Genomic DNA, 144179 nt, shown 5'->3' with positions numbered 1-144179 from the left:
TAGCCCCAGGTGTTAATGAAAAGATACGTGGGGAATATTAATGAGAAATACTTGGCTTAAAACCTTTGGTCTGGGCAAGTCCTCAGACTCTCTCAGCTCATTCAGTGGTCAAGCATCTTTAGAAATAGTGCTGAGAATATGAACCAAATGCATCTTTACAGGTGGAGGGACTGTAAGAGAAAGAGGAGAGGACTGAAGTTGGGAAGAATTGGGTTCATATCCAGCCTTGGAGACTGAGTCGCTGTGGGGTGATGACCCCTGTCATCCAGACTTCTAATTAGTGCAGCTCAGCCAGGAGCACCAGCAGCATCTTCAGGGGTCATGCCGTAGATGTGTGTGCTTGGCAATCCATCAAGCATTGTGCAAATGTCAAGTAGTATCATGAACCTGTACCTCAATAGAAGTGAGCCTCATTTTAAAAGGTTGATGAGAAGGAAAAGCCCAATCATGAGTCACAGTAATAACTATGCACAACATTCATAGGATGACAGACCTGCTGCTGGGAGAGATTTCAGAGGCCTAAATGCAGTCTACCTCTCATTTTACAGGAAAGGAAACTGAGGCATGGCAGGTTGAAGTGGCTAATCTGGCCAAGGTGCTAGATGTAGCTCCTCTGACCCAGAGCTTGTGGTTTCACCATTGCACTGTGGGGCTTTTAGTCCCTCCGAGCCCTCTTCTGGTGTCACTGCAGTCCTTCGAGGTTTCTGCTCCCACCAGGGTCAGAACTGTCGAGTGTGCCCAGAGGGCTGGGGAGGAGGGCGACTGTGAAGGTTAAATGAAGTCCTTTCCAAGCTCTGTTGAGGATCCATCCATTCGCTGTCTGCGTTTCACAGTCTGTTGAGCAGCAGGCTCATTACCATCATCATTAATAGCTTACAATTAATCAAAATAATTTGATTTGAATCTTGCCCACACAATTCATCTCATGCCTCTCATTGGAATGGGATTGTCTAGGAGCCAACAGGATGGAAATGAGTTAACCTACGGGGCTGTGGACAATTGGGATCCAATAAAGATACAAGTCTGATGCCTACAGATCCCAAGGTAAATGGCTTTGTCCACCTCTCTGTCCTGGAAGGTGAGCGAGTCAGCATTCCCATAACGAGCAGCCATTGCCAAGAGTCTATAAGTGGCCCATAAAGATTCACTACAAGATGAAATTGTGGTCATCAGAGGCTCACGTGGGGCCAACCACTTGTCCATTTTCAGCTTGTACAAGTTGTGGCAAGGGGAGACTCAGCTAATAGCAGAGCTTGAATGTGTTGTGCAGGGATCTGTCCATGTGCTGAGCAGGTGTCTCCTGGCCTGGTCTGCGTGTACATGTGAGTGCATGAATGTGTATGAATGTGTATGAGTACATGTAAGCGTGTATGTGCATGAGCGTGCATGAGTTTGTGCATATGAGTGTGTGTGTGTGTGCGTGTGCGTGTGTGTGTGTGTGTGTGTGTGTGTGTGTGTGTGTGTGTGTGTGTGTGTGTGTGGCAGCAGGAGAAGGTTCTAGGACCTTTTTTGGTATGAGTGGAATGCTGGGGGAGGAGGAAGCTGCTCACGTGAGCAGGTCAGGTCAGTGAGAAGTCTGCCTTCAGAGGGAAATATCATTCAGCTGATTTCAACAACTCTTTAATTGAGGCAGGTAAAGCAGGGGCTGGGGAAGGAGAGGAAAGTTAGAAGCAGGAGAGACAGACAGCAGGAAGCAGTAGCTGCAGAGGAATCAGGCAGAAATCATAAACAGAGCTGACAGTGAAATAGCTTTTTAAGGTTTCCCAGGGGCTTTTCAGATAGCATCTCATTCAGTCCTCACAACCACCTGCGGACGTAGGTTCTGGTTTTAATCCCCATGTTCATAAATGGATAAACTGAGAATGAGAGAAAATTCAAGCCAGACCTTTCTGACTCAGTGTCCCACGTTAGGTCTCATTGCTTTCTGAACTTGCTCACTCAACAAGAGAAATAGTTATCCCAGCTGTCATTCATGTCATGATTTAAGCTATACCAGGCACTGTGCCAAGGTGATCTCCTTTGATCCTCACAACAAGCCTGAGAGGAACCTGGGTCACCCCCATTTTACAGATGAGGAAACAGACAAACAGGTGAAGTGACTTGCCCAGGGTCACACAGCTAGTAAGTTTCTGAGGCTGGATTTGAACTTGGGTCTTCCTGCATCCCAGCCGAGTACTCTATCCAGTGAGCCACCTGTTTGCCAACAAGGATTTAATAAATATTTAATGTGTGGCTGCAGCCTGGATGCAAAGAAAGGCAAAAATAGTGTTCCCCCTCCACCAGGAGCTCATCAGCTAATGAGTGAAACAGCAGCCAAAAAAAAGAAACAGCATATAGACAGCTAGGTATGTACAACACACTTGCATTCCACACATACACATAGTATGCATACATACAAACATATTACATACATGTATACATCTACAATACATTATATACATGCACAGCACAAAGGTGCATTACATGCATATTACATTGCACAATAAGTTATATATTGTAATGTTTGGAATGACACCCCTGCTGGAGACTTACTGCAGAAAAGCTCTGCCATGAGGAGAAGGTCTCTGAGGGCAAGCCATGAGGTCAAGGTCCTCGGTGTCAGGAAGCGATGTTTGCTCGTGGGTACTGTCTATCAAGGCTACCAGCCAATCAACTTGAGGAGCCTCTCATTCCTGGGAGGGGACAGGAAGGAGGAAGCAGACGCTGGCCGGACTGTGCTTCCTCTGGCTGCGAGACATCGGCAGGGTGGCAGGGAACTTGAGAAGTAGGAGATTAGGAAGGCTAGGATTGCCTGGTTATAAGAAATCTCTTCTCAGTCTTTCTCTTTCTTTTACTATCTTTTGATAAACACTTAAAAAACTTCTAAACTCATTTATCAGTGATTTTAGTCAGTTTGCCCCCAAAACTGGGGGGGGACAGATTAGAACCCACATTTAGAATTTTAAATTACACAATATATACATATGTCACATGTGCTACACACATCTGCATTACACATATACATACACCCATGAGGATAGATAGAAATATATGTGTAGCAGTGGATAGAGCACTGGGCCTTGAGTCAGGAAGACCTGAGTTCAAATGTAGTCTCAAACATTTATCAGCTGTATGACCTTGGGCATATCACCTAATCTTTGTTTCCCTCAGTTTCCTCATCTGTAGAGTGGGGATAATAACAGAACCTCCCTCCCAGGGTTGTTTTGTGGATTCAATGAGATAATAATTGTAAAGCATGTGACACAGTGCCTGGCCCTGTAACTTCTTCTTCATCGCCCAACACTATTTTATGGTGGCATGCCCTCCCATTAGCAGCAGACCACTTTCTTCCTCTTAAAGTCCCAGAGTAAAAATGCAAACCCCTTTTCTTGGAGAAAAGGGAGCAGGGAAGGTCTGGCCCCAGAGGGCTACCTGCCTCATGAGTTTCGCTTCCTGCTGCACAGCCCTGGGCCCGGCATAGGGAAGATACCCTGCAAAGCCTCACCTTGCTGTGACTTCATGCTCTCTCCACACTCTGTGAAGACCCATTGCCCTTGTCTTCCTCTCTTGATTTAGCCAACTCAAATTAAGTCTGCAGGCCACTGAAACCTCTGGATCCCCCTTTTGCCTTGTTGTGAAATTAACAAAACCCAACAAAATTGAAGCAATCTATATACAGTGATTAGGGAACCAAACCAAACCAAACCAAACCAGTATTGTGTAGGAAGCTGTGATTCTTTTTTCTAGCTTATTTTATTATTTTTTTTTTTTACTGAGGCAATTGGGGTTAAGTGACTTGCCCAGGGTCACACAGCCAGTAAGTGTCAAGTGTCTGAGGCCGGATTTGAACTCAGGTACTCCTGACTCCAGGGCCGGTGCTCTATCCACTGCGCCACCCAGCTGCCCCTCTAGCTTATTTTTAAAAATATATATTACATTCGACATTAGGTTCAAAAGCTGCTTTTTTCATATGTTGCCTTCTGAACCTCCTTTAGTTGCTTCCCTGTAAAGAGAAAAAAAAAGCTTCATTGATGCACTCTCCATTGATCTCCCCCTCCTCTTCATTATTAGGGTGAAAGTTTCTCATGCTTCTGTGCTCAGCACATAGATCCCCTTGGGACCTTGTGGAATAATTCCCTTTTCTGTCTATACCAATGGTTTATCTATGTTTTATTTTTCATAAATTCTATTCATTAGTTCAGTGGTTTTCTTCCAATTTTATAAATCTCTCCTTTGATTTTCAGGATTTCCAATTTGGTGTTTAACTGGGGATTTTTTTCTAGGTTTTTTTAGTTGCATGACCATCATTAATCTGTTATTTATTTCATTGATATAAACATTTAGAGATAATTTTTTTCACATTCCATAAATTTTGGTATGTTATCTCATTGTTGTCATCTTCTTTAATGAAATTATTTATCATTTCCATGATTTGGTCTTTGACCCACTCATTCTTTTTTTTTTTAATTTTTCTTTAAAGTGAGGTAATTGGGGTTAAGTGACTTGCCAAGGGTCACACAGCTAGTAAGTGTTAAGTGACTGAGGCTGGATTTGAACTCAGGTCCTCCTGACTCCAGGGCCAGTGCTCTATCCACTGTGCCACCTAGCTGCCCCAGACCCACTCATTCTTTAGGATTAGATAATTTAGTTTCCAGATTGTAGGGACATTCATGGAAGACAAATGCCTCTGGTATGAGGGCTGCCTAGCCCTTTACAGGGCTGCTTTCCAAGTTTGGTGTCTACCTGATTCACCCAACTCTCTGCAGTGACTCCAAGAAGCTGTAGCATGTACAGTGGCCATGTTCCATACTCCAGTAAACTATTTTGGCAGACAGACTAAACCAAGTTGAGGGTAACCAAGGGGTCTCAAACACTTTGGTGAGTTAGGGGGGTGTCTACCCAAAGCATCTAAATATTTCCCCCAGGGGAATGGGTGGATGAAAAAAAAAAAAACAACTTGTTCCCAGGGCCATGAAAGCTACTGATGCAGGTGCTAAGACCACTTAGAGCTTGGTTAGACATCAAAGATGCCAAGGTTATCCATTGCATCCTACTTTTTGCCAGTTATGTTGATTTTTTTTTCTTGCCACTGGACTGTGATGAATCTGGGCAAGAGAGTGAGGCTGATGGCTTCAAGCAATTCTACCTAACTTAAATACAATTTATGCATGAGTCTAAAGACTTCACCCATTAAATTTTACCATTTTAACCTACTTCTGAGTCCTGTGGTGACAGGCAGCTGATGAAGCAGCAGGTGCAGATACAATGGGAGCTGTAGGAACAACCTTGCAAACATGTGGCCCAGGCCATAGTGTCATGTTCTCACTGGAGTGAAGCAGTAGTAGGATTTGTCAGCACCCTGAACCTGCACCTCGGGTGTCTGATTAGACTTTTTCCCCCCAATCTTAAAGGTATTTTATTATTTTCCAGTTACATGTAAAGATAGTTTTCAACATTTGTTTTTATAAGATTTTGAGTTCCAAATTTTTTCTCCCTCCCCCTTCCTCAAGACAGAAAGCAATCTGATACAGGTATATATGCATAATCACATCAAACATATTTCTGCATTAGTTATGTTGTGAAAGACTCAGAAGGGAAAAACCTAAAAAAAAGAAAAAAAAATACAAAAAAGAGTAGAAATAGTATGGTTCAATCTGCATTCAGATTCCACAGATTTTTGGACATGGAGAGCATTTTCCATCAGGAGTCCTTTGGAACTGTCTTGGATCATTGTATTGATGAGAGGAGCTAAGTCTTTCACAGTTGATCATCACACAATGTTGCTGTTAATGTGTACAATGTTCTTCTGTTTCTGCTCACTTCACTCAGCATCAGTCCACTTAAGTCTTTCCAGATTTTTCTGAAATCTGCCTACTCTTCATATCTTATAGCACAATAGTATTCCATTACATTCATATACAACAACTTGTTCAACCATTCCACAATTGATGAGCATACCCTCAATTTCTAATTCTTTGATATCAAAAAGAGAGCTGCTATAAATATTTCTGTACATGGGGGTCCTTTTCCTTTTTCTATGATCTCTTTGGGATACAGAACTAGTAGTGGTATTACTGGGTAAAAGGGTATGAACATCCCCATAGCCCTTTGGGCACAGTTCCAAATTACTCTCCAGAATGGCTGGATCAGTACACAACTCAACCAACAATGCTTTAGTGTTCCAATTTTTCCACAGCTTCTCCAACATTTATTATTTTCCTTTTTTGTCATATTAACCAATCTGATATATGTGAGTTTGTACCTCAGAGTTGTTTCAATTTGCATTTCTCTAATAAATAGTGATTTAGAGCATTTTTGATATGGCAATAATTAGCTTCAATTGCTCCATATAAAAAACTGCCTGTTCATATCATTTCAGCATTTCTTCATTGGGGACTGAATAGACTTTTTAAAGGACTGTACTGCTTACCTACTGTGTGAAAAAGTAACTAGAAAAGGTTCCTTAAAAGTGTCTGTTTCACCTAACAATTCTGGCCTGCTGCCTGCAGTAGGGGCATCCTACTTTGTGGTCAAAACAGAGAAAAATATACACAAACTTTTGTGAAGATGATTCCATTCACAACGGAGACATGTAATGTGCACATATTTATGGACCCCATGAAATCTAGTAGACCCAAAAGATGAACAGAACAGTTCTTGTTGTGAGAGAACTCGGCAGGTATCACATCCAAATAGCAGCCTCAAGTGAAGCAAGGCTGGCAAATGAAGGCCTGCTTACGGAAGTTGGAGCTGGATATATGTTTTTCTGGATTAGCTTCAGTGATGGGGAGCTCTATGAAGCTGGCATAGGTTGCACAATAAAAAAGTGAATCTAATCAACAAGCTCTTATGCCTCCTAAAAGGAGTGAATGACATGATAATGTGATTGCCACTTGCAGGAAAGTGCCAAACAACCTTCATTAGTGTTTATGCTCCACCATGATCAACCCTGACGAGGTCAAAGAAAATTTTATGAAAACTGGGGTACCTTCATCCTCAATGTGCCAAAAGAGGACAAGCTTGTGATTGTGAGTGACTTTAACACCAGTGTAGGCACAGACTTTCAGACATAGCAGGGAGTCCTTGGGATGAATGTCATTAGAAACAGCAATAACAACTGTCACTTACTAATGAAGACTTGTGCATCTCATGACCTCATCACCAACACAATTTCCTGTTTACCTAAAGGCAAGAAAATTTCATGGTTGCACCCTCACAGCAAATATTGGCATTCAATAGACTATGTGATTGTAAGGAGAAGATTCAGACAGTATATGAATGTGATGTCTGGTGCATATTGTTAGACTGATCATAGACTTAGCATCTCCAAGCTAAACATTCATGTATAACAAGTGGCAGCCCCAAGACAAGATGACCACCAGAAGACATTGTCAACAGATTAGAGTGCTTATCCAAGTGTGAACAGTTTGTTGCTACCTTGGAGGGAAAGCTGAGCCAACACACAGTTGGTAACAGTGGAACAAAAAAGGAGTGGGCAATTTTGAAAGATTTGATGTATAGCACCCCATTTACTCATCTGGGTCAGAACATTCAAAAACATCAAAATTTGTTTGACAGAAATGATAGGGAAATTCAAAAGCTGATAAATGAAAAATGAGAACTACACAGGGTTGACCAATAGGATATTTCATCTGTTTTTTAGAAGGCAGCATTTAATTCCATCAAAAGTAATGTACAGATGAAGCTTAGAGAGAAGCAAGATTATTGGCTCAGTAAGAAAGTATATGAAATTCAGTTTTACACTGATAGTAACAGTGTAAAGCTCTTTTATGATGCCCTGGAGACTATATGTAGGCCATAGATCTATGGTATATCTCAACCCCTCAGGGGTGATGAAACTGTAATCATTAGTGATAAGGACATGATCCCAGAGAGATAGGTTGAACACTTCCATAGTGTTCTTAACAATTTGCCATCAATCAAGGCTAAAGCCATTGACCGTATACTTCAGGTTTAAGTTAATCCCTCTCTATCTGAACTTCCAAATGAAGAAGAGGGTTTGAATGCTATTAAACTCCTTTCATGTAGCAAAATGTCTGGTGCAGATTCTATCCAACTGAGATTTACAAGGCAAAGGGTCCACTATTCATATAAGAGCTGACTGAGATTTTCGAGGTTATATGGCAAGAGGAGGTTATCCCTCAGTAGTTCAAGGATATCTCCTTTGTCCATTTCTATAAAGGAAAAGGTAATAGGTTGTCCTGTGAAAATCACAAAGTGATCTCTCTCTTAGTCACTGGCAAGACAGTGTAGTTCAGAAAGGGTGGAGGAGAAGTTGATATGGTGTTTGCTGTACAACAATTCTAGGAGAAATGTCAGGAGCATAACAGAGATCTATATACAACATTTATTGATATGACCAAGGCCTTTGCTACTGTCAATCTCGAGGGCTTGTAAAAGATCAAGGCAAGATTTGGTTGCCTGGGGAAATTCAATACTATTATACGTCAATTTCATGATAGCATGCATGTGTAGGTTTTAGATAATGGATGATGCTCACATGCTTTCCCAGACACCAATGGAGTGCTTGCTCCTTTTAGCATGATGTTTTCAGTGATGTTGGCATCGCCTTCAACAAGGATGAAAATGGCATTAAGATTACCTCCCACACTGATGTCAAATTATTTACCTTGAAAAGGGTACAGGCCAAGACTAAAGTAGAGGGAAAGTTGGTTTGGCATTTTTTTGTTTGCAGATGATTGTGCACTCAACACAACCTCTGAAGCTGAGATGCAACAGAATATGGATCAATGCATCATACCATCCATATGTGGAACCATCACTTACAACAAATGGAGAAATTTTGAGTGCTATGGATAAGTTCATTCACCTTGGGAGTATACTTTTCAGGGATATACATACAGATGATGAGACTGATGCACGCATCATGAGAGATAGCTCAGTGTTTGAAAGGCTCTGAAGAAAACTGTAGGAGAGAAGAGGTATTAGACTGCCTACCAAAATGAAGGTCTTTAGAGCCATTGGGCTGACTTCATTGTTGTATGCCTATGAAACCTGGACAGTCTACCACTGCCATACCAGGAAACTGAATTGCTTCCATTTGAATTGACTTAGGAAGATTCTGAAGATCACCTGGCAAGACAAGGTACCAGACACTAAATGAGTTCCTTTCTCAAGTGAAACTGCCAAGCATTCAAACTCCACTGCAGAGAGTGCTGCTCCAATAGGCTGGTTACATTGTTCAAATGCCAAATGCACACTTACTTAAAAGAACATTTTATGGAGAACTTACACAGAGGCCAGAAGAAGTGATACAAGGACACTCTCAAGATCTCTCTGAAGAACTTTGAAATCTATTGTGAGACATGGAAGACAGTGGCACAGCACTGCCCAGCACAGCATACCCACATCAAAGAAGGAGCTGTACTCTATGAGCAAAGCAGAATTGCAATAGCTCAAAAAATTTGTGAGGTTACATTTGTAACCATCTACACCTCAAGTGTTCATATGGCCTATTTGTGCCCAACCTGTGGTAGAGCCTTCCATTCTTGTATTGGTTTGATTAGCCACATTAAGACACACTGTACCTTGACCCCAAAATAGTGATGTCATTTTGGTCATCTTTGAGCATGAAGGACAACAACCAACCATTTAGTTTCAAATTAATTTTTAATCCATGTTTCTATGGCCCTTTACTGAATGTAATTTTTATTGCATTATCATTGCATTTAATATTTCTAGGAAAATTACTTTGAAAACGTGCAAATGCCATAAACATCTCACTAAGTCAATCAACAGGCATTTATAGTCATTTTGTGCCATACACTGTGAAGGTTCTCTCACTGTGCAGCTTTTATTATTGTACCCAGTGGAAGCTTCACTCTATCCTAAATTGAGGAAATTCTCTCGGGAATTAAAATGGAAACCTTTTGAATAAAAGAGTTAATTTCTTAATGCAGAATAAAATTCAAGTTTGCTCTTATCAATTTAAGTAGCACTGAGCTTGACCCAGTTATTAGCCAATAAACCCTTTCCAAAGGACTCCATTTTGCAGGTTCTCTCCTTTGGTGATGCCATATTTTCTGACTGGCTAATAAGCTTATTCTTTTATAAATCTCTAAGGAGGCAAGAGGGAAAGAAAAAAGCCCACTTCATACTCGGGGAATAGGAGGTGGAAGATTTTGTACTGTTTAATATTTATAAATACTTTGTGAATGCAGCTTTAGTGAAATAAGTGAATACTTCCATCTAGCTGGGGTGGAATTACCCTTTGTCATAAACCAACTTAATATTGGAACTCTTTATGAATGCTGCAGACTTCAGCAGCACCAGGGGTAAGCATGCGAGTCAAATTCATTGCTTTTCCATCCCTGAATATAGACCTGTAAGCCAGCAGAGACAGTTTTTTAGAGACTGAGATATAGGATCTTGAACATGGGGATGTCCTGGGAGAGGACAGACTTTGTGTATCCAGTTTTACTTTGCTCATTCTTTGTAAATCAGTCTTGGCTTGTGTAAAGAATTGTGATTTGAGGTTTCTATGACCCCATCTTTGGCTAAAATTAGAAGCCCCGGTGCAGGCCTCGGCCGGCTTCAGGAGCCGCCCTCTCCCCATTGGCACAGTGCTGTGGCTGTCGCCATGGCGCTGCAGCTCACATCATCACCACGCACTGACGCCTACATGGGCCTGGCCAAATTACCATGACTAGAAGCCTGGTGAGGATAGTCAGGTGACCTTCGGCATGTGGAAGCTGGGGAGGCTGGCAGTTCTACAGCCACCTGTCAATTCTGTCAATCAGGGCTGCCAGCCAATTAGTTTGGGGCTGTGAGTGTGTGGCCGCTCTGTTTCCTGTGAGAGAGGGGGTTTCTGGGAGAGAAAAGGGAAGAGAGATTCATTCTGTTGTGAGAGAGGGAGAGAGACAGGACACAGCAGTGTGCTCTTTGGGAACTGCTGAATCCAGGCAGTGGTGTGATCGCAGCTCATATAATTTTCCTTCTCCTATTCCTATTTTTCTTTGTCCCTATTTTATTAACCTTACTTGTGTTTTAAATTTCTTCCCATCAATAAAGCCTGTTTTTTTTTTTCTGAAAGAGACTGTCAATCTCCTTCCTTACCCCAATATTATGGCGAGCTACCCAATTAATTACCCCATATTAAATTTGGCTCTTACACTTAGAAGTGGGCAGCAAGGGGATTCAGTTCCATTCTTGGTCTCATTGAGGGAGATCTGCTATAAAAACCTAGCATGGCATTGAAGCTTATGAAGCCCATTGCTTCCAAACTCCCTGACCATATTTTTTTTAAGTGAGGCTCATCTCTTCTTGTGCTCTGCTCTAGCTTAACAAGTTGCCTCATTATTTCCTGATCTCGGCATTGCATTTGCCTTTACCTTGTCCTTGGCACACAACTAACCCTTCAAATACCATTGAAGGCTCCATCCAAGCATTACCATTTCCAGGAAGCCCTTTTAGAGAGCCACAGTTGTTAGCAAAGATCATGCATGTGCTCGATAGGTTTGCATATTGCATCATCACACCAAGTCTAATCTCCTGGAGGGGGAGGGGTTCATTTTTGTTCCTCTGTTTTTATCTTTACCAACTAATGTACAGCAGGTATTTCACATTTTGTAGGTATTTAATAATTATTGATTGGATTGGATTGAGGGAGTCAAATTACTAGGTTTTCCATTGCAGGAGTTCTTCCTTGTATAGCTATTTTTTTGTTGTTGTTGTTTTTAGTGAGGCAATTGGGGTTAAGTGACTTGCCCAGGGTCACACAGCTAGTAAGTGTTAAGTGTCTGAGGCCGGATTTGAACTCAGGTCCTCCTGACTCCAGGGCCGGTGCTCTATCCACTGTGCCACCAGCTGCCCCTGTATAGATATTATTGATCCATGAAAGAGTCAGGAGTAAGGAGGGACCTGAGATGGCTAGGCATGATTTGGAGTATGGACGGTGGGCATGGAGATGACCCACAGTTCATTGGGGGTGAATACAAAGGCCTCTCCTCATGTGGCCCCACCATAATGCCTCCTCCAGCCTGGGAGGTGAGTCTGACCCTCTGAGGATGTGCCAGTCCATGCCAAGCAGGGGAAATTCTGGTCTGGCCCCAGAGTTGAGACCCTGTGCTGCTTGGCTATTATCAGCTGAGACCAGATGGCTTTTGGTTTAAGGCTATGTGCTTTCCTTGCTATAGAAGCCTCTGGAGAAGGGAACTGACCACCCAACTAGGGTAAGGGAACACACTCAGGAGTGACATGGCAGATACCTCATAGTGGCAAACTTATAAACACTCTTAAAATGCCAGGGAGCACAGTGGGTAGAGCACTGGGTCTAGAATCAGGAAGACTTGGATTCAAATCTAACCTCAGGCACTTACTAGTGGTGTGAGCTTGGGCAAATCAATTCACCTCTGTCTGCCTCAGTTTTCTAATCTATAAAGTGGGCATATTAATAGCACATATCTCCAGAGTTTTTATGAGGATCAAAGGAGATTATATTGTGAAGGTACTTGCACACCTTAAATATATTATAAATTCTAGTTATCATTATTATGAATAATAATATGATATGATCCTATGAGGTCACATCAGCCCTGGCACTCATAGCTCATTAATGCTTTCTGCTTCACTGTGGATCCAGTTGAGTTTGGGTAACCTAAATTTATAACATACCCCTTCAACAAAATTATGAGACATCCTTTGGCTTTGTTGAGTGGCTTATGATTAAGAGTAGAGGAGCTGAATGGTTGGAGTAATCTAAGGCTGAGGCTTGGCCAGAAGAGAATGAGGCTGGGAAAAAGAGGCAAGGGTAGACAGGGTAGAATTGTATTTGCTAATTTGAGGTCCCAGATTGTAGAGGGAGGGAAGCAACTGTGACAAAGGCTAATGGCCTGAGGGAGTACTGAAGGTGGAAGGAATGGAGACCTCAATGAAGGCAAAGAACAGTGTAGGAGAGGGGATGCTTTGGGAGGAGGGGAAAGATAAGAGGTGCTGGTCAGAATTGCCCAATTTTTCATCCCTCAGTGACAAAGGGCCCTGGGTGTCCTGGGGGCATGTGGGAGGTGAGGCTCATCCAGGAAGTGAAGGGGCTCCAAAAAGAAGAGATGACAGAGCTCATACCACCTGCTCCTTCTCAGAGGAGAGGGGTTTGACCCCCAAATACCCAGCTGGCTTTGGGTCCTGATTTGACCTTGAATTGGGTCACTGGCCTCTCAGCCACCAAATTCTTTGCTATAGTCAGGGACATGGAGGCTGGAGAAGAAAAGACTTGGGAGGAGGAGAAATGATCAGGTTCGCTAAATATATGAAGGACTGGGAAGAGATCAGATTGGTCTGGTTGATCCCAGGACAGAGCGAGGAGCGCTGGGGAGGAGTCTCATGGAGTGAGACTGCAGCTGGCCACAAGAAAACCTTTGACCATGTGAGCTCTCAGAGAGTAGAATCAGCTGCCTTGAGGGGCAGTCAGTGACCCATGACTGGAATGTGCTGAGAGAAGGCCAGTCATGTGAGGTCTCTTCTACCTTGGGAACTTTGTGACTCTGGGAGACGAATATATGTATGTGCTATTAAATGTGTATTCCATTAAAATATGCTGAGATAGCTTCAATGCATTAAAAGTCAATGTTATTAAATTGCATTTGGAATCAATATTATTATTGTTGGCAGATGATGAATATTGATTACAGGTCTTAGGAATTGTGGGTAATCAGATTTTTTTTTTCCCCTTAATCAAATTCGGATGTGGTTGTAACTTTCCAAAGAGAGACTCTGAGTAGTTCTGTGACCTGGGGCAGAGGGAACATTAACAGCATAGCCCTGACTGAAAGGAAGGCAGGCAACATCAGCATCAAGGCAGCTCTCTGGGGCATGAGAAACTACCTGAGTCACTCATGAAGCCCCAGTGCCTTGGGGCTCCCCATCAGGAGGGGCAAGAACACTAGATACTGCACAAGGGGAGGCCCGACTACTGCTACTGGGGGACAGCCTCTGTTTCCCCCATCTCCTTGGCTGTTTGCTTGCTGACCTTCAAGCCTATTGCAGTGCCTCTGAAGGGTCTGCTGCTTCCCCCACATTCCAGGGTGGCTTCAGGGATGATCAAGCTGACTGGCTGTGAATCTCTTCCTGCTGAAACCAATTTGGAACCTTGCATGCCTGTTCACTGCCATGGCCTGCCAGTGAGCATTTATTAAGTGACTACTATGTGCCAGGCACTGTGCTGAGCACTGCAGATATAAGAAAAAGCAAAAACCTGGCAGTTCCTGCCCTCATGGGGCTCCCAATCTAAGGAGGAAGACAATGTGCAAACATCTATGACCATAGGAGATCCATCCAGGGCGAATGGAAGACAGTCTTGGAGGGGAGGCACTGGAAGCTCTGGGCTTAGGTTTTACCTGCAAAACATATGCCAAGACAGAGAAGGAATGATGGAATCATCCTGTGGCCTCACTCTGTAGCGAGGAAAGAAGATTCCTCTGAGAACGTCACGGTTCCAATGGATTTCCACTCGCATGGAAGTGGGGGAAGCCCTACTTCAGAAACTGGGGCTTGGTTCAAGTCATTCCACTTCTGGGACTTCAGTTTCCTCATATGTAAAATGACTTGTACCAATTGGTCTCTGAGTTGCTTCCAGGCAGCTCTAGATTAAGGGTCCCAGGATCCTTCACATAACTAGCATTTCTAGAACATGAGGTTTTTGAAATGCTTTACAAAATGTCCCCATAAGAGCCCCATTGAGTCAATCCATACCACAAGTATTTGTTTCATCCCTTTTGTAGATTCCTCACTTTTTCTTGATGTCCCCTCCCCCCAACCTTGTTGCCAAGGCCTAATGATTTCACCTCTGCAACATTTCTTGAATACACCACCTTCTCTTCTCTGACACTGCCCCCACCCTCCTGCAGGCCTTCATCACCTCACAGCTAGATTATTGCATTAGCTACTGGGGGGGATTTGCCTGCCTCAGGCCTTTCCCCACACAAGTCTGTCTTCATTCAGCCACCAAAATGATTTTCTTTTTTTACTTAATAGTACTTTATTATTATCCTATTTACTTGAAAGATAGTTTTCAACATTCACTTTCTTTCTATTTTTTTAGTGAATAGAATTTTATTTTCCCAAATACATGTAAAAACAAATTTTAACATCAATTTAAAAAAAATTGTGTTCCAACTTCTCTTCCTCCTCCATTCCCACCCCCCACCCACTAGAACTCAAGCATTTCAAAATAAGTTATACATGAGTAGTCAGAAAACATTCTCACATTTGCTAGGTTGTAAGAGAAAACAGTAAAAAAAAAAACCCAAAACTTCAGATTGAGGAATTGTCAAAGAGGAAAAAAAAATTTAAAAAATGTGTTTCCATCTGTTTTCAGATACTATCAGTTCTTTCTCTGTAGATGGGTTGCCATTTTCATACACTTTTGTAAAATTTTGAGTTCCAAATTTTTCTTCTTCCTTCCATTCCCCCTCCCTTCCCCAAGACAGTAAGAAATCTGATATAGGTTATAAATGTACATGTTTTCCATGTTAGTCATGTGGGGAAAGAAAAATAAGAACAAAAGGAAAAAAAAAACCATTAGAAAGAAAAAAAAAGACCTAAAACCAAAAAAGAGTGAAAATAGTATGCTTTGATCTACAGTCTCCATAGTTCTATTTCTGGGTATCAAGAAATTATCTTGGATCATCGTATTGCCGAGAAGAGCTAAATCAATCATAGTTGATTAACACGAAATGTTGCTGTTACTGTGCATACTGCTGTAGTTCTGCTCACTTTACTCAGCATCAGTCCACTGATTTCTTGCCAGGTTTTTCTGAAATCTATTTGCTCATCATTTCTTATAGCACAATAGTATTCCATTACATTCATATACTACAACTTGTTCAGCCATTCCCCCATTGATGGGCATCCCTTCAATTTCTAATTTTTTGCCACTACAAAAAGAGCTGCTATAAACATTTGTGTACATGTAGTTCCTTTCCCCCCTTTTTAGGATCTCTCTGGGATACAGATTGAGTAGTGATGTTTCTGGGTCAGAGTATGCAGTTTGATAGTCCTTTGGGCATCGTTCCAAATTGCTATCCAGAATGGTTGGATCAGTTCACAACTCTACCTACAATGCATTAGTGTTCCAATTTTTCCTCATCTTGTTCCAGTTTTCCCACATCTAAGGTATTTTTCCTAAAATTCTGATCTGACCGTGTCACCCCTTACTCTATAAGCTCCAGGGTTCCCTATTGTCTCCAGGATCAAATACAAAATATTTGCTTTGGCATATTTTATTATCTGCTTCTTCTTCCCTTTCCAATCTTTGTACATGTTACTCCTCCCAACATGTATTCTTTGATCCAGTGACACTGGCCTCCTGTCTCGTCCACAAACAAGGCCCTCCAGCTTTTAAATCTGTTCATTTTTAATGATTTTCTTTCATGGCTGACATGTTTTCTTGCCTTATCTCCCCTTCTGAATTTCCTTAAGTTTCAGCTAAAATCACACTTTTGGAAAGATGCCATTTCTGATCTATCTTAATGCTGGTGCTTTTCCTCTGGGCTTTCTTCCAGTTTACCCTCCATGGATCTTCTTTGTACATAGTAGTTTGACTGCTATCTCTACCACTAGACTGGGAGCCCCTCGAAGGCAGGGACTGTCTGTCTTTTGCCTTTCAGTGAATCTTAAGTGCTTGGCACAAAGTAAGTGCACAATAAATGCCTGCTGACTGATTGCAGATGAGAAATGAAAGTTTAGAGAAGTCAACAATTTGTCAATGGTTGCCCAGTGATGGCATGTAAAACAGAAACTGGAACCCAGCTCTTCTTGGGCATGACTCTTGCCCTCTGCCTTGTCTCTTCTCAAACTAAATGCTTAAAACACAGCAGTCATGTTGCCAATCCATTTTGGGACATGACACCCTGCCCAGCTGCCTTCCTATGCATGATGGCCCCTGCAGCTTTGTAAACCTTAAAGCACTATAGAAATGGGAGTTATTGTGAAAAGCAATAAGGCTCAAAAGCTCAAACCACCTGTAAGCAAAGTCATATTGTGGTATAGCCAATGGCTGTTTGAGTGTCACTCATTTAAGAAATGAAACATTGGGTTGGAAAGCATATCCTGGTCATGTATTTGGAGACCCAAAGCAATAGTCCAGGTACTTTTTGAGATGCTTCCTCTCTCCTACACCCCATCCAGGAGGGCCAACTAGGAGAAAATATATAGGGGACATACTAGGTAAAAAAAGCTTATCAGAAGAAGTGCCCCTGTCTACAGGGTCCTGGATCCAATAGGGCTGGATAGGATTGTGGGGTCTGCTTTTTATTATTCTCCATGCTGTGCATGGAATTTGGAGGGATTTAGCTTGAAGTGTCTGGCTTGGATGAATAAAATGGAGCATAGGGAGAAACAGATCATGAGAATGAGAATTGATATCTTCATTATTTATCATTTATGAAGAATCATGTATGAATATGTATTAATTCATTAGGTATTTATTATGCATTTGCAGTAAAAGGAGACTGTACTGGTCACTGGGAAGAAAAAAAAGAGAAAACAAAAAATGACAGTTTTTACTCTCTAGAAGCATATATTAGAATAGCAGCATCTCCTGTGATATGAGTGGATGTCAGATAGAAGGCAGTGTGCTGTGCAGTAAGAGAGAGATGTGGTAAAAGTGCCCTGGGAACTTTCAGGGAAGCGAAAGGTCATTTCTTTTTAATAAGGAAATAAAATGACTAAAGCCCGAAAATGAAGTGTAGTTGCAGGCCTTGCAAAACTTAAAGAGATATAGAAATGCTGTCGACATCGTCGTTGTCATAGTCGTTGTAGTAGTAGTAGTAAGAAGTAAGAGTAATTGTGGTAAGAGTAGTAATAATAGTAGCAATAATCAGTAATTAAATCATAGTAATTATAGTAGCAGTGGTAGTAGTAGTAATGGTGATAGTTGTAGTAATGGTGTTGGTGGTGGTGGAGGAGGAGGAAGAAGAGGAAGAAGACCCTTTCAAGGCCAACCCATCACTCATCTTTTGTTGCAGGAGGAACCATGAGAAAGGAGAGGTCTGTCAGGAAGGGTGCAGGGACTTCATGTGTTGTAGGACTTCCACAGAAGCTATGAAATCCTGGGAGTAATCCTGAAACACTGACTAGCTGACCAGATTCTGGTGATACCAATGATTGGGTTAACTCCTCAGATTGTGTACTGAAGCTGCCCCTGAAGATCTAAGAAGTATATGGGGCAGAATCATGGTGGGGTTGAGCTGGACTAAAGAAGCAAGAGTCGGACACAGCACTTTACAAAGATGTCTCATAGCACTCTCTCAACAATTCTTTGAGGTAAGTGCTGTTATGATCCCCATTTTACAGTTGAATAAACTGAGGCAAATAGAGGTTCAGTGACTTGCCCAGGGTTAAATAGCTAATAAGGATTTGAAGCTAGATTGGAACTCAAGTCCCCCTGATCCGAGGCGCAGCACTTCTGTCATTGTGCCCCACCTAAGGGGTCAAAGCAGTGCAAAGAACAAAATAAATAATCCAATACCAGCCATAACAAGCAACAACAATACCAACTATGTTATAGTTGTATATATACAATTTCTATTTGTCCTTATAGTTGCCAAACCCAGCACAACATGAAAACGCCAGGTGGGTCAAATGTGAAAGCAGAAGTTTGTGCGCTATTGTGAGTGACCAAAAGGAATGAGTGAGAACTCTGGGAAGGGAAATGACTGGAACTCTAGGTTCCCTCTGTAGAACTAGACATTAGGCTGGTCTGGATAGGATCCATAATTATTAACATTTAACCGATGCCCTCTCTCATGTGCCTACTCCCATCTTTTTTTTTTTTAATGAAAGACATTATGTTTATTTCTAAAAGATGTATGCACCAGTGTCTCTTCCAAATATGGGCAAATGATGCTTTTATTACTTTATTCAAAGGTGTCCCTACTTGAATTATTCAAAATTTTATAGATATAATATATTCATATATTATCTGGGGAATAAAAAGAGTATGCTGAAAATTCCTAGGGTAAAAAAAGGCAACTTATTATTGGTCCAGTGATTATTGAACAAGCCACTTGAAAGCAGTAAGTTTTTCTATTGCCCTTATTGATTACTACAAAACCTTTGACTCAGGTCCTCACTCATGCCTTAGTGATGCATTACAAATGTAGAACATAATTAAGCACATCAAAAGTATTTCAAGTCCACGTGGGAAACTGTTTTCTATTTAAAACATGCTATAAGCTGTCAAATGCTATCAAGATGGAATGATAAACAATAAAATGGGGAATCTTTCCGGGATACAGTTTAGGTAAAGTGTTTCTGGTTCAGTTTTGCCTAAAACTCTTTATTATCACTCCTACCTACAGTTGAAATGGGTGTGGCTTTCAAGTCTAAGGGATAAGCATAACAAAATATCTTATTAATAATTTAATGTACATGGACCACCTCAGGGTGTGTGGGTCTACTGGGAAAAAATAAAAACACATTAGATAGCTGATTTATCGTATGGAAACTTTCTCAAATAATATCAAAATAACATATGGATGTGGTAAGTTTAAAATTATTAATACCTACCAAGGAAGAATAAAGAAAGCCTCTGGTCTTTGAGTTTGAAGCCAGAGGTCAAATTGAACCAATGGATGAAGGTGATCCCTTCTCTAGGCAAGATACACCTAGTGTGCAGGGTAATTAAAGAGAAATTGAGCTTGAATATGTTAAGAGATAGATGTCCTGAAGTCAAAGCTTATTAATTAAGAAATTATAATTTATACAATATAGGTCTAAATATTTTTCTTTTAGAATAAATTTTATAAATGTATTTTTTTAACATAGTCAATATTTCCACCAGTATACCTCCCCTCTCCCCTTCCTGGAAAGCCATCCCATATAAGTATTTTTAAAGAAAAAAAGAAGAAAAATAATTAAAACTTATTAGCACATCAAAAAAACAATCTGAAAAAAATGTGATGTGCCACACTTAGGGCCTCAGACCCCTGTAGAGGGGTCTGGGTTGTCTTTATACATCTCTTATTTTCAATCATGCTTGCTATTTGTAATGTGGCAACATTCACTTTTGATTTTTTTTTTTTTTTGGTGATTGTTCTTTACATTCACTTTGTCTTCGTCATTCTGTATATTTTTCTGGTTCTGCTTAGTTTACTCTGAATTAGTTTGCGTAGCTCTTTTCATACATCTCTGTATTCATTGCTTGTCATTTCTTATAGCACAGTGATATTCCATTATATTTGTGCCCTAATTTGTTTAGTCACCCTCCAACTGCTTCCCGCCACCCAGTTATTTGCTATCATAAAAGTACTGCTATGCTTTTTTTTGTTGTACATAGAGACTTTCTTCTTTCTAATGGCAGCCTTAATACTTTTCACACAGCAACATCAATGACAATGGTTCTAGGAGGTGCCAAAATACCTCTCCCCCCCACTGTCCAAGTGATGTTAACAAAATAAAATAAAGGACTCTTCACCCCAATGAAGTTATGGAGAGATTAACACTTCCTCATCAACAAGTAGGAAGAAGGATGGCAGATCTTCTCAGAACACATGCTAAATTAGTTTAAAAGTACAGGAATAATTTTCCAACAAGTAAACCTCTCTGCACAAAAGCATGGTAAAGGCTGACCACAAGTATATGATGAAGATAGTCCCAAGTAGTTTATCTCTGCGTGGAAATAAATGAAGAACTTGTCAATAGCTTTGAGACCAGAGTGGAATCAAAAGATCCTCAATGAATCAAATCCATACGAATGCTTAGATCACGTGGGTTTGTTTATAGAAGCAGAGGGCTCTGGGGAAGCCATTTCGGATTGTAAGGACTCAAATTCTAGCTGTGATGTCTAAAATCTAATGAGTGGTCGCCTTAAATTAGAAAACATATAGCACCAATCTTTGGACATTAAGTATTTATTAAAGTGTAATAGGGCTTAGTAAAGAGAAACACATCGATAAAGTATCCCTATTCTGCCTGTCCCTGCCTCCACCGAGACCAAGTCCAAGTCCCAAGACCAAGTCCTGGAAATGAAAAGACCTTGCTTCACCCTCGGCTTCCCCCAGAAGCCTCCTGTGAAATTGGAAACAGGGCCATCCACACACACAGCTCTAAGCTATTGGCTGGTAACACTGATTGACAGGACCCATGGGCAGCAGACATAACTCTCTGATGCTGATCTGACCTTTGAAACCCCAGAAAGGTCACTTCCAGATGCCAAAGTCACATGGTTTCTTTTCAGGCCAGAGCTCACAATGTCCCTCCCAGCAGGGGGTGTCATTCCACTTCTTACAGGATCAAGTTATTGACATCAGGGATTATGATTCTGAAGGATCATGGACTTATTGATCAATTCAGATGTACATTTTTCATACTACCAATAGCCTCAAATAGTCTCCAGAATTCAGCAAAGAGACATTTGTGGAACTGAGATTTTTGCTATGGCTATTGCAATCTGTTGGTTTATGAAAGAAAGTTTGGGGTGCATAATTGTCACCACGTTATCACTTTCTCTAGCTACTTTATAGATTCTAAATGTGGGCCTTCTAAAAATATATTGCAGTTTCTATAACTTCATTACATAATCTGAATTTGCCCACAACCACCTGCACAGATTCTTGGTCATAACAATTTATGTACAAAATTTTTAATAGATGTCACCATGTTGAACACTAACAATTTTCAAACTACATGGAATGAAAATCTTTCAAAATGTAGAGATATATCAGAAGAAATTAGAAACGTGGGACTAGGCCAAGGCTGATGTTACCCACACTGTATTGAATATTCCTTGGGTGGTATGAGATATGTTTTCAGTAAGTCTACACAAGAGGAGCTTACATTCTGAGGCTCTTACTCCGTTACACAGAGCCATTGATTTATCCATCTGTGCATCCATCTGGAGAACATCAAATGTGAAAGAATAATGGAAAAGTGTTTTCTTCTTGTATCACTCCTAGCATAATTACATCAAAAGAATGAGATGAATGAAATAACAAAAAAATTATGGCCTCAAAATATCCTTGAAAGTTCAGTCAATAAACTTTATTGGAACCGGAGCATCACCGCAGACTGAACTGTTGTCAACAACTTTCCTAATGGGACATTCAGCCATAAAAGTTCGAGAACAATCAGAGCCAACACAACATGAGCTCACGTCCCATTACTTTTATTCAATTATAGAAAACACAACAAAACGCTTTTTGAAAATCTACCTGTACCAAATCCCACAGAACAAACAGAAAACAAATGAATAAACACTTATTATTTTCTGTGGGCCAGGTGCCATGGCAAATGTTGGTAATAAAAAGAAAGACCTAACAACAGCAACCACCACCATCACGACAACAACAAATGCTTCCATTTGAAAACTGTAAAAATGCAGGGGGACACAAGATAGATTTTGAGTGGATGGAGGGTAACCTTGGAGGACAAAGCTCTACCAATTGGGAAAGACCTCCAGAAGATAATAGGATTTGAGTTGATCCCTGAATGAATCAGGGAAAATAAGAGGCAGAGGTGAGGAGGGAGAGTTCTTGAATGGTGGCTAGCCAGGGTAAAGGCATGGGCACAAAAAGTGGAATGCCATGTACAATGAATGGTGAATAGGCCAGTATGGCTGGATAGTAGCGAACAACAAATAGAAAAAGGATGGTGATTTGTCCTCAGGTCTTTTCCTCGTGGAGCCCCTCAAACAGAAGACAAAAATAGAATAACAACAATGACAATGAAGACATTGGAGAGAATGGATGGCCCTCATAGATTAAAGGACGCTTTTGTATGATGATCTCCTGAAAGAGTGAGATTCTAGGGATGCTCAGCTTCCCCTCCCTCTCTCCCTTGTGCTGAGATGGCCCTTTTCCTGTTTCCATCTGCCAGGTATAGTCATGGCAGTGTGTGCAATGCAGAAACAGATTCCCCTTCAGGCCTGTATGATAGAGAGGTAAGTTTGCCCAGGTGGAGCGAGTTACTGTGATCACACTTCATCACATGGGTTCCACTGTGTCCCCTGATTCCAGAGAGAATTCCAAAGTCCAAGATGTTTTCCCCCACACATTTCATCTTGAACACTGGAATGGAAGTGAGTGGATTTGTTTCACTTTATGGACAGGTGTGCTCACAGAGCACAATCTATTCTGACAAGTGATGCTTTATTTCTTAGGAATCACAGGAACTACCTCAGGTTTAGATGAGTGAAAAGCTTGAGCTATATCAGATCTCTTAGTAGAAGTAAACAATTCAGGAATCTCAAGGAGGGGAAGGACTTTCCTTTCTGGTCACTTGGGCCATGGTTTGAGCTACAGTGGCAATGTTAGGGGGCACCTGGGGAATTGGGGCCTGGGTTGTAGAAGGCATTAGTTTCTGCCCATTTGTTGTGCTAAAGCCTTGTCTTCTGGATTAGTCGCTGGGGTTCACAATTGCAGCCGGGTTGGCATTTACAGTGTAACTTTACTAGTGAGTCATTTAGGGGTGGATTGGAGCAGGAAGCCCATTGTGGTGCTTAAAATATTCATTTTCATTATGGGCCCTAGTGAGTCCTATTGCCTTCTGGATAGTCATGAAAAATCACATAAGAGAGCCCTGGAAACTCACTTCCATCTTGGGGCTGAGTTTCAACTTTAATGAGGGTGTTGTTTTGCCTCTTTCTGAGTGCTCCTGGGTTACCAGAGCCAATTAATTTCAATCATTAATTTATTAAAACAATTAGGGGTGATTTTTACCAAAGGTAGACATCCACTCCTGTGAATTGATGCCAAAAAGGCAAGGAGAAAATGAAGGTCTGCATCAGGGCTATAGAGAAGAGAACACTTATTCATTTGTTCCCCATAAAGTCCCATTGCAATAAAGGGTATTACAAAGCAGTTTCTGTCCAATGAGACTATTTCCATACACCAGAAAATGGCTCATAGACTTAATGAAAGGCAGTAGGCTATAGTGGGCAGAAGAGGAGTCAGGGGACCTTTTTTTAAATACAGAACCACAAAGTCTGAGTACGAACAAAACTTATAGGCCATCCAGTCCACCCAATACCTGAAGATGAATCTCTTCTATATCCTAGATAAGGCATTGCCCATCATTCATAATGTGGTGACCTCACTACATCCTAACACTGAATCTTTGGACAGTTCAGAGTATTGAGACATTTTTTTCCTTTTATATAAAACCAATATTTTCCTCTCTGAAATTTTCCCCCTTTCATCTTGGTTCTTCCCTTTGGGACCAAAGGGAGCAGGTCCAATCTCTCTTAACTATTATAGATCTTCAAATACTTGAGGAGAACTATCATATGCTTGACCTCTTCCAGTCTTCCCTTCTTTAAGCTGTAAGAAAATAATGGGCTTTACCAACACCCAAAGGCCCCAGCTGGGATTGATTGAATTAAGATTGATTGGATTGACTGACTTCACCATTAACTCACTTAAAGTTAATTCAATTAAAACCACACCTTCCTGGCCCTCAAGAAGGTGTGTTCTTAGAGGGTGTGAACTCTGACCTCAACAGGGAACCGACCTCAAGTCCTGTGCACCAATAGATTTGGATGATGCTAGCCAATTAGCTTGAAGCAGTGTGTAAGGACCTCCTCTCCTTCAGACCCATACAAAGCTTCCACACACAGTTGCTTGGAAAGGCTCATGGTGGAAGACTTGAGGAAGAATCAGGCCAGGCTGAACTCATCTCTCCTCTAGGGTAGATAGGTTTCTTAGCTTTCTGAACTCCATGTTCTCTCTCTTTACTTTTTAATACATGCTTAATGCCCAAAAGTGGTGCTAAAGCTTCTAATTTATATTAGAAACCCTAGATAATTTTCTCTACACGTGGGACAGGACATTGTGACCACACATTTAATTTTACTCATCACATGGATAAATGTCACCATTTCCTTAAGTTGATTCTGTGTGTGTGTGTGTGTGTGTGTGTGTGTGTGAGAGAGAGAGAGAGAGAGAGAGAGAGGCAGTTGAGGTTAGGTGACTTGCCCAGGGTCACACAGCTAGTAATTGTTAAGTGTCTGAGGCTGAATTTGAACTCAGGTCCTCCTGACTCCAGGGCCAGTGCTCTATCCACTGCGCCACCTAGCTGCCCCTTAATTTGATTCTTATATATTATGATCTCAAGGTCTTCCATCACCTTGGCTGTCCTCTTATGCTTATGATGGCAAGGTATTGACTGCAGTATTCCAGATGTAGTCTGAGCAGGGCTCAATCCAGTGGAACTCTCACCTCCCAAATCTCAGACACTTTGCTTCTCTTAGGATACCCTCTGATTTCATTAGCTTGTTGAACTGCCATCTCACACTGTGAATTTGCATTGAACTTTCAGTCTACTAAAATCCTCATATCTTCAGATAAATTGCCAGTTAGTCATGTTCTCCCCCCAAAACTTATGGCTTTATGTTTATCACTGTTAAAATTAATCTTTTAACTTTTACTCCATTATTATAACCTGTCAGAATCTTTTGGGATCCTGCATGTCTTCTGGTGTGTTTATTTTTCCCTTCAGCATTGTGTTACTGCAAGTTGGATAACACAACAATAACAAAACCATCTCTGCTTTTGTTCAAGTCAGCAATAAACATGTTCTTCATAGACATAAGACACCATCCTTGAGGCACTCCACTGGAAACCTCATTCCAGAAGGTTCCACTTTTCCTTTACTTTATGGCACAAAACTGCTCACCACAGACATTTGCAAGATAAAGGAATGCATTTCAGCCCCATGGGAGAGTAAGATACAGGCCACCAATAGCTATCTTTTCTTCAGGCTAATGCCTGAGCTTTGACCTGAGGAGGGGTCTGGATGGAGCTGATGGCAAGGCATCTACTAGAGTCAGTGGCTTGTCTTAGAGGAAGAGCCAAACATTTCTTCTAATATGGCTTATTGCTGGCATATTGGGTGTCATCCCATTCCAAAATGGGATGCCCTATTCCGAAGCCTTGGAAGTGAAGGCTGCACATATGTTAAATCTTCAATAGAAACAGAACACATATACATGCATATATATCAATATGGATGTGTATATATCATATATCTATACATGGAACTATTTATCTGTATATACAAGTGTGTATACACAAGCACACATAAAAGTCAGGACTAGCGTCCCCATAGGGTACAAGCCTATAATGATAATAGGCAGATCTTATGAACAGTATAGACTGGCATGGGGTCCACACAGTATAGTGATTTGGAAGAATCACTATAGAGAGCTTTGAATTTGGATTCAGGACCCAGTTTCACATCTCAGCTTTGCTTCTACTTAATTATCCAAGTGAATATCATGTGACTCCCCACTTCACACCTGTTTCCTCCTTTGTAAAATGAACTAGTTGGGCAAATCCTCTAACATCTTTTCTTTTTATTTTTTGTGGGACAATGAGGGTTAAGTGACTTGCCCAGGGCCACACAGCTAGTACATGTCAAGGCCAGATTTGAACTCAGGTCCTCCTGAATCCAGGGCCAGTGCTTTATCCACTGTGCCACTTAGATGCCCCCTCTAACTACCCTGACCCCAAAGATTCATGATGTTGTGCCAGAGATGTTTTCTCTGTTCTATGTGATGGTACATCCTTTCTCCTGAAAAATTCCAGGATTCTAGAGAAAAGAGAGGACAGTTGGCTTGAACTGCAGTTGAACCCCTTATGGTTCTTTTATTATGTCATTAGTTAGGAATTAGAAAGCTTTTTAAATTTGAGAGCACTGATTGAAATGAGATGTGACTAAACATCATGAAAGATAGAGACAGTTTGATGTTGGTATGTGCTGGACCCTTCTCTTTGCTGGACTCAAAGCATATAACATTTATTTCTAGATCCTGGAGACTTACACTGTAATTTCTGCAGTGATCAGAAGATACACTAGTGTAATGATTGGAATGACGCCACCTACTGGAGACTTGCTGTGGAAAGCTCCACCATGAGGAAAATGCCTCAGAGGCATTGTGGCTTTTCCTTGGTGTCAGGAAATGACGTTTGCTCATGGGTGCTGTCTATCAAAGCTACCAGCCAATCAACTTGAGGAGCCTCCTATGGTCTGGGAGGAGACAGGAAGGAGGAAAGGGAGCCTGCGCAGAGAGCGCTGGCCTTTTTTGGCTTCCTGACTTGATGGTAGTGGTGGCAGAGGACTTCACAGGAAATTTGAGGAAAGATAGGAATGCCAGGCTGTTAGAATTCTGTTCTCAATCTTTTTCTTTCTATTTTCCAATAAACCCTTAAAAACCTAAACTCGTTTTATCAGTGATTTTTAGTCAGTTTCCCCTAAACTGGGGGAACAGATTAGAATCCACATTTAGAATCTTAAATTACACACTAGAAAACACATAAAACAGGTCTGCATATTTCATGAATTGTTTTAAATAAATGGGCTTGATCTGTTCTATATACCTAGTGCTTCAAGAGCTGTATTTTGCACACATATCCAAAGATATATAAATATTGTAGCTAATAAGTCGTGAATGAAGCACTGGAGCTGGAATTGCAACTTTGAGTTCAAATCCCATCTCAAATGCTTAACAGCTGGGTTGACTTTAGTCATGTCACTTAACCTCATTGACCCTTGTAAAATGAGAATGGATCTTTGTAAAATGAGAATGATAAGCTCTGAGATATTTACTTAATAAGGTCATCATGAGGCTCAAATTGTGTTGCATATGTAGTCTACTTTAAAAAATTTCAAGTGATATATCCATTTCATAATTAGCACTAATATATTATTAAAATGAGTATACTAACAATAAAAATACTGTCACAGGACGAATGGCAATTTGGTGAAATGAAACAAAATGAATTATTGGGCCTTCCCTCTCTTAATTACCTCCTTTTTATCCTGTTTATAGCTTGTTTGTACATAGTTGTTTACATGTTGTCTCAGCTGTTAGACTGTGAGTGCTTTGAGAGCACAGACTGGATTTTGCCTTTTTTGTGTGTTTCCAGTGCTCTTCATGGTGACCGGTAGGCACTTAAGTACCATAGTAGGCACTTAATACATGTTTATTGACAGACTTTACTTAATATAAGAGGGTTTGAGTTGAAATACTGTCTCTGCCCATTACTCTCTGTGTGATTGAATAAGCCAAATAACTCCAGTTGGAATGTTTCCTTTTCTTTAAAATGAAAAGTTTGGACCATGTGATCTCCCAGGCATTTTCAGGTCAAGGTCCTAAGACCCTCTAGGAAGAGTAGGGTCTAAGAGTTAATTCATTTCAGTGGCTTCATTTAAAAAAAAGGAAATTAAGGCAGATCCAGTCTTGTGCCCAGTTTATTTGTCAGACTTTGTTCCTGCCTCACCCCCACCCCCAAACAATGAATGGAATGGGGTTTCTACCTTTGTCTTCAAGGCCCTGGCCTGAATAAATCTGATTTTTTTAGAAGAGAAATTGACAAGTCCCATTAGCAACATAACCCAAATTCTTCTCTCCCAACTGCATAGAAAAGACTGTATTTATGAGCAAACAAACTTCTGCCCTGCCATGGCTCTTCTCAGCCATCAGAGATGAGTGGACTCCACCAAGCCAGTGGCCAAGGCCCTTCTGCCCCTCTTCTCCCTGGCTTGCATCTTAGATGTTCTTTCCTGCCTTGCCAATGCTGCTGCCCCTCCATGCTCAGCATTTTTCTCCCCTAAGGACTTTGCTCAGTGCTCTGACTGTGTTTGAAATGTTGCCCATAGCACATTAGAGAAGTAAGCAGCATGGTATCTTCATGTGCCAAGGCAGGAACAGCAGTCCCCCCCTCCCCAAACCTGGGAAGTTGCCTGGCTCCCAGCGACTGCCTAGTTAGAAGCACTTTACTTTACCCTCAAAAAGGCAAGGCAACTCATTCTCTCACAAGCAGATGATCTCTTACAGAGAGGCATTAAACAAAACATGACCTGGCTCCTGTCACTGTCCTGGAAGGGACACAGGGCCTTTTTATTTTGGGGTAAGTTTTCTATAAGTCTGGAGATGAATTAACAGATCACCCTGTCTAGGGGCATGGGGGACTCTGTGATGCAATCCTAACCCCCAAAACAAGCCCTTTTTAAAAATGGTTTGCGTTCAACACTGGAAATGCAAAGCTAAAATGAAAACAAGCCCTGTCCTCCACATGCTTACATTCTACTGTGTGGAGTGTAAATTTTCCTTGGGAGACAATGATGGAATGTGTCCTTGCACTTCTATTGATAGCTTTAGCAACATGGGAAAGGGCACCCTCTCCCTCAGCTAGCTGTGAGGATGCTTTGGGCAGTGTGCCTTTCCAGACTAGGGCTGTCTCACATGTTCAAAAGGTGAACTCTCTCAAGGCCCCATCTTCCTCAACCTGGACCAGCCTGTGCTTGGGCCAAAAAAAAAAAAAAAAAAGAAGGGGCAGCTAGGTGGCGCAGTGGATAAAGCACCGGCCCTGGAGTCAGGAGGACCTGAGTTCAAATCCGGCCTCAGACACTTAACACCTACTAGCTGGGTGACCCTGGGCAAGTCACTTAACCCCAATGGCCTCACTAAAAAAAAAAAAAAAAAAAAAAAAAAAAAAAAAAAAAAAAGAAGAAGAAGAAGAAAAAAATGGAAAAAGTGAGCACCGGCCAGAATGAGTCCCTTGGTATGATTGCTTTCTAGTGTGTGGAGGGTGACAACACAAAGTATGAAAATCTGTTCATCTACAAAACCATGGTGGGTTACTCATACCAGATGAAGAGAACACACTCACCCTCTGACCTCCTCACCCCAACTCCAAGCAGTGAGGCAAGTTAAGTGAATGTGTCTAAAGCTAGGCAGGGAAGTGTATCCTTATAAAGGCTAAAACATTCCAATTAAAAAAAAAATCTGACTTCAAATCCTATGTCCTATATTTACTAGCTGTGTGGCCCTGGGCAAGGGATTTAAGTCATTTGAACTTTCTCAGAATCAATTTCCTTACATTTAAAAAGGGGGTACTTATACCTATCTCTCAGGGTTGTTGTGAGGGTGATCAAAAGCAATAATGTATTTGAAATGTTTTGCAAACCTTAAAGTACTATAGAAATACTCACTTTAGTAATTATGAAAGCTATAAGCCACTGGGATGGCACAATTGGCCCTCAAGTTAGGGATCCTAAATATTTTACAAAGTACCTCCTTTTTCAAATTAGTTATTGTATGAAAAAGTGCATGCTTCCTCCATGCTGAGTGATGTGAGGATGCAAAGAGATAGAGAAGACAGGCCCTTCCTTCTCCCAAAGAGCTCACAATCTAATTGAGGGAAACCACCTAGGCTGGAGGGTCCTGCTGTAGAGAAGTGTCAGCAGATGAACATGGAAAGGTTGCTATTCAAAGTTGTCAAAAAGCTTCCTGGAGCAAAACACCTCATGGAAGAGAGAAATTGTGGCCAAGGACCATGGAAAGGCACCAATTTTGGGAGCTCAGAAAGGGGAAATACATGAGGACTCTGTCAATGGAGAAAAGGACTTCCAGTAACCCAGAGCTTCGAGTTACCTCTTTGTCCCATGTGTTCTCTCTGTGTATTCCACCTTTGACATTAGATTTGAGCCCACTATCCTTAGGCAACTTGCTAGGGGAGGGAGAGTGTGCCTCTGGTTTGGTAGAATTATTTTTGAAATATTTGTCCTTGTTATAACTGATTAGTAAATACCTTTTGCTATAAGCTAATTGAGGCTATTGGCTGATAATCTCAGGAATCACACTGGGTGGGGCTTTTGAGGAAACGTATTAGAAACAACCTTTCCCCTCAGCATAATGCCTAGAAACCCAAGGTGACTTAGTTATCTGTCTTCTGAGAATCCAGCCCAGCAATGTGAATAGGAATTGGAGAAGGAATCCAGAGGGGGTAATAAACTAGACTTTTGCAGTATGATATAGAGCTGGTTCAAAGTGGGCAGCCTTATGAAAATATTGCTAGCCTAGAGTGACTTTAGGAATTGGGCAATGTCCTTCAGGCCTCTCTCTTTGTTTTTTGTCTCACTTGGGATGCAAGGACCAAAATAATTGTGAAAAACCACTGGAAAGATGTTGTCCATTTCCTTACTTAGAGCTGAAACCTTTCTTCTAATGTGAACTGTGAGGGAACAGTAGGAAGAAGTGCTTTGGAATGGATCAAAGAGAATTTGGAAATGGGACCTCTTCCCCAGGAGGACTCAGGGGGAGGACTGTGGAATTGTGGGAAATACTGTGGGTCAGCAATGAGATAATGTAGCTGAGGGGGAAGCATCTGCTTTGAGGCAATTTTTTTTTTCTAGATGATTATAATTTAATCTGTTGATACCATTGTTTTTGTCATACTCATTTTAATTTTTAATTAAAACAAACAGATTTGGCCATTTTTCTGTTTATGCAGAGGCCAGGGAATATTCTGCTGAGTTTGGTTTTGCTGACCTAAAAGACAGGACTTTACTCCCAACCTTCCACTCCAAGCACCAGCACCACCTCAGTGGATAACTTTGGGCAAATCACTTCATATTTCTTGGGCCTCAGTTTCCTCACCTATGAAATGGGCAGACCAATTATTATCCTGCCCCCTCACTAGATTATGATGAAGAAAAGACTTTGTTAAGGGAAAAGCACCTTGGAAATGTAAGCTAATGTCACCATCATCATAATTATAACTTCTGCAAGGTTTATTTTTGCAAAGCACACAATTCTTCAACTCTATTGGCTTTGGGGAAAGTGCACTGGCTCCCCTATGCCTGGACAATCAGTGAGGTTACCATCTGGAGGAACTTCTTTGTTCCTGAATGTTCATGACTTCATGAGGAAATATAACATTAGGAGAGACAAGAGAGAGGCCTTAAGGCTGATGAAGAGAGCGGTGAAGGCAAGTTTTGTTTAGAGTCTCTTCTTTGTGAGACGGAATCTGCTTACGAGAGAATCGATGCCTTCTCGTTGGGAGGGTAAACTGCTCCTAGCTAGGCAGCCTCCCAGGGCCAGGAAACTTCTCAGGTTTCCATGTGGGTTGCCTTGCCTGCCTTGGCACATGCAGATGCCATGCTGCTCATATTTCCAATGTGCTCAGGGCAACATTTCAAACTCAGTAAGGGCACTGAGCAAAATCTTCAGGGGAGAAAAGAAGTTTCATGTGGAGGGGCAGCAGCATTGGCATGACTGGAAAGATCAGCCAAGATGTAAGCCAGGGAGAAGATGGGCAGAGGGGCCTTGGCCACTGGTTTGGTGGAGTCCCCTCAAATTTGATGGCTGAGAAGAGCCACAACAGGGCAAAAATTTGTTTGTTTGGAAATTCAGTCATTTTATGCAGTTGGGAGAGAAGAATTTGGGTTATATTTTTAATGGGACTTCAATTGAAGGTGCCATAGTTTATGGAGGACATTCATAAATGTTTAGAGGACATCAAGTAGGATGGTAAAGGGCCTGGAGTATATGTTATATGAGGATTCCTTTAAAGAAAAGGTAGTATTTATCCCAGAGAAGAACTTACCATGAGGTATCTGATATTATCTTCAAGTATTTAAGGACCTGTGATGTGGTGGAAGGATTAGACTTGGTCTAATTTCATGTCATGAATTAACATTGCAAAAATAAAACTTTGCTATCAGGGAAACATCAAGAACCACTGATGACCACCAATCTACATCTACTGTCGCTAGCAACACTAGCCACAACAAAGACTACAGCAGCAGCACCAGGCACACCTCCTACTAGACTGGGCTACTTCAGCATGTTGCTGGTTCATTCTCATTGAAAAACTAAGCCAAAGATGGATGACTGGTCATCAGGTAGGATGTCGTTGTTGAATGCTTTGTTCAACTGTGGGTTGGACTAGTGGAAGTACCTTTCAGTGGTAGAATAAAGTGATTCCATAATTATTTAACTACTTGATGACCTTTTGGAAGATTTTATGTTTCTCTGGAGTTGATGGACTTTGAAGTCCCTTTCAACTTGGAAACTCCATGAATTTACAATTTGAAGTCTTTTAAGAAAAGATGAAAACAAATAGTTATCTCACCTCATTATGCTTCTCAGTAATGTAGAAGACAAATAACTGGAGAAGGCTTTTTTGTCATCTCTTTCATCAGTCTCATGCCGTTCAGGCTCAGTGCCAGTGCCTTGGTGGCCTGAAGCCTGCCAAGTGGGCTGTGTCCTCTGTAGTATTAGAAACAACACACACGTATCCTCCTTTGTCAGTGCAGATTCAGGCTGCCTCTGTCTGGACTCTCCTGCTGAGATGCTCCTGAGGGCCCCCTCCAGCCTAGCTGGTGTTTATGCACTCAAGTCAGCAGGGGGCTAGTTTTCCACAGCGCATCACTTTGTTTCCAAACAATTATTTCTCCAAGTTAAAAACAAAACAAAACGTCCCTAAGCATTAGCACTGTTTGTGTTTTTCCCCGATGCAATTGAAAACACTTTCTTGAGCATTTAGTTTGTCAAGTTCAGATCCATTATTCCCTTCCATTATTTACAGGGATAATTTTAAAGAATGGAAATAATTATTTTATTCATTGTCTAAATAATACACATCTGGAAGAAATGTGAAATATTTCTTTGAATAAAAGAGCCAGAGACTCGAGTCAGGTGAGCTCAGCCACTGATTTAGACGTCAGCATCTCCAGGCCTCAGATTCTTCATCTATGGAAGGAGAGATTTCTCCTAGGTGATCCCTTCTTAGTTCTGGATTCTAACTTTCTATGATTTGTTAAGTTGAGTTGAGCCAGTCATTACAGTGGGAGGTCTTTGAGAGCAGGGGCTGTCTCTTGCCATTGCATATGTAGTACTTAGTATAATATCTGAATACATGTTTAGTGATAGAATGACTGACTTTCTACTGATACTATTAGTAATCGTGGTCCCATATCTATCTATCTATCTATCTATCTATCTATCTATCTATCTATCTATCTATCTATCTATCTATCATCTATCTATCTATCTATCTATCTATCTATCTATAGATATACATAGATATATGTATGTACATAAATACATACATATATCTATGTATATATAGTATAGGGAGAGAGGAGAATCAATAGTAGGGAAGGAGAAGCAGAGGAGAGGCCATGGGGGACATGTCTATGTATGGAATAGAAGCTCCGTGGCTCTGTGAGAAAGGAGGCTGATCCAGTTTTATCTTTGTATTCCTGAGTGTTGCTAGCACTATGCTTGATATATGGCAGTCACTTAGTAAGTGCTTGTTGATGAACTGATGGTTAATAAGGATAATGTGAGGCAGTGGGACGTAGTGGTACATGACCAGCCAGCCTTTGAATCAGGAAGCTTTGGATTAAAGTGCTATCTCTGACTTCCTCTTTGGATCAGCGCCTTATCATGGCAGAGGTACTTGTGTATCTTAATGAAAGAAACTATATAGGGTGCCATAAAGGGTTACGCAAGATGAACAGGTCACACACAGTAGAGAATCCTGACAAAAGAGGATCCACTGGAGAAGGAAACGACAAACCACTTCAGTATCTTTACCATGAAAACCCCATGGACAATAAGCTTGGACGGGCTTTGGGAGACAGTGGAAGACAGAGGGGCCTGACATGTTCTGATCTATGGGATCCAGAGAGTTGGGCGTGACTGAATGACTGAACAACTCTCACACCTAATGTGTAACCAAGGGCAAGCATTGGAACCTTTTAGAGTCCTAGTGAATTTGACATGGGTGAGTTGTTGCTATGCCTCACTACAGGGAGATTACACATTAGAATTTCCCTGCTCTGATGAAATCAACAACGTAAAACAACAGCAGCAGCAACAGCAAAACAATAACAACACCCCACCCACACAAGAAAAACACCACCAAGGTCTGAATTTTAATAGAATGTGCACATACCTGACTATGGACTAACATTTCCACAAGATTTGAAGATTAAGATCAATGATGTAGCCATTTTAGAGGAAAGAAAATTTTTTTAGGGTAGGCAAAATCCTATTATAGCCACTCAGAGACTGTCCAGGGCAGAAAGGACTTGAAATGTTTTTATCCAAGGCCCTCATTTCACAGATGTAGAAAGTGAGGAAGAGAGGAGAGTGAATGGCCAAGTCTGGTTCATGGCTAAGAGGGAACTAAGATCTGGGTCTTCTGATCCCAATGTTGCTTCTTTTCCTTACATTATGCTCTCCATTACAAGCAAAGTAAAAGAAAACTACTTCGAGGTCCTCACGTACAGTTCAGAGAAACACAACTTTTTTATGGCATCATATCACACTGATGTACATGCATGCACACATATACACATGCATATACATATCTATACATACACACATATGCATATGTGTGTATGTACATATATGCGTGTATATGTATATATGTGTGTATATATATATATGTATGAATGAACAATGATTATTAGAAAAAATGTTTGTTGTTGTTGTTCAGCAATTTCAGTTATGTCCCTGTGACCTCATTTGTAGTTTTTTGGACAAAATTACTAAAGTGGTTTAGCATTTCCTTCTCCAGAGTATTTTATAGATGAGAAAACTGAGAAAAACAGAGTTAAGTGACTTGCCCAGGGTCACACTGTTCGTAAGTGTCTGAGGCCAGATTTTAATTCAGGAAGATGAGTCTACTTGACTCCAGTGCTCATTTCACTGCACCACTTAACTGCTTTTCTTTACACCCTGAATCACCTAGCTTCCACCTATTTTTCACTGTGTCATGAATGTATATATGTGTATACATACATATCTTTAGTTAAGTAGAAGTTACTCAACTTCCTTCACCTTTCCTCCTCTTAGACTCCCCATAGAAATAAACTATTCTCCCAGAGTACAGAATTTGATGATGAATGAGCTTGTCCATGCAAGAACTTCCTCTACTTGTATAAAATCTACCTTTTCTAGATATACTTGTAAGTCTCAGTACCTTTTCATCATGCCTTAGTTTTGTCCATATCATCCCATGAATCCAGCCTCAAGGATTAGTCAATATATTGGAGTCCTTTTTTGGATTCTGTCCCTTTCACATGGCCCAAGCATCAGTGATGTCCCCAGCTGCTTCTCTGTCATTCTTCATTTTTGCAAGAGGCCTAGCTCACTTCCTTTTTTTGTTGTTCATACATTCCCTAAAGAATGGTTTTCATGTTGCATCTCATACAGGTCATCTTTGGGAGTGTTCTGGAGCTTTTCTACACTGACTTGGCCTCTTACTACTGTCTTTTGTGGGGACAGCTTGGTGGTACAGAGCATTAAGCACCAGCCCCGGATTCAGGAAGACCTGAGTTCAAATGCAGCCTCAAACACGTGACACTTATTAGCTTTGTGACCCTGGGTAAATCACTTAACCCTCATTGCCCCACAAAAACAAATAAGCAAACAAACAAAAACTACTGTCTTTTGTGACATGAGCGATACAAATGCATGAGACCTAAGTATACCATAATTCATAATTATAGAACATCCTTGAGAGAATCTGGTTATTGAAACAAAGGATTTATGTCTTGGAAGAACAATTAGGGAGTGGAATAATGTTGGCTAAGTTCTATCCTGCTCCCTCTCTTGTCTCCATCCTGTGGCTATAATGATCCAAAAGACAGGGCTACCCATATCATCATGTCATTTTTCTGGGCTATATATTGGTCAGTCTCATAGTTTTTCCTAGACTGTTGAGCAAATACATCTCTTTTGAATGTCTGTTGATCTTATTTAAGGGGTCTTTTATAGTTCCAAGGCTTGATGCAATCAGTACAATGATATCTGTGAATAGAAACATCTGAAGAACCTCCCCATCATTTAGGAATCTCTTCGTATTCAATGTAGGACACCTTGTGACAATGATAGATGAGATAGGTGACCAAAGGTCATGTATTCTATGCTGATTTTAATATTGCTAATCAAAGAATCTGTTCAACACTTATTAGATAAATGTAACTAATTTAAATAAGCTGCCACAACATGGAGGCCAAAGGAGACTAGAAATTGCCTTGGGCAACACCTGCTTAATCCCTGAACCAAGGAGAGATACAGAAGTCAAGATCAACATCTTTTTGGAGGACAAACTAATTTTTACAACATTACAGAGGAGGATGGCAGAAGATATGAACAATATTGCTTTATGAAAGAACAAAAAGTAATAGAAGGGAAAATAAACTTATGGATGATAGAAAAGAAATACACACATATTTAATAGCTTCTCTATAGTTCAATAAAAACTTCAAGAAGAAATAAGAGAGGGGAAGTACCATTTGAAATAATTAGAAAGGAACTAGAAATCTATCTGTCAAGGCACACTAAAGACAAATGAAACAAGCATAAAACATTCTTTAAAGAAATAAAGAACAGATTAAACAATTGAGGGATATTTATTATTCATGGTAGTACCATGTCAATAGAATAAAAAAAATAGCTACATTAATTTATAGATTTGTTGTCATACTACTAAAACACCCAAGGGAATTCTTTATAAAATTAGACCAAAAATAACAGTATTCATTTGGAGTAACAAAAGTTATAGAATATTAAGGGAGATAATGGAAAAAATAAGTATGCAATGAAGGGAGAGTAACATTTCCAGACTCCAGGTTATGCAAAAAAAGCAGTAATAATCAAAGCTATTTGATCTTTGTTAAAAAACAGGAAATTAGATTGCTGAAAAAGAGTAGCTAAGTTGTGTCAGGAACAACTGAACCAAATAATCTAGTATTTAATCAATCAGAGTGTAGACACTGGAGAAAAAAAAATCTGGCAAGATTTGCTAGGAAATTAGGAAAGCAGTTTGGAAGAAATCTGGGTTTATACCAATATCTTATATGCTATAATACTTTAAACTATAAATTGATATGGAACATAAATAATAAAAGGTGCACAATACAAATCAATCAATCAATATATGTATCTGTCATCTGTCTATCATCCATCCATCCATCCATCCAACCATCCATCTGTCCGTCCATCCATCCATCTGCCTATTCGTCTGTGAACCAGATCAAACCACTTTTACAACTGTGACTTAGGGGACAGTTGTTAACTAAACAAGGGCTAGAGATGATAACAAAAAAGAAAAATGATAATTTTGATTCTATGAATTTGAAAAGCAATCAACAACACCAAATCAACTGAAATAAGAAAGGAAGTTATGATTGGGGAGAAATTACATCATTTATTTCTGAAAAGGGTCTAATATGTCTCATGTATTGGGAATTAACAAAAAAATCAGATCAAGAACAATTCCCCAATCTGACCCAGCTAGATTGCTCTTCCTTGCACAATATACTCTGTCCTCTGTGCCTTTGCACTGGCCACCTTCCATTCATAGAATGATCTCCCTCTGCCTCTGAGTTTGCTCTGACTTCCTTTTAAGATGTGCATAATTACTACAACAATGTAAATAGAAAAAAATAACAAGGAAAACAAAGTGAATGTTGACCAAGGTTGGCCTTAATGAAAAGGTGAGAAAATTCTGTGGTAAAAACCAGAGCACAGAACAGGAAAGCAGTGTTCATACCACCTTGAAAGCTTAAAAAACCTTTCAGACTCTAAAAATTAGCTCTGAAAATAACAGTGAGAGATAGTGCCTCTCCATTTCCAGGTGAGTAGAGCACTACTTTAATATAAAGTTAAAACAATAAATAGACTGGAAAAATGAGCAAAAAACAACAATAACAACAACAAAACCTTAACTTTAAAACAAACAACAAAAACCCTTTAACTATAAAACAAAACCCCAAAAATGAAAAAGTTAAAATAAAAAGCTACTCTGGTGTCAGGGAAGACCAAAACATAAATTTAAAGGAAGACAACAATGTGAAGACAGATACAACTAAATCCTTAAGAAAAAAAATGCTAATTGGATTCAAGCTCAACAAGAATTCTTGGAAAAATTAAAGACTGGGGCAGCTAGGTGGTACAGTGGATAGAGCACCGGCCCTGGAGTCAGGAGTACCTGAGTTCAAATCTGGCCTCAGACACAACACTTACTAGCTATGTGACCCTGGGCAAGTCACTTAACCCCAATTACCTCACTTAAAAAAATTAAAGAAAGAACTAAGAGTAGTTGAGAAAAATTTAAGAAAAAAAATTAGAGTGAAACAAGACAATTGTGAAAAGAAACTTAACTTGGTAAAAGAGACACAAAAAACCTCTTTTAAAAGTAGAATTGGAAAAAGGGGAAAAAAGAGGTCCAAAAGCTCTCTGAGGGAAAGAATTCCTAAAAAAATAGAACTGTTCATGTGGAAGTTAATGGTTTTATGAGACATCAAGATACAATTAAACAAAATGACAAGCAAGATGATTTCAGGAAGGCCTGGAAAGACTTATATGAGCTGATGTATAGTGAAGTGTGCAGAACCTAGAGAACATTGTGCACAATGACAGCAATATTGTTTGATGATGAACTGTGAAGGACTTTAGCCAATCTCAGTAATACAATGTCCAAAGACAATCTCAAAGAACTAATGATGAAGCATGTATCCATCTCCAAAGAAAGAACTGATATGGATTGAACACAGACTGAAGCATACTATTTTTCACTTTCTTTTATTTTTTCTTTTATTCAAATTTTTTTTATACAAAATGACTACTGTGGTAATGCTTTACATAATTGCACATGTGTAACCTATATCTGATAGCTTACTGCCTCACGGAGTGGGGAGGGAAGGGGGGGAAGGAAGAATAGAACTTGGAACTCAAAATTTAAAAAAGAATTTTTTTTTTAAAGAGAAAGTAGTCACCCTTTGATCTGTATAGCACACATAAATCACATTGCCCACATAGCATTGGTTAGACTACATTATTTAAGTTTTTTAAATTATTGCTTTTAAAGTTGTTGCTATACCTATGGAAAAAAAGATACAATAAAACAAAGTCAAAAGAATGAAAAATAAGAAGAAAGAAGTATCTTATCATACAACTGACTTGGAAAATAGATTGAGGAGAGATAATTTAAGAATTATTGGACTACCTGAAAGCCAGGATTTTTTTTTTTAAAAAGAGCCTTGGGCAGCTAGGTGGTGCACTGGATAAAGCACTGGACCTGGAATCAGGAGGACCTGAGTTCAAATCAGGCCTCACGCACTTGACAGTTACTAGCTGTGTGACCCTGGGCAAGTCACTCAACCCCTATTGCCTGCAAAAAAGGGCTTCTGTCTGGGCCCTTTAGAATGGTGCATCAGCTGAGGCTGGCAGAGACCATGAGAAGGCTGGAGCCAGGCCCAGAGATGAGCATGGAGGGGGATGTGCTGTATGTGTTTGAGGCCCAGGGGTATAATGGTCCTCTCTTAGAAGAACAAGCACTTAGTGAAGCAGTAGAAAGTGGGCTGTCCTCACCTGAGTTTTCGGAGCTCTGCATGTGGTTAGGATCTCGGATAAAACCATTATGTGACTTAGAAGAAAGCATCTCTCCAGCAGCTGGGAGTGAAGATATAGAAAGCTTCCAGCTTGAGATAAGTGATTTTCTGAGAGAATTGTCCTGTCCCTATTCAACACTCATTTCAGGAGACATTAAAGATTGTTTGAAAATGAAAGATGATTGTTTAAAACTCTTATTATTTTTGAGTACAGAACTTCAAGCTTTAAGGATTTTGCAGAAGAAGAGGCTCCAAGGTTCACAATTGGACAAAAACTATGACATTTACCATGAAGTACAAGCTATCTGTGATACCCTGTGCTTACCCAAATCAACCACTTCTGACATTCTTGTTGTGCTATATCATGTGGAATCAAAGATGAAGGATATTCTCTCAAAAGTTTAAAATAACCACATAGGAAAAACATTGCTGAAAATGGATTTAAATCCAGAACAGGCAGAATGATTGGAAAGGATCAATGATGCTCTCTGCCATGAATATGAATGCTAGTGGCAGATGTTAATGAAGTGATTAGATGTTACAGTTCAGTCCTTTGGATGGTCTGAAAGAGCCAAGCAATGCAATGATACATGGTCCTATGAAAAATGCGGTCCATCTACAGAGAGAGAACTGATGGTGTCTGAATACAGATTGAAGCATATTCTTTTTTGTTAGTTCATTTATCTGAATTTTGTTTTGTCTGTTTTCTTTCACAACCTGGCTAATGTGGAAATGTTTTGCATGACTGCTCATGTATATCTTATATTGAATTGCTTGAGTTCTTGGGGTCGGGGGATGGAGGGAGAAAGAGAATTTGGAACACAAAGTTATAGAAAAAAAATGATGTCAAAATCGTATGTACATGTAATTTGGCAAAATAAAACTTAATGGGAGAAAAGATTGACAAAATAAAAAGTTAGGCAAAAAAGAGCCTTGACATCATATTTTGAGCAAGAGGGCATAAAGATGCCAATTATATTGAGAGGATCTAAAAAAAAGATGAGAAAAAGTGATGCAGTAGGATAAGAGAGAAGGGAGAGGTAGAATAGTGGAAAATTTCTCATGTAAAAAAGGCATCCAATGAAGAACTTTTATAGTAGAGTGGAAAATGGGGAGTGGGTAAACAATGCCTGAACCTCACTTTCTTTGGAATTGGTTAAAAAATGGAAATTTATATCTCTATCTATCTCTATATGTCTATTAATGTTTGTATATATATATATATATATATATATATATACACACACACACATACATGTATACACATGAGTGTGTATACAAACAAACAGGATAAAAAGAGAGGAGGGCAAACAAAAGAGAATGGGAAGGAGTGAAATACATAGTCATCATTACTGTGAATGTAAATTAGATGAGCTCACCCATAAAATGGGGGGGGATAGTAAAATGGATAAGCAACAAGAATCCAGCAATAGACACCCTTGAGAAAGAAAGTTACATGGAGAATTAATATTAGGGTCTGGAGCAGAATCTATTGTGCTTCAGCTGAAGTAAAAAGTCAGGATTAGCAGTCATCTCAGAAAAGCAAAAGCAAAGATAAACTTAATTAAAAGAGGTAATTGGGTGGAGCCAAGATGGCACAGAGAAACCAGCAAGTTGCCTGAGCTTTCCTGTGGTTCCCTCAAAAAGAATATTAAATCAAGCCTCTAAACAGATTCTGAAACTACAGAAACTACAAAAAAACAGAAAGACACCATCTTCCAACTTGAGATAATTTAGAAGACTTCAGGAAAGGTCGGTCTCATGAAGGCAAAAGGGGAGCACAGCATAGCTCAGCACAGAGCAGTAGTCTCAAGACCAAAAAGCCTCCTTGGAAGAGCTCAAAAAGTATTTTAAAATCAATTGAGAGAGATAGAAGAACAAATGGGGGGAGAAATGCAAGCTACTCAAGAAAATTATGAAAAAAAGAATCAATACATTGAAAAGGAAACACAAAGAATCAACAGTTTGGAAAAGGAAAGCACAGAGATTGACTGAAGAAAACAATTTCTTAAAAAATTTATTTGGCCAAATGGAAAAGGAAGTGCAAAAGCTTACTGAAGAAAACAATGCCTTAAAAATTTGAATTGGAGAGATGGAAGCCAATTACTCTAGGAGACACCAGGAATTAGTCAAACAGAATCAAAAGAATGAAAAAAATAGAAGAAAATATAAAATAACTCATTGGAAGGATAACTGACCTGGAAAATAGATCCAGGACAGAGAATGTAAGAATTATTGGACTACCTGAAAGCCATGATTAGAAAAAGAGTGTAGACACCATATTCCAGGAATTTATCAAGGAGACGTGCCCTGATATTGTAGAATCAGAGGATAAAATTGTCATTGATAGAATCCACTGAACACCTCCTGAAAGAGACCCCCAAAAGCAAACTCCAAGGAATATTTTGGCCAAATTCCAGAATTATCAGGTGAAGGGGAAAATGTACCAAGCAAAGAGAGAAGAAATTTAAGTATCATGGAGCCACACTCAGTATTGCACAAGACCTAGAAGCTTCAATACTAAAGGATCACAAGGCTTTGAATATGATATTCTACAAGGCAAAGGAGCTTGGATTGCAACCAAAAATCAACTACCTAGCAAAACTGATCATTGTCTTTTGGAGAAAAAGATGGACATTCATTGAAATAGAGGACTTTCAAGGTATCCTGATGAAAAGAACAGAACTGAATAGAAAATTTGATCTTAACATACAACACTCAAGAGAAGTATAAAAAGGCAAATAGGGGAAAATTTATTCAATAAGGTTAAACTGTTTACATCTCTACACAGGAAGATAATACTTATAAATCTTGTGAACTGTATCTCTATTTGGGCAGACAGAAGGAGTATACATAGAGGATATAAATATAAATTGTCTTTTATGTGACAATATAAAGAAAATTAAGGGGTAAAAAGGAGTATATGGGCAGAAGAGGAAAGGGGAGGTGAAATGACATTAATTACATCATATGAAGAGGCACAAAAAACCTGTTAGAATAGAGGAAAAGAAGGGAGGGGGTGAACATTTAATCCTTATTCTCATCTGATTTGGTTCAGGGAGGGAATAACACATATGCTCATTTGGATAAAGGAATTTGGCTTATAATTTGGGGAAGTAAAATGGTAAGGGGAAAAGGGGGGTATTGATAGAAAAGAGGGCAGAATCAGGGGAGAAAAGCGTAAAGGAAAGGGAGGAGGGCTGATGAAAGGGAGGGCAGATTGGGGGAGTCAGGGGTCAGAAGCAAAATGCTGGTGAGGAGGAATAGGATGAAAGAAGGGGGTAAATAGGAGGAAGGGAAATAGACAGTAATAATAACTGTGAATGTGAATGGGATGAACTCTGCCATAAAATGGAAGTGATTAGCAGAGTGGATTAAAAACCAGAATCCTACAGTATGTTGTTTACAAGAAAAACATTTGAAGCAGAGAAATACACACAGAGTAAAGGTAAAATGCTGAAGCAGAATATATTATGCTTCAGCTGAAGTAAAAAAAAAAAAAGCAGGGGTAGCAATCCTTATCTCAGACAAAGCAAAGGTAAAAATAGAACTAATTAAAAGAAGTAAGGAAGGAAACTACATCTTCCTAAAAGGTACAATGATAATGAAATAATATCAATACTAAACATGTATGCGCCAAATGATACAGCATCCACACTCTTAGAGAAGTTAAATGAGTTAGTTACAAGAGGAAATAGACAGCAAAACTATACTAGTGGGGGATCTGAATCTTCTCCTCTCAGAATTAGATAAATCTAGCCACAAAATAAATAAGAAAGAAGTTAAATGGGTGAATAGAATGTTAGAAAAGTTAGATATGATAGACATCTGGAGAAAACTGAATGGGGACAGAAAGGAATATACCTTTTTCTGAGTGATATATGGCACATATTCAAAAATTGACCATGCATTAGGGCACAAAAACCTCATAGTCAAATGTAGTAAGGCAGAAATAGTAAATGCATCCTTCTCAGATCATGATGCAATAAAATTACATGAAATAAGGAGCCATGGAAAGGTAGACTAAAAATTAATTGGAAACTAAATAATCTCATACTAAAGAATGAGTAGCTCAAACAACAAATCATAGGATCAATCAATAACTTCATCCAAGAGAATGACAATAATGAGACAACATACCAAAATCTATGAGATGCAGCCAAAGCAGTGCATAGAGGAAATTTTATATCTCTAAATGCTTATATGAATAAAAAAAGAGAAAGGGGAGATCAATGAATTGGGCATGCAACTTAAAAAGAAATCCCCATCTAAATACTAAATTAGAAATCCTGAAAATAAAAGGAGAAATGAATAAAATTGAAAGCAAGAAAACTATACAATTAATCAAAACTAAGAGCTGATTTCATGAAAAAAAATAATAAAATAGATAAACCTTTGGTTAATTTGATTTAAAAAAAAAAGAAAGAAGAAAAGCAAATTACCAGTATCAAAAATGAAAGGGGTGATTTCACCACCAATGAAGGGGAAATTAAAGGAATAACTGGAAGCCATTTTGCCAAACTGTATGCCAATAAATTTGACAATCTAAATGAAATGGATAAATATTTACAAAAATACAAATTGCCCAGCTTAACAGAATAGGGAATAAAATCCTCAAATAAGCCCATATTAGAAAAAGAAATTGAACAAGCCATTAATGAACTAAAAAAAAAATCTCCAGGGCCAGATGAGTTTACACATGAATTCTACCAAACATTAATTCCAACACTATACAGATTATTTAGAAAAATAGGTGAAAAAGGAATTCTACCAAATTTCTTTTATGACACAAATATGGTGTTGTTACCAAAACAAAGAAAGAAAATTATAGACCAATTTCCCTAATGAATATTGATGCAAAAATATTAAATAAGATATTAGCAAGGAAATTACAGCAAATGATCATCAGGATAATACACTATGACCAGGTGGGATTTATACCAGGAATGCAGGGCTGGTTCAACATTAGGAAAATTATCAACATAATCAACCATATCAATAAGAAAACTAACCAAAATCATATGATAATCTCAATAGATGAAATAGATTGACAAAATATAGCACCCATTCCTAATAAAAACACTAGAGAGCTTAGGAATAAGTGGCGCTTTCCTTAAAACAGTAAGCAGTATCTACCTAAAACCATCAGCAAGAATTATATGTAATGGAGATAAGTTAGAGGCCTTCCCAATAAGATCAGGGGTGAAACAAGGATGTCCATTATCATCTCTATTATTTAATATTATGTTAGCAATATTAGCTTTAGAAATCAGAGAAAAAAAGGAATTAAAGGAATTAAAATAGGCAAGGAGGAAACAAAACTATAGGTTAGGTACAGGAGACACAGTAGTAAATGACTTCAGTAATGTACTGTTTGATAAACCCAAAGACTCTAGCTTCTGGGATAGGAACTCAGTATTTGATAAAAGCTGCTGGGAAAACTGGAAGAAAGTATGGCAGAAACTAGGCATAGACCAACATGTTACACCTTACACTAAAATAAAGTAAAAATGGGTACGTGATTTAGGCATAAAAGGTGATACCATAGGTAAATTAGGAGAGGAAGGCGTAGCTTACCTCTCAGATTTATGGAAAGGAGAACAGTTTATGACCAAACAAGAGATATAGAATATTATGAAATGCAAAATGTATGATTGTGATTACATTAAATTTAAAAGTTTTTGTATAAACAGAAACAATACATCCAAAATTAAAAGGGAGGCAGAAAACTGGGAAACAATTTTTATAGCCAGTACTTCTGATAAATGTCATATCTAAAATATATCAGGAATTAAATGAAATTTATAAGAATCCAAGTCATTCCTCAATTAAGAAGTTTTCAAAGGATATGGACAGGCAGTTTTCTGATGAAGAAATCAAAGCTATCTATTGACATATGAAAAAATGCTCTAAATCACTATTGATTAGAGAAATGCAAATAAAAATAACTCTGAGGTACCATCCCATACCTATCAGATCAACTAATATGACAAAAAGGAAAATAATAAATGTTGGAGAAGCTGTGGAAAAATTGGGACATTAATGCATTGTTGGTGGAACTGTGAACTGATCCTACCATTCTGGAGAGCAATTTGGAACTATGTCCAAAGGTCTACAAAGCTGTGCATACCCTTTGACCCAGCAATATCACTATTATGTCTTTTCCCCAAAGAGATCATAAAAAAGGGAAAAGGACCCACATGTACAAAAATATTTATAGCTGCTCTTTTTGTGGTGGCAAGGGATTGGAAATTGAAGGGATGTCCATCAATTGGGGAATAGCTGAACAAATTGTGGTATATGAATGTGATGGAATATTATTGTACTGCAAGAAATGTTGAGCAGGCAGATTTCAGAGAAACCTTTAAGGACTTACATGAACTGATGTTGAATGAGATGAGCAGAACCAGGAGAACATTGTACACAGCATCAACAACATTGTGTATTGATCAACTGTGATGGACTTGACTCTTCTCAGCAATAAAGTGGTCTAAGGTTGTTCCAAAGGACTCATGATAGAAAATGCTCTCCAAATTCAGAAAAAAGAACTGTCAAATCTAGGTGGAGGTTAAAGCATACTATTTCTACTGTTTTTTTCCTTTAATTTGTTTTTGTTTTTCCCTTTAGCTCTGATTCTTCTTTCGCAGTGTGACTAATGCAGAAATATGTTTAATGTGATTGTACATATATAATCTATATCATATTGCTTGCTGTCTTGAGGAGGGCTGAGGGAGGGGAGGGAGTGAGGGAGAAACATTTGAAACTAAAAATCTTAGGAAAACAAATGTTGAAAACTATGTCTACATGTAACTAGAAATAATAAAATACTTTTATGATAAAAAATAAATCCTAAGATACATTGATGATAGTGGATAATTCAAGATAAAGCAAAACAAAAAATTAAAAGAGGTGATCAGGGAAAATACATTATATTAAAACCTACCACAGACAATAAAATAATCTAAATTTTTACAGCAATGTTCTTTGAGAAAGGCATCATTTCTCAAGACAAATGAGTCAAACATACAAAATGAGAGTTATTCCTCTATTGATAAATAATGAAAGGATACAAACAGCCTATTTTCAGAAGACATCAAAGCTATCTATAGTCATAAAATGCTCTAAGTCATTAATGAGCAGAGAAACACAAACTAAAACAACTATGAGGTACCATCTTACACCTTTCAGAAATGACAAATCCTGGAGATGATGGAAAATCAATTCACTAATAAATTGTTGGTGTTGTAAACTGGTTCAAACATTTGGGAGAATAATTTGGAACTCTGCCCCAAGGTATATAAACGTGTGTATGCCCTCAGTGATAGTACTACTAGGTCTGTACCTCAAAGAGATCAAAGAAAAAGGAAAAGGACCTACGTTTACAAAAATATTTATGGCAGCTCTTTTTGTTGAGTCCAAGTTTTAGAAATTAGGGAATCAGGGAATGGCTCAACAAGTTGTGGCATATGATTGTGATGAAGTAATATTGTAATGTAAGAAATTATGGAGGGCTTGGTTTCTGGGAAAAAATATGGGAAGACCTTTATGAACTAATGCAAATTGAACAGAACTAGGAGATCATTTTGCACAAAAAGAGCAATATTGCTCTGACTGCAAAAGACTTAATTGTTCTGATTAATATAATTGTGCAAGACAATTCTGAAGGATTTTTGAGAAAAAATGCTATCCAACTATGGAGAGAGAACTGGTGAACTCAGTGCTGTCTGAAGTATAATTTTTGCACTTTATTTTTTCTTGCTTTTTTGTGATATGGCTAACATGGACATATGTTTTGCATGATTTCACTTCTGTAATTAATACGTTGCTTGCTTTTTCAATGCATAGGAGAGTGGCAGGAGGGAAAGAGAATATGGAAATCAAACATTTTTAAAAATGCATGTTAATCAATAATACATCAGAAAAAAAGAAAAAAGTTCAATTTCAATGATTAGTAGAATTATTAACAGAGCATCATTTGGTTTGGTTATTAATTCTCTCTCTTGATTGTCTCACTAACTTCCAAGGCAGATTTTTTTTTCTAGACAGTTAATATCTAAACCCACTTGTCTAGCCCTAACCTTTTCCTGAGATTCAATTGTGTATTACTGCCTGTTGAACATCTCCATCTTGATGATCCATCAACATTTCAGTCCTAACACATCCTCAAGGGAATTGATAGATTTCCTCTTTATTTTATGAAGAAGTAACTGTTATTTGAGGTTTTTATGACCCCATCCTTTGGCTAGAATTTAAAAAACCCTGGTGCATGCACTGGCCTGGGGGTCAGATGCAGCGCCTCTGCAAACACATGGCATGGTGCTCCACCCACTGGTTGTAGCCGTCACCATGGTGCTTGCACCTCACATCATCACCACTCACCAACGCCTACATAGGCCTGGCAAAATTATAATGACTGGAAGCCCAGTGAGGGCAGTCATGTGACTGTCAGAGTGGCCAGCCAGTTGGCTTGGGGCTGTGTGTGGTCAGCCTGGGGTCTGCTGGGAAGAAGGGAGGTTTTTTGCCATTCTAGCTTGAAGCTGGAAGGCCACAGGATGTTGCTGTGTGTTCTCAGCTGATTCCTGGGCGGTGGTGTGGTTCAGGTTATATTATTTCCATTCCCCCATTTTATTTCCTTTCCCTTAATCCTACTGATTCTGTTTGTGTGTGTGTGTTTTTTTAAGTTCATTCTTGTTAAATAAATCCTGCTCTGTCTTGAGGGTGACTTTCGGTCTCCTTCCTTGCCCCAGTATTGTGGTAAGCCGCCTAGCTAACACTCCCCAATTAAAAATTGGTGCCTACAGTTTAAATATATTTATTTTATTCCAAATTTAAGAAATAAAACAAACATTTCCATAACATGGTAGAGTAGTTTTTAAAAGATGATTGTACATGAAACTACAAATCTATTATGTAGTACTCGTTAATCTTTTAAAATATAAGATAAAGTGATCATGTAACTTTGCTCCCTTTTTTCTTCCCTCCCCCCAGATGGCTACCATGAGATGAAAATATGTGTGTATGCATATGTACACACATGCATGCATGCATGCACATGTGTAGGCATACATACATGTACATACATGCAAATATAAACATGTGTATATGTGCGGGTTTATGTGTGTGCATAAATGTGTATGTGTGCATGTGTACATATGTCAGGCTGTGTTGGGTATAGGATCCTGCTGACTATTCCACTTGTTGGGCACAAGCAGGGGCTCAGATATATACCTCCCCCATACCACTGAGATAATAGCTCAGTACTGAAGAAAGCCATTGGGAGCTCCCGGGTTAAAGAGATAGAATGTATTTAAAGGAGATTTTCTTACAGGGGGGTTAGTGTCTGGGATAGCTGGAAGACATTATATGAATTCCCATCTCACTCCTACCCAACCTTCGTTGATATTTATGCATATAAGCATGTCTGGCAGAAATCCTTTGTGTAAGCGTGAATCAGAGGTTAAAGGCACGTATGCAGGAGGTTGATTGGTCGAAAGGTTGCATGACTTCCCCACGCTTGGCTAGGATATACTTTAAGGGAAACACAGGAGTCACTTCCTAATTTGGATGTTCCATTCTACATGTCTCAATCCCATATTCCACCTATACTTGCCTGGGTAACCATTGATAAGAAAATCCCTAAGACTGTCAAGGACAGGCTAATAATCTAACAGTGTGCCTGAAAGATGCACAGGCACTCATACCTCCCTTTAGGTAATGGGATTAATGGGAGGTCAGATCTTTCCATGTGAGACCTGACCATGCAGCTAAAGCCTGTACCCTACAAGCTGTTAGGAGCAATAAAACAATGACATCATCTTTGAGTCAATTTCCCTCTCACTGGGCTCTGGACTCATCAGATCATGGCCAGATCACACAGCTTCCAGGTCCTATGCATTTGCTCTGGAATTTCTTTTCAGGTCTAGCTTAGAGAGTGCATTACTGGGAGTTAGAGCCATGATTTAGATAATTACCCCCAACACCATACTCAACCTATGAAGTAATGAAGGGGATCAGAGATGGGTAGGGATCAGTGAAACCCAAAATAAAATGTATATTCAAGATCATATGATGTTGAGGAAACAAGTTCCCAGATATGTATCTGTGTGTATATACATGAAATATATATATGAAATCCTCAGCTCAGAGATAAGAGACAATACCAATGGGGACCCAATTTAACAGTCCTTCTATCCCCTGCAGGCTACTTTGCTTCTTTTTTTCATGTCCATAGACTGCAAGGTTGAGCATGAGCTAACTCAATACAAATGTATGTTACTTACATGGACAGTTTGGTGAAAGAATGTGGGAAATTCCTTCTCATAATTGAGGATCAGCTCAAAAGGGAACCACTTGTAATGGAGGGCAGTGCCACATGGATTCACTGCCAAATTGGGAGCACTGTCTCTGGATGTGGTGGGTGCCCCCTCATAGGAGAAGCTGGCTAAACACTTGTCAGGTATGTTACAGTCAGTATTCTTTTACAAGTGTTGAACAAAGTAGATGATAGGTGAAGTGTCTTTCAAGTGTAAAGTCTGTGTTTTAGGGACTCCAACATGTGGTCTGGCAAAAGGCGGCATGATTTAGGGAATAAGAGAATGGACTTGGAGTCAAGAATCCCTGGGTTTGAATCTTGCCTCAGATATCAGTGTGACCTTGGTCTCTTCATTTATCTGGGTCTTAGGGCCTTCATTTATATAAGGAGGGAGCTGGACTTGATGACTTCTAAGGTCCCTTCCAGCTCTATGACCCTTTATTCAGTCCTATGATCCTTTCCTTACTTGTGAAAATAGGGAATGGGATTTTTTAGATTTTATTCTTAAACTCTTGTTTGTACTTCATGTGAAACACAAGTTTCTCAATTTAGCAGCAAGATTGTCTGCTGGCTACTGGTATAAATCAATAAACATGGCCTTTCTAAGCTTGAAAATTCCCTGACAAAGTGGATAATTACCACTCACTAGTTTGTTCTTGAATTGCCAGTCAACATTAACAATTTCCAAGAAACCTGAGGTAGGGTCTTTCCTTTGTCAAGGACACTTTTATCAGAAATGGTGTCCTAGAGCCAGAGATATGGTTCCAGCTCCCATCCAGATAGCACCCAGCCAGGTCCTAGGTGGACCAGCTATTGATCCATTTAGGTCATCAAGAATCTGGTTCTCTAACTGGGACATCAGCAAGCTTCTTGGAAACCCCAATGATTAAGTGATCCCCTGATTCAGACTCAAGGAATTCCTACATTGCATGATCATGACAGACAGTAATTAGCACCTGCATGCCAAGGAGGGCAGTAATAGGGCTTCCTTTCTTCCATAATGATCCTCAGTGTACCCACCTGCCAAATCCTAAATCTGCCCAAACTCAGCACATTTAGAAATGTACAGTTATGTTACAGAATTAATTAGGGACCCAAAGCAAGAGTAGGAGGAAGGCATTTTCTGAGAACTCAATTAGGAAATAACTTCTTGGATTATAGTTTCATTAATGTGGTGGAATGGGAAAGAGAATGGTCCCTCTTTAATGACTTGCTGTCTCCCAGGGCCAGTACTCTGTTCCATAGGGAGAGATCCTGGTACAGAGCAAGCCTCCTTAAAGCATTCACATGGGGTGGCCCCAGATTTGTGTTGAGGTATTAAGTGCTCCTCTGGTGCTTCACAGCCCCTTGTATGTGTTATTGATGGCATCTCAGTAAATAAAAGGCATCATTCATGCCGACATGCCTGCCGATGACTTTCGTCTATTTCTGTTTGGCTGCTGGAGGCAGCAGCTCATTGGTGGTTTCAACTACACAAGAGATCCCAAGGGGTGAGGGGGCCCGCTGAAAAGGCAGACCATGTAGCTTTCAATAAACAGATTAAATCATCACGATTTGTTTATGAGAGCAGTTCAACGGCACCATGAAATTATTTTCTTTTTCATTTTGTGGTGCATCCGGCTGCCTCCTGCCAGGGATGCCCTAATGTCTGGCTCATATAGTAGAGACAATGAGTATGGGGAATGTACTGAAGCCCTGTGCATCACAGATCAGCAATATGGAATGTTTTCTTAAGAGAAGATGCCATGCTGGCACATTGGAATGGTGCTGGGAGATCCTCCAACACTTGAATGTGAGATTAGTTCAAAGAGGAGAGCTGGATGGGGTTTTGGCTCACTTCAATTTATATAAAGTGAAATCTTTATTAATAAAGATGTGACCAAGGCAGAACCTCCCAACAGTTACTCAAAAGTGGAAGCCTCCTGGGAAGGAGTTGAATTTCTGAATTTCTTTGTGGTGGGTTGCATCTAGTTTATGTTAAGTATTGGATATATTTTGATTCTTATTTCAATATCAACATATGCACAAGAATTTTCTTCAAATGCTAGTTTTATCTGCAGAACTTAGTAACTCCTGTGTTAGATTTATTGATCTAGATATATAGGGGACCTCCAAATTTATCCAGTCGAATCCTCTCTTTTTACAGATGAAGTACACTGAAACCCAATTGGGTTAACCATACTAACCATATGGAAAAGTGTATACTTCTATGGTCAAACCACATATGAAATCTCTTGTTCAGTTCTTAGGAAGAACATATGATCTGATAAGCTGGAGAACACAGAGGATAGTAACCAGAAGGGTGAAGGGCCTTGCATTCATGTAACAGTAGTGTGAGGGAGAGAGTTCCCCACCTCCCCTCTCCTAGCTAAATTGATATAATCTGTATATGGGCATGAAGTTCTAGGTGTGAAAACAATATGTCTGCATTGTTATCTCTTTATATGGTGTGAATTTCTTTGTTTGGGTCAAGAAGGGGATAGCTTATTAGCTAATAAAATAAGACATTTCCACCTCTTGGGGCTGGAAATAGAAGCATTTTAGTAGTTGCCAGTCAAGTGGTGAATCAGTCTAGCAGTGGAGGGCTCCAAGTTCATAAGCTGAGGATTTCAGTTCCATAGTTGGAACCAAATCCCTCTGAGAGAATCATACTTAGAGGCCAGAGGAGATGGGTAGAGAGGAATTCTCTCTCTAATGGTTCATAGCACCTCAACATTGAGAACATATCATTAGATACTAGAAAGTACTTCCAGCTGGGATAAAAAACCAAAATAATTGGACCAATAGGAGACAACACATCCACCAAAGTGCCATGGAATGTGGAAAGCAAATCCAGTGAAGTGGGAGGCAGCTTTGAGCAACATGCCCCATTGTACCAGAAAAAAAAAACAGTACAAATCACTTCAGAAAGGATTTGTAAGTGATAAAATGTCAGGAGCTATGAGTTATGTCTTTGCCATATGTGTTCTCTACACTTGGGATTCTCTACCATAGAATTCTCAGCTAGAGCTTATACTTCCCCTGACCCTGTGAGAATTTGTGGAAGAATGTGCTCCAGGTTTTGTATGAGGAGGAATGTTTGTAGCAAAGATTTTTACTATTTCGCTTATTAAATCCCTCTGCTAAAAGATGATTTGAAAACAAAACAAAACAAAAAAGATGACTGAGACTACTGGTTGATTGCTAATGGGAAGGCTTTGTGAATGGCCTAACTAAAAACCTTATCTCAGGGTAATTTCTTAGAAACCTGAGAGTAGTAAAAAGTAGTCACCCCCTGTGGACCTATTCCATCAATGAGAATGGGAGTCAGGGAAATGGGAACGAATGGGACACTACATGATTGTTGATCAAAGGAACTGGTTATGTTGTTCCTGCAGAAGAGAAGATTCTGTGAGTGTACATGGGTTGGTTGACTATCATGGCAGCTTCCTGCATGTACTTGAACTATTTCCATGTCAAGGAAAATGAGTCCTGTTCTGCTCGACTTTAGAGGACAATAACTAGAAGCAAAGGACAGACTTTTCAGAGGCCTATTTTGTCTAGATGTAATGCTAACTATTAGAGTTCTCTGTTGTAGCATGAGTTGCCTCTGGAAGTATCAGTCACCCTTTAGTGGAAGCCTAGTCAGTCAGTAAGCATTGATAAACGCCCACTATGTGCGAGGCACCATGCTAAGTATTGCATGCAAGTTCATAGTTGCTAAGGTAAGATATGGAGTGTTTGTCTCCTTTCATGGAGGGTGGAGAGAAAGAGAAGAGGGGCTATACTCTCTGTACCCTCTTCCCAACTTTGGGGATGCTGGCCAGGAGTGATTGGATTAAAGAGCAAAAAACTTTAGGTGGGCAGCAGGTATGGCTTGGTAAGTTTATTCTCTTCCTGCCTGGGCCCATCTCCTCACAGGGCTCAGTAGGACTGATTTGATGCACAATTTTCTTCTGCTCTGTCCCCCAAGTGAGGAAAATAAAGCTTTTTTCCTGCCTCACTTTCCCCCACCCCAGCTCTTGCTTTCAAAGCCTATCCAGAGGCCAGCAGTTTGCTATTCCTGTGGGAATGAAGCCCTGACAATGTTTCAGAACAAACTGAATGACTCATTGAGGAGAAGACAGCTCACTTGGTTCAAATGCAAACCTTAGGGCATAAGCACCACCAATATAACACACATCCCTTTTCCTAGTGTTATACTTAATTGGGTAAAATTCAGATTGTCCAATGGGGTTCAAAAGTATGAACAAAGGATAAGATTCAGGAGAAGGCATGCATGCCATGGTTATTTAACTTTGGCTAACTGTGTTTTATGGGTGGCATACAGTCCAGGGTCAGCATCCTTAGCATCCTCCTGATCATTTGGACAAAGGGATATCTGACCTTTTATAGCACCTGGAAAGTAATCCCTGATGTGAACCAAGTCCCTAAAAAGTAACAGGATTTTCTCCACTTCCTTTGCTTCGTCATTTTATTTCTCATTTCATTTACAACATTTGTATTTTCCCTTAGAAAAGATAGCATTGGACACATTTCCTGAAATCATTCATATCTTCTTCTTGAAAAACTTGTTATTGTTGTTCTTTGTCCTTCATTCTTGAAGAGGACCATGACATTGGAGTGATGTCATGATTTGAAGTGAATTGGATTTAAGTGAGGAAGAGCTTTGCAAAGTCACCAACCTCATTCCTTCCTCCAGAGCCATCTGGATCCAGGGGCAAGATATATATCCGGACAACTGGAGATGGCCCTGGATATTTAAGGCAATTGGGGTTAAATGACTTGCCCAGAGTCACAGAGCTAGTAAGTGTCTGAGGTCAGAATTGAACTCAGTTCATCCCAATCTCAGGGCCAATGCTCTATCCACTGTACCACCTAACTGCCCCCCCTACTGAGAAACTATGTTTTTTCAGAGGTTTAACATTTTGCCTGATTCTCAATATCTTTCTAGATTCCTATCCCCCACCAATCCCTCCTTCCAAACCTTTATAATGATACACAAAATCCTTTGCTGAAAAGGAGGATGCTGCCAAGTTTGAGACCAATGAACCCACTGACTTTCAGCAGAGTTGTTCTTCTCATTCACTGTTGCCAGAATATCCTTCCTATGAGGAATTCAGATATCATCTAATTTCGGTAAAGGCAATTACTCTACAGTAGGGGAAAAAAACTGGGCCCTAATACATTCCAGGCATTGTGTTAAGTGATGGATATAGAAAGAAAGGCAAAACCCAGTTCCTGATCTCGTGGAGTTCACAGTTTAATGGGGGTAGTCAAAGCAAACAATTGTACAAACAGGACAAATGATAAATTGAAGGTAACCAACTAAAGGAAGATATGGAATTTGGTTTTGGAAATGTTCAGACTAAGATGTCTAACATGACGGCCAGTTGAAGGTGTATAAGGATGATGTGGTACAAAGAACAAGCAATGTGGTGTCAGGAGGGCTGAGCTCCGAACCTGACCCTGTTCATGAAGGAGTTCATTTCCTTCCTCTAATATCACCTTCTTCCTGTATAAAACTATGGGATTGAATGAGGTGATTTCCAAGATGGCCCAGGACTTAAGATGCTTAAAGAAAAACCTTTGTGTGGCTTGTTTCTGCTTTTTAAAATAACCTTACAACTTCAGGAATCATTCATTTGGACAATGGTCAATGCTTTCTTCCTGTGGGGAGCTTAGAATATAGATTGGATATTTTGTAAGGGTTATGTATATACACCAGACCAGATACCCCTTTGTGAACTCAAATGATTTAGTGATGATTGTTTACAAGCCCCCTTAAAATAAAAAGCATATGGGAGGTGGCCATCTGTTGGGGTAAGTAGCTAGCTATGAGTCTAGTCAACTGTAGCTATTACCATGTGACCCATTTAGTCTGGGCCCCATTTAATACTCAATGGACCATGCTGCATCTTCTGTAGTTATAACCAGGGACAGTCTAGAGAAAACAGTTTTCAGTAGAAATTTTGGATAACATTTCAAAGTCATAATGGTGAGTCCCATGCCTTCTCCAATGGCCCAGGGAGTTTTGGGCTACATTTCCATAGCACAGACATATCTTGGTCTCAGCCATTAGTGAACTATTTTCCATCTGGAAATCTGCATATATTCTGCAAATGCCTGAGGTTAGGGCTTCTGAATTTAATATTGGAGAAGAGGAGGGAAATCTGAGAGAAAGCTTTCATCTTTAACTGGACTCCAGGATTGAAGTCACTTTTTGATCTTTTTTAATTTCATGCTTTCCCTGCCTCTCCTTTCCCTTTTCCCCTTGCCTTCCACATCCCCATCTTCTCACCTGCACACAATAAAGTAGGTCATATATTTTGGGAGATTTTGTGTGGATTGGATAAATGGATGTTAAATTGGCTTTGAGTCAGGCATGGACATAAATAATGTAACCTGCAGAGTAGGATTCCTCACTCCCCTTTCCATTTTGGGAGACTTCAGGAAGAAGAAAATTTTGCACAATACCAAGTGAAAATTTATGGAACACCCAGTTGTCTTTCATCTTCATTAATGTTATCAATGTCTGTATTGGAGTCTCAGTCTGTCTGTTTGTCTGTCTGTCTGTCTCTCTCTTTCTCTCATCCCCTCTGTGTCCCTCTCTGTATCTCCATTTCTCTCACTAGGATGGGGCATTGGACAATATAGATGGACTAAATATATATATATATATATATATATATATATATATATAATTTATATCTATCTTTTTATCACCCATCCACCATCTATCTATCTATCTATCTATCTATCTATCTATCTATCTATCTATCTATCTATCTATCTATCTATCTATCTAAATTCCAGGGTGGGGTCTTGGACAGTACATCCTTTGGTGACATTCATGAATTTGACAAATAATAAGATCTTTCATGGACTATTTTATTTTATGATGTACAAACTTTTCTTCTTGGCATTTACTAAAATGGAAATCATAGTGAAGTAAAAACAGAACTGGGATTGTTGTTGTTTGTCCTTCATTCCCTAAGAGGACCATGACATTGGGGTAATGGCATAACTCATGCTGAATTGGATTTTTAAATGAGGGAGAGCTGTGAAAGGTCCCGAACCTCACTCTCCTTCAGAGCCATCTACGTTCAGTGGCACGATAGACATCAGGACAACTGGAAATGACCCCAGATATTTAAGACATTTGGGGTAAAGTGATTTGCCCAGGGTCACAGAGCTAGCAAGTCTCTGAGGTGAGATTTTAACTCAGTTCCTCTCAACTTTAGGGCCAGTGCTCTAACCGTTTCACCACCTAGCTTCCCACAAAACTGGGGGAGGGAAAGCAAGAAGTAGAATTTTAAAAGGGAGGGTATAGTTAGTGAAAGGATCACCTCAAGAAAAGCTTTGGTCAGAGCCATCAAATTTTAAGAGTATTTTATAGAGGAACAAAATACCCAATAATCTTAATCATTAATGTGAAGGGGATAAATCTGCCCAAAAAACAAAGGGGAGTAGTAACTTGTCTACATGGAATAAAAAAATAGACCATAAAAGATTCATAAAGAGTTAAAATTAAGAGTTAAGGTGGGATTTTTTATGACAGTCCAAAACAACAAAATCAAAACCTTAGCAGTAACAATTTTGAAATCAGACAAGATGAAAATAAAGAAAGATATGGTTGGGAGACAAGCAAAGAAAGTATATGATGGTTAAATGTGCAATTTATGATGAAAAAATAAATCTTTAAATATATTGGGAACAAGTATCACAGCATATATCTACCTAAAGAAAAAGCTAATTGAATTTAAAAATTGCCTTGATATTAAGTTGATAATTTCTCTGATTTCAACATACCTCTTTTAGATTTAGATGAATTTAGCTGAAAGAAAAAGAAAAAATAAGTTAAATGTATGAATAGAATATTAGAAAAATATCCAGCATATGTCTTTGGCGATTTATGTAAAAGAACATAAGGACTATATCTACTTTTCAGTATATTTATAAAGGTTGTTAGGGTATAAAGTCAAATGCAGAAATACAATTATATCATACTTATGCTTTAGATAACAGGACAATTTATAATATAAAAAGGAAATATGAACAAAGTAATCAGACTTGATTGGAGAATAAATTGGATTTCATGTAATACGAGGATTGTTTGAAGAACCTATAGATATTTAGATTGGAAATAAGAACATTTGGGAAAGCAGGTAAGTAAGCCTAATAATTGGCTTCAGGTATGTTAAAGTGTCACTTGTGGAGAAGGGATTCAAAGGTAATAATTACCACTACCACCTCCTCTGCCCCACAAAACCAGGAGACATGAGTGAATGACTAATTGAGACTTTATGTCAAGAAGTTTCCCTAAAATTCTAGTTACCTAAAAGTACAGTGGACTATGATTAGAGATGGTGGGCTTTTCTTCCATGGAAGGCTTCAAGTAGATGCTGAATGATGACTTTTATTACATATTATAATGGACACTTGGATATATTGGGTGTTCAGGGAGTTCTAGAACCTCTGGTGTGAGGGCTTGCTGAGCCCTTTTCAGGGTTGCTCATCCACCTGTGATATCCACCTGCTTCCCCCAACTCTCACCCATGGCTCCAAGAAGTTGTAGCATGCACAGTGCCCACAGCCTTGTCTATCTGTCTCAGCAGATGGACTAAACTCGGTTGAGGGTAACTTACAGGCCTCAAGGCTGTTGGTGAATTTGGGAGATGTCTACCCCAAGCATGTGAAGACTTCTCCTGGTGGAATGGACTGATGAAAAAAAATTAGTTTCAAAAACCATGAAGTTAGATGAAGCAGGCACTGTGAAGTGCTTAGAGCTTGATCAGACATCAAAGATGCCAAGGTCATCCGCTGTGTCCTGGGCCTTTGCCAGTCAGCCTGAGCTTTGTCTTGCCATTAGACTTAAATGACTCAGGAAGAGAGAGTGAGGCTCATGACTTTGTGCAGCTCTGCCTCACTTAAATCCATTCATTTGCAAGTCACCAATAATGTCATTAATCCTCTTCAAGAACAAAGGACAAAAATACCCCAACAGTGGAAATTCCATTCATGTATGGCTTGAAATAGTGGGCTACTTGGGGGCAGCTGGGTGGCACAGTGGATAAAGCACTGGCCCTGGATTCAGGAGAATATGAGTTCAAATCTGGCCTCAGACAGTTGACACTAGCTGTGTGATTCTGGGAAAGTCACTTAAACCTCATTGCCCTGCAAAAATGAATAAACAAACAAACAAAAAAACAAATAAATAAAAAATAGATAGATAGATAGATAAATAAATATAAATAATAAATAAATAAATGAATAGATAGATAAATAGATAAATAAATAGATAAATGAATGAATGAATAATTAAACAAATAAATAAAAAATAAAAGTGGGCTAATGTCTTTTCCAACTCTCAAAATCTAAATAATTTAATCCTAAATAATGAGTGTGTAGAAGAAATTTCTCCATTGCCCACTCTTTGAAAACTATCTTGTTGCTATGCTGTCCTGTACCTAGCTCTCTACTTCTGTGAAACTATCATCAAAAGAATTCTGCCATTTCTGCTTCGAAGGGTGTGTTAGTCTACTCTCCTATTGTTCTACTCATCTGACCTTGTAAGTGAAGGGAGGGATTCAGACTGCACTTTTGTTTATATTTCTACTGCTTAAAACAGTTTTGGGCACATAGTGAGTGTCTTTTAAAAAAAATTGTTTGATTTATTTTCATGGCAATATCTCAAGGCTCTTTCATCACCTTGGTTACTTTCTTCTTAGCATAGGGCCTAACATAGTAGGTGCTTAATAAATTTATGGCTACTTCTCAATGACCTTCATAAAATGTACTACCTAGAATTTCAATTTTATGATATTCATTCTGTAAACTTTTAGGAAGTATCTACTCTATGTCAGGAACTGGACTAAGCACTAGGGATAAAAAAGAGACAAAAGACAATCCCTGCCCTCAAAAAACTTTGTCTAATAGGGGAAACAACATGCAAACAAATATATACAAAGCAAGCTATATACAGGATATATAGAAAATAATTAAAAGAGGGGAAACACTAAAGTAAGAGGAGTTAGGGAGGGCTTCCTGTAGAAAGTTGGATTTTAGTTGGAATGTAAGGAAGTCAGGAAAGTCAGTCATCAAAATGGAGGGAAGAGACCATTCCAGGAATGAGAGACAGCTAGAGAAAATGCCTGGAGCTGAGAGGTGGAGTCTTACCAGTGGAATAGCCAGGAGGCTGGTGTCACTGGATGGATGTGCCAGGGAGTAAGATATAAGAAGCCTGGGAATGTAGGAGGGGGCAAGGGTATAAAGGGATGTGAGTGCCAAGAAAAATATATTGCATTTGATCCTGGAGGTACTAGGGAGTCATTAGAGTTTTCTGAATAAGAAGGTGAGCTTATCAAAGCTGAGTTTTAGGAAAATCACATAAACGACTGAATGGAGGATGAACTGGAATGGAGAGAGACTTGAGGCAGGCAGACCCACCAGCAGCTATTGTAATAATCATGGCAGGAGGTAAGGAGGGTCTGCAACAATATGGTGGCAGTGTCAGAGAAGGGAGCATATTCAAAAGATGTTGCAAAAATGAAATCAACAGGACTTGGTAATAGCTTTCATATGAGTGGAGTGAGAAAGAGTGAGGGGTCCAGGATGACTCCTAGGTTGTGAGCCTGAGAGAGTTGGAGGATAAAGGTTCCCTCTACAATATTAGTGAAGGTAGCAGGTAAAAATGGTTTTGGGGGAAAATGAATTCTGTTTTAGATGTACTGAGTTTAAGATAAACATTAATTTCAAGATCTCTGAAGAGCAGTTGGAAATGTAAGATTCAGCAGAGTTTGGGGCAGAATAGGTAGATGTGAGAACCATTAATATATAGGTATAGTAACTGGGGCAGCTAGGTGGTACAGTGGATAGAGCACCAGTCGTAGAATCAAGAATACCTGAGTTCAAATCTGACCTCAGACACTTGACACTAGCTGTGTGACCCTGGACAAGTCACTTAACCCTAATTGCCAAAGAAGAAGAAGGAGAAGGAGAAGAAAAGAAGAAAAAGAAGAGAAGAAGATGAAAAGAAGAGAAGAAGAAAAGAAGAAAAGAAGAGAAGAGAAGAGAAGAAGAAAAGAAGAAGAAAAGAAGAAGAAAAGAGGGAGGAGAAAATAAGGAGGAGAAGAGGAGAAGGAGAAAGAAAACACCACCACCACAACAACATAGGTATAATAACTAAATCCATGGGAACTGATGAGATCATTGAGTGAAGTAGTCTAGAAGAAGAAGAGATGAGGGCCCAGGACAGACCACTATAGGACATGTCCTGTCAGAAGGCAAGATCCATCAAAGAAACCAAAAGGGAGGTCAGAAGGGAGGAGAACCAGGAAAGACGGATATTCAAAAAAACCTAGAGAGAAGAGAGTATCAAGGCATACCTGATCTGCGTGGGAAAATAATATTATAGATGTTTTACTTGATATTGTAATGAGGTTAACAGAAGTAAGGCTTCAGAATGGTTAGAGCCACGTAAAACCCAGTTTAAAACTTTGCCTCTTCTCTGACCTCAGACAATTAACCTAACTCATCTATGCCTCTGTACCCTCCTGTATAAAAGAGGGATAATAACAGCACCTCCTTTACAGGGCATCACAGGGCTAGGCACATAGTAAGCACTTATTAAATGCTTACTGATTGTCCAATCCAGTGGGATCATGTATATAAAGAACTCTGTACCCCTTATAGTTACTAGCATGTTATCTATTGTTCTTGTAGTTACTGCAGCTAGGTGGTACATTGGGCAAGATCTCTAGACTGAGTCAGTAAGATCTGAGTTCAAACTAGCTTGAAACACTTATTACCTGTGGGGCCTCCATAAGTTACCTAAATTCTGCCTGCCTCCATTTCTTCATCCATAACATATGGCTTATAGTAGCATCTACCTCTCATGGTTTAAATAAAGATCAAATGAGATAACATACATAAAATGCTTCTTAAAGTGACATAGAAATGCTATTGTTATTATTATTATTAAACTTGAATGGGGTCCCAAACTGGGTGGTTCAAACCTTTTCTTTTTTTCTCCTGGCACATATAACAAAATGCAATTCAATAAACTTTTATTAAGCACCTACTATGTTCCAGGCAACATGCTAAGTGGTAGGGATACAAATCAAAGTGAATAGAGACAATGCACAAAAGGAAGTTAGAAAGAGGGAGAAGACCAGGGAGTCCCTGCCTGTGGCATGATGCTTAGAGGGGTCAAAAACAGCTGATAGAAAATGGATAGTTAGCTGGCTAGTACATATTTCAGACCTCTGTAAAGGAAATTTTTGGAAGGAGTTTAGCATTCTATCTTCCAGCCCTCCAATCAGAGGAAAGAGGAGGAACTGCTGAGTATCCAAAAGAGTCCATCAATGAGGAGTCATGCACTGAGATTTCAGATGTTCAGCTAGGTGGACCATGATATTCCTGGAGTGCAAACCCGGCAGAGCTGCTGCTGAAAAGTAGAAAGTTAGCTCAGAGGAGGTCATTCACAGCCATTTCCAGTTGTCCTGATATTTATCTTGCCACCGGACCCAGCTGGCTCCAGAGGAGAGATCGAGGCTGGTGCCTTTGCACAGTCCTGCTTCCCTTAAATTCAATTTACTTCAAGTCATGACATCACCTCCTGATGTCATGATCCTCTTCAAGAATGAAGGACAAACAACAATAAGATAGAAGGTAGGTGCTTAATAAATGTTTGTTGATTGACTTATATGATTCTCTATGACTGAAATCCAAAAGTAAACAAAAGTCTGTTTTTTAAGGAAAAAGATCAGAGCTTAGTCCTTGTGCTGCCACTTTTTGGCTGTGGGGTCTAATGGGCCTCCCTTCATAGTCCCCAATTTCCTTTACATCTTAAGGCACCTTACAGAACTGCATGTCTCCTGACTGTGAGCAGGTCATCTAGTACTCAACTGTTTTGACAACAAAATTTCATTCATTCAATTAATACAACAGGAATGGCCTTTCTTTGGACTAGGCTGATCTCATTGTTAACTCTGGGGTATGATTTGCCAGGCTGCCAGACACGGCTGCCTACTATATAAAATCAACCTGACCATCTGTTCTTATACACTCATCCTTTCATCCTTTTTTGGTTGGCAAGGGTTTGGGTCCCCCAAAGTACCATTTTAGAAGGCATATACCCTCCACAAGAGTGGTACTTTCAGTCATCATGAGCTAAGAGCTGATGGTATTCATCAGTAAAAAAATCATTTCTTCAGAGACCGACAGCCATTTATGAGCAAGAATGGGATTCAGACAAATGGTCTCTAGATAAGTGACAGGACAATATTAGGGGATAGGGAGAGAATGAGGTAAGATGTTATTTCCAATAATCATCTTGGCTAAACTCATAATTTTGTCCAGTAGCAGCTATGACAATGAGAATTTCTGAACATCCACTGTGCAAATGTTGTTATTGGTGATGTGTGCAAAAATAAAAGGCAATGATCCCAAACAGTGTATGACATATTTAAGAAGAAGAAGCAGGGACAATTGAAACAATGGAAGAATGTGGGATCTGGGAGGAACAATAGAGGTCATCTGGTCCAGCCCTTTCAATTTATAAAGCAGAACATTGATGTCTAAGAAGAAGGGGGTTCCCTTAATGGTCTCATTTGGCAAACTAGTAACTCTAGCAATGCACTACAATGTTCCAGAAACCTTCTATTGAATAATCTTGAGACTGAAGGCTGGGAAGTTATAGAGGTTCATTTGTTTTGTTTTGTTCTTAATAAAGGCAGAATTCTAGTAATGGTGGTAACATGAGTTCATTTCTACCATTATGAGAACATAAGAGAGAGACAACATTGTGCCCTGGTAAGGGGGCAATCTACTATTCACTTTAGGTAGGATTCTCAGCAAGCCACATTCTCTCAGTTACCATTCCCATTGATAAAAGGAGAGTACTCCTTGTTACAGAGTAGTTGGGAAAGGGCTCCCTGCATTCTTCTTAGCTCAGGGGCAAGAGAGCCTCCTTCAACACCACCTCAGAGAAGGGCCAGTCTTGTTCCTGATTCCACACTTTCTGATTGTTTCATTATTTTTTCTAGGACATCATGGGCAGTGAGGTCAGAATCTCATTGCTATAAAAATATTCAGGTAGCAAGGTTGGTCTGCATTTGGGCCAGGCTTCCCAATCTCTATATCAGGCTTAGGGTGAGTGTGAATGGGAGACTTTTTTCCATTTTGGGAAGCCTCTCTGGAAGGGGGAGAGATTATCTGGGAAAACAAACTCTTGACTTCTACAGTCTTGTCTATTGTCTAATGTTCAGTGTGTGGGGGGGAGTAGGTAGAGACTGTGCTATTGGGCTTAGGCAGTACATATTTGCTCCCTCAAATTGTCTAGCAGAACCTTACCCCTATATTACTGAGTGGGGGAAGATATTTATCTATTGTTCTTGTCATTGTTGTTATTATTGTCTTTGTGATCATCATGCATTTCACTTACTCTACAACTACTAGTAGATACAACATAGGATCATAGACTAAATACCTGGAGGAACCTCAGGGCTCTCCTAGTCCAATCCCCTCATTTCACAAGTAAGGACCGTGATACTCACAGAGGTTAAAGACTAGAAACTGCCTCCCCAACTCAACATCCAGTTTTTTCCTCCATTGCCCTTTACTAGCTCTGACTCTCTGCTCAATTTTCCATTCTATGACCCCTCTAGACTCCGAGTCATTATCTTCTAATGTCACAGGGTCATGATTTAGAGCTAGAAGGAACCTCAGAGGCCTCCTAGTCAACTTCCTAACTAGAATCTGAAGAAACCTACTAAGAGATGGTGACTTCCCCATAGCCATATATTTAGTCATTGAAAGAGAATTTGAACTTAGGTCATTAGGATCTTAATTTTTCCCCTTTTCCACTGATTTTTTCTTTGTACAATGTGCCACTGGCCCTCCTTGGATCTTGACTTAATTAATAATAACTTATTTTGGACCAAGTGTTAGGCTCTGGGCATGAATACCTGAGCTCAAATTCTGCTTCTGCCACTGACCGCATGACCATGGATGAGGCATATGATGTCTTTGTCCCTCATTTTCCTCTTCTAAAAACAAGGATCCTATAATCTTTCATGCCTGTCCTGAATACCCAAAATAATTGTATAATGTTCAAATGAGAGCTGAGGTACAAAGATATAGCCCTTCACAAACTGGCCCTACATGTGTTCCAAGAAAGTACATACTCTGAGATGGGCCATTTCCCCCTCTTCTTGCCTTAGAATGACTTTTGTGGCCAGAGGATCCACCAGGTGTCAGCTGAAATGCCAAATTTCCTTGGATAATATGCACTGAAATGTTTTTAAAAAGTGTTGAGAAGAGTGAAATAAAAAGACAGAAAAGGAGAATGTGCATAAAAAGAGTGTTCTGATTAAAATTGACTTCAGCAATTGGGGCTTCAGCACAGGGCCATTTCTGGAATTCTGCATCTAAAATCCTTTTACTTGCTCTGCAAATCCTAGTAAAATACACTATTCAGGAAAGTGCTTGATGTGTTAAAGTGTTCATCAATATCCATAAGAACTAACAATGACAATGATAGTGCAGGACTGTATAAATAGCCTAGGACTTTCACTCAGAAGTCTTGAGTTCAGGCTCCATTTACAATGTTACCCTACACAAGCTGCTTGATCCCTCTTGGCCTCAGTTTCCCAATCAGAAAAATGAATAATCAATTACAAGTATTTATTTAACATCTACTATGTGCTGTGGAAGTGACATCATGGTATAAATAAATAGGTAGCTAGCTTTGCATCCAAGAAGACCTGGGTTCAAATCTTGTTTTTGAAGAACTGATGTTGATTGAACACAGACTTCAGCATGCTATTTTTACCCAAGTTTTCTCATACAAAATTACTAATATGGGCATGTTTTACATAATTGCACATGTATAACCTATATCTGATTGATTTACCACTTCAGGTAGGGGGAAAGGAAGGGAGGAAAGGAGGGATAAAATTTGGAATTCAAAACTTTAAATAAAATATTTATTATTATTTAAATTATTATTTAATTTAAAATTAAAAAAAAAACAACAAAGATAAAACTTTTTTGTGACCCATACTGGTTGTATGTCCTCGAGAAAGTTACTGAACTGATTTTGCTCCATGAAACTTTCTAAGACTTTAAGAATCTTATAGAGAAGAGGTGATGACCTGATTTGATGGACAGTTCCCTCATGAGTAGCTCCTTATACCAATGAAATGCCAGGTGTAATCTGAAATGTTATGTGGTAATCACTGTATCAAGAACTGGGTATAGAAAGATAAAAATAAAACATCCCCTGCCCTCTAAGAGCTTATATTTTAATGGGGAAGACAACATATGGGACCTAAGATACCACCTATTCAATTCCATCACCATAACATGAGAAAACACACTCAGAGATAGTAAGAGACTTATAAAGAACACATACACAATGAATACAAGGTAGTTTTGGGAAAGAGAAAATAATGTCACCAAACTCCCAGGACCACTAGGAGCATCCAACAAGATGACCACAAAGCCCTGTGTATATGGCAGGCATGATGATGAAATTGAGAACCATAAACATTTAGATGAGTAACTTTATCAGGTACGAACTGTATCAGTACATGCTGATATGAACAATTTGAATATGAACAATTCTTAAGTCCCTAACTCCCAAGAACCCCCTCTTATGTATTTCCCAGGAATCTCTCTTTGAATTTGGTTTATTTTCTTACCTGCATGTGTTTTCCCCACCAGTAAAGTGTGGACAAAGGGAAAAGAAATTTAGATCAGTGAGTTTGGCCATGAGATTTTTTTCTGGTAAAGGGTTTTTGTTTTTGATTTTTTTTTAGGGAAAAAAATAGAGGTTAATGATTATAGTGGAATCTGGAATAGATTCTCTAAATTTTATTGGTTTGTGTCCTTCTAGTCTCCAATATTATGGATATTTGAGAAGAAATGCCCCTGGATAGAGAAACTGATATTTGGAATTTGGGGTGATGGGATCTTTTTGTCTAGCTCTTCCTCTGAGAGAAGTCATAGTAATAGAGTATAGTCATGGGGAAACAGCCTAGAGAAAGAAAATCTGCCTTTCCTTCTCTGTAAAAAGATCATGGTTTTCTTAGAGAGCCAGACTGACTGTCATATAAAAAATAATCAGTCTGGGTTACAGTAGCTATAACTCATCTATGTGGAGGTTTATGACATAAACTGACACATTGAGTCAGGGTTTAGGGGACCTGGGCCATCAAGCAAAAGGGTATTCAGGATGCCACTGGATATTAGTAAGTATAGACAGATGCAACCAGGTCTCAGTCACCAGAGGAATCAGTAACTAGGGCCTTGTGGGAGGAGAACAAAAGAAATTTAGGATTATCAGTGAGAGAACCAGCATATAAAGTTGGAGAGACTGAAAATAATGAAGGGACAAGGAATACTGGTGAGGATAATCTGCTGGAGAAGACAGGAAAGTATGGCATTGAGGGCTCATATGCAGGAGCTGGTCTTGGTGAGAAGTTACTTAATTAGCATTTATTAAGTGCCTACTATGTGTCGAGCATTGTGGTGAGCACTGGAAGAGAGGAGGGTTACCTGCTGATCAGAGACTGAGGTAAAAGGATGTGTGTGGGGGTGATAACAACAAGTGGTTGTGACATATAGAAGAGAAGTTCACCTTAGATAGTTGGAACTTAAAGTATGAAGCAAGATACTGAGCTGTAAGGGTAGATAGATGAGGTTGAGAGAAGTAAAGGCTTAGAACATTTACTGTTGGAAGCAAAAAATCAATTAGTCAGCAGTAAAATTATTGTTTTGTTGCAGTGAGAGTCCAGTTGAGATTGAACAATATGAATTTTGAAGTGAACTTAGCATGGTTCAGTGACATTTTCCAACTCCATTCGTTATTATTCAATGAGTCAGGAGGAGATTGATGGTGGAGTTAGCAGGGCTGGGCTTTGGCAAGACATGAGCAGTAAAAGATCAAAGAAGCAAATGATGCAAAAGTAGGATATAATGTTGCACAGAACTGATTCTCCAAAGGGTTCAGATGGGGAAGCAAGAAAAGTGAAGATGGAGCAGAGACATTGGCCTCAGCAAATAGTATGAGGTGGAGGCACTGAAAGCCATGGTGAGGACAAATCCATTTGGAAAAGTATGGAATAGGGACATAAGGAATGATAAGGGACTGTGATGGCACAAAATTACATCAGTTTCCTTGCTATTGGAAGTAGAATAATTAGGGATGATAGCAAGACTAAGAGTTCAGCCATCCCTATGAGTTGCTGAGGCAGAGTGGAGGAGAGAGACATGGTAGTGAAACAGGTTTAGGAAATAAAAGGTTAAGGTGTTTGAGGTGATTTCAGCATTCCCTGACATAAAGGGAGGCATTGTGGGGAAGAAGACTATGAACAAGGTCTAGAACTCCTAGAGAAAGGAGAGAGAATAATTAATAACAGCCATTATAATACCGTGTGGGTAATACATTTAGATAAAGTAAACATCAAAGAAGGAGCTATGGAGTCATGGTGGCAGAGGCACATTCCAGAAATGGTCATTGGAAGAATGGAGTATTCCAACTCCTATAGGACCAGTATATTGGGCCTTATGAAAAAAGGGCAACAAGTAGAGAAGTTGAAAAAAAGATGATCAGGGATTTGGTGTCATATAAAGGGGAAAAACATATCTTTCTGAGAGCCAGATATTTGAAAGAGTAGGACAGAAAGAAGTCTAAAAATGAAGGAGAGATTGTTAATTATAGAAGGTTTGCTGTGTGGAAGATGAAATGATGGAAGAAATGAAGGTTTGAGCTTCTAAGCATTTTGATTTATTAAGCAATGTATGGCAATTTGCCAACATATCAGGACAAAGCCAATTCCTTAGCTTAGGACTGTACCACAAATACAGAGGGAGACACACTCTTCTATATTAAAAACAATCAGATAAGACCAATTAATCAGAAGGAAACAATTAACCATGATACGACATTAGGTAATCTGATTTCTAGTTGGAGAAAAGATTAGGGACTTCCCAAATTTGGAGGGGAAGAGTGAACAGGTGCAATTCTCTGAAATCAGGACAAGAAGTGTTCCACTCCCCCAAAATGTCTGTGAACGATCAAAGGGACATGAAAACAATAGCTGATCAGTATGGGACCAGTTTTCAGATAAGACAAATGGGTTGTAAATATTGATAAAACTCGAGGTTTGGGGCAGCATATCCTAGGTCCTTAGTTAGGAGTTTCTAAACAGCAGTCGAGGTCCAGTTCCCAGCCAAGCAAGGCTAGGTTCAAACAATGCAATAAGGTTTTCTTCCAATTCCCACAATTTAATAAAGTTTTATCACAAGAAAAATGTTTGAGTAGACCAGTAATTGAATAGAAAGGGAACTGGACTGGCTCCAGAACTGTCACAAAATAAAGTCAGTATGGTTTCCTCAGTTCCCACAATTAACCACTTGTTATCCTAATCCTCTCAATGACCTTGAGGGCACAGTGAAGGGATGAGAAGAGCTTGGGTAGGATGTGGGGGGGAGTAAGGTAGAGGTGTATGGGGGTGGAAGAAAGGGTGCTGCACTCTTAACAAAATGGGAATTCGTTATCACTGGGATTGGAGCATAAGAGGTGATAGAGTTTGCCAGCTTTGAGGAAAGAGAATAGGCAGGTGGGAATAGCTCAGTGGATGACAGCAGGCTAATAGAATATTCATCATGTTGCCACTGTCATACCTTCCACTTCCTCTGTAGACACATAGGTGCCATTGCCACAATGCATTGGAAGGTACTTGTAAGAAAAGGCTTTCTACAATATATAGGGGTCAGGAAAATTGCCAGAAAAAAAATGTCTGCAAGGGGAGGAGTCCTTACTGACTTTTTCCTCTAGAAAGAAGACTTCCTAAAAGTGTTTATGGCTCTACTCCTTGTGAAGGTGTCTAAAAATTGGCATGTTATGTAATGATAGAAAACATTTATATCTTAGCACTATGTGGCAGTGACATGCATAAAATAAGTATATAAATTGAAAAAGAAAATTGGGCAGTGTAAAGGAATCTTGGTGTAGGTAAATGCCCATATGGCTCCTTTCTTGTCACAATTCTTTATTCCTTTGTCACTCTTCTCTTAAACATCTGTCTAATTGCTGGGCTTGTGCTGCTGGCTAGGAATTGGGTGTACAATTAAGCTATTTTCTGCTGCTGTCCAGGTTTCTATCTTATTGTTATTCTTTGCCTTAAACTTGATGTTTATAGCTTTGTTTAAATGACAACAGCTAAAGAAGATGTCTCAATTCCCAGTTGGGAGCCTGTGTGTTCAGTGTCCACAGCCAACTTGTTTCTACTTCCTGCCACCACCAGGGAAAGGAAAGATCTCTCATAATTACCACAGTCTTTTTGTCCTCAAATTATAATGAGTAGGCACCCCATAAAACATGACATGTGTATTTGGAATAAAATATATGTTTGTAAGAAAAAAATCAAATTAAGAGACTGAATGTGAAATCCGCAGAGAAGCCACTCTAGCCTCTAAAGCAGAGGGAGAGGAAAACACCTGAAAAAATTGGATTGTTGAGAACAATTTAATTGGGAAAATTGCATTCACTGGGAATGATAATAATAGCACTTGAACCTTTGCCAAGTGTTTTATCTGTATCATTGAATGTGAGCCTCCAACTTCCTGGCGAAACAAGTCAGGCAGTTATTATTCCCATTTTCTGGATGGTGAAACTAAGGCTCAGAGGATAAGTGACTGGCCTGTGGTCACACAACTAGGAAGTGTCAGAGGAGGTTTTGGAACCCAAATCTTTCTCTTCCAAGTCGAGAATGCTTTCTCTATGCCCAATTGCTGGTTTCTCTTGAAACTTCCTCCTTTTTCTACCACCTCCAGATCTCTGAGCCCAACAAACTTCCCTTCCAGTCTCACCTACATGCAGCTATCCTGGTCTCCCAGTTAGAGGACTCCTGTATTTGTCCTGTGAAGGTGGCTGAGAGGAGGGTTATTTGTTGTGTATGGGGGTGGGAATGGGGGTGGGAGGACTTCTAGAGACTGCCCATTGTCATGGGCAAGGATGCAGGGCAGCCGTTCAGAGTATTTCTGCAGTGGCTTCATCAATCAGAAAGCATTTATGAAGCACTTACTGTATGTAGGGCCCCACCCTAAGCTTTAGCAATATGAAGAAAGGCAATGGTCCCTGACCTCAATAGAGCTTCTATTTTAATGGGGAGGTGACATGGAAATAATTCCTTACATACAAGAGTAGATGAAGGGTAACTTAAAGGGAAAAGCACTGATAGCCCCAAGAGAGGCCTCCTGCTGAAGGTGGTGACTGAGTGTGACCTAAGGAAGCCAGGGTGGGATTCTAAAAGGTGAAACTGAGGGGGAAGGAAACCATTCCAGGCATCAAAGGCAGCCAATGCAAAGGCTTGAAGATGGGAGATGGCACACTGTGGGCAAAGAACAGCAAGCGGGCCCATGTAGTTGGATCCCAGTGTAGTTGGATTCCAGTGTGTTTGGAGGACAGCAGAAAAAGTGGGAAGAAATGGGGTTAGGGAGAGCCTTGAATGCTTAACAAAGGACTTGATTTGCTCATGGAAACAAGAGTCCTTGATGTTTGAGGAGTTAGAACACTGTGGCCAGAGCTACACTTCAGGAATAGAGTTTTGGGACTTGTGGAGAGGATTAATTGGACTGGGGAGAGACTTGGGACAGGAAGACCAAGCAAAGGCTGTGTGTTCCAGGAAAGTTGGGATCCCTGAAGGGACACTGAGTGTCTGCAGATTGTGGCAATGAAGCAGGGGTAGAAGCAATGCTGCTTTCACATGTTCCAAAGGTCTCTTGATGAGAGATACCTCCAGGTTCTACTGACTTATCTGTGACTGAAGAGTGCCAGCTGGAGGCTTCCCCTCATTCAAAATAGGGGGCATTATTCAAGGAAGGGAGGTAGCCATTGGCATGATGCATCTAAGAGGGAAACATGGCTGATGGACCAAGTCAGTGAGAAAAGATGTCATCATCTTGATGAGATTTATCATTGAGCTTCAAAGATTTGACAACTGCATTCAGTCTCTCCCATGTGTAATTAACCCTTTCTTTATGGGGAGGGCCAAAGTCTTCCATTAAGATGCTGGATTAAGAAATCCAGGTGCCAACCTTCAGGTCACCTGGTTTCTACCTCCTGCACCCTGATTTTATATGTCACGTGAAATAAATGGATGAGAAGTGTTTTATAAGCATAAAGTACTCCACAAATGCTAGTTTTATTTTTAAATCGGTAGTGCTGTTGTTGGAGTATTCATGTTTTGGAGAAACCAAAACTGAAAGGAATTTGTAATTTGTCTGAAATCTTCATTCCAGGGTGTAAATCCAGGTCTTTAATGGTCCACAGCCAGCACTATTTCCCTTAGTATGATTTTGATTTCCATTTTTCAGTAGAGTTCTGACTATGATCTCATATTTCTTGAGCCCCAAGTTGAGTGTGGGGAGAATCCTTTGCCTCCCACCGCCAAATACAGACAGAGCCTCTTTTCTCTGTCTCTCTCCTTTTGTATTAATAGCACAAAACATTCACTAGCTCACTCCCTTGTAGACCTCAGGTTTTCGATTAAGAACACACCCAAATTATGTAGCAGGAATTATTGGTCATCATTTTATCTCAACTGCAAGATGGCTTTTAAGAAATTATTAGCAACTTGGGGCAGCTAGGTGGCACAGTGGATAGATCACTGGTCCAGGAGTCAGGAGGACCTGAGTTCAAATCCAGCCTCAGATACTTGACACTTACTAGCTGAGTTACCCTGGGCAAGTCACTTAACACTCATTTCCCTGCCAAAAAAGAAGTTATAAGCAACTTGGGGCATCTAGGTATCACAGTGGATAGACCACTGGCCCTGGAGTCAGGAGGACCTGAGTTCAAATCTGGCCTCAGACATTTACTACTTGTGTGACCCTGGGTAAGCTACTTAACCCTGGTTGCCTGAAAAAAAAGAAAGAAATAATAAGTAATTTAAAATATAGAGCTATCTTGAAATATATCTTCATCTTTATCTGCATACAGAGAAAGGGTTCCAACATTTTTCTGGCTTTCATGTATCTCCCAGTATTGCTCCTCTGAGCCTTGGACTAGACAGAGTGAAGGAACTTGGAGACACCTTAAACCACCTTGACAGAACTCTCTTTGTCTTTTGTTCCCAACTATCTTCTGGAGCATCTCTCGATCTCACTGCCAATTACCAGTCTACCACCACATAGCTGCTGCCATAACTGTTCTTTTAGAAAAACAAAAACCAAACCTCCACAATGAACTTCCCCTTTTTGAATTCTAATGATCCTACCCCTCTAGGTAAGAAAATGTATATGTTCTTCCAGAACAATAATTCCTAGACAACTATCCAGCTAGCCTCTGAGAGCCTAGCCTTTCCTCTAGTAATGGATGGTCCTCAGAACTGAGGGGTTGCATAAGAAAGAGGAATAATATCTGGAGGAAACAACCCATAAGAACAGCACTGAAGAGAGAAATCAGAGTTCTATCCAGCAAAGCTATAATGGGCTGCAGGTGCCAGGTAGTCAGAGGCCCTCATAGCTCCACCCCCATCTTTTAGAATTTAAACTTTTGTCAAGTAAGGATTGATTGATTAATTGATTGATTGATTGATTTTTATTTCTGTATCCTTATCCCTAGAACAGTACCTGGCACATAGTGGTTGTTTAATAAAATCTTGTTAAATGCTCGACCCCTTAATGCTCATACATTCTGTCTATGTATCTTGTTTGTGCATAGTTGTTGGGGGGTTGTCGCTGTATTGCACTATAAGCTCCTTGAGGGCAATGACCGTTTTTGGCCTTCTTTGAATCCTCAATGGCATTGATGCCACTACATAAATGTTTGTTGAAATAGCTTGACTTGTCTCTGACGCTCAATGTGGCACCTTCCTGGCATCTGATATAGAATCAGAACCTGGACCTGACACCTTCATCTTCCAGAGAAGTCTCTATTTCTGTTAGGCATGGCTAGGGCTGGGGGAGAAAAAGTATTCTTAACTACAATTTCTTAATTTCCTCCTTGCCATGAGCACACTCCCATGGCCTCCATGTCACGTACTATAAACAAGCATGCAAAAAGGATCTGGTGAATTCCAAAGAATCAACAACCTCATGGTGGAGTCTTCTTTGTCACATCTACTTGGTCTTCCCTGGGCAGTTCCTCATTGGCCTGGTTGATCTTTGTAAGATGAAAGAAGATGACAAACTGTCATTTGCCTGTTGAGATGTTGGGCTTTTGGATTGCAACAAGGACATCAGCACTTCTCATTTCTAGTTGACATTGCTTTGCTTAATTTCTGGAAATAAATCCACAGCTTGGCTAGAAGCAGTCACTCCCTTTTGCCATCTGGGATCACCTTTCATGGAATGTGGCCAATTGATCAGGCATGAGTTTCAAAGACTTTATGGCCCCATAGATAGTTGCATTTTTCTGTCTTGCTTTCAGAAGTATCAGGTACAGAGAGAGATTGTCCTGTGTGAGTCAGAGAGCAACCAATGATGTCCCAGGTTTGGCAGACCTCTGGGGATGGGAAAGTTGTGCTCTGCTAGCAGTGTATTTGAGCTGCATGGCATATTTTCATTGATGTTGAGCACTGGGGAACAGAGGTAGTTATTCACAGAAATGGAATCACGTAGAGGCCCTCAGCATTCTCTTGGGAAAGAACAATGCTCCCAACCCTGATGCATCTGTGAGGGAAGTATAATCAGCCTATAACTTTGATTTGATGACAGTAATTATATGATTTCAATTTTTAATCCTGTTTATGTCACAAACATTTGGGCTAGAAGTTTAAAAGAAAAAAAAAGATGATGAAACTTTATGAATATAACTATAAACACACACACACACACACACACACACACACACCATACTTCTGTGTTAAACAGCTCCTTGCCCTAGGCAGAGAACAGAACACTTTTGATCAATTAGAAATAAATGGCAGATTGTATTCAATTTCATGGCCAGATATGTTGATCTCTTATCTCCCAAGAAAGAATGAGGAGAAGCAAAGAATTGAGAAGACGGTCTGAACACACTTGAATCTTTCTGATGGAGAGTTTCAGGATTTTGAAACAACAAATTCTAAGCAGGTTCATCCCATATGTTGTGCCTTCTTATAGATTTAGCCTTATTAGTAGGCGGAATAGGTGACATCCCACATGGTGTGCTTTAAGGGATATGCTTCCCACACCTAAATATATCTCCCCTCCTGCCAGAGCCTGAAATAACACAATTAGAGATTCATTCCTTCGGGTAACGAAGATTTGTGATTTTTTTTCAGAGAAAGTATTCAAATATAGGTGACTGTGGGAAAGCAGCATGGTGAAGGACCTTTGATTGGGAGAGATCTGAGTTCATCTCCCATTTCTGAGGCAAATTCCATCTTGGACACAGACTAGTCAGGTGACTGTAGCTAAGGCATACGACCTGAGTTTCCTGAGCTGATAAGACCAGAATAACAACCAGCGGATTTAAGATTTGGAAGGGAACTCAAATATTTTTGTTGTTGTTGAGTTATATCCTACTCTCTGTGACCATATGGACCATAGCACATCAGCTCCTTCTATCCTCCACTATTTCTTGAAGTCTGTCAAAGTTCATTTTCATTGTTTCTATGATCCTATCTATCCACATCATCCTCCTCCATCCCCCTTTCCTTTTGCCTTCAATTTTCCCAAACATCAGGGTCTTTTACAATGAATCTCTTCTTTTTGTTTTGTCACCAAAGTACATACATTTTAGCTTCAGTATTTGACCTTCCAGTGAACAGCCTGAATTAATTTCTTTAAGTATTTACTACTTTGCCCTTCTTGTTGTCCAAGGGACTCTCAAAAGTCATCTCCAGCACCACAGATTGAAAGCATCAATTCTGTGCTACTCAGTTTTCCTTAGAGTCCAATTTTCATGGCCATTTTCTTGCTACTGGAAAAACCATAGCTTTGACTATACGGACCTTTGTTTGCAAGGTGATGTCTCTGCTTTTTAGTAAACTGTCCAGATTTTTCATAGCTTTCCTTCTGAAGAACAAACATCTTTTAATTTCATGACTGCAGTCACCATATGCAGTGATCTTTTAACCTGAGAATATAAAATCAGACACTGCTTCCATTTCTTCTCCCTCTATTTGCCAGGAAGTAATGGGATCAGTTTTTAAGATCTTAGTTTTTTATATTAAACTTCAAGCCAGCTTTTGCACTCTCCTCTCTCACCCTCGTTAAGAGGCTTCTTAATTACTCTTTATTTTCTGCCTTCAGAGTGCTATCATCTAAATATTGGACATTGCTGATATTTCTCCCAGAAACCTTAATTTTGACTTTTGATTCATCCACCCTGGCATTTCATGTTCTATTCTGCATATAAGTTAAATAATGTTATGCTATATAGCCCTGTTATATTCCTCTTCTAATCTTAAACCATTAAATTGTTCTATGTTTGGTTCAAACTGTTGCTTCTTGATCCACATACATGTTCTCCAGGAGGCAAGTAAGATGATCTAGTTCTCCTATTTCTTTGAGGACTTGCTACATTTTGTTGTGATCCAGACAGTCAAAGGCTTTAGTGTAGCCAATGAAACAGAAGTTGATGTTTTTTTTCTGGAATTCCCTTGCTTTCTACATAATCCAGCAAATCTTGGCAAATCAGTCTCTTATTTCTGCCTTTTCAAAAACCAGCCTTTTCCTCTGGTAATTCTTGGTTTACATGTTGCTGAAGCCTAGCTTGAAGAATCTTTTTTCTTTTGGGGGGGCAGCGTAATGAGGGTTAAGTGACTTGCCCAGGGTCACACAGCTAGTAAGTGTCAAGTGCCTGAGGTCAAATTTGAACTCAGGTCCTCCTGAACCCAGGGCCAGTACTTTATACACCGAGCCACCGAGCTGCCCCCAAGCTTAAAGAATCTTAAGAATAACCTTGCTGGCATGTGAAATGAGTGCAATTATCTGGTGATTTGAACACTCATTTGTATTGCCCTTTTTGAGGATTGGAACATAAGCTGCTCTTTCCAATGTAATGACCACTGTGGAGTTTCCCAAATATGCTGATGCTTGAGTGCAGTACTTAAACAGCATCATCTTTTAGGGCTTTAAATAGCTCAGCTGGAATTCTATCACCTTCACTAGGCTTACTGTTAGTACTGCTTCCTGAAGCCCACTTGACTTTAATCTCCAGCGTGCCTGGCTCTAGGTCAGTAACCACACCGTTATGTTTATCAATGATGTTAAGATCTTTCTTGTATAGTTCTTCGGTGTATCCTTGCCATTTCTTTAATCTCTTCGGCTTCTGTCAAGTCCTTACCATTTTGGTGTTTTATCACGTCTATTTTTGACATGAAACATGCTCGTGATGTTTCTAGTTTTCTTAAACAGATCTTTTGCCTTTCTCATGCTATTATTTTCTTCTATTTCTTTGCATTGTTCATTTAAGAAAACGTTGTCATGTCAGGTTATATATAATCAAACCCACACCTGAAAAAACATCCCCTCTACACATCACCAACAAGTGGACATCTAGCCTTTGTTTGAAGACTTCCAATGAATGCAAGCCCACTACTTCATAAGGTTGCCCATCCCCCTTTGGAATACTGCCAGAAATACCCTGCTTATGTCAAGAAGAAATCTGACTTTCACTTTCTTTCCTTCACTGCTAATAGTTTCGACCAGTAAAATTAGGCAAAACAAGTATAATCTCTATTCACTGGGAACATCCATTGAATCCTTAAAGACATATGCCATGTTCCCAATCCCATCTCCTCCAGGAAACACACAGACACATACACATGGACACATAGACATGCCCGCGCGTGCGCGCACACACACACACACACACACACACACACACACACACACACACACACTCACAGTTCCTTTTAGATCATTCTCACCACCTCATCTGGCTTGTCATGAAGTTCAAATGAGACAGTGTATGAAAAGCATTTAACAAACCTTAAGGAATCATTGAAAACTTGGCTGTGCTTATTATCTATGAGGTGAACTCTACTGCATCTTGTTTCTGTTGGTTTTGTTGTTGTTGTTGTTTGTTTTGTTTTGTTTTTGTGGGGCAATGGGGGTTAAGTGCCTTGCCCAGGGTCACACAGCTAGTAAGTGTCATGTGTCTGAGGTGGGATTTGAACTCAGGTCTTCCTGAATCCAGGTCTGGTGCTTTATCCACTGTGCCACCTAGCTGCCCCAGCATCTTCTTTCTTAGAACCTTAGTTGTGACTAGGGGCCAGCAGTTAGGGACCCATCCAGGGTCTCTAAGAAATAATATATCCCTTCCCCACTGGAAATCTTCAAACAAAAGTTTGATGACTACTTCATTGGGCATATGAACAGCTAGGTGACACTGAATAGAGTAATGGACTGGGAGTCAGCAAGATTAAAGTTTGAATCCTGCCTCAGTCACTAAGTGTGTTATCCTGGGCAAGTCATTTCACCTGTCTCAGTTTCTTGATCTGTAAAGTGGAAATAATAGCATATACTTTGCAGTGTTGTTGTGAGAAGCAACTGAAATAACATCTGTAAAGTGCTGTGTAGACCTTAAAGTGCTATAAAATTGCTAGCTCTTATGTTGGAGAGGGGCCTCTTGTTCAGGTATGGATTGGAGTACATGCCACTGGCATTTTTCCTAGCTTTGAGATTCCATGTGTACCAACATTTCAAATTGGAGGTTTACCACTTTACCTATGTCCTGGTTGGGGACATCTCCTTTGGATGAGGGATTTCCAGGTTTTGAAAACTCTGGTTTTGCTTCTCACTAATGTTCACTGTTATTTATATCTTGCAATTCTAAGGATAGAAAACTCTTTAACATTCATTATTCCATTTCTTTGTCATGATAAAATGGTAAGGCAGACAATATAAGTATAATTATCACCATTTTACATATGAGGAAACTGAGGCTCAGAGCATGTGAGGATTTAGTCTGGTAATGCCCCTCAGGGTAATGTCAGGGTCAGGATGCTTTCCATTATAGCTGATTGTGTCTGGTTCCTAAGGTTGAGGTGATCTCAGCAGAATTCATTCTCATTAGCACCCTCAAATTGAACTCTGATGGAGAGAGATGTTTCAGAATTAATGGTTCTAAGAAAAGAATCACCATTTCACCCATGACTTGCAGCCCCTTAGAACACGTGTCAAGTTGGATGAAAGGTTTGTGACACCTTTAAGTTAATGGGAACAAATTAAAAAACCTGCCTTAAGATCTGGCCTGATCGAATTTCAGAGAAGCCATCTGGAATTTTTAGGTGTGATACCCTAAGGTCTGCTCTGCTATATAAAAAGTAATCAGTGAACCCAAGACAGCTCCATTGATGCTCCTGGAGCCTTCTTTGTGCTCATGCACACCCACAGTCCAGTTTTAGAAGTGAGGTCTGGGGCATGGGGGAGGATTTGACAGCTTTGGTGGCCATTTAGCAGAATGATCCCCTTTCCACAGTGTGGCTTTCTTTAACCGGAGAGTCAGGATGCTGTTTGAAGTCATTTGCTCAGTGCCAGTCTTTAGCTGATGAGCTCTTTCAGATATTCTCACATCTAGTAGCAGGTGCTCAGAAGCAGAAATCCCCCACTGTTCTCCAGCTGTGTGAAGGACACACTCTCCAATCTGGTTAATCATTTAATTGGCTATTTTAATTTGGTACTTCTTTTAAAGATGGAATTCAACACTTTTTCAGAATCATGTCCCTTCTTTGCCTGACTCTTAAGATGGGAAGATAATTGAGACTGAGTAGCACATCTGTTCTGGGGTTTGTCTGGTAAATAGCATTCTTCCTATAATCCTGGAATCCAGAGATCTCATAAGAAATTCCTCAACAAGATAACAGGGGTGGGAGATGAATCATAGGTTGCAAAAACTCATGTTTTAACACCAATATACCTGTTGATGTCACATAGCTTCAAGTCACAGAGGCACCATGATCCCCAGGGAGTGGCAATTGTAGAGGAGGTTGGGGCAGGTAGGTGGTGCAGTGGATAGAATGTGTACCCTGGAGTCAGGAGGACCTGAGTTCAAATACGACCTCAGACACTTACTAGCTGTGTAACCCTGGGCAAACCCTGAACCTGATTGCCTGAGAAAACATTGTAGATGAAGTCAGTGGTGAGGATGACAGAAGCCATGATTGGGCAGCAGCATGAAACAGCTGATGATTTATCATCTAGTCTCTGGGTTTCCTGGCCCATTTTCACTTCTACTGACAAGATAGGTATCTAGAGCAAGGCTGGCTACTTTTCACCTACAGGCTTCTATGGGTAGCCATGAGGGATTAGGGGTGCCTCTTTTCTCCTGTTATCATCCCAACCCCCATTTCGGTGTATTCTCCCAAATGTCATTTGACAGTGCTGATGATCATTGGTCCTATGACATTGATTGACTCATTGATTAGTGCCCTATTCTAATTTAACCAATTGCCATCAACTAACTTTTAGGAAAGGATAGTTTACTGAGACTATATAACAAGAAGAGAATAAGTATAAACACCTTCTCCTCTAAACAGAAGGAACACTCTCCTCTATTATACCTTGGTCTATGGGAATAATGGGCTTGGATACCCAGTGTTTAGCAGAATACCTGGCACATAGTATGTATTTAATAAATGTTTATTGATTTACTGATTGAATCCCACAGGAAGAGAACAAATGGGTAGAATGTGCAGAAGTTCCGAATTGATGAGCTTTCAGGAATCCTGTGTTATCCCCAAAGCAGCCCATAACATAAGCATCCATCTCCTGAGATAGGCTTGTAGACTGGTGTCCTGCCTCAGAATTTCCTAGCTTTCTGGGCTGAGGACCATGGGTCACTATGATCTGCAGAGAATCAGAAGTGCTATTGGTCTGAAGGACAATGGAGAGAGATAGGGAAGCTGAGAGTCAGCTGAATCATCTTAACAGTGGTGACCCCAAAGCAAACATTGGCATCAGAGATGTCAGCAAAGGCGTTCCTGTTTATAAAGGGGTAACTCTGAATTTGGCAAAATAGAGAAGGACGGAAGCGACAGAGCAAAAGGAAAAATCTCCAGAGGAAAGCAAGAGGAGAGCACAGATGGCCAAGCAATCGTTTCTTAGGTGCCTACAAGGTGCTGAGCACTGTGCACAGTGTTGTACCAAGTCAATTGTCTTCTCAGCACGAGTTGCCATCGAGCAGTCTCAATGTGTATTTGGATGAAGTCTCTTGTTGGGGTTCATACTAATAATAGCTAACATTTACATAGCACCCTAATGTTTGCCAAATGCTTCAAATATTTTATTTCATTTGGTGCTCACAACAACCCTGTAAGTTAAGTGTTATGATTATCCTCATTTTACAGAAAAAGAAACTGAGGCAAACAGAGGTGAAGTGACTTTCTTAGGGCCCTAGAACTAGAAAAATGTCTGAGGATGCATTTGAATTCAAGTCTTTCAGATTACAAATTCAATAACCTAGTAACTGTACCACTTGGCTTCTGCAGGTGTTTTTCTCTTCCTTCCTTCCTTCTTTCTTTCTTTCTTTCTTTCTTTCTTTCTTTCTTTCTTTCTTTCTTTCTTTCTTTCTTTCTTTCTTTCTTTCTTTCTTTCTTTCTTTCTTTCTTCCTTTCTTCCTTTCTTCCTTTCTTCCTTTCTTCCTTTCTTCCTTTCTTCCTTTCTTTCTTTCTTCCTTCCTTCCTTCCTTCCTTCCTTTCTTTCTTTCTTTCTTTCTTTCTTTCTTTCTTTCTTTCTTTCTTTCTTTCTTTCTTTCTTTCTTTCTTTCTTTCTTTCTTTCTTTCTTTCGGGGCAATGAGGGTTAAGTGACTTTCCCAGGGTCACACAGCTAGTAAGTGTCAAGTGTCTGAGGCTGGATTTGAACTCAGGTCCTCCTGAATCTAGGGCCAGTGCTTTATCCACTACACCACCTAGCTGCCTCTGCAGGTGTTCTTTCTACATTTTTCCATGAAGATTAATAGTCTGGGTGAAGGTAGGGGTGCCTACCCCACCCACTATAACCATAGCCACTGAGATTTCTGCTTTATCCTTGCCTCCTGCCTCTTCAGGCTGCTTGCTCTGGTCAGCCCTGAAGTGTGGTAGTATGGAGAGCCACCATTGGTGTCTATAGGCTTAAGACATTTGCTGTGGCACTGCCATCCTGATTACACTGTGGAGGCAGAGTGATTCGTGGACACAGAGTTGGAATCCACTGTCTTTGGAGGTGGCCTGTGCCATTTTGGACAGCTCTTCATCACTAAGAAGTTTTCCCCTATTTCAAACCAAGATCTACTCTTTGCTCATTAATGACTATTCTACTCCAGGCCCCTTGGAGGTGCTCAAATCAGAGGAATAATCCCGTGAAAGCTTCCACATTATTGGTGGGAAGATGAGAAAAGACAATCTAGAACTGAAGTCAGGGGTTGGCACAATGTTCTTATCTGGAAAGTGTTCAGAGAAAAATCAAGAGGAAGAATCGGCTAAGCAGGCCATCCCAGAAGGGGTTTCCATGGGTGCAAGCCAGAGTCCAGAAGGGCCCCCATGAGCTAAGACCAAAATTCTTGCCTTATTTTTAGCACATGACCAATGTGGAACATGTTCTCCCTGTCTTCTGGTGTCCTTCTATGAGCATACTTGCTTCTGGACCACAGGGCACATATGAGATTAGGAGAAATTTCCATGATGAATTTTCAATTTCACTCTTTTGTTTTGGGCATAAAAGGAGAAAGATAGAAAATGAAGTGGGAGTGGCGCAAGGCAGGGGGCTCAGAAGACCAAAGTTCAAGCCTCAACTCATCCTTTAGGTTGATGTAGGATTGGTAGGCACCTGTCTCTTTTCTTCACTTTGGTTATCACTCCTGTAAATGGAGGGGTTGAGAATCCATGATTTCTTCACTCCTTACATCTCAGTTCTAAGACTTACTTTGTGAAAACCATTCCTGGCATTTAGGCAACTCAGAAATGTTACTCTCATTATTCGACCCTGTAGATACAATACCAAGTCTCAATACTTCTCCAAATGAATCAATAATCCCGAGAGACTTTTTCTCAGTGAAGAATGGATAAAGTAAATCTCTCTGTGACATCTGTTCTTGCAGGTCAGGAAGAATTTGTCCTCCTGAGTCCTTTAATATGGCCTGTGAGCACTTGGTACATTGCAGTAAAATTACTGTCCTTGAAATCACTCCTGGACAGCAGAAGAGGATTTAAGGGACCTTTGTGTTCACATGACAGCATGTCCTTGATATGTAGTCATGCTACTGGCCACCTTTTCAATGGGGCATTCCTCGATATTCCAATGTGTTAGCCCTAGTTGATAATAATTTTCATTTACTTCTTGCTACATATGTTGCATGCTACAGTGAATATGGTGGATGCATTGTTTAGGTGGGGTGGTGATCAATTCTGCATTTTCGAGGGCTCTCCAGGTTTGATGTGATGTAACTAGAGCTCATCAGAGTTTTCAGCAATGCTGTCAGATGCCTTCAGTGAGGACAAACATGGCATCAAGGTCAGCTGCTGCACCAACGGTAAGCTATTTAAATTGAAAAGGCTAAGACAAAACTGGAGGAAGAGTTGTTGCACGATGTTTTGTTTGCAGGTCATAGTGCACTCAATGCATCCTCTGAAGATGAGATGCAAAAGTATGGATAATTTTTTTGTTGCTTGTGTTAATTTTGGCTTAACAATTGACACCAAGAAAATATCGGTCCTCTTCCTGCCACCACCACACTATCCATAAGTGAAACTATTAGTTACAACCTTGGATACTGTGGATAAGTTACCTCACCTTGGCAGTATACCTTTCAGGGATATACACATTGATAATGAGGTTGAACATATTGCCAGAACTAGCTCAGTATTTGAGAGGTTCCAAAGGAAAGTGTGGGAGAGAAGTATTAGACTGCCTACCATACTGAATGTCTACAGAGCTGTTGTGAAACCTGGACAGTCTTCCAGTGCCATGCCAGGAAACTGAAGCACTTTCGTGTGAATTGTCTTAGGAAGACTCTGAAGATCACTTGGCAGGATAAGGTACTAGACATTGAGGTCCTTTCTCAATCTAAACTGCCAAGCATTCAAATTCTACTGCAGAGAAAGTAACTCCAATGGGCTGGTTACATTGTTCAAATGACAGATGTTTGCTTGCTTAAAAGACTATTTTATGGAGAACTCACACACACACACACACACACACACACGCACACAAAGCTCTCAAAGGATGATCAGAAGAGGTGATACAAGGACACACTCAAGGTCTCTTTGAAGATCTTTGGAATTGAATATATGATGTGGGAGACACTGGAAAAAAAAAACCACCTAGCATAGCATACCCACATCAAAGAAGGTGCTGTGCTCTATGAGCAAAGCAGAATTGAAGTAGCTCAAAAGAAATGAGATATCACAGATTTAGAGAATCCACCCCAAATATTTATGTGAACTATTTGTGCCTGACATGTGGTAGAGCCTTCTAAACGTGTATGGGCCTGATCAGCCACAAGTGGACACACTGTACTTTTACTCCAACACGGTGATGTCATTCTGGCCCTCTTTCAGAATGGACAACAATTAATATAACTGGAAAGGCTTCAAAGATAATCCTGGGGTCAGTTAGGATGACCATTTTCTAAGGACTACTGTAGTTAAGACTGGAGGCTTCTATCATTAGCGTGGTAATGCAGTGATTCATTTCCTAACCATGGAACCTCTTAAAGTGACCTCCTAAATCATGGAGAAGCAGCCGTGTCTGCTGGTACAGAGAGACTCCTCACTCACAGAATCACAAGTCTTTCTGTCATGCCCTGTGAGCTCCATTCCCCAGGGGATGCAAACTCTTTGAAAGCAGTGATTGTTTTGATTTGATTTTGTTTTTAGTGCCAGTGCCGAGAAGGACCTGCCCTGCTCTATGTGCAACTTAAAGTTTTAGAGCTGACTGAGCAAATGAGAAGTGGTATGGCAGGTTGCCCAGGGTCCCGCAGTCAGTGTTAGACCAGGAACGGTTTGCATTTAGGACTTTCTGGCTATGACACTGACTTCTCATCCACTAGGCCTAACTGCCTTGCCCTAAGTTGGCCCTTTAATACATCTTTCTTGAACTGAATTTCCATTTCCAGACCTTGGTTGCAGGTGCTTGCTCAAACATGCAAAGGAGTTAGAAGAAAAAGAACCCGAAGGAGTAGAGTTAGACTTTGGTCTAACCCATGGTCTAGCTCTTCCCTGTCCCTGCTTCCTTTAAAGCCTATCCTCAGAGCTCAATAAAATGAAGGCAGCTTGGGACAGAGGAAAAGAGTGCTACCTTAGGAGCTGGAGGGCTAAGTGTGTGACTCTGCTCTCTTATGCACTACTCATGCACCTTTGGGGTGGTCACTGGACCTCACTGGGCCTGTTTCCTCATCTCTATAACATCTAACACTTATAGAATACTTTAAGGTCTATGAAATACTTCATAAACGTTATCCTTATAAGCATAAAAATAAGGACAAGTAGCACTTTCCCTGTTTTATTCAGGAACCTGGGTCTCATCAAGGTGAAAAGACTTGACCATGGTCCCTCAGGCACTGAATATCAGAAGTAGGCTAGGAACCTAGGTCTTTCTGATTGAAGCTCTGGTGGGTTTTCCAGGATATCCAGCAATCATGCTTACAGAATCCCTGGATTTCAGAATGGGAAAGTCTCTGCTGCTGAGAAACCCATGCACAGAAAGGAAGTATCTCCCTAGGGAGCTCACCAGCTGGCCATCATATCTCCAAAGAAAAAGAGCCCTCTAGTTCCCAAGAATCCCCCTCCCACCTGTGGGACAGCTCTCACTGATAGGCAGATTGTTCTGATTTCCAGATTCAATTGACCTCTTGGAAATATCACTTACTGCTCCTCATTCTGCTTCTCACTGCTGAGCCAAGAATGATACTCCTTCTTCCTCAGAATAACCCTTAAAATCCTTGAAGGCAACAGTCATGCCCCTTGGGGAGGCCCCCTCTTTTCCAGCCAGGAAGAAGCCCAGGTCTTTTTTAATGCTATTTTTTTAAAATTTATTTTTAATATAAAAGTATTTTTTTCCAGTTACATTTAAGGATAGTTTTCAACATTTGTTTTCATAGGATTTTTAGTTCCATATTTTTCTCCCACATTCCCTTCTCTCCCTCCTCCCCATGATGGAAAGCAATCTGATATAGGTTATATATGTATAATCACATTAAACATATTTCTGCATTAGTCATATTGTGAAAGAAGAATCACAGCACAAGAGAAAAACCTCAAAAACGAAGGAAAAAGACAGCCCCAAAGTAGGAACAATATGGTTCAATCTGCATTCATACTCCACAGTTCTTTTTTCTGCATGTTGAGAACATTTTCTATCATGAGTTCTTTGAAATTGTTTTGGATCATTGCACCTCGAAGAACCAAGTCTATCACAGCTGATCATCAAACAATGTTGCTGTTACTGTGTACAACATTCTCATGCTTCCGCTCCTTTCAGTCAGCATCAGTTCATGGAAGTCCTTCCAGATTTGTCTGAACTCCTCCTGCTCATTGTTTCTTACAGCACAGTAGTATTCCATTGCATTCATATACCTCAACTTGATTAGCCATTCCCCAACTGATGGGCATTCCCTTGATTTCCAATTCTTTGCCACCACAAAGGGAGCTGCTATAAATATTTTTGTACATGTGGGTCCATTTCCCTCTTCTATGATCTCTTTGGGATACAGACTCAGTAGTGGTACCACTAGGTCAAAGGGTAAGGACAGTCCCTTTGGACACAGTTCCAAATCGCTCTCCAGAATGGTTGGATCAGTTCACAGCTCCATCAACAATGCATTAGTGTTCCAATTTTTCCACAGCTTCTCCAAAATTTATTATTTTCCTTTTTTGTCATATTAGCCAATCTGACAGGTGAGAGATGGTACCTCAGGGTTGTTTTAATGTTCATTTCTCTAATCAATAGTGATTTAGAGCATTTTTTCAAAAGGCAATGGATAGCTTTGAGTTCTTCATCTGAGAACTGCCTGTTCATATCCTTCGACCACTTCTCAATTGGGAAATGACTTGCATTATAAGAAATTTGACTTAGTTTCCTATATATTTGAGAAATAAAGCCATTATCTGAAATACTTGCTGTAAAAGTTGTTTCCAAGATTTCTGCCTCCCTTCTAATTTTGGATGCATTGCTTCCGTTTGTACAAAACCTTTTTTAATTTAATGTAATCAGAATCATCCATTTTGCATTTCATCATATTCTCTATCTCTTATTTGACCATAAACTGTTCTCCTTTCCAAAGATGAGAGGTAAATTATTCCTTCCTCTCCTAATTTACCTATGGTATCACCTTTTATACCTAAATCATGTACTCATTTTGGCCTTATTTTAGTATAAGGGTAAGATGTTGGTATATGCCTAGTTTCTGCCATACTCTCTTCCAGTTTTCTCAGCAGTTTTTTATCAAATACTGAGTTCCTATCCCAGAAGCTGGAGTCTATGGGTTTATCAAACAGTGCATTACTAAAGTCACTTCCTACTGTGTCTCCAGTGTCTAACCTGTTCCATTGATCCTCCATTCTATTCCTTAGCCAGATATTTTTGACATTTTGTTTTTCCAGATGAATTTTGTTATTATTTTCTCTGGTCCTATAAAATAATTTTTAGGTAGTCTGAATGATATGGCACTGAAAAAGTAAATTAATTTAGGTAGAATTGTCATTTTTATTATATTAGCTTGGCCTATCCATGAGTAATTAATATTTTCCCAATTATTTAGATCTGATTTGATTTGTGAGAAAAGTATTTTGTAATTGTGTTCATAGAGTTCCTTGGTTTGCCTGAGCAGGTAGACTCCTAAGTATTTTATATTGTCTATGGTTCCTTTCAGTGGAGTTTCTCTATCTCTTGCTGTTGAGTGTTATTGGTCATGTACAGAAATGCTGATGATTTATATGGATTTATTTTACATCCTGCAACTTTTCTAAAGTTGTTAATTTTTTCAAGTAACTTTTTAGTTGATTCTCTAGGATTCTCTAAGTATACCATCATATCATCTGACAAGAGTGAAAGTTTTGTTTCCTCCTTGCCTATTCTGATACCTTTAATTCCTTTTTCTTCTCCGATTGCTAAAGGTAACATTTCTAGTACAATATTAAATAATAGAGGTGATAATGGACATCCCTGTTTCACCCATGATTTTATTGAGAAGGCCTCTAACTTATCTTCATTACATATAATGCTTGCTGATGGCTTTAGTTTAAGGAAAGCTCCACCTATTCCTAAGCTTTCTAGTGTTTTTATTAGGAATGGGTGCTGTACTTCGTCAAAAGCTCTCTCTGCATCTATTGAGATAATCATATGATTTTGATTAGTTTTCTTTTTTTTATCAAACATTTTATTTTCCATTTACATATAAGGGTAGTTTTCAACATTAGTTTTCATAAGATTTAGAGTTCCAAATTTTTCTCCCTCCCTCCCTTTCCTCCCCCCTCCACAAGATCACAATCAGGTTATATATGTACAATCCACACGTGTTCTTTTTATCAGTTCTTTCTATAGGGGTGCATAGTATGTTTCCTCATTAGTTCCTTGGGATTGTCTTGGCTCATTTTACTGCTGAGAGTAGTTAAGTCATTCACAATTGCTCATTGAAAAATACTGCTGTCACTACGCATAATGTCCTCTCAGTTCTGCTCACTTCACTATACATCGATGTTCATTAGTCTTTCAAGGTTTTTCAAGGATCATCCTGTTTGTCATTTCCTGTAGCACAAGTCCACTACAATAATATAACACAGCTTTTTCCATCATTCCTCAATTGATGGACATACCCTTGATTCTCAATTCTTAGCCTCCACCAAGAGTTGCTATAAATATTTTTTTGTACAATTTCCCCCCCCCCTTTTTTCTTTTTCATGATTACTATTGTTAACTGTTTCCCTTCCATCCTATTCCCTTCCCCATGATATTTGTTCTATTATCCATCTTCTTTCATCCTATCACTCTTCAAAAGGGATTTGCTTCTGTCTGTCCCTTCCCTGACTCTGCCCTTCCTTCTTTTGCCCCTCTCTCTTTATCCCTTTCCCCTCCTATTTTCCTGCAGGGTTATAGAGATTACTCCACCCAATTGAGTGTGTAAATTATTCCCTCCTTGAGCCAATTCTAATGAGATTGAGGTCTTTGAGCCAATTCTGATGAGTGTTAGGCTCCTTTACTGCCCAGATTAGATTACTCCACCCAGTTGGGTGTGTGTGTTGGTCCTTCCTTGAGGCAGCTCTGATGAGTTTAAGGTCTTTGAGCCTTTTCTGATGAGTGTAAAATTCATTTACTGCCCTGCTCCTCTCCCATCTCTTCCCCCACTCCATAAGCCTTTTCCTGTTACTTTCATGTAGGATTTCACTTCTGTCCTTCCCCCTCCCCCAGTGAATTCCCTTCACCCCTCAATTTAACCCTAAAGATGTTATCATCTAGCTAAGTGACACAGTGGATAAATCATCACCCCTGGACCCAGGGGGATCCCAGCCAAAACCTGGCCTCAGACACAAGACAGTCGCCCACTGTATGACCCCAGGTATGTCCCCCAGCTCCAATTTTTTTTTTTTATGGTTCTCTAGGGTCTTGTATTTGAAAGTCAAATTTGCCATTATGTTCAGATCTTTTCATCACAAATATATGAAAATCTTCTTTTTCATTGAAGTCCCATTTTTTCCACTGAAAGATAATGCTGAGTTTTGCTGGGTAGGTGATTCTTGGTTGTAATCCCATTTCCTTTGCCCTTTGGAATATCATATTCCATGACCTCTGGTCCTTTAATGTAGAATCTGCTAGATCTTGTGCTATCCTGACTGGGGCTCCACGGTACTTGAATTCTTTCTTTTTGGCAGCTTGCAATATTTTCTCCTTGACCCAAGAGCTGTGGAATTTGGCTATAACATTCCTAGAAGTTTTCCTTTTGGGATCTCTTTCTGGGAGTGATTGGTGGATTCTTTCAATTTCTATTTTAGCTTCTTCTTCTAGAATTTCAGGGCAATTTTCCCTGAGAATATCTTGGAAGATGGTGTCTAAGCTCCTTCCTTGATCATGGTTTTCAAGTAGACCAATAATTTTCAAATTACCTCTCCTGTACCTATTTTCCTGGTCTGCAGTTTTTCCCAGAAGATATTTCACATTGCCCTCTATTTTTTTTATTCATTTGGATTTGCTTTATTGTGTCTTGGTTTCTTATAAAGTCACTGGCTTCCATTTGTTCAATTGTAATTCTTAGGCAATTATTTTCATCAGAGAGCTTTTGTACCTCCTTTTCCATTTGATTTTTCAAGCTGTTGACTTTTTTCTCATGTCTTTCCTGCATCACCCTCATTTCTCTTTCCATTTTCTCCTCTACCTCTCTAATTTTATCTTTAAAGTCCTTTTTGAGCACCTCTATGGCCTGAGACAAATTCATATTTTTCTTGGAAACTTTAGATATAGGGGACCTGATGTTGACATCTTCCTCTGAGGGTGTCCCTTGCTCTTCCTTGTTACTGAAGAAACATTCTATGGTCCTCACCTTTCTCTGTCGGCTAATTTTGACTTTCTTTAAGTAGACTTTTAGCTCCTTAAAGTGGGGCACTATTTCCAGGCTGCAGTATCCCCAGCTTAAGAAGTCCCAGGTGGTATGATTTAAGGAGAATCAGGTTCTTCCCTCACCCAGCCTGTTTCCTGGTCCTAGATGACACCAGACCAACTTGCCAATCAGCCAGCTTTGTGTGTTGTGGTTGTTAGCTCTGATAAGCCTGTGCCCCTTCCCCACCTGGGCCACTTCTACTCGAGCCTACCACCTGGTTCTCAGTAGGGGTGTAGAATCCAAGTTCTGCCTTAGCACCAGCATAGACCCCTGTAGTCTCCCCCCTGCCCAGGGCTCAGCCCTCACACCAGACTGTGAGCTTAGTTCCAGACGACACTGGTGCTTCAGCTGATTCAGAGGCTCTGGGGGTCTCCTTCTCTGGTGAGGGCTTCCTGAGACGGGATCTACGTCAGGGTGACTGTGGAATTGGGCCCGACTCCTGTATAAGCACAGCAGCTCCCTTCTTCTGACCTTCCAAGCTGTTCTTGGTTAGATGATTTCAGCTCATTCTTCTGTGAGTTTTGCTGCTCTGGGCATTTTCCCATGACCTTATTTGGATGTTTTTTGGAGCGATAGTCTTGGTTAGTTTTCTTAATGATGTGGTTGATTATGTCGATAGTTTTCATAATGTTGAACAAGCCCTGAATTCCTGGTATAAATCCCACCTGGTCATAGTGTAATATCCTGGTGACCACTTGCTGTAATCTCCTTGCTAATAGCTTTAGATTTTTGCATCAATATTAATTAGGGAAATTGGTCTATAATTTTCTTCAACATTTGTTTTTATAAGATTCCTAGTTTCAAATTTTCTCCCTCACTCCCCTCCCTGTCCTCCCTTCTCTCTTCCCAAAGGAGCAAGTAGTTTTATATAGGTCATATATGGACAATGACACTAAACACATCTTCACATTAGCTATGCTGTGAAAGAAGAATCAGAGCAACAGGGCAAAAACCTCAAAAAAGAGAAATAGTGTGCTTCAATCTTCATCTACATTCCCTAATTCTTTGTTTTTAATTTGCAGAGCATTTTCCATCATAAGTCCTTTGGAACTCTCTAGGACCACTGTATTGCTGAGAAGAGTCAAGTCTCTCACAGTTGATCAAAACACAGTGTTGTTGATACTGAGTACAATGTTCTCCTGGTTCTGCTCATCTCACTCAGCATCAGTTCATGTAAGTCCTTCCATATTTCTCTGAAATCTGCTTGCTCATCATTTCTTCACATTGATATTTTTTTAAACTTTGTGTTCTAAATTTTTTGCCTCCCTTCCTCCTCAACCCTCCCTATGGAATATGTCATACATGTGCAATTATGCCAAGCATCTTCACATTAGTTAAGTTGTGAAAGAAAATAGACAGAATAACTTTAGAAAGAGGAACTAACAAATAAAATTGTACTTCAATCTGTATTCAAATACCATCAGTTCTTCCTCTGTTGATGATTTGTATTTTTCATATGTCCTTCTGATATCATCCTGCTCATCATTGTTTCCACAGTTACTATTGCTAACTGTATTACCCTCCATCCTATTCCCTCCCCTTGATATTTACTGCATTTTCTATTTTCTTTCACCCTATCCCTTCTCAAAAGTGTTTTGCTTTTTACTGCCTCCTGCCCTGATATGCCCTCCCTTCCTTCACCTCTCCCCTGTCCTTTTATCCTTCCCCTCACACTTTCCCTCAGGGCAAAATGTATTACTATACCCACATGAGTGTTTATGTTATTCCCTCTTTGAACCAATTCTGATGAAATTAAGGCTCACTCACTCCCCCACTCATTCCCCATTTTCATCTCCACTCCATAAGCCTTTTCTTGTTTCTTTTATGTAAGCTTTTTTACATCTCCCTTTCCCTTTCTTCCAGTGCATTTCTCTTACCACTTAACTTTATTTTAAAGATGTCATCATGGGTCTGCTAGGTGATACAGTGGACAAAGTACCAGCCCTGGATCCAGGAGGCCTCAAGCGCAAATCCAGCCTCAGACATAAGCCACCCCATCCTGCCTGCCCCACAAAAAACATGGACAAATGCTTTATAGATATCATCCCTTCATTTTCAATGCACACCTGTGCCCTCTGTCTATGTATATTCTTTTTAGCTGCCCTAATACTGAGAGAGTTCTTATGAGTTGGAAATATTATGTTCTCAAGTAAGAATGTAAACAGTTTAACCTTTTAATTTCCCTCATGATTTCTTTTTCCTGTTTATCTTTTTATGATTCTATAGGCTCTTGTATTTGAAAGTCAAATTTTGTAATTAGTTCAGGTCTTTTCACCACAAATGCCTGGACGTCCTCTTTTTCATTGAAGTCCCATTTTCCCCATGAAACATTATATTCAGTTTTGCTGGGTAGGTTATTTTAGGTTGTAATCCCAGTTCCTTTTCCCTCTGAAATATCATATCCCATACCCTCCAGTCCTTTAATGTAGAAGCTGCTAAATCTTGTGTTATCCTGACTGTGGCTCCACAGAATTTGAATTATATTTTTAAGTTACTTTCAATATTTTCTCCTTGACTTGGGATCTCTGGAATGTGGCTATAATATTCCTGGAAGTTTTCCTTTTGGGATCTTTTTCTGGAGGTGATTGGTGGATTCTTTCAATTTCTATTTTATCCTCTACATCAAGAATATCAGGGCAATTTCCCCTTACACTTTCTTGGAAGATGATGTCTAGGCACTTATTTTGGTCATGGTTTTCAGGTAGACCAATGATTTTCAAATGATCTCTCTTGGACCTATTTTCCAGGTCAGGTGTTTTTCCAAGGAGATATTTCATATTGCCCTCTATTTTTTTCATTCAATTAGATTTGCTTTGCCGTGTCTTGGTTTCTCATAAAGTCACTAGATTCCATTTGTTTGATCCTATTGATTAGGCAATTATTTTCTTCAGAGAGCTTTTGTATCTACTTTCCTATTTGGCTTTTCAAGGTGTTGACTTTTTTCTCAAGACTCTCCTGCATTGCTCTCATTTCTCTTTCCATTCTTTCCTCCCTCTCTCTAAATCTTCCTTCCATCTCTCCTACTTTCTCTTCAAAGTCCCTTTTGAGTGTTTCCAAGGCCAGAGACCAATTCATATTTTTCTTGGAAGCTTTGGATGTTGGAGCTTTGATTTTGTTATTATATTCTTCTGAGGGTGTATTCTGGTCTATCTTTCCCCCATAAAACCTCTCTATCATCTGCTGTTTTCTTTGCCAACTCATCTTAAGCTGGAAGTAGATATCTAATTGAAATCTGATTCTCTCTATGGTAGGAAGCTTGGTGTGCCTGTGCCCCTCCCCCACTGGGCTGCCACTACTTGATTTGACCCACTGGTATAGAACCAGGGCACTTCACCCTAATTCCAGCAGAGACTACAGCCACTTCATCCCTCCCAGCCACCAAACCCCTTCACTGTTCCTTGAGCTGAGCCTCAGAAGAGGTCACTGGTGCTGAAGACTCAGAGGTGTCTGTTCCTGGGTGGGTCCGGGCCTGGTGCTGAGCTCCTCTTTCTGCCCAATCAACAATTGATCTTAATTGCCATTTCTGGCTGGAATATAGTCTCACTATGTTCTTATGTGACTCAGGTACTTTTTTTTAATGGCGTTATTTGGGAGTGAGTGGATGGATTTGTCAGGAGCTAGGGGAGTCACAGCCTCTACTCCACCATCTTGGCTCCACTCTAGTGTTTTAATAGGAATAATGAGTGTTTTATTTTGTTAAACACTTTCTCTGCAACTATTGAGGTAATCATATGATTTTGGTGAGTTTTGTTATTGATGTGGTTAATTATGTTGATAGTTTTCCTAATGTTGAACCAGCCCTGCATTCCTGGTATAAATCCCAACTGGTCACAGTGTGTTATTCTGGTGTTCACTTGCTATCATTTCCTTGCTAATATTTTATTTAAGAATTTTGCACTGATATTCATTAGGGAAATGGGTCTGTAATTTTCTTTCTCTGTTTTTGCTTTGCCTGGTTTATGTATCAATACCATATTTGTGACATAAAAGGCATTTTGTAGAACTTTTTCCTCACCTATTTTTCCAAATAATTTGTATAGTATTGGAATTAATTGTTCTTGAAATGTTTGGTAGAATTCACTTGTAAACCCAACTTGCCCTGGAGATTTTTTCTAAGGGAGTTCATTGATGGCTTGTTCAATTTCTTTTTCTAAAATGGCCTTATTTAAGAATTGTATTTCCTCTTCAGTTAACCTGGGAAATTTGAATTCTTGTAAATACTTACCCATTTCATTTAGATTGTCAAATTTATTGGCATACAGTTGGGAAAATATCTCTTAATTACTGCTTTAATTTCCACTTAATTTGTGTTGAATTCACCCCATTCATTTCTGATACTGGTAACCTGGTTTTCTTCTTTCCTTTTTAAAATCAAATTAAACATAGGTTTACCTATTTTATTGATTTCATAAAACCATTTCTTTGTTTTATTAATTCTGTAGTTTTCTTACTTTCAATTTTTATTAATTTCTCCTTTTATTTTTAGGATTTTTAATTTAGTATTTAATTGGGACTTATAATTTATTCTTTTTCTAGCTTTTTTAGTTGCATACTCAATTCATTAATCTCCTCTTTCTCTTTTTTATATATGCAAGCATTTAGAGATATAAAACTTCCCCTAAACACTGCTTTGGCTGCATCCCATAGGTTTTGGTATGTTGTCTCATTGCTGTCATTCTCTTGGATGAAGTTATTGATTCTTTTCATGATTTATTGTTTGACCCACTCATTCTTTAGGATGAGATTGTTTAGTTTCCAATTAATTTTCAGTCTACCTTTCCATGGATGTTTATTACATGCAATTTTTATTGGATCATGATCTGAAAAGGATGCATTTACTATTTTTTCCTTTCTACATTTGACTATGAGGTTTTTGTGACCTAATACATGGTCAATTTTTAAATATGCACCATGTATTGCAGATAAAAAAGGTATATTCCTTTCAATCCCCATTCAATTTTCTCCAGACATCTATCATATCTAACTTGTCTAAGATTCTATTGACCTCTTTAACTCCTTTTTTGTTTTGTGGTTAGATTTATCTAATTCTGAGAGGGGAAGATTCGGATTCCCCACTAATATAGTTTTTCTGTCTCTTTCCTCTTGTAACTCATGTAACTTCTCCTCTAAAAATGTGGATGCTATACCAATTAGTGCATGCATGTTTAGTATTGATATTATTTCATTATCTATCGTACATTTTCAGCAATATGTAGTTTCCTTCCTTATCTCTTTCAATTAGATCTATTTTTGCCTTTGCTTTGTCTGAGATAAGAATTGCTACCCCTGCTTTTTTTACTTCAAATGAAGCATAATATATTCTCCTCCAAAGTTTTAACTTTACTCTGTGTGTATCTCTCTGCTCAAATGTGTTTCTTGTAAACAACATATTGTAGGATTCTGATTTTTAAACCACTCTGATATTCACTTCCATTTTATTGAAGTTCATCTGATTTGCATTCACAGTTAAGATTAACTGTTTATTTCCCTCCATCCTCTTTTCCCCTTTGTTTCTACTGTTTTTGCCTTCTTTCACCTCATTTCTCCGTACCAGTGTTTTGTTTCTGACCACTGCCTCCCTCAATCTAACCTCCATTTTCTCAGAAGCGCTTCCTTATTTTCCCCCTTTTTCTCCTGCTTCTGCCCTCCCTGCTCTCAATACCACCCTTTCCTCCTTCCCCTTTTGCTTCATTAAAGAGTAAGCTAAGTTTCTTTGTACAAATGGGAACATATGTTATTCCCTCCCTGAACCAAATCTGATGAGAATAAGGTTGAAACAATTCTCACCCCTCCCTTCTTTCCCTCTATTGTAATGGGTTCTTTTTGTGCCTCTTCATGTCATATAATTTTCCCCATTCCAAGTCCCTCTTCCTCTCTTCCCCCTAGTCTTTTACTCTGCCCCTTAAGTTTCTTTATACCATTACATCAAAATCAATTTAATATCAATACCTTAATAGAGATATAAATCCCAAGAGTTAGAAGTAGTATCCTCCCTCATAGGTATGTAAACAGTTTAACCTCATTGAACAACCTTCCCCCTCTCCCTTGCTTACCTCCTTATACTTCTTTGAGTCTTGTATTTAGAAATCAAATTTTCTGTTTGGTTCTGGTCATTTTTTCAGGAAACCTTGGGAGTCCCCTATTTCATTGAATGCCCATTTTCCCCCTGAAATAGAATGATCAGTTTTGCTGGGTAATAGATTCTTGCCTGCATATCCAAGCTCCTTTGCCTTCCAGAATATCATATTCCAAGCCTTGTGATCCTTTAATGTTCAAGCTGCCAGATCCTGTTCAATGATGACTGTGGCTTTATGATATTTAAATTGTTTCTTTCTGGCTGCTTGGAGTATTTTGTGTTTAACCTGATGATTCTGAAATTTGGCTCCTATATTTCTTAAAGTTTTCCTTTTGGGATCTCTTTCAGGAAGTGATAGACAGATTCTTTCAATGTTGATTTTCTCCTCTGATTCTACAATTTCAGGGCAGTTCTCCTTGATAGTTTCCTTGAAAATGGTGTCTATATTCTTTTCTTGATCATGGCTTTTAAGTAGTCCACTAATTATTACATTATCTCTCCTGGACCTAATTTCCAGGGCCGTTGTTTTTTCCAATGATGTATTTCACATTTTCTGCTATTTTTTCAGTCTTTTGATTCTGCTTCACAGTTTCTTGGTGTCTCATAGATTCATTAGCTTCCATCTGCCCACTTTTAATTTTAGGGCATTATTTTTCACTTCCTTTTCCAATTGGCCAATTTTTTCTCCCATTTGGCCACTTCCCCCCCACCCCCTTTTGGTCAATTGTATTTTTTAAGGAATTGTTTTCTTCAGTAAATCTTTGTGCTCCTTTTTTTCCAGTATAACTCTCATTTCTTTTTCCATTTTTTCTTCTACCTCTCTCATTTGCTTTTTAAAAGGCTTTTTGGTCTCGAGAAAAGATCATCTTCCCACTTGAGTCTTCATTTGTAGGCATTTTGATAAACTCATCAGAGTTTGTGTTTTGGTCTTACCCTTTCACCATAGAAGCTCTCAATGGAAGGTCCTTTTTTGTTTCTTACTCATATTGTAGCCTGTTTATAAACTTATAAAGATGAAGTCTACTCCTGTGTTGACCTGCACCAGTGTCAAGATGCTGCTGAATTGAGATACAAGCTGTGTCAAGCCGTGCCAAGCTGTGCTGAGCCACCCTCCCCTTTTGCCCAGGTGAAACAGACCTTTCCTGAAGTCTTCAAAATTATCCCAAGTAGGAGGCTTGTGTCTCTGTCTCTTTTTAGGTTCTATAGTTCCAGAATCTGTTTAAGACTTGATTTAATGTTGTTTTTGAGGGAAACATAGGATACCTCAGGCAACTTCCTGGCTTCTCTCCACCATCTTCCACTGCTACCAAAGCCCAAGTCTATAAATCAATCCCTGGAATGAAATACAAGCTTTTCATAATTCTTCTTGCTTTCGTTTATTCCTTACCCAAGTTGGGTGTCTACAGAACACAGAACACCCTAGCTGTCATGTCCCCATGCAGAAAGTGACGGGATCATTTCTTCCTCATTACCAGCATCCAGCAGGTTTTTGGTCCACCATCTCACTGCAAGTCTACTGACACCCCAAATCCCTTTTCACACTGACTTATTTTTTTCAATGCAACAAACCTTTATTTTATTTTTTTCAGTTCCATGTAAGGGTAGTTTTCAACATTAATTTTCATAAGATTTAGAGTTCCAAATTTTTCTCCCTTCCTCCCTTTCCTCCCCCTTCCACAAGACATCATCCAATCTGATATAGTTTATAAATGTATAATCCACAAGTGCTCTTTTTATCAGTTCTTTCAATGGGAGTGGATAGCATGCTTCATCATTAGTTCCTTTGGATTGTATTGGATCAATGTATTGCTGAGAGTGGTTAAGTCATTCACAATTGCTCATAGAACAATACTGCCATCACTGTGCACAATGTCCTCTCCGTTTTGCTCACTTCACTATACATCAGTGCATATGAGTCTTTCCAGGTTTTTCTGGTATAATCCTGGTTGTCATTTCCTATAGCACAATACCATTCCACTACAATGATATACCACAGCTTTGTCAGTCATTCCTCAATTGATGGACATTCCCTTGATTCCCAATTTTTAGCCACCACAAAGAGTTGCTATAAATATATTTTTGTACAATCCCCCACTTTTCTCTTTTTCATGATTAAAATTGTTAACTGTTTCCCTCCATACTATTCCTTTCCCCATATTTACTCTATTATCTATCTTCTTTCACCCTATCACTCTTAAAAATGGATTTCCTTCTGTCTATCCCCTCCCCCACTCTGCCCTCCCTTCTTTTGCACCTCTCTTTTTATCTTCTTCCCCTCCTATTTTCCTGCAGAGTTAGATAGATTACTCCACCCAACTGAGTGTGTATGTTTTTCCCTGCTTGAGCCAATTCTGACAAGATTGAGGTCTCTGAGCCAATTCTGATGAGTGTTAGGCCAATTTACTTCCCAGATTAAATAGATTACTCCACCCAATTGAGTGTGTGTGTGTGTGTGTTTGTGTGTGTCTGTGTGTGTGTGTCTCTGTCTCTGTGTCTGTGTCTGTGTCTGTGTATGTTAATCCCTCCTTGAGGCTACTCTGATGAGTTTAAGGTCTTTTAACCTATTCTGATGAGTGAAAAATTCATTTACTGCCCTGCTTCTCTCCCATCTCTTCCCCTACTCCATAAGCCCTTTTCTGTTTCTTTCATGTGGGATTTTACCTCATGCTACCTTTGCCCTTTCCCCTCCTCCAGTGCATTCCCCTAAGCCCTCATTTTAACCCCAAAGATGTCCTCATGGGGCAGCTAGGTGACACAGTGGACAAAGCATCCACCATGCACCCAGGGGGATCCCGGCCAAAACCCAGTCTCAGACACAAGACAGTCATGCACCACACGACCCCATGTATGTCCCCCAACTCCAATTTTGCATGGTTCTCTAGGGTCTTGTTTTGGAAAGTCAATTTTTCCTTTCAGTTCAGGTCTTTTCATCACAAATACATAAAAGTCTTCTTTTTCATTGAAGTCCCATTATTTCCTCTGAATGATTATGATCATTTCTTTTGGATACATGATTCTTGGTTGTAATCCCAATTCCTTTGCCCTCTGGAATATCATATTCCATGCCCTCCAGTCCTTTAATGTAGCAGCTGCTAGATCTTTTGCTATCCTGACTGTGGTTCCACAGTGCTTGAATTCTGTCTTTGTGGCTTGCAACATTTCCCCCTTGACATGAGAGTTCTGGAATGTGGCTACAATATTCCTAGGAGTTTTCCTTTTGAAATCTCTTTCTGGAGGAGATTGGGGGATTCTTTCAATTTCTATTTTGCCTTCTGCTTCCAGAATATCAGGGAAATTTTCCCTGACAATTTCTTGGAACATAATGTCTAAGCTCTTTCCTTGATCATGGTTTTCAGGTAGACCAATAATTTTCAAATTATCTCTTGTAAAGAATTAATTCTGATTTGAGTTTTCTTTGACCCCATCTTTGGCTAAAATTAGAACCTTTGGTGCATGCACTGGCTGACCTCAGGCACTGCTGCCTCTGTGCTGGCACAGTGCTCCACCCACTGATGCCTATGTGGGCCTGGCCAAATTATAATAATTGGAAGCCTGGTGAGGGTAGTCAGATAACCTCTGGTGTCCAGAAGCTGTGGGGGCTGGCAGTTGTGGTAGCTTGTTAATTCTGTCAATCAGGGCTGCCAGCCAATTAGCTTGGGGCTATGTGCAGATGGCCTGGGGTTTTCTGGGAAGGAAAAGGGAAGAGATTCTCCATTCTGGTGTGAGAGAGGGAGAGGGACATGGTTGAGCCCGGGCAGTGGTGTGATTGCAGGTTGTATGATTTTCCTTCCCCTATTCCCTTTTTTCCTTTGTCCCTAGTTCTACTAACTTTACTTATGTTTTGAATTTGTTCCTGTTAATAAACCCTGTTTGGTTTTTTGAAAGAGGCTGTTAATTTCCTTCCTTACCCCAATATTATGGCGAGCCACCCAATTAATTTTCCTCATATTGAATTTGGTCCTTACACTCTCCTGGACCTATTTTCCAGTTCTGTAGTTTCCCCCAGAAGATATTTCACATGGCCCTCTATTTTTTATTCATTTGAACTTGCTTAATTGTGTCTTGGTTTCTCATAAAGTCACTTGCTTCCATTTGTTCAATCCTAATTCTTAGGCAATTATTTTCACCAGAGAACTTTTGTACTTCCTTTTCCATTTGACCAATTTGGCTTTTCAAGCTGTTGTCTTTTTTCTCATGTCTTTCCTGCATCACCCTAATTTCTCTTTCCATATTTTCCTCTACCTCTCTAACTTTATTTTCAAAGTCCTTTTTGAGCACCTCTATGGCCTGAGAACAAATCAAATTTTTCTTGGAAGCTTTAAATATAGGGCATCTTCCTCTGAGGGTGCACCTCGATCTTCCTTGTCACTAAAGAAACTTTGTATGGTCCTCACCTTTCTCTGTCTGCTCATCTTGCCTTTCTTTTATTTGACTTTTAGCTCCTTAAAGCAGTACACTTTTTCGAGGCTGCACTATCCCATGCTTCAGAAGGTCCCAGGTGGTATGATTTAAGGAGGAGGAGGTTCTTCACTGGTCTGGCCTGTTCCTTGGTCTGTAGATGACCCCAGACCATCTTGCTAATCAACTAACTTTGTGTATTATGGTTGTCAGATCCAACAAGCCTGTGCCACTGCTACTCAAGCCTACTTGCTGGTTCCCAGCAGGGGTGAAAAACTGAAGTTCTGCCTTAGCACCAGCATAAACACCTGTAATCTACCCCCTGCCCAGGGCTCATCCCTCTCACCAGACTGTGAGCTTAGTTCTAGATGACACTGGTGCTGCAGCTGAGGCTCTGGGGGATCTCTTTCTCTGGAAAGGCCTTCCTGGGACTGGATCTGTGTCAGGGTGACTGTGGTGCTGGGCTCCACTCCTGTCTCAGCACAGCAGCACCCTCCTGATCTTCCAAGCCATCCTTGGTTGGAAGATGATTTCAGCACATTCTTCTGTGGGTTTTGCTGATCCCAGAATTGTCCTATGGCATTATTTGGATGTTTTTTGGAGCAATCATATCATGAAATCAAGAGCTTACTGCCTTTCCTCCACCATCATGGCTCTGCCCCAGCAGTTTCACACAGACTTATTTTTAATTGTACTCTTCTCTTCTGTTTTGGAAGAATTTTTTTTTAAATAAGTAAAAGACATAGCATTTGTCCTTATTTCAGCTTGATGACATTATTTTTACTACCCATTTAACAAAGTAACCAAGAATTTTGGCAGGAATAATTTATAAACTCTCTTCTTTTCCCTTTCTAAAGCACTCAACAACATTTCCCATTAACTAATATTGTGATCCTTCTCCTGCCTCTCATAGAAAGATACTGGCATGTACAGAAGCACAAGGTATGGATAGTTTGAGATCAGTTCTGTTGGAAGGGGCACACATGGCTGAGATCACAGCTTCCTCTTGTAACTGAAGTAAATGGACTAGGACCTTGACATTTTTTCTTTAGAGAAAATCTAAAGCTTATCTTTTTTGAAGATGAGTGGCAGCAGATGTTTCTATTGTGCTGCAAAACAGAACCTTTGACTGCTTAGTTTTAAAAATGAACTTTTGTTCAAGTGGAATATTCTTTCTTAACCTGCTGTATGTCTGACTAAAGCAGACCTATTCTTGAGGTATAGAGAGCTCCTTCCTTCCTTCCTTCCTTCCTTCCTTCCTTCCTTCCTTCCTTCCTTCCTTCCTTCCTTCCTTCCTTCCTTCCTTCCTTCCTTCCTTCCTTCCTTCCTTCCTTTCTTCCTTCCCTCCCTCCTTCTCTCCTTTCCTCCTTCTTCCATTCCCTTCATCTTCTTCCTTCCTCCCTGCCTCAAATACAGCATTAATGGATCAACAAGGAAGTTAGTTGACCGGAATATGAATTTTATTAAGGGGAGATTGTAAAAAATAGCCCTGAAAGGTAGTTGGGAACCAGATAGTGATTAAGTGGCAAGCCAAAGATTTTGCATTTTTATCCTAGAGTTAGTAGGGAGACAGTGGAACCATTTTTGTTGGGGAGTAAATGTGCTTTAGGAAGATTGTTTTGGCAGTTCATTGAAGGGCAGGTTATAGAAAGGAGAGATTGGAAGCTGAGATTCTAATGAAGTAAAGAAGCTTTTGCCATAGACCATGCAAGAGGTGACAAGGGCCTGAGCTTGGGTTGTGACTGTGTGACTAGGGAGAAGGGGCAGTTATAAGGAAGCAGAATCAGTAATTCAAGACAACTAATTGAATATGTCAGTGTGAGAAGGGAAGAACAGTAAGGTCTTTCCCCAGGCAACAACTCCAAATAGCAGACATTGGGTAGAAAGAGCTAGGAGTAACTAGATACAGGATAGGAACATCATATCATTTAAGGAGAGGGGCCTTGTAATAATGGGGGTTGATGCCAGGTTGTTCTCTCTCAGACACCAGGGGACAAGGAAGATGAGGTAGGGTTTCTGGGTTAGTAAATGTCTAATTATATTCCCAAGCTGCTCTTCAACACAGTTTTGAAGGAAAATAGGATTATTTAAGAGTCAGAGATGAGGAGAGAGGGAACAACCAGTACATAGACCTGGAGCCCAGAGATTAAGTGCTGTGAGGCTTGAACTAGGATAGAGAATCCTAAATTGGAGAAAAGAGGAACCTGCAGGACAGAATTTCTGCAAGATGATGTCAGGGTCACCAAAATTGTTTTATTTTAAGACTATCATATTTCCAAGGCTCCTGGACAAATGAGCCCATTGATGGAGTGACTAATACCATTGTTCTCTTCTCATATGACTTCCCTGCATCTTTCCCAAGAGGTGATACTAGTTTACATTATTTATTGGCTCATCTCTCATAACCCAGAGGAGATCTCTACTCTCCATTCCTCCCCTTACCCCCCCCACACACCCAGCTCTGTTCTCATTTTCTTAGGTAGTATATTGTATCTCATTAAAATATCACACCTTAAATCCAAATAAAATGAAGCTGGCCCTGGGTGAAGAAGACACAATGGTGCTACACATGCTTGAGAAGCAAACACATGTGACCGTATAATTATATTTTAGGAAATCAAGTGAGCTGATTTCCACAGAAGTGGCATAATTGTGACTCTACACCACACCTCAGGGCTTCAAGGGAGAAAGAGCATGTGATTATATTTCAAACACAGCACCCCATCATCTTAGTTGAAGATTAGAGAAATACCTTTTTTTAAAGACAGGTTACCTTTTATATTTTCTATTTACTGAAATAAAAAACCACTGTGAAGCTATAATTTTCTTCTGTGCTTGGGTGATATTTCAATGTGGAATAAATATAGAAAAATGATGGAATTTGTCTTGCGTTAGCTTTCAAATCTTTGAGTTTTTGTCTTTGAAGAAAACGCATTATAGCTAAAATTGTTATCAATCAATATTCTAATTTTTGAGAGTATAATAGATTAGGATTTTACTTAATGTCCATGGGATAAATATAGTAATAATGATAATTACAGTGATGAGATGGTATATTTTGGATGGTAGCTGATATTTATATAGAACTTCTGGTATCCTAAAGAACTTTCCTCACAACTAGATTCTAAGGTCTAACATTCTTCCTAAAGTGAATTGAATGGTTGAATTCAGATAAAAGTATTGCGGTTATTATTACCTTTATGTTACAAATCTAATGAATATCCAATGAAATGAAGTTAGTCAACACACATTTTTTTTACTGTAATAGTATTTTATTTTTCCCGTTACCTGTAAAGATAGTTTTCAACATCCATTTTTATAAGATTTTGAGTTCCAAATTTTTCTTCCTCCCTCCCCCTCCCCAAGACAGAAAACAATCTGATATAGGTTATATTTGTCCAATCACATTAAATATAGTTCCACATTAGTCATGTTGTGAAAGAAAAATCAGAATAAAAGGAAAAAAAAACTTCAAAAAAAGAAAAAGAGGTAAAACTAAATATAGTACAGTTCATTCTTCATTGAGTTCTTCTTCTGGATGTGGAGAACATTTTCCATCATGAGTCTTTTGGAATTGTCTTGGATCAGTGCATTGCTGAGAAGAGCTAAGTCTATCATAGGTGATAATCACACAATATTGCTGTTACTGTTTACAATGTTCTCCTGGTTCTGTGCATCAATCCACTTAAGTCTTTCCATGTTTTTCTGAAATCTGTCTCTCATATTCTTATAGCAAAACAATATTCCATTACATGAATATACCACAATTTGTTCAGCCATTCCCAAATTGATGGGCATCCTCTCAATTTCCAATTCTTTGACACAACAAAAAGAGCTGCTAGAAATATTTTTTTACATATGGGTCCTTTTCTCTTTTATGATCTCTTTGGGATACAGACCTGGTATTTCTGGGTCAAAGGATATGTACAGCCCTGTAGCCCTTTGGTCATAGTTCCAAATTGCTTTCCAGAATGGTTGGATCAGTTCACAGCTCTACCAGCAATGCATTAGCGTTCCAATTTTTCCACAGCTTTTCCAACATTTATTTTTTTCCTTTTTCATAATTTTAGCCAATCTGATAGGTGTCAGGTGGTACCTCAGAATTGTTTTAATTTGTATTTTCTCTTATCATTGGTGATTTAGAACATTTTTTAAATATGGCAATAAATAGCTTTGATTTCTTCATTTGAAAACTTCTTGTTCATATCCTTTGACCATTTCTCAATTGGGGAATAATGTATTCTTATAAGGTTTTTTTTCAGTTATCTATATATTTTATAAGTGAAGCCTTTATCAGAAAAAAATATCGATAAAATTATTTCCCACGTTTATGCTTCCCTTCTACTTTTGGCTGTGTTGCTTCTGTTTCTACAAAAAAAAAATTAATGTAATCAATATGATCCATTTTCCATTTCATAATGTTCACTGTCTCATGTTTGGTCCTAAATTCTTCTCCTCTCCATAGATCTGAGAGGTAAACTATTCCTCCCTCTCCTACTTTGTCTGTGGTATCACCATTTATGTCTGAATCATGTACCTATTTTGACCTTATTTTGGTATATGGTCTGAAATGTTGGTCTATGCCTAGTTTCTGCCATACTATCTTGCAGTTTTTGTCAAATAGTGAGTTCTTATCCCAGAAGCTGGAGTGTTTGGATTTATCAAACAGCAGATTACTATAGTCATTTACTACTGTGCCCCCCATGCCTAACCTATTCCACTGATCCACCATTCTTTTTCTTAGCCAGTACAAAATAGTTTTAATGACTGCTGCATAATAGTATAGCTTCAGATTTGGTATGTCTAGCCCACCTTCCTGTGAATTTATTTCAATTTAGTTCCCTTGATATTCTTGACCTTTTATTGTTCTTCCAGATGCATTTTGTTATTATCTTTTTGATCTCTATAAAATAATTTTAGGTAGTTTGAGTGTATGGCTCTGAGGAAGTTAATTTATGTAGAATTGTCATTTTTATTATATTAGCTCACTCTATCAATGAACAATTGATATTTTCCCAATTATTTAGATCTGATTTTATTTGTATGAAAAGTGCTTTGCAATTGTTTTCATATAATTCCTGGATTTGTCTTGGCAGTCAGATTCTCAAATATTTTATATTGTCTACAGTTATTTTAAATGGAATTTCTCTTTCTATTTTTTGCTGCTGGATTTTGTTGGTAGTTCATATTTATTAAATACTTTCTATGTTTCAGTCATGGTGCTAAGCGCTGGGATTACAAAGAAGGACACAACTGTCTCTGCTTTTAAGGAGTTCCCATTCTGATGGAAGCAGAGAGAAGGAAAAGAGCTGGGAGCACACAAGATTTATACAGTAGATGGATGAGAAGGCACTCATAGTTTTAGGGACTGGGGTGTGCACTCTGCAGAAGATGGGATTAGAGCTGAGTCTTGATGGGATCCAAAGAAACCAAGAGCTAGAGGTGAGGAGGCAGAGCATTTCACTAATGGGGTAAAGCAAATACAAAGGTGTATGTCCAGATGAGGATATGTCATGTTTGAGAAACAACAAGAAGGCAGGTATTACTGTATCAGAGAATAAGTAGAAAGGAGTAAAGTGTTAGACTAATGGAAATGTAGGAAGAGCCCCAGGTGTGCAGAACTTGGAATGACAAACAGGAGTTTGTATGTGTTTTTGGCTGTATTAGGCATGAAATGAATACTTGATGATGCTCAGATATGCACTTAACAACTCTCACCTTCTCAGTGGAGTGGGGAGAGACTTGAGAGAGCCAGACCAGTCAGAAGGTTATCATCATGCCCTTAATAAAAGGTGATTGCGACCTTTTCTAGAGTGCTGGTTGTGTGAGTGCAGAGTAGGGATGACATAGAAGATATTGAGAAGGTAGAACTGACAAGGCTTAGCAAGAGACTGAGTATTTAGAGTGAGTGAGAATGCAAAATCAAGCATGATATTGAGGTTGAAAGCCAACATAACTGGAAGGATGATGATGATACCCTCAACATTAATGGAGAAGTTAAACAGAGGCTTTCTTTCCCTTGGATTAGGGAATTCTGGGAAGGGAGAGATAATAGATACTGCTGCAGACATATTGAGTTTGTGGTATCCATGGGATGTCCACTTTGAGATATTCAATAGGCAACTGGAGATGTGAGAGCTTGAGAGAGGTTAGAACTGGATATGTAAATCAAGGAATCATCTTCAATAGAGATGATATTTGTACCTGTGTGAGCTGATGAAATCACCCAGTGAGATAGTAAATTGGGAAAAAGAGAAGAGGGTCAGGACAGAACTTTGGGGGACACTTTAGGTTAGTGTGTGTGATATGGATGAACAACCAATAGAGTTCATTGAGTGGGAATGGTTAGATAGAAAGGAGGAAAACCAAGAGAAAACTGATCACTAAAACCACATGAGGAGAGAACAAGTAGGAGGGAAAGGTGATCAGCAATGTTAAAGACTATAGAGCAGTCAAAAAGGATGAGGATGCTCCTAACTGTCACAGACAGGACATGAACTTACACTAGCTCATTTTCTAATGCTTCCATGTGGGCTGTCAGGCTGTCGTTATTTGTTTCAAATATAGTATTACTGATACAATAAGACCTAGGTAGATGTGATGAGATATCAAACAGAGTAAAAGCCAGGAGGGTAGATTTGATGCATATTGATATGGAGATTTCATAAAACTGGATAACAACAGCTGTTTGAGGGTGATTGGCCCCTTTCCCAAAATTTGATTTGGACAATTGGTGAATGGGTATGTTTGCCAAGTGGTAAATAAGGCAGATGCTCTGATTACATGATCATATTTGTGAAAGCAATTATATTAGGGTCAGAAAATCATTAGCTAAATGAGGAAAAAAACAGTGACATCCCATCAGCTGAAGATTCCCTGCCTTTCATTCCATATAGAAATGATGTCATGAAGCATGGCAGGGTTTGCCAACAATTCAGGGCCATGATGGGGCAGCTGTGTTTATGACTGAGGACTTGGCATTACCATAATCATAGCTTTGAGTTGTAATGTCTCAGAATGGGGTAACCAAACAACTTTGCTCCCTTGGCTTTAAGAGCAAATCAATATGAAGAGTATGTGGGAGTATTCCAGCCGATCAGTCAACAAACATTTATTAAACACTTACTAGGGCCAAATAGTATGCTAAGCACTAGAGCTGAGTATTGTAGAAAACCAAAGAAACTAAGAGAAAGAACTGAAAAGGCAGGGAATTTTACACATGGGAGACAAGAGGTACGAAGTTATAAAGCCAGGAGATGGAGAGTTGTGTTCAAGGGAGAGCAAGAAGACAGGTGTCATTGCATTAGGGATAAAAAGAAAACTCCTTCCTTCCTTTTTTTTTTTCTTTCATCAGCATTTCTCTACAGTATTAATAAAATCTAAAAGGAAGAGAAAAAAAGCACATTTAAAATAACTACATGATATATAGGATACTTGGAAATCTACCTTCTAAGATATACATAAGAACTATATATAAATATAAGAAATAACTTTTTAGAGTAATATGAGAACTAAATTCTGTTTGTAACCCATATCTAATATAACAATGACAATGCTACCTAAATTAACTTACTTATTCTATGTCATATCAATCAAACTACCAAATAATTATTTTATAGAACATGAATAAAATAGCAAAATTCATGTGGAAGAAAAGTATTCAAGAATTTCCAGAGAAATAATGAAAAAAAAATGAGAACAAAGAGGGTCTAAGCACCAAATATATGAAGCAGTAATTAATAAAATTATTTGGCAATAACAGGTTTAAAAAAAGAGAGAGTTTGGTCAGTGGGGACATATTAGTTACATTATATGAAGAAACAAATGCATTTAATACTCTAGTATTTGATAAATACAAAGATCCCAGCTCATTAGGATAAATTCACAGTATTTGATTAAAAAAAAACTGCTGAGAAAATTGAACAGCAGAATGGAAGAAATTCAATTTAGACCAACACTTCATACTTTTTTACCAAGATGAGCTTCAAATATGTATGAAACTTAGATATAAAAGGTCATATAACAAATTGAAGAAATATGGGAAAATATCTGTCTCCTTTATAGACAAAGGAAAAGTCATGATCAAACAAGGAATAAAGAGAATCACAGAATATAAAATATAGTTTTTTCACAAGCAAATATATTGAAGTGAGATTAAAAGGGAAACAATTTTGAAACATTTTTATAGTAAATTTCTCTGATACATGTTTCATTTCCAATATAAATAAGGAACTGATTCAAGTTTATAAGAAAAATAGTCATACACTAACTGATAAATGGGCTAGAGATATAGACAGTTCTTAAAGGAAATCACTCAGGTTAGCTATAACTATAAGAAAAAAATGTTCCAAATCACTACTAATTAGTGAAATCAAAATTAAACAATTCTGAGATTCTACTTCATATTTATCTATCAAAGTAGCAAAGAAGAAAAAAAATAAAATGACATTATTGGAGGGCCCATGAGAAAAGAGACCTATTAATGTAGTGTTGTTGGAAAGGTAAAAATCATTTGGAATTATACGCAAAAAGTTACTAAACAGTGCATGCATTTTTACCAAAACATTATTTTCCAAAAAAAGTAAAATGATTTCCCAACTCATGGGTATCATGAAAGGACATCTGTCTGTCTATCTCTTAAATGAATTGACAAATAATAGCATTAATTCATGGTTTCATTATCAATAATTCTGATTGCTTGAAAGGAGTTTTGATGTATTTCATCGGAGGGCTAGGCAGTTTAAAAGCTATCCTAAAAAGGGTGACTCTATATTATTTTTCTTTTGATAAGCTTTTCTATAGCAAGAAGATTATTGAAAGTCATACCTTTGATCTTAGGTCAAGGTGAGATTATTCTTTCCAAAAAACACACAGATTATTCTTTCCAAAACAGGTATCTAACCCTGTGAAGGCCTGTCTCATTGACACTTGTGAAGTTTTGTAAAACAAACATTTTTATTGTTGAATAGTTTAATAGGGAAGAGGTAAAAAATCGCCCTACTTATCTTAGAAGTGAAAAATTGAGAAGGCTGAGAGAGGTTTAGAAATGTGTCCAAGGTCTCACAGCTAATTCAATTAGATTCGTTTGAAAAGACATTTATTAAGTGCTCATGAAGTTCTAGTCAATGGGAATACAAAGACAAAATAAGACCAAAAACCCCTCAAGATATTTGTATTTTACTTCAGTGAAGTGTGGAAGAGGGGGCTTTAGTTATATTATGTACCCAAATTAATAAGTATAAATTACAAAAATAAAATCAAAGTAATTTTAGAGTGGACAGAATCCTAACAACATGGTGATACAAGGAAGACCTAACATAGGATATGACGCCCAAGCTGAATTTTTCCTTTCGGTATCTCTGGAGGTGATCAGTGGATTCTTTCAATTTCTATTTTTACCTTCTGCTTCTAGAATATCAGGGCAATTTTCCCTGACAATTTCTTGGAAAATGATATCTAAGCTCTTTCCTTGATCATGGTTTTTAGGTAGAGCAATACTTTTCAAGTTATCTCTCCTGGACCTATTTTCCAGGTCAGCAGTTTTTCCAAGAAGATATTTCACATTGCCCTCTATTTTTTATTCATTTAGATTTGATTTACTGTGTCTTGGTTTCCCAGCTGAGTTTTTAAGGCAGTTTTTCAGCCTTGGGGATAGCTTGTGTGGAGTAAGAAGATGGAATGCCATTTCTGGGGACCACTTATTGGGCCCATTAGCCCAGAATGCAGAGTACATGAAAGGGAACAATTTGAAATTATTCTAGAAAGACAGAGTGGAATCAGACTTCAAGAGCTTGAAAATTTAAAATGGATAAACATTTTATGGCAGAAGTAACAGGGAAGCATGGATACTTCTTGAGTAGGTGAGAACCATGTCATGACCTGTGCTTTAGGAATATCTACTTGGCAGCTGAGTTGGGGATGGATTGGAGAAGGAGGCACCTAGAAGCAGACACCGATGAGGAGGGTATGGCTATAGTGCACATGGGAGGGATTTATGAGAACTTCAACTTGAGTATTGTCTGGGGAACTGGAGAAAAGGGAGGGAAAGGTTGGAGGCACTGGGGCATCAGACAAGCCCATCTGGCTATGGCTGTATTGTTCTTTGCATTGTCATGACTTTCTGCTACATCTTGACTTCTTTCAATTTCTTATGCCCTAATTCTATCTCATTTTACTCAAATTCTATACTCAGTTTCTATAGTTTTCTACCCCTTTCAATTTTCTGTTGTGTTCTAGGCTCATTTCTTCTCCATAATCTGCCAAAGGAAGATTCTGACCACCCCTCATTTTTACCTAATATAACTTCATGGAATTTGCTTAGGTGAAAAACTTCAGAGTAAATTCTAAATATGAAGAATTAGAGTAATGTTTTTGACTTATAATTCAGTTGGCAAAAGTAACCAAATCTATTTTAATATAATTTTCCCACAATGTACTTGCATTCTTCATCATTACTTGGTGGACATTAATCTGGCAATATTAATGTGGATGAAGTCTCATATTGCATTTATCGAGAATTAGATGGAGAGAAGTTACACACATTTATTTGGGCCTTGGCCAGATATTTCTCATGCATGTTAAGCAGAGATAATCAACTTTATCTTAATTGCTTCTATATTAAACTAACAGGTGATTAATATTATGAATATAAAAGTTTTCTCTGCAGAATATATAGAAATAAATTTTTAAGCAACCTAGAGTCAGGGAAGGAAATAGGAAGATGTTTTCTGGCATGACTTTTTCTTGGATTGGTTCTCTTGTCAATTTCATGTATCTTTCCTTCACTAAAATCCTAAGCCAATGTCCCATTATAGCTGGGATGCTAGAGTGGGTTAGTGGGCGAAGGAATTGGGGTCTTGAGGACTGTGTCAATAGAACACAAGAACTCACCAATTCAGAAAGGCTTCAAAAGCATGCTTTTAAAATATTTATTTTATTATGAACTTTAGAAATAACACAAGCATTCCTGTAACATAGTAGAAGGCCTACTCTGCAGCCTGAGGTCCAGACTAACCAAATATGGAGAGACTCATCACCAGGAGTCTGGGCTCTGTGTGTGTCGGGGCGGGGCGGGGGAGGGGTTCTTTGATGACCACAGATAGCTCATGAAACAAAACAATGCATAATCTCTAGACCCTTTGTGAACCTCCTTCTGATTGTGAAGCTCTGATGGTGGTGTTTGGGGACGTGTGCCAGGGATGCTGAGCTCCTTAGTATTTTTATATAACTTATAAACATAGATTTAGGGGCAGCTAGGTGGCACAGTGGATAAAACACCAGCCCTGGATTCAGGAGGACCTGAGTTCAAGTCCAGCCTCAGATACTTGACACTTAGCTATGTGACCCTGGGCAAGTCACTTTACCCTCATTGCTCTGCCAAAACAAACAAATAAACAGAGATAAACAATAAATAAATGAATGGATGGATGAATAAATGAATGAATGAATGAATGAATAAATAAACATTGATTTAACTCAGGGTCTTCTGAATGTAGGATCCTTGTCCAATGAGGTGATATGCTGTTGGAGGAACAGCCATATAAATATGTACAGCCTCATATTTAAGAAGAAAATAAAAATGAGGGAGTGTTCGTTTCAGTGACAAGATTCCTGAGCAGTCACATAGGAGAGGAAAATAAAGGAGGTGCTGATATTCTTCATGGCAGTCCCACAGATAACACAGTATTACATTTTATGGGGCCCTCGGTCATGAAGCCTTGTAATGCTCATAGTAAGCATAAGCATGAAGACCACCAGCAACAGAAGAAGCATGATTTACATGCCATCCCTCATTGTCCAAAATGAGTAACATGGTAAGATTGTCCAAACAAGTCAATTATCAACCAGCCAATTAACAAGCATCTATTGTGCACTTATTCTGTCAGCAACTATGCTAGATACTAAGTATAAAAAGGCAACAATGAAGCAATTCCTCACTTGCATTGAGCTTACGTTCAAGTGGCATAGGAGCACAGCTAGGAGGCATAATGGTTAGAATACTGGGCTTGGAGGCAGAAAGACATAGACACGTTATAGTTTGTATGATCCAGGGAGGAAACTTAACCTCTTTCAACCTAAGTTTCTCATCTGTGAAATGGGATTCATAATAATACTTACTTCCCAGACTTTTTATGAAAACTGATGGAGATAAATGTAAAACCACTTTGCAAACATTAAAACATAATATAAAATTTATTATTGTTGTTACTAAGGGACACAAAAATGTACGCATATTGGAAAAAATAAATTATGCACAGAATAAATATAAGCATTTTTTCAGGGGTGGGGAGAACCTAGTACCTGAAGACAGTCAGGAAAAGCTTCATATAGGAAATGACATTTAAGCTGAATTTTGCAAAGAATTTAGGATTGTACTAGGAAAAGGTGAGAAGCAAGTGCATTTCTGGCATGAGAGAGAGCCTGTTCAAAAGCCTGGAGATGGGAGATAGAATGCTATGCATGAGAAGTGTCCATATTTGTTGGAATAGAGGGTGTATGAGCAGGAATAATGGCTCATCAGTCTGGATAGGCAAGCTGGAATCAGATTGTGAAGATTATATATATATATATATATATATATATATATATATATATATATATATATATTCCTTCTTAGCTTCTTCGATGCAAGGAAAGTGCAAGGGAGAAAAATGAGGGATATTTTGGAAAATGTTGCTATTTTAATGAACAAATGAAAAAGGCAAAGTCTTGTATACTATTCTGAAATCTCATACTTGTATATCAGGAGTACTTTTCTCCCAGAAGGTGCCATCCAGGGTAAACACTGACACTGCACACAGACACACACATGGACACACATACAGACACACACAGAGAGACACACAGCGACTGTATTCTTAACAGATAGGAGAATTTTCTGTCCATTATGGGGTCAGACCATTAAAGAGGTAGAGTAGCAATAAAAATTAACCCCAAGCTAGAAGAAATAGGGGAAAAGATAAATAGATAACTCTAGGTGCAGTTAGAAGAGCTCCATTGTGACCTATTCAAATGACCTACTGACACTGAAAATGAGAAATAATTCCAGAAGACATTGATTATAATGACCATAACTTCCTGAAAGTGTTTAACCCATTGCTATAAGGCAGTCACTGCAATGAAGCTGCCCCCCAAAGCCAGAAATCACCTCAGTTAACAAGTATTTGATTTTCCCAAGCAGAAACAGAGCAGTCCAGGTCAGGATGGAATTAGGCTGGAAACTTCTTTCCATAGTAATTAGTGGAGGGTTATGAGCTGGATTGCCTCGAATAGAGTGAAAAACTGGACATGAAATCCAAGGTCTTAATAGAAATGAAACAGACGAAAAAAGACCAGAACCAGAGAGGATGTTTACACTAATTGATTTCATAATTGATGACATACCACTTTGACCTCAAGATCTTCAGAACCAGAGGAGGAAGTTGGATTTGTGCTCAGGAGAATGAAATCATGAAGGATAGTTGGATAAGAATAAATGCTTAGAGGGAAAATCAAATGGAATCAAATCTGGATGGGCAAGTGACACAATCTTGAAGTACCAAGACTTGCTTTTCAAGATGTCTGAAGGTGGGTAGGTTATCAAGCGACTGACACAATCCAGCATTTACTTATTGCCAGGGATACAAAGGAAGGCCGACACTTGGTCCTGCCCTCAAGGAGCTCCCATACACATAATGAAGAACATGAAAGTTGTAGCCAGCATAAAGGGAAGGTAGACTCCAGAACACTGATAGGACTAGGGTTGAAACAGAAATCGCTTGCCAAGTTTACCAGTTTGAAATGCACATGTCCCATGTCCATCCTCTTCTAAGCAGATACACGGCCACCACCTTAGTGTAGGCCCAGTCACTGCTTACTGAGAGTATTGTAATGGCTCCTAATGGGTCTCCTTCATTCAGATCTTTTTTCTCAACAATATCTCCTCTGCACAGTGGACAAAGTCCTCTCCACATCTTTCATTCATAATCTAAGCTTATGGGAGAAGGGCTTGTTTTACTGCCTCAGTACCGAGGTCAGTGCCTGGCATATGGGAACTACTTAATAAATTCTTGTTGCCTGATTGACTGAAAACCACTTCCATTCACTTCAGGTCCACATTTTGCAAAGGGGAGAGTCTCCTGATTGTGCCATTGCTTTCTTTTTCTTTTTGCTAACCCATGGAATGACTTAGGCAGCAGATTGCTGCCAGGTTTTTCAGAATGCAGAATAGTTGTTATGCAAATTTAATTTCCTTAACCATCAGTTTTTATTTGCCAATATGGTAAACCTCTTTTTGTTCTAATTTTATAACCAAATCTATAAAACTCCCCATTCTTAATATTTCAGAATTTCATTTGTATTTTTTTTTTGGTGAGGCAATTGGGGTTAAGTGACTTGCCCAGGGTCACACAGCTAGTAAGTGTTAAGTGTCTGAGGCTGGATTTGAACCCAGGTCCTCCTGACTCCAGGGCCAGTGCTCTATCTGCTGCACCACCTAGCTGCCCCCAGAATTTCATTTGTAAGTCACGATGATGCTGATACTTATAGGATCTGGTATATTTGCATACAGTGAAAGGGCAAGAAACAAAACCATCTTTTGAAGTACCGATAGCACCTGAAAGCTCAAATGACAGTTTGATATTCTGCGATTGTCAGAAAAAAGAATTTTCCTTACTCATCTCATGTGTGAGATTTAAAATTGGATATTAGATCATAAATCTCCCCTACTTAACCCTTCCCTTAATTTATCTCCCAGACTAGTAAATGGAAGAAGCTTCTGGTTTTCTCCTTTGGGATTAAGAAGACACTTCAATGAGTATGACTGGAAACTAGGAATTTGATCATTGCAAATATTCAATTAACATCTCATAAATTCTCCTTGGATGGAGATTTTCTTTGTTTTAGTTCTCTCTATGAAATAACTGATACTGTGCAAGGTGATGGAAGATGCAAAGCCATAAATGAAATAGTCACTGTCCTTGAGGACTTTACCTTCTATCAGGGAGTCTATGAGTGTGTAGAAATCTCCACAAAATCCATTTCCAGGTGTGGTAAAATATGAAAGTTTTTAACAGTCGGCTAGGATAACTGAAAGACGCCAGTTTTTCAAGGACCACCCTTTTGGGGAGGAGACGAACAGTCCGCCTGCTGCGCATGTCAGACTGCCTGCCGGGTACAGTCCGCCTGCTGCGCATGTCAGACTGCCTGCCGGGTACAGTCCGCCTGCTGCGCATGTCAGACTGCCTGCCGGGTTTTTTGACTTCCGGGGTGGAGAGAAGGGGAGTAGCCTTTTTTGCCGGCTTGGCGGGACTCCGGGCGGCGCGGCACAGACGGTCTGACTCACTCCAAAGGTGGCCTAAATCGGTTTGGTGAGTTTTTATAAGGAATATAGACTAAGCCTAGATTTAAGACGATTTGTACTGTATTTCTGTTTTCCTATCCTTCTAATCAACAACACCTTATATACAATAAAGGCTCTATCTAGAAAACCAGAAGCTTCTTCCATTTACTAGTCTGGGAGATAAATTAAGGGAAAAGTTAAGTAGGGGAGATTTATGATCTAATATCCAATTTTAAATCTCACACAGGAATTGGGGAAGAGGTTCTCAGAGACTGGGAGTTGAAGAGGCACCTCATGTAGAAGGTGCCCCTTGAGCTGTGTTTTGAAGGAAACTCAGATGCTAAGAGTTGGAGGTGAGGAGGAAGAGCATTCCAAGCATGGGCACAGCCTGGGCAAAGGCACAGGAGGTGGAGGCTCCTGTGTCGAGGCCAAGTTTTGTCCATTCTACCTCCACCTTGATCGCCTCTGACCTCCAGCCTCTTCACTCTCTTCAGGCAGCCACGGGCCTAGTTCAGGCCCTTATCTTATCTTGCCAGGGTGACTGAAATAGCTCCTGAACTGATCTCTCTGCCACAGGCTGGTGCCTCTTCAGTGGACCTTCCATGTAGGTTCCAAAATACTTTGTTCTAAAGCACATCTTTGACTATTTCATTCCCTACTCAATGATCTTCTGTGGCTTCTAAGTACTTTTAGTATCAGAGTCTTTTGTTTGACATTTAAAATGTCTTAGAGTGCTCGTTTTGGCAGCACATATACTAAAATTGGAACGATACAGAGAAGATTAGCATGGCCCCTGCACAAGGATGACACGCAAATTCGTGAAGTGTTCCATATTTTTGGGCAGCTAGGTGGTGCAGTGGATAGAGCACCGGACCTGGAGTCAGGAGTTCCTGAGTTCAAATCCGGCCTCAGACACTTAACACTTACTAGCTGTGTGACCCTGGGCAAGTCACTTAACCCCAATTGCCTCACTAAAAAAAAATGCCTTAGAATCCTCCCCCAAATGGCCATTTTAGCCTCAATATATGTTAATCCTCTGCATGTTCTCTATGGTACAACCAAATTGAACTTTATCTTACTCACACACATTAGTCCGTCTCTCATGTCCATGTTCTTCTTCCTCCAAATTCCTGGCTTTTATTTTGTGTCCATTTCTACATACTCATGCATGCACCCATCCCTTTTATGAGACTGTTGGGAGAGTAGAGATGATTGACTGGGGGAGGCACAGATCTGCCTAGGGAATCCAGTTGGGAATCCACTGAATGAAGTCAAATGAGTGTCAAAGGATAGGAAAAACAACAACAACAACAACTTGGAACCAAGAGCAACTCATCCTAGATCCTGGGGTAAAGCAGAGATATATGTCTCCTTCTTCATTTCTTCATTTCACATCTCCCTGTGTTGAAAGGTAGGAAAGATGGGCTAAGCTGAGCTTAAATGGAGCGAAATAACTCCACAGGTATGCCCTAGATGGAACTACCTTTGGAGAGTGTCGGAGTGAAGGGAGGAAGGTTAGAGCTCATAGTAGAATCAGAGCCAGCTGTGTGGTGTGGTAGATAGATGGCTGGACCTGAAATCAAGAATAATCATTTTTATGAGTTTGCATCTGGCCTTAGACACTTAGTAGCTGTGTGATCCTGGGCAACTAACTTAATCCTTTTTGCCTCAACTTCCTTATTTGTAAAATGATCTGGAGAAGGAAATGACAAACCACTGTAATATCTCTGCCAAGACAATGCCAAATAGGATCACATAGAGATGACTGAACGACAAACAACTCAGAGTTGGTTCTAGTTTCTTTTGGGGGAGGTGGGGCAATGAGGGTTAAGTGACTTGCCCAGGGTCACACAGCTAGTAACTGTCAAGTTTCTGAGGCCAGATTTGAACTCAGGTCCTCCCGAATCCAGGGCAAGTGCTTTATCTTCTGTGCCAGTAGCTCCCCCAGCTCTAGTTTCTTGACCCAAAGAAGATAAAAAAGGGAGCACCTTCCCATATTTTTTTAATACTGACTCAATTCCCTTCCATCCCAGAATTACCCAGTTTTTGAGGTGCAAGCAAACATAGTGGCTGTCTAGCTTGACCAATATTCCCAAGAAGTGTCTCTTCCCCAAGTCCAGTGAGTGGTGAATCTGTTTTTGTGAAGACTTCCAAGAAGAGTGGTGTCACGATCTCTTGAGGCAGCCCTTTCCACCTTGGGAGGAACTTATTCCTCATGAAAATTCTAAATATGTCTCATGGCTTCCTTTCATTTTTCCCAGTTCCACCCTCAGTGACCAATCTAAACAAGGCTAAATCCTCTTCCATGTGACAGCTCAAACAAGTGTAGGACTAGGGAGGTAAAGATTCCTGACATAGGGAGAAAAGTAAATGTAAATACATACATATCTGCACACATTTAATGCATATATGTATACATAAGCATAGATATAGATGGAGATGTATACATATAAATGTATATATACATTCACATAAATATATATATATTTATTTTTCTATTTCTATTTACATTACTTCTCTCTATATATACATAAAGTATATATATATGTTTTGTTTTAGATTATCTAATTTAATACATATCAATTGGAAATGATAAACTATTCAATAATTAATAAATATTTATTCAGTACCTATTATATGCCAGGCACTGTACTAAGTACTGAGGATACAAAAAGTGGGAAAAGGCAATCGCTGCCTTCAAAAAGCTCCCAATCTAGTTTGGGTCGAGTCTGAGAAAAACTCAGTTTGGTGCCAATGATGGTTCATTTGATTGGAGTTCCCCTTGTAGTATATATCTCAGGACCACATGAGTGACATCAAGGTGAAAACTGATCTGTGAGAAGCAAGCACCCCTTAGATGAATGCCTAACTTTTAAGAAAGAAAACTACATTCATCTGCTTTCCTTTTAACTTTGGCTTTTTTCATTTCTGGGAACTCCTGGACAAAATGACCTAGTATTAACACACACACACACACATACATCATGTAATTATTTATTCATTTATTCATATATTGTTTACTTATTCATTCATTTATTTATTTTTATTCATTCATTCACTAATCCATTTATTTGTTCATTCATTTATTCATTTATTCATTCACTCATCCATGCATCTATTCATTCATTCATTCATTCATTTGTCAATTCATTCCTTCATTTATTTACTTAATTTACTACATATCTATCTATCTATCTATCTATCTATCTATCTATCTATCTATCTATCTATCTATCTATCATCTATCTATCTATCAATAAGTCTATCTACCTGTCTATCTATCCATCCATCCATCCAACCATTCATTTATTTATCCATTTGTTTGTTTATTGCTTTCATTTGTTTATTTATTTTCATCTTCTCTCCTCATTGACACTTCTCATTTTCAGAAGCATCATTTGAGATTTTTTTTTTAATTCATTTTCTTCCCCCAACAGTTTAGTGGGCTGGTCAGTTTGACTCCTGAGCAGCTGGGGTGAAACTAACTACTGTGATACTCCAAAGCAAGACCAAGGAAGAAGTGCATTTCCTCCTTTCTACCAGGGGCCTTGGCTACAAGGAAGCCCTGAGGAGAAAAATCATTTTATTTATCTAGTTATCTATCAATCAATCTGCCTATCATTTCTCTCTTTCTCTCCCCACCCCCATCTCTCTCTCTCTCTCATTGGTAATTGCCTACTGGTTCTTTGAGGTGTTAATGTGAACCCTCAGTGGCTTTCAAAGTAGCAACTACAGAATTGGTAACACTCAAATGCAAAATACAGTTCTGGGCTGTTTAAAATTGCAAATCTTAGCTCATAAGAAGCAATAAAAACAGAGATGCTACTACTTATTAGTCTTGAAAGCCACTTGTGTAATTCACAGGAATACTGGCACTGAGAATCTCTGAGGTACTCCCGCCTGATGTTCATGACAATTCTTTGTCTTTTAATAAATAAGCCTGAAAAATGCTTCAGCTTTAACCAAATTAAGGCACTTTTGTGGCTATCCCAGGTACGAACGTCGCTAGTGTCAACTTTGCAAACATCCCTCCCCAGTTTTTTTTTTATATTAATAGTCTTTTATTATTTTCAGTTACATGTAAAGATAGTTTTCACCATTTGTGTTTCTTTTTTAAGGGGGGGGTGGGGTGGAGAATGAGGGTTAAGTGATTCGCTCAGGGTCACACAGCTGGTAAGTGTCAAGTGTCTGAAGTCGGATTTAAACTCAGGTCCTCCTTAATCCAGGGCCGGTGCTTTATCCACTGCGCCCCCTAGCTGTGCTCAACATTCATTTTTTTAAGGTTTTGAGTTTCAAATTTTTCTCCCTCCCTCCCTTTCCTCCCCTTCCTCCCTTTCCTGCCCTTCCTCCTCCCCAAGACCGCAAGCAATCTGATAAAGGTTACCTATGCACAACCCCATTAAACACATTTCCGCAGAGCCCTCCCCAGTTTTGAGACCTTCAAGGTGTTTTTCCAGTGTGGAGCTGGATCCCTCACAAGCTAGGCTCGGTCTCTGCGCCTTCATCATGTGGAGCAGGTGCCGGTGAATCTTGTTTATTTCAAAAGAAAAATATTGATTGCAAACTAATTACATGGTAATTATTTGGCTGCCGCTTTCAGGGAGAGAGGAATGGAAAGATGAAGGGGTAAAGTAAAGTCCTGGGAGGAATCTCCAGCTCTAGCCTTTGAAGAGGGAGGACCAAACTCTCCCTCCCTCCTCCCCTCTCCTATCCTGCCCCACCTGCTCTGCCTCAACCCAGCTGTGACCCAGACAGGAGGCTGCAGGAGTCACCCCGGTAGAGACCAAGTGTATGGGGGCGGTGATTAGCAGGCAACCCAAGTGGTCCGAGACCTTGCCAAGGAAGCCTGCTAGAGAGATCTGTCCAGCCAGGGGCAGCCCCTGTCAGCCTAGCTTCTTCCTGCACTGCCCAGCCCAGCTCAATGTCAGGCATGTAAGAGATGCTATCTGAGGTCAGTGAAATGTGCTTTGTTGCTCTAAGCCTCCTAGTTGAAGTCTGTGTTTAAGAATGTGATGGTGTGATGGTCAATCTAGTGAATTCACTTCAATTCTTCTCTCTTTTATCCCAGTTCTTCATCCTGCCAAGGACCATGATCACATTAACAATGAAACTGATTCTTTCTGGACTATATCTTCTCTCCCTGGCTACCTCACCCCTAGTGTGTGATGCTTAGATTGTAAGCTCATTGCAGGCAGGGACTATTTTTGCCTTTGTGTGGACAGTACTTAGCAAAATGCTTGGTAAACAACATGTGCTTAAGAAATGCTTTGTCATTCATTCAAGTGGAAAATAATTAAGTGGAATTCTAGCTTGGCGTGTCACTAGTATGATGTGGCAACCCAGAAAATTCAAATGGCATTGGGCTAAAATGGGAAGCAACTTACGGGGCAAGTATAGAGACTTCTGGGTCTCTGATTTTTTCAGACCCCTTCTGGAGTATTCCATTTAGCTCTAGGGATCACAGTTTAGGAAGACCAATGATAATAAAAAGAAGGAAAAAAAAGCTAGTATTTAAATAGTGTCTTAATGTTGACAAAATGGTTTACTATTATTATCTCATTTGACCCCCACCTTAACCCTAAGACGTAGATTCAATTATCACCATTTTTCCCCCCAGGATTCTTCACTGACACCTTCCCTAGCTTCACATTCACATCAACAACGTTGTCATATGAAGCAGCCTTTTCTTTGCCTTTCATAGGATGACATCGTGCTACCGCCCTGACCCACTCTGAGCTCTTCAACTTAGACATGGTGACAGGTCAGTGTGGGGTGAATTTTAATGACTGCTGATCCAATATAGCTCAGGATGCTGAAATCCTTTTTATGCTTCTCTAGGGTCTTGTAATTGAAAGTCAAATGTTCTATTCAGTTCAGGTCTTTTCATCAGGAATGCCTGAAAGTCCTCTTTTTCACTGAAGTCCCATTTTTCCCCACTGAAAGATTACAATCAGTTTTGCTGGGTAGGTGATTCTTGGCTGTAGTTCCATTTCCTTTGCCCTCTGGAATATCATATTCCACACCCTCCAGTCCTTTAACGTAGATCCTGCTAGATCTTATGTTATCCTGACTGTAGCTCCACAATATTCAAATTCCTTTTTTTTTCTAGCTGCTTGCAGTATTTTCTCCTTGACCTGGGATCTCTGGAATTTGAGTATAATATTCCTGGAAGTTTTCCTTTTGGGATCTCTTTCAGGAGGTGATTGGTAGATTCTTTCAATTTCTATTTTACCTTCTGCTTCTAGAAAATCAGGGCAATTTTCCCTTACAATTTCTTGGAAGGTGATGTCTAGGCTCTTATTTTGGTGATGGTTTTCAGGTAGACCAATGATTTTCAAATGATCTATCCTGGATTTATTTTTCAGGTCAGCTGTTTTTCCAAGGAGATATTTCATATTGCCCTCTAATTTTTTTTTTAATTCAATTGGATTTCCTTTACTGTGTCTTGGTTTTTCATAAAGTCACTAGCTTCCATTTGTTCAATCCTAATTCTTAGGCAATTATTTTTTTCAGAGAGCTTTTTTATCTCCTTTCTCATTTGGCTTTTCAAGCTGTTGACATTTTTCTCATGACTCTCCTTCATTGCTCTCATTTCTCTTCCCATTATTTCCTCCATCTCTCTAAATCTTCTATCTCCCCTATTTTCTCTTCAAAGTCCTCTTTGAGCACTTCCATGGCCTGGGACCAATTCATATTTTTCTTGGAAGCTTTGGATATTGAAACTTTGACTTTGTTATTATCTTCTTCTAAGGGTGTATTCTGGTCTACCCCTCCCCAAAAGAAGCTGTCTATCTTCCACTGTTTTCTTTGCCTACTCATTTCAGCCCAGAAGCAGATGTCTGATTGAAATCTGATTCTCTCTATGGTAGGAAGCTTTGCATGCATTTGCCCCTTCCCTACTGGGCTGCCACTACTCAATTTGGTCCAGTGGTTCAGAACCAGGGTGCTTCAACCCAACTCCAGCAGAGACTATAGCCACTTCACCCTAGCCAGCCACTGAGCCCCCTCAGCAATCCTTGAGCTGAGCCTCAGAAGAAGCTGCTGGCACAGAAGACTGTGAGGTGCTGGAAGCACTGTCTGTTCCTGGCTGGGTCTGGACCTGTGCTGAGCTCTTCTCTCAGTCTGATCAGCAGGTGATCCCAATTGCTCTCTTTGGCTGGCAAATCGTCTCACTCTGTTCATGTGTGTGCGCGCGTGTGCGCGTGCGCGCTCTGGGTTTTCTTTTATGGCATTATTTGGGAGTGGGTGGATGGGTTTATCTGGAGCTTGCAGGAGTCACAGTCTCTCCTCTGCCATCTTGGCTCTACCCCTATTATCCCCATTTTACACGTTAGGAAAGTGAAGTTGATACAGGTTAAAGTGACTTGCTCAGGGTCTCACAGGTAGTTTCTGAGCTGCATTTGAACTCAGCTTTTCCTAACCCTAGGTCCTGTGCTCCATGCACTGTGGCACCCACCACCTAGGTGCCTCAGAGTTAATTTGGAGGTCATCCAGAGGAAGACAATGAGAATTGTAAAAGGAAAAGGCTTTGAGATGATGCTATTCATTCATTCAATAAGTATTTCTTAAGTGACTGCTATGTGCCAGACACTTTGCTAAGCACACCTGTAAGTATCTGTCAAAGGAACTGGAGACCATGAGTATGGCAGAGATGTGATTTGGTGGGAGTCATAGGGAAGGAATTAGAGCTGTCTCCAAGGATTTCAAGAGCTTAAGGTTTCACTCAGCCCAAAGTGCTGATCTTTTCATGGATGGAGTTCTGCCCCTGGAATCTGGGAGATTTGGGTGTGAATCCTGTGTCTCACACTCACTGGTTGGCTGACTGATTAAATGGCTTGAGCTTTCAGTCAGTTTCCTAACCTATAAGCAGAAGCATTTCCACTTATCATGTCCCATTCAGCTGCAGATCTGTGATCTTATGGACTATGGAGAATAGGTAGAAGTTGCATAGACACCTGAAAAAACTCTAAACTTCAGATCTGGGTGCTTACAAGTAGAAGGGGATGTGTGGGGAGGGTGGGAGTCCTCCCTCCCTCATTGGAAGCCTTCTAGCACACACAGGCTGACCTCTGGTCTAGACTATGTTGGGGGATTGTTTTTCAGACAAGGTCTAGAACAGGGAGCTGCTGAAGTCCCTTCTGCTTTGGGTCATCTGGGACTATGAAAATCCCACTGGTCTTCTTGTGATACCAACAAAGCAGTTGGCTGATCATTTCTCTTTTCAGCATTATTTCAGTGGTGTGGACAGCCAGCGTGTTGCTCAATGTCTCTGAGTGAGATTGGTAAATGCCCGCCCAGAGCCAAGCCTTCAGCTAATGTCAGGCTGTAGCAGTTCCTCTCCCTCTTTTCTGAATGAAGGTGCCCCTGGTCACCAGGTGCATCCTCTATAGTTTCTCAAATAAAGCTAATCCATCCTCTATCTCCAAGTGCAGGACTTTTCCTCTTGCAGGCTGGGTGTGCTCAACAGTTCTTTTAGCCTCTGTAACCTCAGGGACTTGGCTGCCTAGGGAGAGATTTGGGTTCTCTATATCCCCAGAGCCACCTTCATCCAATGCCAGTGTTTGAGCTAATCTTTTCTTTTTGACATACCAGGAGCACTCGCTTTTCCAGGCAACATCATATTTTGCTGTACCTGTCTACAATCACCTTGAATGATAATGGTGTGTCTGTTTCCATGCAGCTCAGCAATGTTTCTCTTTCTCTCTCTGTCTCTCCCCACAAGGAAATCAGACTTGAAGAAAAATATCAACTGGATATTTTTTTTTACTTTCTATAATTTTAAGCATGCCAAGGTGAAAAGGTTAATGTTGATTAAATTGGGCCTGGGAGAAAAGGTCAAAGATACACAGATCATTAATTTAGAAATAAGAAATCTGGGAGATTATTTATAGACTAATAGAATGTCAGAGCTGGAATGGATCCTATCAACCTCTATCCCCTTTATTTTATAGATGAAACAAATGAAGGCCCAGAGAGGGGAAGGAAATTGTCTAGGGTCACACAGCAAGTTAACAGCAGAACATAACCATATAGAGCAAAAAAGACCAGCTTTTTTGTCCCGACTTTCCCCATCTTGTGATAAAGTAGAAGAGGCCTTACTTTGTATTGTATGAGACTTTCTGGGGCAGCCTTGTGTTCCTCAGTATGGGTATCTCTATACCAACTGCTAGATCATCCCCAGGAGAACCTACACCCATAGCACTGAGTTTACAGAACAACACCCTCAATCTGAGTGACGATGGAGCTTGGATCAACAGAGATTTCATTTCACTGAATCTTCCTACCCCATAATAGTCTTAAACTCAAATAGAAATGGATTCTTTGGGGCCTCATGTTAAGTTAGAAAACCACACATTTGCATCATATATATTGTACTGAATTTTTATTTATTTTTCGTAAATATTTCCACTTGCATTTTCATCTGGTTCAGTCAGCTCAAGGGAGCAGGGACATATAGGAGTGATTTCCTACCATGTTGGCAAAGATCTCCCAGGATAAATACAGACCCAGGTTCGGTAGGCCCGGGTCTGTGGTAAGGGGCCAGTTCTCCAACTCAGGCCCTTGCTCAGTGGCCCTTTGGATTTTGGGTTTCAGAAACCTTGATTTCTTGTCTTTTTTTTATTGTTCATTCATTCAACAAGGGTCTGATTAGATGCTGACTATATGCCAGTCACCAGGGGTACAAAGACAAAACAAAAGGGTCCCTGCCTCCCAGAACGTGCATTCTTATGGGGGAGGGGGAGGTCCCCAGGGACGTAAATCATAATCATCCCAAAGTACATACTGAATAATATGTTGTGGCTGGACTTCTCTGAGGGGATGGGGGGGGCAGCCTCGATTTCTTTTCTCCCCTTCCCTTTATTCTCCCTCTGGCCCCAGAAATGGCTGCCATTCATTGTTGTCATTCCCAATCTTACTTCCCAAAGAATAAGGGGTTCTGAGGCCTTGTGCCAATTAGTTGAGATGTACCTTGGCCATTCCTTTTTGTTGTGGAACCTTGAGGAAGTCACTGAATCTCAGTCTCCACATCTGTAAAAGGAGGTGTTGAGATTAGCTGGCCTCCGAGTTCTCTTCTAATACTCTAATCTCTGAAATGGAACTCTTCATCTCCCATGATGCCAAGTCCAAGAAAATGAGGCCACTTTCCATTTCACATGCTTGTGGCCTTAAAAATCCACATTTAAAGAGGAAGCGTGTGTGGCTTTTTATCTCTTCTCTGTCATCCATTGAGGACATAAAGAAATGGAAGGAGGGGAAGTAAAAGGGAAAGAGCGGACGTTCTCGGGGAGCTCAGGAAATGTTCAGTCTCTGGCCTGGTCCCGTGATGGCTGTTGGCAATGGAGCTGCTTCTCAATCTTCATGATCCTGCAATGCTGATTCAGGCATTGACTCCGTCAGTCCTTCTTAGGGGCTGCTTGTGAATGAAGACAAGGAGCTTTTCAGACTCGGGACAATAACAGAGGCAGGAGACTGAATGTGCTTCGTGCTTTCAGGGTAAGGTAAAGAGAGAATGAAACCTTTCACTTTCTTTGGAAGAGATGGATTTGAAATCCAAGGGGAGGTCACAACGCTGACACCTCCTACTCCCCAGACCTTTCTGCATTAGGCTCAGGTCCCAGAGGACTCTTCACCAAGAGGTACAAATCACCTGCAGATCCCTTGGGTCAGCGGGCTATGTCTGAGATGTGCCAAATAACATTTATTACTGGGTCCCCTTGGCAGAGAGGATGATATATAGGGATGTCAGGAGAGACAAGGGGAATATATGAGCCACGGGCTATAACGTCGCAGACTCTAGGGGAAGCAAAAGGCCTCAGGGGCCACCGCATCTGGCACGTGGCTGATGAAGGATTCCCTCGACCTCCTTCCTGATAGAAAAGTGGTCATCCTCCTTTGCTGGAATTCATCCTGTGGCATCCTCTCCCTTTGGTCCTGGTTTGGAGATCCAAAACCATATTCATAGGTGCCATTTTCCTACCCAGCTGTTCTCTTCCCAGAGATTGTGGACAGTCTTGAGAAGTAGTGTATTCCCCTCAGTTCACATGTTCTAGTAGAGCTTGGATGGGCCCTTGTCAGGTAGGGTGTGTGTGTGAGTGTGTGTGTGTGTGTGTGTGTGTGTGTGTGTGTGAGAGAGAGAGAGAGAGAGAGAGAGAGAGAGAGAGAGAGAGAGAGAGAGAGCGAGAGAGAGCGAGCCAGCCTTTGAGGTCTTTGGAATGAATAATTCATTGTCTAATCAAGATTCATTGCAGGTCTGAGGACTTTTTTGGGTGGGGGAAGGTCACTTGCACATGATCATCTAATGCTTTAGCTAGTACAGATACAGCATGTGATTCTGAGCAAGTCACGTGGCCTATCTGTGCCTCAGTTTCATCATCTGTAAAATGAAGACAGTAATAACACCAACTACACAGGCTCAGATGAGATAAGTCTGTAAATTCGCAAACTATAAAGTTTCATGTAAATGCTAAATTTCTTCTTCATTATTATTTTCTTTAATAATGAAAGAATAATTGGGGCAGCTAGGTGGCACAGTGGATAGAGCACCAGCCCTGGATTCAGGAGGACCTGAGTTCAAATACGACCTTAGACACTTAACACTTACTAGCTGTGTGACCCTGGGCAAGTCACTTAATCTTCATTGCCCTGAAAAAAAAATAATCAAAGTATAATCATCAGAACACAAAAGGAACAAATTGGAACCCTTTGGGCTTGGCTTTGGGTCCTCGTTTGTCAGGTGACATGTCAGTTCTCCCGTCCAGCATGAGTTGGCTTCCACAGCATATCCTACACTAGATTTCCATCCTTTAAGTCCTTCCTGCTCTTTACCACCTTCATTTAGAAAGCCAGTCATTTTTTTCCATTTTCCTTACTGCATTACATAATTCTCACTGTTTGGTTAAAAGAATGTTCCCTCATGACCCTGTGAGCACTTCAGATCTTTAATTAAGAGTGGAGCTGCGTAACGCATGTAAAAATGAACAGTATTTGGAAGGCCTATAATTTGGATTGCTTTGGAATGAATCTGTAGCCTACATATGTACTAATTAATAGATACAATCTATCAGGAACCTTTTATCCCCAGAGTAAGCCCTCTGACTCTGCCGAAAACCTATCTGCCCCTACCCCGTGATTGCCTACTCAGCAGCTCTAATGCATGAAGGGGAAGGTGTGCCTGACTTCTTAGAAACGTGACCAGCCTTCCAGGAGGAAAACATGATGGAATAGGTTTCCTTGTCTCTATTGTTTTGTAGTCATTCGGAAGGATGAGGTGTGTTCAGGCAACCCAGGAGGCCACAGGTCTTAGCAATGGGTGAAGGGCGCAAAGGTTTTCAACCTGATAGAAAAAGAAAAAGAACGCTAACATTCATAGTGGTCCCAAAGTGGAATGGACTACCTCAAGGGTTATGAGTTCACTCTCAATATTATGGGGAAACTTTGATGAGAATTTGTTGAATGTGATGTAGATGATGGTGACCGTGCTGTTCAGTGCTGGGTTGCACACTCCTTCTCCAAATTGCCTTCACCTCTGAGTATCTGTCATTCAGCCATCATCAAACTTGTGCTTGAGCTAGAATCTCTTCTATACCTGCCGAAGACACGATTCATCAACTGATTGGATAGGTCATCCTATTTCTACACTAGCTGCAGATTTCTGTCAGCAAATAGTGAGTGATTTGGGGGGATGGTCATAGAGAAGAGAGGAAAAATCTTCCTGATCTAGGTAGTGTGGGAATCACAGTGAGCCAGCATGGCTGGTGCTATTCCAAGACCAAATCTGTGTCCATCTAGGATGCTCCCTGTCCTACTTATCACCCATATGTGCCCATTGCTGATCCAGTGTCTGTAATGCATCTGTTTTAGTAAGCAGCTAGGTATTCTTGGCATGTAAAACAGCTCGCCCCCCGCCCAATGGTGAGCTGAATGTTGACAGGCACAGCTATTAGGTCCTGCTTGCCATTGCCATCAGGACTTCTCCCTTCCCTTCTCTCGGGGAATAGCTAAAGCATAGGTTAGGAACTGAATCGTGGGTGTGGTTCCCCCATACTATGAGCTAGAATCTCAGACTTCCACAATGAAATTACAGTGACCTACCCTACCTCATTTGGGGGCTCCAGGAGCCACATGTTCAGAGGGGTGATATCAGTTAGGGCATATCTGTGAGAGTGGCCCGAGTATCAAACCCAGTTACATGAAAAACTCTAGAGGAAACGAGGACTTTTAACATGGAGAAGAGAAGACGGAGGATTAGGGGAATCAGACATGACAGGCACTTTTAAGATTCTGAAGCCTTGTTTCATGGCAGAGGGTAAGAGTGATTCTCTTTGCTTTATAGGGCGGAGCTAGAACATATAGGACTCTCTTCCTGGCAGGCCCATTGTAGGCCTACATAAAGATACATTTTCAAACAATTCAAATTGTGTGGAGTTGACAGGAGGTGTAGGCATCATCACCGGCTGGCCCGAATTGTAGGGAAGTTAGATTATCTAGCCTCTTGGGCACTTTCTGGCTCTCAAGTACTAGGCTACTCATCCTGAATGTTAACAGTCTATACAAATGCTAGAAAGCGTTGTCTTGCTAAGTCTTCCCCTGGTAGTGTCTACACTAACTATGTCACAGGAAGGAGAGTCTAATTCTGTTGACAGGTGACTGCTTTGAGGAGGATATATAATTCTTCAGGCTTATGATATTTGCTCAGTAGTAGTCTGATGTAGGGGCCAGAGATCTTTCAGTAAAGGCACCATGACTTTTGTTTATTCTATTTCCAGGATAATAAAGGTAGATGCTATTCATGTAGCAGTTTTCAGGGGGTTCTACATATGCATTGATCCATTTGATCACCACAACAACCCTGAGAAGTGGCTATTGCAATTGTTATTTTCCCTATATTACCAATGGTAAATTAAGGATAAGAGCAATGAGGCAAATTGGCCTAAGTTACATGATTCAAAAATGGCAGAGTAAGGATTTGAATACAGATCTACATACTCCAAGGTGTGAGATTTGAAATTGGATACAAGAGCATTAAACTCCCCTTTAACCTTTCCCTTATATATCTCCCAGACCAGTAAGTGAAAGAAGCCTCTGAGCTTTAGTTAGAGCTTTTATTGTTTGGGAATTAATTAGCCAACAAAACAAGGTGATGTTGATTAGAGGGATAGGAAAGTAGAAATACAAATAAATAGTCTTAGATCTAAGTTTAGTCTATATTCCATATAGAACTCACCAAAAACCCAAGGCCACCTCTGAGGCTGAGAACTGCATCAAGCACGTGCTGTTATGGAGGACCAGGCCGATCACCAAGGACCTGAGTCAGCATCTCTGTGTGCCCAGTGAGCCAGTCAAGCGAGCAATCGAAAAAGAGCCCAACTTCCGTTCTCTCCTTGCCTTTAAGCTCGAACCCCAGAAGTGGAGTGCTTAGCAGACACACAGGCGGTTCATCACGGTCTCCTCCCCGAAAGGGTGGTCCTTCAAAAACTGGTGTCTTTCAGTTATCCTAACCAACTGTTAAAAACTTTCACTTTTTACCACAAAGGACAACAACCTTAATTCTATTTCTATCAATGGTTCAGAAGGATGAGATTTTTCAAAGCCTTTTTCCATTGTTGTAGTCATATCACACTGGAATTGCAAGTCTCCAGTATATTCTATACACCACCCATTGATCTCTTGTGTAATTATCATTAAATCAAACCACCCAACCCCTCAGTAGTCCAGTGGTTATGCAATCTCATTGATGTGTGTCTCCTTTCCAGTGAAGGAGATCACAGTTCATTTCAAACAGGGAAATCTGCTAGACTTCCTTATCTAGAGGGAATTCTCCTTCTGTTAGGGCTTCAAGATGTTCTCCATGAGAATGACAAACACATTTGCTCAGTATGTTTCTCCATAATTCATGCCTTGTTTGATTTTAATAATTAGAAATTTATCAAAGTGGCCTATGTTGTTACATCTTTCAAGGAACCATGTAGGATTTTGACATATGAATGAGAGCCTCCTGGTTGGAGGAAAACCTTTAAGAAGGTATTTTGCTCTTTGAAGTAGAATATTTTATTTGTTTTTAATAAAGGTACATGCAACAATCACAATGGAATCTGGCATTTTCTACACAATTCAATCAACTGTGTGATTGCAAAGATGAAGTATGGTAGGGAGAATCATTCATGAAAGCTTTCCTATTCTCTTTTTATGTCTTCATCAAGGATACCCTCTATGCATATGTGTGTAGATTATTTGCATAATATTTTGAAATATTTTGTGGAGATGAAAAAGCAGGTATATCAGTCAGTAACATCATCAATGGAGTATTGGTTGTCCCACTTCATTTTTTTTTGGTGTCCCACTTCATTTTTAGCAAGAAGAATATCTTCCACCACTACCCCCTACCCCCATTCTTTTATAGCTTCCTTTACTGGATGCTTTTGGAAGCAACCCCGTGACATCTCCCATATTTTGTCACCTCCTACACAGACCTCTTTCAATACACACTTGTTTGAGGCCAGCTGCTTTTTTAAAAATCTTTTTATTCCTTCAGTGGAATTTCCATTCTTTTCATACACCCCATGCATATATCCAAGACACTGAGGTAGTAGGAGAAATGTGAGAGTTCTTCAGTATAAACCAACTGAATTTTTCTAATGACTCTTGTCCCCCTTAGAATTGCATAATTCACAGCAATTCCAATCAATTTGGTATCGATCTTATGATATTATTATTATGCAGCCTTCTTTCATCTTAGAAGGGTTAGAACTTGGATTGCAGCCAACACAATTACTGAACAGATGAAAAGTTTTATCTCCATTGCCATGCATAAGATATCTATGCGATCTGGGTCTGCACTCAAATGCCAGTGTGGTAGTAGAGGATCTCCTTGTGTTAAGGTGCATATGATTACAGCATTCTCAGCCTTTTTCATTGTGAAATGCATGGGCCATGTCTGCTGAAGACTGGATGGACCCCTTCTCAGAACCATCTTGTAAATGCATCAAGCAACATGTAGAATTTAAAAAAAGAAAGCAATTCTATTGAGATGCAGTTAGCAAAATACATTAAAAGACAATCGTTCATGAACCTCAGGTTAGGAAATCCTGGACTACAGATAGAGGTTATGGAGAGCTGGATCTGTCTCCAGAGCTTCCAGAACATAACAGGCATTTATTAAGTGAATATTATGTGTTCTGTGCTAGGAATTTGAGAGAGAACGAAAACCACAGCAGTCTCTACTCTTAAGGAGGCCTTATTCTTTGTTGTTGTTGTTTATTGTTGTTTGTTTTCTTTTGTTTTGCAGGGCAATGAGGGTTAAGTGACTTGCCCAGGGTCACATAGCTAATAAGTGTCAAGTGTCTGAGGCCAGATTTGAACTCAGGTTCTCCTGAATTCATTGCCAGTGCTTTTTCTACTGCAATACCTAGCTGCCCCCAAGGAGCCCTTATTCTTTTTTTTTTTTTTTTTGCAGGGCAATGGGGGTTAAGTGACTTGCTCACAGTCACACAGCTAGTAAGTGTCAAGTGCTTTATTCACTATGCTACCTAGCTGCCCCGGAGCCCTTATTCTTAATGGATAATTGTAATATAGTTTTAAGAAACTTCCTTTAATCTATCTATGTATCTATCTATGTATCTATCTTTCTATCTATTATCTCTTTATCTAATCTAACACTGAACTTGTTATTTCACTGGTGTCAGGAACTTCTGGGAGAGGAAAATCTCTCCATTAAGGGAGATCATAGCCTGTTCTAGAGTCTTCAGGTCTTTCTGACTCTGAGCCTAATGGTCTTTCCACTGGAAACATCTCCTTTCTTTGTTTATTTAAGTCTCAATACTGTTATGTGGTCACAACTCTGGGTTCTTGCTTGCTAGTATTATGCAATCTTCTTATGGTGTTCATAGGAACATAGGATCCAAATCTAGAACCATAAGGGATCTTAGGGACCGTCTAGTTGTATCCATTCACTTCACCGATGAGGAAAGTGAATCCAGGGGGGTGATTACTTGGCTAAGATCACACAGGTAGGAACTATCCGAGACAAGTTTGGAGCCCAGCTCCTTTGCCTGTGAATCCAGCACTCTTTCCTCTATGCCACCCTGCCCTTAGTTCAGTTTTGTCCTCTCGGTGTTAGGAGTTTGGACATATAAGGAGATGGATGATGGGGAAGCTAAGTTGAAGGTTACGGTGTTCAGTGATGGACCAGGGATAGCGCCATTTTAGTGTGCCCTGCTCAGACCACGTCTGGATATTATGTTTGCTTTTGGGTACCATCTCATAAGAAGGCCTCAGATAAACTGGAGATTGTCTGTAGATGTATAAGCAAGGGTGTCAAGTTCATGTTACATGAAGTTCAGTTGAAGGATATGAAATCCTGAATCCAGAAAAAACAAAACAAACTGATTTGGTCCCAGACTCATCCCAAGTTCTGTCACATGGCTTATTTGCCTTAACCCCAGGGATTTCCAGTGAGGACAAACCTCCTAACAAAACAGGCCCCCGATAGAGGCAGATTCTTCCTTTCTAGAAACATCCCAGGAAAGGTTGGAGAACGGCTCATCAGAGATGTTGTTCATACAGGTTGCCCTTATTAGCAGCTGAGACACCTTCCAATTCAGAGGTGGTCTGGTTCACATCAGTATATTGCCAGACTCTCACTGACCCAATGCAAAATACACTAGAAGTGCTGACTGAATTTAAATGAATTGGAAAAATCTTTAATTTTCACCTATGGCTCCTGGTTCTGCCCTATGGGGCCTAACAGAACAAGCCTGATTCTTCTTTCTTGGTATATTCCTTTCTATGCCTGGAGAGAGCCATCACACTTCCTTTATATCTTCTCTTTCTCAGGTTCCACATCTTCGATTCCTATCTAACCCTTCTCTGGGATAGGCTTGAAGCCCCTTACCGATTCTTTTTGACATTCTACGTCTTATCAATTTCCTTCATATCTGTGGTGTTCTGAAATGAACACAGTGCTCCAACGTTGCCTCAGCAGGACAGAGTATAGGAGGGTTCATTGTCTTATTCCTGGCAACTCAGCCTTCCATAGTCAGCTGGTAAGGAGATGTTCATATCTTCCATTGGCTGATAGAATTAGAGTAATGATATTTATGGTCCTTTACAGCTCTATAAATGTGCATGGTATTGGCCTAGCCCCTTAGAAGAAGGCAAGTCATGAGGATGAATGCATGGGCCTTCTGGCTAGTGAAATTTCTCACTTATCACTCATGAACAAATGTTGCATCCCAATAAGGACAGAATTTTCTGAATTTATGAAGTATTTTAAGATCAGGACTTTGCTGAGGTTTCTTCCAGAAGAAATCGATATGCAAATACATTCATCTCCTGCTGTAAATGTCATCCCCTTTGATGCTAAAACAGGTGACTTTGGCAATGACTACATTGGCTTGTTTACCTCAGTGCCTTATCTCCTCGAAGGAAGACCTTCCACATCAATATGTTAATTCCACGATTCCCCGACAAAAGTCACACATTCTCATTAGCTTGATTGGGAGTCAGAAAGACCTGATATGCTTCTCATTAGACAAGTCCCCAAAGAGAATATCTGCAAATCCAAAATCCAAACTTATAACTGGAAGTTCCCAGTGGGATATTAAAAAAAAAAGTTCCTCCTAACCTGGAATAAAGTATTTCTGCTTCTCCCCCAGAAAGGAAAATCTCAGGACCTGGAGAAATGACTCCCTCAGATATGAGTTGTCTCTCTTCACTGTAGTTCTATGTCCTAATGCAAGGACAGTGTGGTGTCACAAAACGAGCCATAGGTTCCAAGAGCAATTATTTCAAAAATCTTACTCGTCAATCACCTAGCTGTGTGACATTGCCAAGTCATTTCCTCTCTCTCGGCCTTGGGGTCTTCCCATGTGTAAAATGAGGGCTATGAACAAGATCATGAAAGGTCCCTTCCACTTTGAATATTAATGATTCCATGATCAACTGGAGGAGAGTTATCTATGCTGACAGCCCAAAGACATTATAAGGCTTTCCTATGGTCAATTTCCAGTGCTCACTCAGTGTCTTGCTTCAGAAAAGAACATTATTATTGTCACATACAAAGAGTCAATTATCTACCTGCTCCTATGTCTTGTTTCTTTTTGTCCCCGGTCTCCCACAAAGGCCAGGTTTTTTTTAAATAATAAAAATACAAGTTTTTCTGGTTTTCATGCCTGGCAAATTCCAGCCACTTTATTCTTTGGGTAGAAATGCATTTATTCCACCTTGGCAATGGAGACGTTTCTTAGAGATCATACATCAAATCCTGGATGACAAGGTCTTGACTCATAGTGAGTCAGGGCAGATGCCAGTCATGAGAGGAGAGTAGCATTCTTTGCAATTAGAGGAGTCCATCTATGGACAAGAGAGACTCTTCTTCACTGCCGGTCTTCAAATAGCATCTGCTTACCAATTGTTGGCTGTGCAGTGGTCAAAATTGTTTTCCTAGTATGGCTTAGACTAGATGGCTTCTGAGTTCTTTTTCAGCTCAAAAATTCCTTGATTCTGTTGTAAAACATGGCCCAGAGCTAGTCTAATATTCCATGGACTAGGCTAAAACCTAGCTGTACTCAAGCTATACTCAAAATATAAATTTTAAGGGACTTATTTGCAGCCACACCCATTATGCTCTGAAAACTTTCCTAGTAAAGCCCATGTATAAGTATCTATAAACATTCCCAAAATGGCGCCCCAGATCCCATATGATAATTCAAGATTACAATGCATATTTCATATACAAGATAGCCCCTAATTCACCCTTCCACCTAGGGAATGAAGGAATAAAAATGAAATACTAACATTTTTCTAAATTCTAAATTCAGATATTTTTCTAAATATTTAGGCTATAAACAGAAAAAGTTAGACAAGTTAGTCCCCGATCCTAAGGAGTTAATATTTCAATGGGGGAAAAGTGACACATAATTGAGTGGTGATTAGGGAGAACTACATCAGGGGATTCAGGGATATTTAATGGATTCATATGGCAGTAAGTTCACAAGCCATTTCCTAGGGAAGTATATTATTATTTTGAATACAGTCTAGAGTAAAAGGTGGAAAGCTGAAAGAGGGGCATACATTTTCAGCAGCAGAAAAGGTGGCAAGATGTTTGTCTTTCATTTTTTTTTTTGCAGGGCAATAGGGGCTAAGTGACTTGCCCAGGGTCACACAGCTAGTAAGTATCAAGTGTCTGAGGCCGGATTTGAACTCAGGTACTCCTGAATGCAGGGCTGGTGCTCTCTCCATTGCGCCACCAACTGCCCCTTTGTCTTTCATTCTTGAAGAAGATCATGACATCGGGGGGATGTCATGACTTTCAATGAATAAGATTTAAGTGAAGGAGGGCTGTTCAAGGTCACCAGCCTCACTTTCTTCTCCAAAACCATCTGGGTCCAGGGGTAAGATATACATAAGGATGACCAGAGATGACCCTGAATGTTTAAGGAAATTGTTGTTAAGTGACTTGTCCAGGGTCATAGAGCTAGTAAGTGTCTGAGGTGAAATTTGAATTCAGGCCCTTCCAATTGTCCCATGGGGCAGTTAGGTAGCATTGTGGATAGAGTAGATAGAGCACTGGCCCTAAAATTGAGAGGACCTGAGTTCAAATCTCACTGCAGACACTTACTAGCTTTATGACCTTGGGCAAGTCACTTATCCTCAATGCTTTAGAAGGAAGAGCATCATGTAAAGTAGTTCCCAGGATGAGAAGTACTAGGATGAGGTTATACTCAGAATATTCAGGACCAGTGTCCCTGGACTTCTCATTACACTATTACATGGAGTTATTTGGTAGGTCTATATGAGAAGAGTCTTCCATGTCTCATAGCTCTTCTCAAGGGAATACAAAACACAGGATGGGACTCTGAGCTTGCTTGGAGACAATGTGGAAAACTGAACAAAAATTCTCTGTAATGCTGGAGGGCTGACCCAGTGACAAGCTCAAATTCAGTGCCCTCCTGGGAGGAGTGCAAAGGCCAAGGTCATTTAGGCCATGGGACTTAGTCAATTGTGTGTGTGTGTGTCTCTCTCTCTGTCTTGTTTATGTTTGTCTGTCTGTTTGTCTCTTTTTGATTTTTTTGGCAGAACAATGAGGGTTGAATGACTTACCCAGGGTCACACAGCTAGGAAATGTTAAGTTTCTGAGGCCAGATTTGAACTCAGGTCCTCCTGAATCCAGGGCTGGTACAATTTTCCTTCTCTTGATGGAGGAGCCTGTACTTAGACTTAGAGGAAGTAGCCCTCATAAACTTACAGGACTTTCCCTAGAAATCAGGTTCATTCTCCAAAGACTTATTTAGGCACAGGGACTAACATGTGTTTACTCCTGTTCTGATTATCTTAGAGAATTCTTGATACTCCACCAGTTCTTTAGCTGCTACAATATCTTTGCTGAGAGTCTACTTTCAAGTCTTTGTTCTCTGACCTGTGCCCAGAAAGGGTGGTGGGTAGCAGAAGCAAAAGCCAAAGGTAGTCAGGAACGTGAGGTTCAAACATCTCATCTCAGTCCCACAGGGACTCACCCATTGTAACTCACCAATGTTCTTGAGCCAAGGCTTCCCTGAATTATTGTTCTGATAAAGGAAAATTCCATTTGGACCCAGCCTAATGATTTGACTCTTTTCTTCCCATACTCTATCAGCTGAACATCCCTGGCACTTCCTGGGTTTACGTGGCATCTCATTCCTGTTGCAGATACAATTCCTGGGCTCTAGGAGTGGAATGTTCTTCTCATACTGCATGTGACATACTGCATGGCAAGTGCTTGGCGAACCTTGAGCTACAGTCCTACTTGTTACTATCACTCTCACTGAGCTATGGGGAAAATGTTTTCCTTTTCCCCTGAGTTCCTAGCCTGTTCCTTCAAATTTGGGCATAAGGAGGAGGGTTCCCTAATAAGAGCACCAAAGGAGAAGAGCTTTACACTGGGTTCCTAATGGCTTTAAGGGAATGAATTGATTTCATGTGGAACACAGAATTTACCCATGCTGGTTCATTTTGCCTGCTTGCATTTCCCATCTAAAAGGAGTACTTGAAAGGGCAGTCACTCAGAATAAATTTGAGAGGTATTACTCATCCCATAAATAATGCAGGGATTCTAAACTTCCACCAGCCTCACTCGCCTTTATTCTATTCCCCCAAGAACACAAAGGAAATCCACTGGTGGGGCTCCATTTATAAAAAGGCAGAACAGGCGGGGGTGTCTGGGCCCTGCTTTGAGAATGCTAACTCCTCATGCTCTGCTGTTCTTGCAGGGAAACCCAAGAGATTTCCCCAGAGCTGCAGAGCTGGCGCTAGTGGAAACCAAGCCTATCTGCTTACAGGAAGTCATGTGGCAGCTCACAGTGCAACTAAATCCTTGATTAAGAAATGACAGCTTGAGTTTACAAGCTATTAATGACTAGATGCTCAATTCCAGGTTATTAAGCACTTTGTTTAATTAGTTTGTCATACATGACATAACTGGGTTAGGGCAAACCTTCCGAAGTGGGGACAGCAATGTTTTAATGAATAACCACCAGGGATTGAGAAGAACCTGAATTACTCAGCTCCCATGGGTTTAGAGGCCAAGGCTCCAATGCTAGGGCCTCCACAAGCCACACATGGGGTTGTTTTGCTATGGTTGGCTCTTCTCTCTGCTCACTCCCTTTAGAAGGTAGGAGAGTGGAAGTGATTAGGCAGAACTATTTAAACTAAACTGAGCTGAAAGGTGAGTTAAGCTGTGAGTGGTTTAGTCTTTAAAAGGGTCGAATCAAGGTTGAAAATGAAAAGGAAACTTTTCTATGAAGGGGCTCAGGATTTAGGAAGATTATTGGATCCATCCCTTGCCTGGCAGCCTGGGGGATTCAGGAAGCAGCTGAGTGAGATGGTCAATCCTTTGCCTAATGCCCCACAGTAGGAGGGTTTTCTCAGTCAATCTTTCACTCTCAAGTCTAATCAAAGCCTTTACTACTTGATTCAAATGCAATTCCTCTTGTGCCCCCTTGGGGTCAGTCTTTCATAGCTTAGAAGTTAAAAACAAAAACACAAACACAAAACTTGACCCTTTAGCTTCCCTGTTGAAAAGCTTTCACTTTCAAATGAACTGACCCATCCTTCCTTTATAAGACCTGTTTTTCCCCCTTAATGATTATGATAATGGTTGTGACATATAGTACTTGAAGGTTTGAAAAGTACTTCAAATTCTACCTTCCAGATTCCCTCAAGTCATGTGATACAAGTATGATAGGTATTGTCATTATCATTTTTCCGATGGGAAAAACAGGTGTGGGCTTGCTTTTAGTGTTTTTTTGAAAGCAGGATTAAAACTGATGTAATCTTATTTTGGGGGCAGGGACAATGAGGGTTAAGTGAGTTGCCCCAGGTCACACAGCTAGTGTCAAGTGTCCGAGGCTAGATTTGCACTCAGGTCCTCCTGAATCCAGGGCCTGTGCTTTATCTACTGCACCGCCTAGCTGCCCCTGAGCATAATGACTATTGACTTACCCTGTCTCTCATCATTCAAATGACCCATCTTCTTGGTTCTCGGTAATTCTCATTCTCTCTCTCTCTCTCTCTCTCTCTCTCTCTCTCAACCCCATCCCCCACCACATGCCCACCCACACTTACACACACATAGACACATGCACATATACCAAGCTAATCAGAGTTCTGAACAGAGTCTGGAAGACCTGAGTTCAAATTCCAACTTAGCCTCTTACTAGCTGTGCAACCTTGGACAATTCACTTAATGTCTGTTTGCCTCTATTTCTTCCTTTGTAAAATGAGGGTAATAATAACAACCTACTTCACAGGGTTATTATGAGGAATGGATCAAATATGAACATATTTATAAAGCCCTTAGCAAACCTTATAGCAACATAAAAATGCTACCTACTACTAAAATCAGGACTCAGTGATTAAATTAAAATTTTCTACGATTTCCAAGTTTTTTTTCCCCATTAAGCAATTCCATCTCCTCAATAAGTTTTTTAAAAAATATTATGTTTTCCTCCATGAAATAAAAAATATAATTTCATTTTTTCTAATTACATGTAAAGACAATTTTGAATATTCATTTTTTAAAAATGACTTTTGGGGCAGCTAGGTGGTGCAGTGGATAAAGCACCGGCCCTGGATTCAGGAGGACCTGAGTTCAAATCCTGCCTCAGACACTTAACACTTACTAGCTGTGTGACCCTGGGCAAGTCACTTAACCCCAATTGCCTTACCAAAACAAAACAAAACAAAACAAAACAAAAAAATGACTTTCACAATTTTCTTCCCCTCCTCCCTAAAAAAGTAAGCAATTTGATACAGATTATATATGTACAATCATGTAAAATGTATTTCCATATGTAATGATTAGAATGATGCCACCTGCTGGAGAGCTACTATAGGAAAGCTCCGCCATGAGGAGAAGGCGTCTGAGGGCAAACCATTTGGTCAATTCCTTGGTTTCTGGAAGTGACATTTGCTCATGGGTACTGTCTATCAAAGCTACCAGCCAATGAACTTGAGGAGCCTCCCATTTCTGGGAGAAGGACACGAAGTAGGAAACAGATGCTGTTGGAGGGGTTCTTCCTCTTTTGGTTCCTGACCTCACCATGGTGGGTTGGATGACGGGGTCTCTTAGAAATAATTAGATTTGTACCTTTCTCTCTCATCCTAATGCTCTTTAATAAATACTTAAACACTTAAATACTCTTGCTAAAGCTTATAATTTATTGGTGACCACTCACTAGATTTTAGATAGTATAGCTAGAATTTTAGCCCCTTACAGATGGCGACCACATATTAGTCTTATTATAAAAGAAGAAATAGGCTAGAAGGAAAAAAGCCGCACAAAAATAAAGTGAAAATAGTATGCTTGGATCTGCATTCAGACTCCATCAGTTCTTTCTCTGGATGTGGACAGCATTTTCCATCATAAGTCCTTTGGAATTGTCTTGGATCATTGTGTTGCTCAGAAGAGGTAAGCCTATCACACAATGTTGCTGTTACCATGTAAAATGTTCTCCTGGTTCTGCTCATTTCACTGAATCAGTTCATGGAAGGCTTTTTGGATTTTTCTGAAATCTGGCTGCTCATCATGTTTTATAGCATAATAGTATTACATTACATTCATATACAACTTCTTAATCGATACCCCAATTGATGGGCATGCTTTCCCCCTCTTTATGATCTCTTTGGGATATAGACCTAGTAGTGGTATTTACTGGATTAAAGAGTATACACAGTTTGATTACCTTTGGGCATACTACCAAGTTGCTCTCTAGAATGGTTAGAGAAGTTCACAACTCCATCAACTATCCATTAGTGTTCCATCTTCTCCAACATTTATGATTTTCCTTTTCATATTAGCCAATCTGATAGGTAAAAAAGGCAGTATCTCAGAGTTGTTTTAATTTGAATTCCTCCAATTAATAGTGATTTAGAACATTTTTTCATATGACTATTGGTAGCTTTGGCTTCAGCATCTGAACACTTCCTGTTTATATCTTTTGACCATTTATCAATTGGGGAAATGACTTGCATTCTTTTTTTTTTTTTGTGGGGCAATGGAGGTTAAGTCACTTGCCCAGGGTCACACAGCTAGTATGTGTCAAGTGTCTGAGGCCGGATTTGAACTCAGGTACTCCTAAATCCAGGGCTGGTGCTTTATCCACTGCGTCACCTAGCTGCCCCATGACTTGCATTCTTATAAGTTGATTCGGTTCTCAATATATTTGAGAAACAAGGCCTTTATCTGAGATACTTGATATAAAAATTGTTTCCCAGCTTTTCGCTTTCCTTCTAATCTTGGTTGCATTGGTTTTGTCAGTGCAAAACCCTTTAAATGTAATATAATTAAAATTATTCATTTTTACATTTGTTCTCTGTCTCTTGTTTGGTCAAAATTTCTTCCCTTTTCCATAGGTCTGACAGACAAACTATACTTTGCTCTCCTAATTTGCTTAAGGTATCACCTTTTATGTTCAAATGATGTGCCCATTTTGACTTTATCTTGGTATATGGTGTAAAATGTTGGTTTATACCTAATTTCTTCTATACTATTTTCCAATTTTTCCAGTAGTTTTTGTTAATAATAAGTTTTTTTTTTATCCCAGAAGTTGGGGTCTTTGGGTTTATGGTCATTTACTACTTTATCTTATGGACCTAATCTATTCCACTGATGTATCACTTTATTTCTTAGCCAGTACCAGATAGTTTTGATAATTAACACTTTATAATATAGTTTGAGATCTTGTATGACAAGGCTACCTTTTTGCATTTTTAAATTTAAAAATTATCATTTTTAATGAACAAAAATCCACCTTCTATTCCTTGTCCTTAATTTTGGGGAGTAAACACACACACACACACACACACACACACACACACACCTCACTAACATGCACAAAGAAAATAAACTATCTGTATTGGTCTAGTCTCCCAAAATCTAGGTCTCACTTTGCACCCTGAGCCTGTAACTTCTCTTGGGGGTGGGGGGGGGCATATCATGTCTCACATGATGACTCTTCTTACAATGGCAGTCTATCTGAGCCATTCACACTCAATTTGCAGACAATAGAACTTCTGTTCCAACTGAAAGTTTTCTCCCTATGGCTGTAGTTATTTTCTTCCTAAATTCCGAATCCAGGCAATTTTTTAGCTCTTATCAGTGTGTGCCCTCCATTTTGAAAACCTTCTCCCTGGACTTTTGTGACCTTGGCCTCCACTGGTCCTCCTCTTATCTGTTATGTGGATTTCTCTTGCTCTCCTGTCTGCTTCACTTTTTCCTACTGTTTCCTAAGCAGAGGCACCCCTTACCTCCCCTGCAGGCCTTTCTTCAGGCTTCTTGATAATTTTATCTACTTCTATGGCTTCCCTTAAAACCTTGGTCTTCAAGTTAATAGCTTCAACCTTAATCTCTCCCGGAATCTCCACTCCAACTGCCTCATTGGGAATCTCTACTCGGTGTTTTATAAACATCTTTAACTCAATGTGTTTACATTTTTATTTTCTTCAATTTTTTCTCCTTTTAACTTCCATATTTCAACTGAAAGTATCCTCATACCCTATTACTCAGGTACAAAACTGTGGAGACATTCTTGATTCATCTGTCAAACTTAGTCCCCAAATCCAACCAATAGCTTAATTTTGTCAACTCTACCTCCCCAGTAACTCTGACCTTTGACTCTCCTTTCCACCCTGTTTCAGACCCTCTTCACCCTTCATTTGGACTACCCTTCTTTCTATTTCATTTTTTCTTCAGTTTCTTCACTCTTTTATATGGTTTCCAAACTTAACTTCCTTAGACACAAGACATATTATTTCTTTCCTGATCAAATAAATTCAGTAGCTCCCTATTGCTTTTAGTATGACATATCTATCAACTAACAATTACTCTTTATCATGAACTAGCCACTGTGCTAAGCAGTAGTATTACAAAGACAGGAACAAATCAGTTTCTGACCTCAAAGA

At 39.8% G+C, this 144179-nt stretch overlaps 1 non-coding gene and 1 pseudogene across 1 annotated transcript; both read left to right on the top strand.

The window, feature by feature from the left end:
• The first annotated feature begins 39993 nt into the window (after positions 1-39993).
• Positions 39994-139031, top strand: LOC122738148 (annotated as a pseudogene).
• On the top strand, positions 117476-117582 carry LOC122745174. The gene has a single exon (XR_006355442.1). It is a non-coding gene; the product is annotated as a U6 spliceosomal RNA (small nuclear RNA).
• Positions 139032-144179: the final 5148 nt, after the last annotated feature.

Source organism: Dromiciops gliroides, chromosome 2 (assembly GCF_019393635.1).
Source record: "Dromiciops gliroides isolate mDroGli1 chromosome 2, mDroGli1.pri, whole genome shotgun sequence".
In the NCBI taxonomy this organism is placed as follows: Eukaryota; Metazoa; Chordata; class Mammalia; order Microbiotheria; family Microbiotheriidae; genus Dromiciops; species Dromiciops gliroides.
Note: the sequence above shows the minus strand (reverse complement) of the source record. Positions and strands in the feature narration are given on the sequence as shown.